General features: G+C 38.3%; 2 protein-coding genes across 5 annotated transcripts; one reads left to right on the forward strand and one right to left on the reverse strand.

The window, feature by feature from the left end:
• Positions 1-11,430: 11,430 nt before the first annotated feature.
• On the reverse strand, positions 11,431-79,539 carry RNF180 (ring finger protein 180). Of its 4 annotated transcripts, XM_054288313.1 has the most exons (7): positions 79,446-79,539; positions 74,447-74,585; positions 72,226-72,321; positions 67,801-68,742; positions 33,478-33,703; positions 28,689-28,814; positions 11,431-12,555 (listed from the first exon to the last, which is right to left on the reverse strand). In XM_054288313.1, exons 2-7 carry the CDS (start codon positions 74,546-74,548, stop codon positions 12,353-12,355), a joined length of 1,695 nt encoding a protein of 564 aa, XP_054144288.1. In that variant the 5' UTR covers positions 74,549-74,585; positions 79,446-79,539; the 3' UTR covers positions 11,431-12,352. The 4 variants fall into 4 exon arrangements, with proteins under 4 accessions (XP_054144288.1, XP_054144279.1, XP_054144273.1 ...); XM_054288304.1 differs by lacking the exon at positions 79,446-79,539 and having other exon boundaries at positions 11,431-12,552; positions 74,447-74,608; XM_054288298.1 differs by lacking the exon at positions 79,446-79,539 and having other exon boundaries at positions 74,447-74,608.
• A 55,685-nt stretch (positions 79,540-135,224) lies between these two features.
• HTR1A (5-hydroxytryptamine receptor 1A) lies at positions 135,225-136,597 on the forward strand. The gene has a single exon (XM_054285075.1). The coding sequence runs from the start codon at positions 135,356-135,358 to the stop codon at positions 136,592-136,594; it is 1,239 nt and encodes a 412-aa protein (XP_054141050.1). The 5' UTR covers positions 135,225-135,355; the 3' UTR covers positions 136,595-136,597.
• The last annotated feature ends 7,582 nt before the right edge of the window (positions 136,598-144,179 follow it).

Below are 144,179 nucleotides of genomic sequence, written 5' to 3' on the forward strand. Positions count from 1 at the left end.
TCCCTGTCCTTGCTGTGCTGTGCCCCCAGAGCTGATGCAGCCCTGCAGGTGGGGTCTCAGCAGAGCAGAGCAGAGGGGCAGAATCCCCTCCCTGCCCTGCTGCCCACCCTGCTCTGGATGCAGCCCAGGACACGTGTGGCTCTCTGGGCTGGCAGTGCCCATGGCTGGGGCATGTCCAGCCTCTCAGCCACCAGCACTCCCAATTCCTTCTGGGCAGGGCTGCTCTTGATTCCACTCATCTCACAACATTTTTCCTTATGACAATTTAAAATCTGCAGGGTTTTAATTTGATATACTCTGGTTTTGATAGTACTATAATTATACCTTCTGCCAACACACACCAACTATAAAAAGACCTAGTAAGCACATTCATATATACTAGTGCATTAATTAAATATGAAGACATTTTAAATAGACAGTGGTTTTAGCTGCATTTATTTAATTTTTAAAGGATTTCACAGAAAGTAGCCTCATCAAGTTGTTGCTTTTGGAACACTGGAAATTTTTGTGTAAGATATAAAAAAATAGTTGTTGTTTAGGAGCTGAGTTAATAAAGGATCATGATTTAAAAAAGCTTAAGGTATCCATATATTCAGATCTTCCAGTTTTTCAACACAGATGACAACAGTAGTCTGATGACTTGGGGAAACAGTCTCTAGAATGTGAAAGGCATATCCAAGAGCAGCATTTGTCTCTCTTCCCCTTCTCTCATATATTCCTGACTAAAGCATTTAACTTACAGAATAAATTTCAGTGAAACTGAAACTTAGAAACTCCATCTTCTGTACTTAATAAAGAATTTAAATTCAGATAGTATTATTGCAGCTGAAAGGAACCCTGAAAGGTCATAAAGTCCAACAAATACAGAGCGTTTCTTTCATTTGACAATGAAAGAAAGTGGTGTTTCTCCCTGACATTCCTATATGTTTATCTAGTGCTTAGAGCATTTGCTGTGGACAAGGAAAGTTTTGATTGAAGGAGGATATGTTTAACCCATTTTCCTGAAGCACTCTGACCACTAAACTGCAGAAAAAGATTATTGTTATCTGTGATTAACACAGGCGTTATTATTCATCACAGACACTGCTATTCTAAGGGCAGTTAGGTGTCAAGGATCTTTGGAAAGTATAAACATAATTAATTTTATATTACTGTTCATTCCTCTGAGTAAACAAAAAATATTTGGGTGAGTGCAGACACTCAATATCCACTTTTAAAACAGTCACTCAGAGCCTATTCTGGCAGACCACGGGCAGTTTGCATTGTCACCTGACCATGCTGCCTGCCATCTGTATGATTCCTAATGCCAAGTGGTACAGCACACAGCCAGCTATGCTGGCTCTAGTCCACATGAGGATTCCTGCACCAAAAGGTGGGAAAAGCAGAGCAATTTCAGGTGCAGCATGGCTGCTGGAGCAGCACGTAAAATGGCCTAGTGAGACAGTAGATTTGTCTGTCACGGTAGGTTAAAAAGAAGGGGCTGGTGGACAATGTTCATTGCTGAATCCTTATCGCTTTGGAAGACTCTCTTCTAGGACGTGATATTTTCTCTTTTAAGTCCTTGATTTTGTACTTTGACTGTGACTTGTTTACTGTGCAGTCATTCAACCCACTGCTTTGCATTTCAGGAAGAAAATTACCCACAGTTGTTGTTGCATTTTGAATATTTAAAAAAATTTAGCACTATTACTACATTTTAATTAATTTTACTACATTTTAATTAATGCTACCTGATAATGTTACCTAATAATGAAACCTGTCCATTTTTAATGTTTAAAACCCAAATAATTTCAATAAAATTAAAAATATAATTTTTGTATTAATTCTATGTAACAGCTGTAATGTTTTTCTGACATAATGCTGATTATGGTAGTGTTTTTCAAAGAGACAGTCCAGAGTCTTTACTGAAGTCCTTTTAAATAAAAAAGTATTATTGCTATGATCTCATTTCTGATTACTGATGATGCTAACTGACAATGGAAATATTTCTTGAATTTGTGTAATAATTCTTGGATTGCTTTACTTGTATTTGTAAAAAAACTGAGATGTGAAATAAACTCAACTTTCTTTTCAGTTGGTGCAAAAGCCAGAAACCCTGTTTACTAAATAACATTGTGATTTATATTTTGCTGCCTGAAGCAATTTGCTCTCTGCTCTATTTAAGGGTTTAGACATTCTCTCCTTTTCTTGATGAGGGTACTTAGCTAAGCAGTATGTGGAAGCTAGTAGGAATCTTCCAGAAATGTCCTTCCAGCCAGTGGGTCACAGACATTCCTGAAAGGTTTTTAATGTTAAACTTTTTGTAAAGCAGTAAATGCTACCCCAGGGGTAGGGGTGTGTTGTGGGTTTTTTTTAAAGGAGATAAAGAATTTAGTTAGTATCTAACTAAATCATGCATATATTGTTAGTATCTAACAAGTCATGCATATATAATTTGGCTGCCCTTTGATTTAAATTATGGTCGTAAGATAATTTCGTTATTGTTGCCAAAAAATTTCTTAACCTGTTATATTAACTCTGTAATATTTGTATTTATATATTCCCCAGTGTTTGTAAGAGTGCCTTTAACTTGAGAAGCCCCAAGTGATTTGCACATTGAACATTCTACTAGACTCTGCATGAAAATAAAGATTAAAAATAATGACAATCAGACCTTAAATTACTCTGAAAATAAAACAATTCAGGAATACCCAGGGAAAGAGAAGGGTTTCTTCATTTATGCTATTGTTACCATTATACTAGATTCCTCTCTTAAGCAGAATTAGAGATAAAATAGTAGTACGGCTTGACAGTTTAATACCATTATGTAATTTTTGTAGTTTAGAATTTAAATCATAACCTACATGACAAATAAAAATTAATTTGTGAGGCTTGATTCCTAGGTGAGTGTAAAGAAAACTATCAGATGATTTTGTGGGTCTTGAAATTGCTGTTCATGTGAAATTGGAGTATATGCATCGGAAAAATCTGTGACCATAGAACTGTTTTATGAACGTATATGTTCTTTTAATTCCCAAGTTTTAAAAAAGGTAAAAGGTGGAATCCAATTCTATAAGATGGAACCAGAGAGGGTTATAATTTGACTGTAACATTAACTTCTTACACACATTCTCTGCTTGATAAAATGTAAAAGGAAATTAGCATATTCTTCCTCCCCTGAAATTTAATTCAAATTATTTTAGAACTAGTGTAACTTCTGACAGCTGAAATGCATACATTAGCCATGTAGAGCCATCTGCAAGGCAAACACATTCTTACCGCATACGTTTCTAATTGGAACGTGTTGTCTTGCAGGCATCATTTGATGCCATGCTCTGACTGGTAATGAATTTTGGAATCATGCATCTCCCCAAGGATTTATACTGTATGGATTAAGGACAGTTTTTTGAGAATTTCAGTTATTTTCACACTTCGGTTGTAAGTGTAAACATAATTTCTTGGGTAGCAGCCTGATTATATGAAGAGTTACTATCCCCCAAACCAGGGGTTACTTTAGGTAGATAGGTATTATATAGGATTTTTTAAAGTATTACACTTCTATTTTAATTTACCAGGATGGTCAGCTAATTTTTTCTGTCAATATCTGATATCCTTAACTTTATACAGGTAATACTGTAAAGCTACATGAGATTTCTTGTCTCTACAGTCTGAATTCCATTCTCAGGCTCAGAAACAGTGGAATATATTACATGATTAGCATTTTAATGCTATTTTTTTTGAATGACAGAGTAAAAAGGATTTGAAATAATTAATTTTTAATGTTTTCATCAGTATCAAATGACTTATCATAATCCTTTTATTGGTGGCATTTACAGTCTCTGCTTCATTGTCTTGTTTGAGGATAAAATATTGCATATGGAGCATTTTTAAGTTATTGCTGATTACATTTTAATGATTTAATGGAAATGTGGAAATACTTCAACTAAATGTTGAAAATGTTTGATGGAAAATGAAATAGATTATTCATAAGTGAAATGGTATCTACTGAAAAGTCAGAATATAATTAGTGCAGTTTTCTCATCCTAAAACCAAAGTACAAATTTAAATGAGCCATCACAAATACAGTAGCATAATGATTTGTATCACTTGTATATCATCAATCTAGAAATCCTGGGAGCAAATTTATTTAATTTGTAAATTTAATTTGCAAATTATTTAATTTGTAAATTTGTAAATTAATTTGTAAATTCAAGGGCATGAAGCTGAAGGAGTCTTTCATTACATTGTAAAGTAGAGTGGACAATAAAAAATGTGGCTGAGGGATGGCAGCATTACTGTTGAGTAATACAGAGTAATATTCTATAGTATTGAGTTCCAGAATATTTTTAAAACTCAAAAACTAGTTGGCTAAGTGCACACAGGACAGTGACTGCTGCTACAATATTACAGGAAGTGCTAACAGATAGATTTTAAATGTCGAACAGTCCTGTGGGGCGTTTTCAGTAGCATTTCCATATACCACAAACAATCCTGAATGAAGCAGCATACTTTCCTGACCAAGGACCAATGTGTAAAGAGCCCTTAAGAAGATCGGGTCTAGGCAGCCTGAGCCAAGACCTTGAGGGGTTTCATCTCTTCAGGCACAACAAGCAAACAGGCTCATAAGCCACTCTTCTGTTCCTACAAGCTTCAAACAGAACTGAGGGAACAGTCAGTTGTTTTCTAGGCAGTGGTCAGTAAAATAATCTTGTGTTATTAGTATTGATCTTGAATTTTCTAAGCCAGGCTGAAGGGCATTTATCCTGGCACTGCTACCCAGTACTGATATCCACTACCTCCCTGGAAGCAGTTGCTTTGCTGTCCTTTGCTTATCTGCTATTTTACACCTTCATGGTTGTTTTCTTGCAAGAACCAACCATACTCTGGCTCCTGGCATCTTTTTTACAGGGACACAGAAGTTTCTTTGAAAACATCCTGAGGTTTTATTTATATCTAGTACCACAAGGTGTTTTGTTCCTCTTCGTCATGCATATATATTTTCCTTCCATTTATATATGCCACAACTTTCATTAAAGGCTGTGGAATAAGTCAGGTTAAGATTCCCACCTGGTTATAAGTTCAGAATTTTGAGAGAGTGGTATGTCATGCCTTAGCAAAACAAACTGATTGAAATAGAAGAGCAGCCCCAGAGGACAGAAAGCAATGAAAAATAACAGTACACAATCTTGCCTTCTTTGGATAGATTCCAGCAGTCACAGGTGAACCTATATACCCTAAGAAACCTGGGATTATTGGGGAATCTTTTAATGGAGCAGAAAAGGAAAATCAGTGTGTGTTGTCAGATGCCCTGTATAGCTCCTGAGGACTTGTTATAGGACACCTGCTCAGTTGAGGACCCCAAAGTGCCAGGGGAGACTACAGAGTGCCCTGGACAGCGCTCAAAGGACAAGGAAATCCATTTGGTCTCCTACATAACTCTGCCCAGATGAGAGTCTTTCCTTGAGAAGCAAGCCCTGAGCTTTTTTCCCCCCCAGTGTCAGTCTGATGACTTGTCCAGAAGCGTTCCTCTGATCAAATTTGTCGGCTTAGTCAGGACATTTTCTGCAGTGTTCATCAGAGATGAAGTTTGTCATGTAGGATTTGTCTGTAATAAAATAATTTTAGTAAAACCTCCTGGAAAAAATGTGGGATTATAGGAACCCTTGGTCTTCTTTTAGGAACTTTTTTTAACAATAAAAAACCTGTAAAAATTATGATCAAGTGAAAAGTTGAATGTCCTCAATTATACATTATTACATTTTATGATTAAACTTCCACAGTGTAATGGTGTAGAGTACTTTCAAATAGGTCTACATTTTAGTGCCTCATCAGAAATGTAGAAATATTTCAACCAAAGAAGATGTTTGGTACAAAATTAAATAGATTATTATATACGTTATTTTTAACCATGTAATTTTACTAAGCTATTATAGACAGTATTTTTTTTTCCAGTGTTATATCACAGCAACAAAGATTTAAGACTCTGGAGGTTCAGTTTAGTTTCAGTCATAGAGTAGTCAAATATAAATAAACATAAAATTTGAACTTGCTTTCATGAGAAATTCTGAAAACTCCAGAAATGCTATCAAAATACGTTTTACAGTAATACAAAAAGTTTGTAAGACACAAATCCAGTTGCAGGTGTATATGAGAAACCGTACTCTACGGTGATGACTCTCATTGATTCTGCTGGGGTCCAGATCACTGCTGAAATCCATCATAAACACATCCATTTAAGGTTTTAGATCCCAATATTTGAAATCCTAAAGAATCTATTTTGAAGAAATGTGATCTTCAATTCTGCATCAGGTCACTTTAAGAGGAAGGTCTCATATTGGGAATGACAAATTGAGGCAGACAAAATAGGAGGTACTGTTTGAAATTTGAATTCAAACCCTTACCTGTAAAAAATTAGATTTTAGACTTGAACATTTAAATAATAAGTTTAGATATAAAGTTGGCATATCAATTTCTGACACTAGGATTACTAATATGGAAATAATATAACTAAACCTTCTGTGATTCTTTCCTTAGTGCTCTTATAAGTACTGCAGAGAACTGCAACAACCACAGATTTCAATCAGTAAAAAGAAAAATAACTTTTTAAAGATTGAACTGGTTACCAAAGAGAGACTGGTCGTATTGAATCAAGATAACAGTGAAAGAAGAGAAAATTGTAATTAATTCTAGATGGATATGTACAGAAAAGTATAGAAATGAATAAAAATGTGGGTCAAGTTTTTCTAGCATTATACTGCTTTTTGTTTTTAAGGGAAAACATGATGTTCTCCTCAGACATTTCTGGTTTTTTTACCCCTTATTCAGGAATTCCCTTATTCTAGTCCTCAACCAGTCAATTCTTGTGTGATGACTTCACAGAATTGCTCACATGAGAGAGACTTCATTCTCTTAATAATTTCCGTGGTCCTTTGCTGGCATCTCACTAATAACTCTGTATTCCCTTTGTACAGGGCAGCCCTGAACTGGACAGAGCCCCCGCAGAGATGGACCCACCAATGCTGAGCCAAGTGGCAGGGCCATCTTCTGTGATGCCATTAGCTTTCTTGACACAAGGATGCACTGCTGGCTCATATTCAATTTGAAGTCTACCAGAACTCCCAGGATTTCTGGGAGTGTAGAGCTGCTTTCCAGCTGGGCTACCTCCTGCATGTACCAAGGCATGGGGGAGCTGTTCCCAGGTGCAGGACTGCTCTTGTTGAACAGCATGATGTTCCGGTCAGTCCATTCCTCCAGCCAGTCAAAGTTCCACTGGACAGCAGCACAACCCTCCGGTGTACTATCCACTTCTTCCTATTTTGTCCTCTGCAGCTTGCTGAGGGTATGCTCTGCCCCAGAATCCAGGTCACTATTGAAGATGATGAACAGGATAGGACGCAGGTTTGTTCTCTGGGATACACCACTAGCTACTCGCCTTCAGGCAGACTTTGTGCCACTAATCACAGCACTATGAGCTTGCTCTTCAAGCCAGTTTTAAATCCACCTCACAGGATTTAAAGGATACCATAAGGATACTATTACTGACAGAAGCCTTGGCCTGAACTAAGGTGCAAATGGGACCATAAGGATTTTATTTAACAATAAATGGATTTTATTTAACAATAAAATGAGAGGGAGAGGGAGAGGGAGAGGGAGAGGGAGAGAGCAAGTGAGAAGGAAGCAAGAGAGAGCAGAAGATAGTCACCACCCATGGATCCAGAAGTGTCCTTTTGATCCTTCTTAACCCAGGGTTTTTGCTGATAGGGTTCTGAGGTCATTCAAAGCTTCTCACTATTTATACATTTTTGTAAGCAAAGGAAATAATGGTCATTGGTTACATAGTTCTCTTATTCTATTCGCTAAAGGATTCCCTCACTTCTAGTGCTAATACTGAGTCTCATGCTCAGTCTTCCTCTGGGTTGTGAGTTGGTGGCTGCAATCTCTGCCTGCCAGAATTACCTTTTACCCAGCCTGAGCTGACTTCAGCACAGCTGGTGAGTTGGTTTTCCTCTTGGCCCATAGATTCAGCCATTATCACTGATACATTCTTCTCCCCAGCTTTGTTTACTTCCCCCTAGGCCTGAGATAACACTCAGACAACATCTTTGTCTTGTCTCATGTATTCCTCATGGTGTCTTAATTCACAGTTCAAGTTTCAGGTATGCACAGAGGCATGGTGGTTGCAGATGCCAGTTGTCCCATAACCTGCTGATCAGGATCTTTGTTTGACCAGCGATAAGCATACGAGCAGCAGATTCTTTACACACTTTGTCACTGTGAATTTTTGTCTGATTACCCAGGATGTGCTAGCTAGATCTGCCAGGCTTGGAGTTGGGCCCTTCTGTCACTCTATTCTGTGCTTATCTCATGGAAAAGTCTTTCTGTGGTAACTGTGTTTGAGACAGAAAATGGTGATCTTTAAGTCCTTATACTAGTACTGTCTGCCTTAGAACTTTCTGGTAAATAAAAGGCATGTCTAAGGATAGCTTGGTGTCTTGGTCCATATCCAGAGCAATCCAAAGCATCTTTCCTCACAGCCTCTGCCTGGGTATGGGGCTGAACACCAGCAGATGCTCTTGATATCCTATCTTTCTTTTCTGTTCATCTGTGACCTAGAATTCCCCAGAGGAGAGTGTGCATCTCATAGTTATAATGTTGTCAGGATAGCAAAGAACAAAAGATCCTGAAAACACATCCAAAAAGCAACACTACACACCATGAAGACAGTAACTTGTCAGATGATAGCTACAATAGATAATCTTACTCCCAGACTTTCATGTTATCAGCAATAATTTTCTGTAAAAATGACAAAACACACTGGTTCTTCTTTCTTTTCCATCTCAGTATCACTAAGTGAAGCAGTTGACATGGGATAAAAACACGAGGTGTATATGCAGAACACTGGGAAAAGCTTCACTTGGATCTGAGCTTCTGAAGGCAGGCACAAGCCATGAAAGACTCTGTTGTGCTTCACAGCAGCTGCTCCCTGGGCAGCTATTTTTTGGGATTTTTTTTTAGAATTGTCTCATGAGAGAAGCAAGATGACTGAACCTTTGGCAGGTAGGGGAGCTACAAACATACCCACTGGTTGGCAAAAAACTCACACACTTCTGAGCAGGCGTGAAGGTCCTTTTCCAGTAAATGTGATACCTAAGTTTTGTCCTGGGATTCTGCTGTCTTCAACTGCTAAATGGTCTTGACTAACAGTGCCAGTACTGAGAATTCTTCATTACCAGAATATGTTAAGAACCAGACTATGCCCCCAGATGATTTCTGACAAAAGATGCCTGGAAAGTAATGAAATAAATAAAAGGCTGCTAATATAAAAAAAGTTAATCCCAGTAGTGAAAAAATCAGCAAAACTTTGCTGCTCCCCAAGCAAAAACAAAAGGGATATCATAGAATACAATGAATAAAAAAAAAAAAATTCCACCAAGCAAAATCTAGTGAAATGACTGCAAAATATTAAAAACAAACCAAATTTTATTGTAAACATTTTAATACTACGATAGTTACAAATACACACTTGCTTATCAGGATCAATTGAACCAGAAAATAGCCCACAAAGGACCTGCTCTTGCTCGAAGAGATATTGACAGGATTTTACAGCAGACTTCAAGGAAAACCAAATTTAAGCTTTTAAATGGTTTCTGCATTTTTACAGAAGTATGTATCTCAAAAAATCCTGATATATGAAAAAAAATGTGCATCTCCACTCTATACCTCTTCGGTGTTTTCCTCCTATGGAGGATTGATCTCTCAGAGCTGGAGAAGCCTTCATAATGTACATTTTTAATAATTTAAGAATAATCTTCCTGTGGAATTAATAACAATCCATATAAAATGAAACAATATTGCTCAAGAAACTGTTTAGGCCTTGAAGAAAGGTAGAGTTAAACAATTAGAAATGTCTTGCAAAACTGTGCGTCCTACTAACTTTAGAAAAATGTCTCTCTCAGTCATCAATTCTTGTTGAAAATGTACAAAAGAAGCCAATATTACATTGTATTTTTACTCTTCTTTGTGGCCCTTTTTCAAATAAAACCATGGTAACATGCTATTAAAAATGATGCAACTTTTTCTTATATAACTAGTTAGCTTCTATACTACATTTCTTATGTCTTAATATATTTTTGAATATTTACTGAAGGATATTGCTTTACCAGACAGCCTCGTTAAAATTTTAAATAATATTATTACTGGAATTTTAGACTATATCACATAAAGTAATTTTTCATGACAATTTTTTATTTTAGGTTTTTTGATATCAAAATGTAGAAGGAATTTTTTTTACCAGGGAGTTGGTCTCTCCCTTTTCTGACATATGAGCTGTAATTCCAGAAATTTAGAGAGGCAAACAAAAATTGCAGTTAGAATGGCAGTCCTGGCATATATGACAGAACTGTTTAAATTTGTGGATAATATTTTAGCATACACACCCACACATCTGCATGTAGCCAAATAGGAGCGTATGACTTATACCCCCTAGTTTTTAAAATACTTCCACCAAATGCTTTATTCCAGCCTTAAAGCTTTAGAAAGATTATGCTTAATGTCATTAATAATAGAGCCAGTCACTTTTAGGAAGAGACAAAGCACCTGGATGTGGATTATTCTTATTACAAAAATGTATTTTTGGCAAAGCCACAAGTATGTGGTGATGGGGAATTTCAGTTCTTACACCTCTTTAAATTTGCATATATTAAAAAAGACAACAGATTATTTAGTCTAATCAGTGTAGTTTTTGTAATTTTTAGTTCTACTCATATGTTCTTGAAAAGATTGTTTTATGCAGCCTGTTAGAAATGAAATATTTGTAGTTGATTTACTGCTGATTTTCAGATTAAGTGAAAGTTTCTTTTCCGGATCTCTTCATAGCCTGCAAGAGGCTGACCATGCTGGAGCTGCTCCAGTAAAGGAATATAAGATCATTCTTAATAAAACTCTGACTTCATTCCATCACATTTGGCAGATGGCACCTTCCACAACATATTTCTCCTTGTTCTCTGCTAGAACAGGGGAGTACACCACCTACTGAAAAAACCACAGGTCTCCCACACAAATTCTGATACTAGAGGGACAATATACCTACACTCACATGCTTTTCTAGATGAAAGTACAGTGTACTTTGAAGAGTCATGCCACTAGAAATAAAAACTTCCTTGTACCTCCCTGAAAAGTAAAACCCTAAACTACTGTGTGCCATTCTTCAAACCTGATTCCCACATTCATTTCTAGTATCTTGTACTATAATTTAATAGATGCTCTTCCTCTTAAAAATACTGTGTAAATAGCAAGTCTGGAATTATTGTTGAACTGGTTGCAGTTTGGTACTGTAACTCATCAATTTTTATTTAGAGTAACTACAAAGTGCTTCAGAATAGTTTCACAAGAAAGGTGCAAATAAATACTGTGCCCTCTTATGTCCGGTCTCATGAGACATAAAATCCACATTTAAAAGTATCCTCAATTTTTACAGCAATTTAATAATGATACTGATTTCTTATACTGGAGAATGCTTCTGTCTCCAGTGTTTATTTGGGTCAGTGTCTAACAGCATCATAGCCAACAGGCCTGCTGCTTGCCCTCCATTAGTCTTGCTGGATCCAAACACACTCATCTGAATGGGTAAAAAAGGTATGGTGCTACAGTGGGAATCTGCACAAAAATGGTCTTCTTACTGTGCAGAACTTGTGATTGTTAGTTGATTCCTTTTGATTAATATTTGCAGAGAAGATGAACTGGCAGCACACTGCAGTGTAATTTTTCTTTTTGGTTAATAGGCTCAAACTATCACAGTGGAATGCTGACAGGTCTATCAGTTGTCAAAATTTTCCAGGATTTGGATCATGGCACTGAAATAGTTCTGATGAATATCTGCGCAATGCATGGTACAGCACTTCTGCTCCCAAAGGATCTGAGTAAAAATGGGAAGCATCTTTATTGCTTTTATGTATGAGGAATTGAAGCACCAATGAGTGAGTGAAGTGTGTCAACACAGAGTGAAACCCCTAAATGACTCTATAGATTACATTCTTTTGTAGCACACAGACTTCCCCTAAAAACTGGGAGTACTTCTACAGAGTAATCATTTTATAAATTAGGGGTAAATTCTTTTCCCATCAAAATTTCCCAAAGGCAAAACTCCCACTGAATGAAGTATGATGTGGATTTCACATTACATTTGTAACCAAACTCAAGTACTTTGTCACATATAGAAGTAACGAACAGCTGCACAGCATGCTTGATGCAGTCTATTCCAATTCTGAATGATAAAAATGCAGTATCAAACATTTTAACCTTTTTTCAATATTTTTCTATTCACAATTTTTCTGTTCCTATGACTCTCATTTTCCTTAACTGTTATTTCTACAGCCTAAAGAGGGAAAAAGAAATAACAAAGGAAACAGAAAACAATAAATCCTATTATCCAGTTGACTGAATAAATGTATATGATCACCAAGTCCATATCAAACCGCCATCCACGGCTATCATCCTCGAAGTCCATGAAGTCCATCCTGTGAGCAGCATGTGGGAAATGCCTCCTGGTCACAGTATTTGAGCGCCTTCGAAAACCTGCTGAAAAACAGACAAGGAGATAAAAATCTTTTTAAAAAGAACCAGATTGACTAGCAAAAAAAGTTAACACTCCTTCCTCCAGTTATCAAAAAGACAAATAGAAGCGGGAAATCTCACACCTCACTGCTAAATTTCATCACTTTGTTGGACAAGAAGCTATCTTTGGAATTGATTTTGAAGGATTTAAAAAGTAACACTGTGTTCCTTAAAAAGTAACTCTGTGTTCCACGTCTAGAAAATAATATGTTTGTTTGTTTGTATATGGATTTCTCTACCATAATAAAGTAATGATATCTGCTTAAGTTATCCAGATTTATGAGCACCTCTCTTTTGGTGCCTTCTTTCACTGAGTTTGACTTAGTGATCTAGAAGTGAAAGGCTCCATATACTGTAATGAATCTTCAGTAATTGGCTAAAATGGGTTCCCTAAGATGGATTCTGAATTCTTCGGTAATCAAAAATATCCAGATCTGTACCTACATAGTTCAACAGTTGATACACATTTGAATTCCTTTTTACTAGAATCTGAGATTATCTTTCAAAGATAAAATAAATAAATCTTCTAAATGAATTGTGCTTGCTTTAATATAATGCTCATTATGTTTAATATAATGCATACCAGGTGAAAATTCAATTTTTAAATCACTGTTTCTACGCTGATAACACCTTAAAAATATATAGGCAGATGCAAACAAGTCAAGTGGAAGTAAAAATCCTGTGTCTCCAAGATGGCCTGAGTGTGGGGTCCTGCCAAAAGGTCTGTTCTCTTCATTGTCCCCCAGACTTCTCCAAGTAGCAAGAGAGGTACTGTGGAAGCAGACCTCTTCCCTATGCCAAGACATGAGTTTGGAGAAGAGTCTGTGCAGCTGTGTCAAACAGTAGGCTGTGGCACAAAAAAGAGCCTGGGAGCTGTGTTGCAAAGGCAGAAAATCTGTCCGATTCTGATAAAGGACTGTTGTACTCTGGATTTTTCTTCTGTTTTCATGGAAGGAGAAATTTTTATGATGCATTCTGTATTCTTTAATAATTTCTGAACAGAAAAATACCTTTTGTATTTCCAGCTAGAGTGTAAACCACATTTCTTAACCATCTGCAGATAAAAGCTGAGAGCTGTAGAGCTCCTCAAAAACTGAACAGCAACATAGAGTAGGGGTTTGAATTATGAAACAGAAGACCTGAGGGAGCACCAATCATCTTTTAATGTATTTTTCTACTACTTAAAAAAAATCCTATCATACATGATTTCAATCCCCAAACAATATAGTCCCCAAATAATTAATGTATGGGCATGTATTTGTGCAAAAAATATATTTTATTTAACTTTCTTGCATATGCCTGTGTTGCTACACTCTGAACAAGAACTTCTACTGAAGTCACATGAATATGCATGCACAGTGCTGGCAAAGTCTGGCAGACTGTTAGTGGGAACCTGTTACTAGATAACAAAAACAACGTTTTGTGCAAATCACACTTTTATATGCACCAAAGTGTGCAAACCAAAAAGGTTTTCAGTAAGCATCAGTAGGCACATCTGTTGCACTTTGCAACCTTCTATGAAGTACTAGCAAAGCACTAAATAAAACTACAAAAAAAGAAAATATCCTCTCAATTTTATAAGTTGACCTACTTTTTTAAAATTAGAAAATAGAAGGTACAAGATAGAAAATTTTACTCTAAAAATGTTCCCAAATGAATAATATGCAAGCTACAATAACCATTTACATTAAAAGTGCTTGCGTAAAATTAAATTATGTATGAACAAGTGTTCTGAGGTTATCAGATATACCAAAGTACATAATTTTGGCACTCTTCTTTCTGCATGGATGAGAAGAGCTATTGAAAGACTGTGAGGAAAAAATGCAAGTATAGACTGAGACCTTCCCATATGTGCCCTTGCAGCACCTGGCAGCTTAGTGAGCTAGATCTTTGGAAGTTGTTTCCAGAACAATGTGTTAAAACAGCATTGCACGTGTCTATGCATGCTTGTGAACCAGATCTCACACTGACTCCATTTACTGTACTTTATGTCCCTTGGTGGAGCAGTTTTGGAGTAAATAAATTGTTTTCCTTTCAGGTAACACTAGAAACAGAAGATGAGCTCTTAGAGCTCAGAAGTGTTCCAGTAATGTGCTTCAACCACTAATGGGCATTTAGCCCTTGGGACTACAAGTTGCTTCACATGCAAATGTGGACATCTGACCTCACAGCATCAATTTTTGTGCTCTATTATAGCTGATATAATTGCTAATGCAAGAATGCCTCTGAGTGACAGGGAATAATCTTTTCTACAACATCTTTATGCCATTCATAATTTTACAGATCTCTAGTATCTGTTTTCTCTAATATGCTTTCCAAACAAAAGAACTTTTGAATTTTCTTTGTATGGAAAAAGCTTCAAAACTTCAGACTATCCTTTCCACATTATGCTTCACCCTCCTTTATTTTTCTCTGAGATGATGTAATCTAAAATTATGTGCAAAATTTGAGGTGTGGGATCACCACAAATCCAGACAATGACAAAACATTTTGTTATTATTCCTGTTTACCTTTTTATTGTGGCTGTGCATGAAATGTTTTCAAAAAATTAACCCCAGTATTATCCAAATGTCTTTTTTAAAATGGCAATAGCTGATTTACAGCACACTACAGTGAATAATATGCATTATGGAGATGACTAATGCCTCTGTGTTCACCTGACTGTCCTCATAGTGAAAATGTTTTCCTTGCAATCTGAACTCTTCATATGCCTTAATGCTCATCCACTTGCCACGGAACACTGTGAACAGGTGGTCTGTCCTCTTGGTGGTCTCCTTAGAGGTATGATAAGGCTGACTGAAGATCCTCCCCAAAGCCTACCCTTTCCCTGACTGAAGAAGCCAGTTCTTTCAGCCTCTCCTTCCGGGTCAGGTTCTCCAGGCCTCTGAGCATCCCAGCCAAACCTGGGTCACTCTGCTAAACCTGCTCCAGTCTACTGCTGTCTTCCCTGTACAAGGGAGGAAGGCAAAACTGCAGGATTTTAGATGTGGAGTGTTGAGCAGTAGGGGATAAAAGCTTCGTCCACAGTTTTTCATATATCCTACTCCTGTTCACAAAGCCCAGGATGCTGCTGGCTTTCTTCACTGCCAGGGCATACTTCCAGCTCACCCACAGCTTGCTCTCCACCAGGATGCCCAGGCTCTTTCCAGAGATCTGTCCTCAGGCTTTCAGTGCACAACCTCTCTCATTGCCAAGGACTCTTCCTTCCCAGGTGCCGGTCTCAGCATTTGTCCTTTTTGAATTTCAGAGTCCTTCCAGAACATTTCTACAGCTTGTCAATGTATCTCTGAATGGTAGCCCTGTGTTGAGTCTATCAATCTGTCCTTAACTTTGCTGTTCTCTGCAGGCCTGATGAAAATGTCTTCTGTTGCTATCTCCAGGTCACAGATCAAAAGAACTGTTAGTTGTCAAGTTCAAATTTACTGTCGTTAGTGAAGTGAATAATTTAATATCACTATAAATTTTACCAGCTGTATATGTATCACTTTACACAGACCACTGTGTCATTCTGACAAGGTCTCAGTTTGAGTTGCTATGTGCTCTTTTACACTGTATTTTCCATCTCCTACTTGGGTCTGTTTTTCTTTTTGAGGTGCCTGGCAAAAGGATCTTTGTCTGATGCAGCACCTGCATTTCTCCAACTTCTTGTCCTGTCTGAATAGCAGCCCCACCACTGAGTCTTCCAATTTGTTGTCACTGGCAGACTTGATGAGTACATGGAGGAAAAGAACAAAAATTTCCAAGTATTCTATAATTTTTCAAGTATACAGGTGTTTTTATGTTACTTTCATGCTTTGACAAACAAGGTATCATCCCAAACTTCTTGCATAAATGCCAGCTTTCTCCCATACACACATCAAGAGGCATTATATTCTGATTAGGCTAACATAATAGCTAAATTGCAAGATTTTCTAGTTAAGATGAGCTGTGAGATTTGTATTTCCAAGAAAGAAAAATCATATATTGCTAGAAAGGTTTATGAGAGGGCAGCACTTATTCTGTGTGAATGACTGCAAGCATGTCTCATTAACTTCTCATCTCATGCCCCAAGCTTTCAGTCTCAAGCTCTCCACTGAAATTCAAGTTCCCAAAATATCCAGTTCCTTCCCCAAACTAAGGCCCTTTAATGAAACCACCATCCTTCTCAGATCCAGAGATCCACTTCTTCTGCATGAAAAGCTTGAACCTTATCACCCTCTTGCCTCATTATTTCAGCTCCACACACATGTTGTCTCAGAAGTTTTTATCTAGAGAGAGTCATATCAAATTACAAACTTTTCTTTCTCCAGGATGCATACCAGAACCTTCAGCTTTCTACGTTAAAACTTCTACTATCATCTTCCAAGGCCTTTTCCACAGCAAAATCATATTTCCAAATCTCCCTCACTATCCTGCTCTTACTTTCCTCTCACTTTCTCTCTGCTGTCCTTGCATATTTCACTCCTCTTGCCCTTCTAATATTATCTGTGGTCTCTTGCTGGCTGCCAGCACCTCATACCCATGACTTACATGACAGCTTAAACATCTCTCCTTTTCTTTTCCATCCCCAAAATCCAAGTCCTACTTTTTGACAGCTGTTGGGCTCTAGAAAACCTGGATGTAAAATGTACTTAAGGTACATTTGTACCTTAGTACCAAATGTATCTTCCTTTCCTGAAATCATTTTTACTTTCACTATGTTGTCTGTCTTACCAGTTATAGACTTTTGCTGGGCTTTTGGTTTAAGTGTTAAATTCTATTGCAGTCTCAGAGAGGTAAGTCGTGTTGAAGCAGTAATTTGTGCATGCTTAAAATGTGATTTATTGAACTCACTGTGCATATGATATACTGATGGCCTCTGCACATGAATAAATCAGTTGCATGCAGGCAATTTAGTGAGAAACACACAGATATTGCTTTTTAAAGGTGTCAAAGACCCCTATCTGAAAGAGTCTAGATAAGCAATCAGTTACTGTGAAAATCTGAAAATGCCATGCCCTGAAGCCTTTCATATGGGACACAAGACTTGATTCCATAAGGGACACTCCTTTCCATAAGGCAGAGCTGGGAACCACTGTTACAGCTAGATGTCTGCTTTGTGACTTTCACAAGGCATTTAATACAAAAAGAAGAACAACATGCTACAGACAAAACTATGTAGAAATCCCAAACTGTGGAAGTGTCAATGATGTACACGTCATTTGTCAAAACAAAAGGCTTGCAAAAATGTCAATCCTACAGAATCAAGCACCAGCCAAACAATGCTTCTTGCTGTTGGGTATTAGCAAAACTATCGGGATTCATATCTAAGAATAATCTCCCCTCTCTTAAAACTTTATAAATCCTTTGTGGATCTGAGAAGAGAATGCAACAAAATGAACCAGAAATATACAAAATCGAAAGGATAAAAAACCCCAACCAAAGCAATGTATAGAGGTTCCAATGGCAATAACAGTTCTTAAAAATATTTATTTCATACAGCTCTAACTTCCCATATTATTTTCAAAATTATAAGTACAATTTTTTTGGTAGCTAATCTCAGAGTTTTTCTTCAGAGGTGTGTAAACAAAATAAACACAGAATTTAAAGTTATTGATTACAAATCAATACATAAAAGCCATACTTGAATTTGGCATTTCTTTGGATCATTTATGGCCAATACCTTAAATTAACATCTCTCAGGCCTTTAGGACAGTGACTACTTTTCATTTGGACTTTTTCCTCTGTGAAATACTGTAAATTGCATTCCATCACAATTACAACTATTTTCACTTGACAAATTTGGTGGTTTTACTCTAGAGTGGAAATAAATATAAGATCTTCATACAGCTTGTCAGATTTCAGTGAGAATTATTTATAAGTGAAGTTTTTTGCACATTCCTACTATTAGTTTGAATTCTAAGAAAAAAATACAGCATCCCTTTACCAGTTAACAGTGATGTTCAGAATACTAAGCAAATAAAGAGATAAAAAGTTGGAAGACAGTTATCTCTTGCTATTTTATAGATAAAAAATTCAGCTTTTACAAATTAAAATATGAACCCATGAAGTTAGCTTGTATATTGTGAAAAATAAGCAGATTGTGAGAAAAGAAAATGAGTAAGTTTGAAAATTAATGCCAAAAGCCATAAAGCCACATTAAATGCATGCATACACATTTTACATTGGCTATTCTGCATAACTAAATATCTAACTCTTTATTAAATAAGAAATCTATTTACCAATTTTATGAAAATTATTCAATAGCTACTGTGTCCAGTCCCTCTCAGAAATTCAAAGAAAAAGTAGAACTCATAATTTCTTTCTTGGGCTGTTTATTTTCCTGAAAATAACGGAATCAAGAAACGAGAGGACTGTGGGAGGGCATAATGACCTTAGAAAACATGCTCAGCCTGTGATTATTATCACAGAAAACATAATCATCTGTGATTATTCTATAATTATCAATACTCACAAATAGAAGCCACTTGGCTAGCTCAACTGCTAGGATACGTACTAAAATGGGAGTAATTAATTCACATATCTCAGTGTAAAAGTCACTTGACTTTGGGAGACTTGAAGGAATTTTGGAAGATAGTCAGGATGCAGATCTTTTTTTTTTTAAGTAACTAGGTGAATTACCTGTTTGCTTTTTCTTTCTTCCCCCAAATCATAACACAAAAAGTACCAAACAGTCAGAATATTATGTAACAGTCGAGGAATGATATCAAGGAATGAAGCTGCATGGTCTCATACGCATGTCATAGAGATCCAAATGCATAGGTTGCACACATTCTAGACCATAAAATGTCTTACTTTGATTTTAAAGGTAAGACTTGTACATGTATATTGATGACATACAAATTACAGTTATGGTAATTTTAATACATTTGCCTTCAGGAGGGGGAGTTGTAATGACTTTTGTTCACATTTGTTTGTAAATAAATTGTATCTTAACAGTGAATTTAACTTGTGGACAATTTCTCTCTTTAGCATGACCATACAGACAATAAAAACCAGGGTATTTCAAACAGCAACTTGAGATTGTTTCTGCTTCTGCGGTTATGTGCATCAATAATCTATATGAAAAAATAATTTTAAAAAGTATTCTGAATATTTTAATTCAATGAGATTTCATCTTATTTTTAATCTACTTTCTGCTTCTCTTCCATTCTATCTAATCTCTTACTCATCATCAACATCATTCATCTCTCTCCTGCTGTTCCTACATTTTACCACTGAACGTTTCTGTACATCATGTTGTATTTGTCATCTTCCCAGATGACCAAATACTGTATTTCAGCTGCCAGCAACTCTTGCTAAGTTATCATCACAAAAGCCTTCCCCTGTTTGTGTCATATTGCTCTAATGGCATTGGCTACCTCTAGCTTCATTCTTCCCTCACTAAGTACTTACATCCCTTTAGGCTCTGTTTGTACAGACTGCTACCTCACAATATATAGAGAAGCAAACACTATCGATATTGATAGGTAGACTTCTTATATAATAAGAGATGACTGAATAAGTACAGAATAGCATTAAAAAAATATGTCATATTGTTTCTTGTCTTTGATGCAAATGATACTTGGCATGATGCTTAATTTTCTCTAGATTATTATTTTGTAACCTGCATGATTGCTGTATTTTTTTCAAAGCATAATATTTAATACTAATGATGATTTAACAAGATACTTTGCAGAGTTTTTTAACTACTGTTAAAACCGTTTCAGTGCTTAAGGCTTTAATGTTTTAAGACAGTGTCAGTGATAACAGTAGATAATAGTAATGTAAATACTCTCTTTAAAATAAATTAATGAATTGTCCTTACTTCTCCTAAGACAGGGGCAGTGTGATGGCAGAGATCAGAAGGAATACCCGTAATAGGCATGCCTCACCACACCCCTCTGTAAGACATGGCTCTGTGCATTTGCACAAAACATTCAGTTCATCTGCAAATCTGGCAACACGAGTCCCGTAATTTCTCTGGAGAAACTCGTGAATTACCTTTCTTGGACCCATGCATCTGTCTTTTAAAAAGGCATGTTCAGTTTTAGCTATTGTCAATACTCAAAATTTCTATTTCCCATCTGAGCAAATAAAAGAAATGTTCCTCCGGATAATGAAAAAATTCAAAGTACAAAATTATATTATTAGAAAGCTGGCACAGTTTTCCTGAACTGAAAGTTTTCTGATGATGACAGTAGTTAACCAGTTTTTAGGAAGTTAGCCAAGACTTCACAGAATGAGCTGTCTAAAAAGCCTTCATAGTTGTTCAACATAAAATTAAAAATAAATTTTCACAAAGCAGGTTTATTAAAAAGTTAACTAGAAAGAAGTAATTTGAAATAAAAAGAAAATGCTTATGAACTGTTAAAAATTCCTTCCTTTAGTCCTTTTTTAATTGTGCAATGGTTTTTATCTCTGATTTTTCCTGATGCAATTTCAAACATTCAATTTTATCTACTCAGTAAGTATATTCACCAAAGCTCCTGAATCTGCTCTGTTGTTTGCAAATCTCTGGCTTCTTTAAGAAGGTATGGCTAGTCTGGCTCTAGACTAATTAAAATATTATCACATTTTAGTGTTTATTATTCTCATTCATCACCTTGAGTGCTTTCATGGTTCTTCTTTTGTCCTTCATCAAATCAAAATGTCAGCTTTTGTCTTCACTTTAAAGGGTCTCCACAACTCTGTATTGCCTAAAAAATGTTGCCTATCTTTTTACAATTATGCTGTGCAAGCACCACATTCTTCCAAAAATCTTGTCAGATTTCTGTCCAAGAAATACTCCAGGATCAAAGTGAATTTTTGCTTATGTCCAGCTTTGGAATGGGTACAGAGTTATCTGTCACTGGTACAGGTGTATGAAGTAGTAATCACAGCATATTAGGCAGGAAAAACACTGTATGTGGCTGTCCTTTCTTCCCTATCCACTCACAGACAGCGATGAAGCCAACTGATACATCTACCATCCATTAGCAACCAAAAATTATTATGTAGCAAACAGAGTTTCTGTGAGGTATCAAATAAACGGACTGAACACCAGGCAAACTTAACTTTTAATTTAAGATATATTTACACCAGCAGAGTTGAAATTCTTTAGTGGTTACATGAGTACAAACTGCTCTCTAGGTCATGCATTTCAGCGCTGGGGAAGAATGCACAACATAAAATTTATTAAACATAATAGTTAACAGCTATAGCTAACAGTAACAGTATAGCTAACAGCTAATTAAGAATATAATATAATAATTTTTTCCCTATTCCCTATTCTTCTTGGGTAGCTGGCAAGGATTATTCTCCACTTCCACTAAAACACATAAAAAATACTTGCTATTTCCTGTCATTGGTGAAGAAAAAAGGCATCTTTCCTTTTTCTTGTTCATAGAGACCAATCTGAACCTGAACTAATCACAGCAGAACTTTACACAAAACATAAATATTAAAATCAAGAGATATTTTATGCTCTAAACAAATTCTGTAATGAAAGACTACCACTTTAAAAAATTAATAATTTAAAGTTTACCCAACGTGGTTAAACAAAGATTATGTATTGTTTTCAGTAGTCTCTAGAAGGCAAATAGTAAATATTTATGTGATCTTATTTAATAAATAAATAAAATAGAACCCTTTTATGATGGCGTAAATAAAATCATAATGAAAGACACTATTTTATCAAACTGTAGAACATCTTATAAAACAGGCATACTGAGTAGTCTAAAGGTCTTCCTACCCTATCATTCTTTTCCTGACAAGTCAGACTATGAGGAAATGGTCAGGATTGAAAAAAAGTAAGCACAAGGCAAGCATATTGCAACACTTTTCCCTCTCAGTCCCAGGGACTTGCATTTCCATGATCTCTGCAGACAAATGTGGTACCTTTGAGTTTAACAGGAACAAGAATCTGTCATTATTTGAACCCATGCTTTGGGGTAATGATAATTTTATTTAATGTCTCTTAATTCTTTTGCAGAGTTTTAGTTCTTTTATGATGAGACAGTGAATAACAGCAGCATACATACACTTCTGTCATGCCTTTCGTGATCTTAATTACGGCAATCATCCCCCCTCTTTTAGTAATCTGTTTCTTTGTGTGAAGTATTCTAGTCTATTTACATAATCCTCATCAGGAAACAATTTAAAACTGACTTTCTCTTTTATCTTTTCTGTACCCTTCCTGCTAGCTACCTTGTTTTGCGATGAAAAGAAAACAATGTAAACATTGCTGAAGAACACTAGGTTCCAAGATAGTCTCCTGCCACTGATTGCACTTGGTTTTAATTTTTATTATCCCAAATATTTCATACTGTAAGCAAATCTTACATCTTCATATCTTGTAAAAAATATGCTGGATAATACAAGCTGTAATTTAGACCCATACAGGATCCATATGATATATCTTCAGTGAGAAAAAATAATCATATATTTGTATTCTTTGTTTGGCATCTTTTAACTGGCTATTAATGCTTCAAAGGACTTTCCCTCTTATCCTGAACACAGCTATATTTTATCAAGCATCTTTAGAAAAGGACCTTAAAAGTTTTTAGGAATTGTAAGCTGCAGAGTGAAAACCCTGATACCTCTAACACCTCTACAAGGTAATTTGGGTGTCTCTGGTACAGCTGTGGGCCATGGCTCCATAGGAGGTCCAAGATGTTCTTAGTTTGTCTCACTGACCAGCATGAACACTTGGCTGCCTAGCAGAACTAAAGATGCCAATCTAATCCATCCATTTTTGCCATGGCCATCCTAGCACAACCCTTGGTGCTGCATAATTACAGCTACCAATATTCCTGCCACACCAGGAATACTGGTAGCCTACAGTACCATGGTTCAATGGAAACAAGCAATCCTGATGACACATACAAATTAGACAGAATTTGATTCCCTCCAGTGCATTGATGAACCAATAGAGACAAGTCAGCAACCATAATTTCTGAGTAGTAAATTACTTTCCTACACAGGCTAGTGCTGGAGGCACTCTTTAGGACTGGAACATCCTTTTCAATGAGAATGTGGCTCTGAAGGAGTCCCTAAAGAACAGCCTCTGCAAAACAGATTAAAATATAAACAAGGCTACTGATACACAATATTTTGTTCTAACACTGTTGGCAAAGTAACAGGGAATGAAGTGGCAGCCATGAAGCTGAAGTTTAAAACTTCTCTATAGCAAAGACCTTTTAATTTTAAAGCTTCCCTTCCATTTTCTTTTCCTTTCAGATTGACTTCTACTGGGCAAGATGCAGAGGAGAAGCATAAAGGCTATTTAGTGCATAGTCACTCTATGGGACCCAAGGGGGACTCTGGAATCAAGAAATCAGTCTTGCATTTTTTACCAGCAGGAGCTGACAGAACTTGTGGGCAAGGAAAATAGGTACAAGAGTTAGGGCCCAAGTGCTGACAAATCAGTAAAATGACGAAGTGGCCATCAGTGGAGCTGACCTAAGACACTCAACCAGCAGGTTTGGATTCTGTCTTTTCTGTATTAGTGTACTATAAGCCTAGCAGACACTGAGAAAACACTTTCCAGTGAAGTGTGTCTTTTTTAGGCAGAAAATTCACTTTATGTGAAGACTGCAGATCGCAAATGCATTTTGTGACAAATGGATTTATGCAAATTAACTTTGACAAGCCCTACTGAGGAATCTTGTGAAGACAGGCAGAGAGAGCTGGGCCCATTTAGTCTAGAGAGGAGAAGGCTGAGAGGGAAGATCAATAACATATATAAATATCCCAAAAGTGGGTTTCAAGAGGATGCTGCCCGACTGTTCAGTGGTTTCCAGAGATTGGGAAAAGAGCAATGGCCATGAACTAAAACACAAGAAGTTCCACCTCAACATGAGGAAGAACTTTGTGTTGAAGGTGGCAGAACACTGAAACAGGCTGCCCAGGGAGGTACAGCCTCCCTCTCCAGAGATATTCAAAACCCAGCTGGATGAGTTCCTGAGTCATGCGCTCTGGGTGACCCTGATGGGATGGATTAGAAGAACTTGAGAAGAATAGTCCAAAATAAGGATTATTCTGGGAGCCTTCTGCCAGCATTACTCTTTATAGCTAAAATGAAACTGCACCTTCTATTTTCAGTAACACCTGTCTTGTTCCTTCTCAGTAGATCACAGTTATCTGAACTTGAAAACCAGTATCCCTTTATTTGGTTATTTTAAACAAAGAAGATTCAACTTAAAACTTGTACATTTTTTGTTTCCAACATCCTGCCTTTTTTGCCTATCAAACTGAAATCACGATAAGAAGAATCTTGAATCAAGAAAGTAAATTTTAGTATTGTACCCCTATTTTAAAGACAGAGATACAAAGAAATTTAACAACTGGCATTATTAAAAGCTTTCTCTAAAGGAAATGGTGCACCATTTTCTCTAGAGAATGATTACATAAAAGGTCATAGCAGATGTGACCTACTGAAGTGATGGTAATTTTCACCAGGTTTTAGTAGGCTTGGAAAACACTCTATTGCAATCCTGATGCAGAAGTCAATATTTTTTTTAAGTACCTAAAGATGTGAGATTAGGAAAGAATCTGCACAGATTTCATCGTATACAACACTGGAGGAATGTTTTCTAGATTAAACATTTGAAAAGATAGAAGCAAACATTCTATTTTTAACTAGACTTTCAATTTAATTGCCAAGTTTTATATAAAACATCAGCAACATTAACAGATGGAGGGGATTCCTATTAGCCTAGGAATAATTATGATTCCAAATACTAACCAAAGGCTGTAACTCAGAGGTTCCATAATCCCCTTCTGCAGCTCTGAGCACCTACTTCTACTTTTCTTGAGTCATCTCTACAACCTTACTCTACATGCAGGCAGCCAGCATCTATCTACAATGCAATCATCATTATCCTGACTACTTTATCCTTTATCTCTGCAATGTATTTCTACCTCAGATTTATGCAAAAGCTTTAGAAATAACACTTCTAGGCACAGTGTACTAAATGTCTCAGTCATTTTTAATTTCTGCACTTGATTACACCAAAGTCAATGTCAAATTAAGTATCATATTTGCAATTTAAATTATTCTAATCTCTTATTTTAGCTCACATTTCTGTATCAAATTACTTTTGGGGACCTACCCTTTGTTGGTGAACTTCCTTTGACTGTACAGCTCTTACAGAATGCAATTCCACTTTAATGGCATACAAAGGCCACGCTTAAGTTATTCAATTATGATATATGATAATAAGATCCAATTGAGTGTGCTTGCTATTTAACTTTTCTGTTCAAACTACACTATTTATCTGTTATAAAATCTATTTAAGAAAATTATTAATTGAGATGTTTTTTCTATTGTGAAATTGCAATTTTTTGAAGTTGTCAGTACTCAAAAGAATAACTAATATAGTATCTTTTTTATCTCATATGAAACAGAAGATATTTTATGGAATTTAAAATTAGTTTGTTAACTTTTCCATGTATTAAAAATCTGAATGGGAAAAGAAGAATTGCTTTCCTTCATGAACAGCATTTTCATTTCATCATTAACTTATCCTTGACCAAACACCATATAGACAGCAATACTATAAGCAATGTTTATGAAACAAGTGGGAATTCTGTTGATTATTTTATTGGAAAAAAATACAGTGCAATACAAGGGCAAACTAATCTGGAGCAATTTTCATCGGTGTAAAGCTCAAAAGTGCTGCAGTGCTGAGTTTCTTTCTTTTTGTATAAGAACTGAAAAGTTAGAGTTGTTTGTATTATAAAAGATAATTCTACATTCCCTATGGAAAATCTCATATGAAAGAAAACTCACATGTAGATTACCAAATATAATTGGCTAAGTGAATAAGTTCAGGAAAAAAAGTAAGGACAAAGAAGTGCTTGATTTTATCTAGCAGTCCTGCAATGTTCATTAAGTCAAAATTAGTTAACCTGATAAATTTTGTATATAATCTAAACTTCCTAACAGTAACTTTTGTCTCCTCATATCCCAATCTAGTTCTGAGGTCTGATTTTATCTAGCATATCTAATGAGTGATTTACTGGCTAAGGTATACTATTTTTACATCTGTGGTATTAAAATTATATTGTGGAAGAGGTTTTGTCACAATGAAAGCTGGAATAATATGAAAAGAGCTTCCAGATACTCCATGAACACTGGACCTGCTGGATATGAAAGTGAAAGAGCATATGCATTTCTAACATGGCTACAGAATTTCTTCTTTGCCAATGCAGTATTGTACTGCAGTATTTGACAGTGCACTCCTATACAGAGGTGGTTATTTTCATGTTCAAATTTGCAAAATTTCATTGCTTTCTAAGCACTGTAATGACATCCCTTTTCACTCCAGTCACTCTACTCATGTACCCACCCTATTCCTCTTCCCATTCTTTATATTTGACTTCTGAAATTATAACATCTTATTAGGCTATTAGGTTCTCAATTAAAAGAAAATTAATCTAAGTACCCTCTTTATCCCTTTAGATCTCTGTGGTATCAGGGTTTCCCTTTGCAATGGAATCTAATATAGTGTCAGAAGACTTTTGCTGCCACTATTCTCAGCATTTTATGCCTGTTAAGTTTGAGCAGTGTCCTGAGCCAGTGAACAAAACCAATTATGGAAACCAAATATAGAACTTTAGGTGTTGCCAAGTACAATTTAGATATAAGCCCAAATAAACAGTCCAGGAAGAAAATACTATATATTTGCATTTTGAAAGCACACAAACCTGCAGTAGTTTTTACTGAAATAAAAAGTCAGAAGAGAGACAAGGCAGCAATCCTCTTTTTGAGAAATGCAAAGACAAAGTTTCAGACAGCTTTGTGGGTTGTGCGTCTCATTAACTAGATTTAACCATGTTCCCATTTAGTGTGGGACCTTTAGGCTATACTTTGGAGACACATAATTCCAGCACTCAAAATTATCTTTGGCAAATTTTCAGGTGTAACAATACTGAAACTTTATGATGTCTCCAGATCTTTCTTTTATTTCTACTTATTTATGCTTTGTACAATGCTTAACATTGAGAAAGATATTTATGAAAGGCATAATTTGTATAAGACTACAAAACATAAAGGAACTATGTCACATGCATAATATACATTAAAATATACCAATAAGCCCAGCATTAACACTCATACTGTATTAACTCCTGTTAGAGAAAGTAAATACTCATCCTCATTGTACTGCCAACATTTTTTTCTCTGAGTAATACCAAAGATAATCTATGAGTTCTCAAATTTTTCAAGTCTGCTATTTTTGATGGCCAAGAACATTTCTTGATATTATCAGTACCAAATTATGACATCACTTGACATGATTTTATAAGTAGAGTTCCAGAATTTATCAAATGTCACCTTTACAAAGGCCTGGGTAGACTTATACAAGGAATATAAAATGCAAGTCCTTTTTTTTCCACATACTTTTAGACGCCATCTGCTCCTGCAAACAGGAAAAGCATATCTGCTAGCTAGCATTATGAAAAGTGTATACAAGTAACTACAAGTAAATTTACATGAGGCCTGGTGAAGAAAGGCCATTAGACTGAAAGCAGGGAAATATGTGTAAACAGTGAATTCTGCATTTAGATGGTCTAACTTAAATTTGTTCAGTTCATGATCAGTTAATCCTGAAAATGTTTAGTGTTAAAGTAGCAACAAGAGCCTAAGTTTTCTTCATACAATAAAGAGAAAATGAAATGAAAACACCCATACCCATTACTGTATTTCGTATGCATTATATATGGAATAATATATATCATTCAAAATTTTTATTTGACTTCTTTTATAAAAGTCTGATTCTTCTGATTTTTCTTTTTAGACATCTTTATTTACCACACTCAGAACTAGCAACTTTTCAACTAGAGTAATTTTTTTTCATTCCACTATGCAGACAGACATTTTTCTAAGAAGGAAGCTATATAAAACTATCCTGACAATGTGTACAGAATTAAAGATTCAAAAATAAATTAAAAGGTACAAGCACAATTGTCTTTTTACAGTTTGCAGTTTACCTTCAGATTCAGAGCACTGTTTATGAATCACCCATGAGAATTAAACTCATCTCTACTTTAAGAATCACCTGTCTGTTTGCCGATGGCACGTATTAATCAGAGTCTTATTTTCAAATATTACACTTGAGTTTGAATGACATTTAGGCAAAAATTAAAAATCTTACCTTCAAAAACTCTGAATGCTTTCTTGCAGCTTGGTAGAGGCCATTTAGCAGAATTGGATTTTTGAAAATTTTCCTTTAAATTCAAATATTCCACAGGGAAAAAAGATCTGGTAGAGTTATTCAGATCTACAATAATTAAGGGAAAAGAATACATAGATCAATGCTCTAAATAAAGCACAATAATAATTTGCATAAATTTACACAAAATAAAAAATGCCATATCTACTGTGTAATTCTTCTGATTATAACACCTATTTTTTAAAAATCACATTTATGCAACCATTTCCATACATAGCAAGAGCAAGTTGTAAACATTCTGCTTCTTTGGAAAAAAAAATTAGAAAAGGTTATGTAATTATGATAATTTCTGACAAAATTATGCATTTAAGAAATCAAGCCATTTAACTTACAAAACTATTATGATCTCTCTTAATAAAAATTATATCCATAAAAATGACTGTGGTATTCATTCTCAGTTTTTGTTTAACATCATCATTCAGTAATAGTCAGTAATGCAAAGGAAGGGGAAGAACCTGAAATTTTTTTAGATTTTAAAAAGTACTTTGGATTAACAGGAAGTTAATAATGTTAATTAATTAATCCTGTTAATTAATTATTTTATAAGTTTTTAAAAAAACATTTGTAGGATGATTCATGACACATTGCAGGAGGTGGCATTATGCACTAATCTCAAGAAATCAACATCTTTTCAGTGTATAATTTGGGGAAATTACTACATGGTTGCAACTTAAAACTGCCAAACTAAGATATTCATAGCAATGCAATGGAAAACTAAAAACAACAGTATTTTCCTACCATGGAATTGATCTACTGATAACAAACAGGGTTGCTAAGCTAGTAGTTAACAGGAAAAACTTCAACCCCCTGCTCATCAATTTGTGCCTCCAAACCAAGATGGCTCCAGATAAATATTAATAGTAGCTGGTACCATGATTCTTTCTGTACCTTCAAAGTAAGAAAAGACATTCACAGGATTTTTGAGAAGGCTTTTTTTATTACTTCATGTGGTCCAATGTAATGGAACATACTTTTCCAATAATAAATATTTTATTAAAGGATAAAATCTTTTTCTCTGGCGAATTTAAGAAAGCTAAGCTTTTTGTGAGCAGGCTCCAAAAAGAAGAGAAAATGCCTCTGCTTCCAGTAGCTTTTTCTGCGTAAGATGAAGACATTAACAGATTTCAAGTAAAAACCCCATGCTAGTTTGATTCTAAAAATTATCCTTTATTTCACCATGTCACAATGCAGGTGGAATGAAGCTACACAATACATGAAGAGCACAGAACCTTCAAATCCTCCATCTCGTTATGTGAAAATACAGCTACTGCACATATAAACTGCTGTCACTGAAGGAAAAAGGGCCTTTTCTTTCCAAAATGTAAAATGAACAAACTGTGTATTTTTCACTAGTGTTTTTTAAATTTTTATGAAAGAGCTTTATATACTACTGAACATATTTGGATTAAGTACTATTGAGATTCAATAATAAGCAGATTCAAAAATAAGCAGATGAGACTCTGCTTGCTTCTCACAGCACAGAGAACACTTTATTTTCCTGCTACAGACCACAGAAATAAACACAGTTCTTTCAATTTTATTCAAATTTAAATACTGAAACCTCTGGTGAGGCATCTAATTCCTGTTTCTCAGAAAAGACAGTGGTGACAAGTTTTACTGGCTTCTAGTAAGACTTGTCTGGGCTTTCAAGGAAAGATCCCCTCAGGCTGGCCAGGTCACCTGTCCCTCTGCAGGTACATGACCCTCTTTCCCTGTCCCGTGCCTGGACCTCCCTTGCACAACCTCTACCCTCAATCTGTATCTCTCCAAAGTGGTGGATTTATTGCACATGTGTGTCAGATCTGGCCCTTCTTGCAAACAACAAAAATTAAATTTTTATTAATGGAAGTGCGGAAGATCACTCTGTCCCTGTAAGTGAAGCATTTAAAAGATGCTTCTTTTAAGGTAAGCTACTTGGTGGAATCAGCTCAAGAGCTGTTTTCTTAGGTGTATCCTGGGCACATTGTCATCTGATCAGATGTGAGTTTATCCTGATGGGAGAAGGGCTTCTAAGAAAGCCTTTAAGAAAGACGGGAACACATAGTAAGCACCATAGAGCAACCTATCTGGACTGGAACTCATGCTTAAGGGATCCTGTAAAAAAGGCTCAGCTGACCAAGGCAACTGGCAAGAGAATTGCCTTTGTGAATCAAATATGGCTTTGTAGCTCTCAGTTAAACACTGATTTTCTCCATAATTGATGGATAATTGATCTCTTAGCCCTTTTTTTTGACATGTTACATGCATCCTTCTGTTGCAGTTATGTTCAGTCTGCAAAACTGTACAAGCTAAAGAGTGAACTTCTGAGTATATCCTTAAATTTTTTTTCTTTTTGACAAATCTTTGTAAAATATATGCACTCACACATATTTTACAAAAGGAAAGCTGCAGAGAGCATCGAAAATAAATTAATGAGGGACATAAGACATCCCAGCTGCAGCATTAGAGAAGTATGTAAAGACTACAAGCAACTTTGCTTTGTTACCTGCACAAACCCCCTATAGTAGCAGTGACTTTAGCATAAGTTTTTAAAGGCTTAATAACTCTTCTGAGTGGAAAAAACCCCCCAAATTACTATGCTTTACATTGCTCTGGCACCATTCATCTTCTTAATGTGCTGATTTTACTAATTCCTCTGAGGATACAATATCATCATCAATACCCCTTAGTTAATTTAAAAGTTGTTCAGTATGTTATACACTGGAATATTTCAAAATATTTTTCTTAGTATTTATAATAAAACAAAGCTAAATTACTGTACCTATTTTTAAATATATTGCTAAGTCCAGCACATATTGCTATATACTGAATGGCAATGTACAAATAGCTGCAGATTTCTCTCATCTGAAGTAGTTAATACAAAACAAATTATATACTGTTATGGTACACTATTTATAGTAGACTCTATTTACAAATCTATGATACCTTATGTCCTCCTTAGGCACATAATTCTTCTTCCTCAAAAGAGCTACATACCTATTTAATATTTTAAGAGTGGGTAAGGTTGAATGGGATGTCTTGAGAACAGCTAGTCCAACCTGCTCTGGCAGGGTCAGCTGCACAGGGGCCCAGAACCAGCTGGGTTTTGACGGGTGTTCAACAGCCTCTCTGACCAGACTGCTTGACATTCTCACACGAAAAAAAGCTCTTTCTTGTGTTCAGATGGGATCTGTTGTGTTTGAATTCATACCGAATGCCTTTTGTGCTGGCAGTGAGCACCACTCAAAAGAATATGGCTCCTTCCTCTTCACTCCCTCCCACCAGGCATTTTTACACATTGTATGTTAGGTACTCAAAGGCTACAAATAAACCTAGTAATATTTCACTTAGAAAACTGTAACATGTTGAAAAGTTTTGCAAATACATTTTAGAAAGCATCTTTATTCTACTTTTGTCCTCTCCCAGTGGTAATTTTCTGCAGCAAATCTGCTAAATTGGTTTTTTAAAATTTAAATAGCCCTAGAAAAACCTAACTATCTATCAGTGAAACACATTTCATCTATACATCAAATTGAAGGGGTCATCAAACATTAGGAAAATGAAATGAGAACAGCTTGAAATCTCTATACAGCAGACAGACAGGGGGTTGAGAGTGCTCAGGCTGCAGCTTTCCGCCCATTTTCTCTGCTGCAGCGCATCAGTGCAAAGATAGCCAGTCTCTATCCCTGGCAACCAGCAGCTGCTCAGTGAATCACCTTGAGGCAATAGGTTCACCTGAAAATGCTTCCTTCCCACCCAAATGAGTTCTTTATCCCAGTCAGTTCAAATTGACCTGCCATCAAATCATACAAAGTAAGGTCTGTACAAAAGCAGAGTCTGTGGACAACCAGAAGCAGAAGTGGACAGCTCTGCTGATCAATGTGAAACCATACTTCAGTCTGCATCCCTAACCTGCCATCATCACAGCACTCACAACAGCTTAAAGAGGATCTCTGCAAGATCTCTGTAGCGTCTAATATGAAACAAACACTCCTGCATGGCTGAGTCATTTCCATTACTTTGTGAACTGTCTATGCACAGTTTTAAGTGCTGTAAATTACCTAACTCCAGATACATGGTGAAATTTTATCTATGGCACTTGAATCTACCATATAAGCTTTGGACATAAAAGACTGACTCATGCTGTTCCAGATATTCTATCTGCAGAACTACTTACCCTCTTCTATTTCTACACCCAATCTGACACCAAACACCCTACCCACCATATTTTCCTACTGTTAAGAGGAAGGAACAGTAGAGATGAGGGTATAGGAGGCTAGGACAGGAGAATTTAAGAAGATGATCAAGGGTTTAAGAAGATGATCTCCAAGTCTTTAATTGTCTCTAAATTTAATGTCGTAAATGAAAAGAGCATTTTTTTGTGTGTGCCATGAAGTGAGCAATTTTGAAAATACTTTTCCATTAGGATAGTTTGATAAACGTTTATTATGTTTTGAGCTTGTTATTATTCAGGAAGAAGAAACAAAAGAATTCTATCAGAAAAGAAAGCAATCAGAATCTCATTTCTAAAATAAAAAGTTTAAAAGTACATGTCCCGAATAGCTTCTTGACTGGAATGGAATGGAATGTTATTAGGAGATGTTAAATGGAAAGAAAAGTTCACAGTGGATTAACATTACCAAAATTTGCTCTGAATGCATACAGGAAGGAAAAGTACAAATAATTTTTATTTGTAAAAAATAAAAAAGTGCAAAATCCTTCATTTCTATACCTGTTTGGAAAAAAACTCTGGCAATTGTAGTGCGACACAGTGGACATGGAGTGCTGGTTGGATTGTCTTTGGCAAGCATCCTTAAGCAAGGTTCACAAAAGATATGGTGGCATGGATAGCACATGTAAGGGTTGAAATAAACATCCAGACACACAGCACAGAGATAGCTTTCTTTATCTCCTCTGAGTTCCTGCTCATCATCTGTATGCCGGTTATCATTTGCAGGCTGCAAGAAGAAAAAGAGAACATATTTTCACATTCAGCTCATAACTATTTTTGATAAACCAATTGTCCAGAAGATCATTTTCAGTAATGGTTAAGAAGATTAATATCACACACAGGATATTCTTAAATTTAATACAGGTTAATACTTTTAAAAAGATGAAACATAAAACAGGAATATCAGTAAAAGTCCTCTGTGGGAAAGATGAAAAATCACAAGGCAGTAAAAGAAGGAAGTAACAAAACCAAAACAGTTTTGTCTAAGTAAAACTCTATTATGATCAGATTTCTTCTTTTAAAATTAATTTTTACAGTTTATATGTATCTGCATTACAAAAAGGCAGAAACACAGAATGGTATGGCTTGAATGGGACCTTAAAGATCATCTAGTTCCTACCTTCCTGCCATGTGCTAGATACCTTTCTTGAGACTAGGCTGATCAGAGTTCCACCCAACCTGGCCTTGAACATTTCCAATAATGGCACATCCATAACTTCTCTGGTCAAATTGTTACAGTGCCTCACCACCCTCAAAATAATTTTTTTTTTCTTAATATCAAATCTGATTGATATTAAGTACTGCAGACTGAAGTCATGTCTCCTTGTTCTATCACTACATGTCCTTGTAAATATTCTCTCTCCATCCTTTACGCTCCCTTCAGGCACTAAATGGTCACAATTACATCACCCTTAAGCCTTCTCTTTTCCAACCAAATACTGAACTAACAAAACCACACTTTGAACAAACCAAATACTCAGTCTCCATTCCTCTAATTATTTTGGCAGCCTTGTCAGAACCTGCTCCAGCAGTTCCATGTCCTTGCTGTGCTGTGCCCCCAGAGCTGATGCAGCCCTGCAGGTGGGGTCTCAGCAGAGCAGAGCAGAGGGGCAGAATCCCCTCCCTGCCCTGCTGCCCACCCTGCTCTGGATGCAGCCCAGGACACGTGTGGCTCTCTGGGCTGGCAGTGCCCATGGCTGGGGCATGTCCAGCCTCTCAGCCACCAGCACCCCCAATTCCTTCAGGGCAGGGCTGCTCTTGATTCCTTCATGCCTCAGCTTGTACTGATATCAGGACTTGCTCCAACCAGTGCACATTTCACTTGGTCTTACTAAACCCTCAAGAGATTGCTGTACACCCACTTTTTGAGTTTGTGCATGCTCCTCTGGATGGCATCCCATCCTTCAAGTGTGAAAATACCTTTGCTGTGCCAAGAAAGGAAAAAAAAAAACAACTCTAAAAATAAACTGTGAATGGTGGTGCCTTTGAAAATTAGTTTGTGAATGTTTATGTTTGTAATTGAATAATTACCTAATGTTCCAGCAAGAATGAGTTCAAAACAAGCCACAACTTTATTACTACAAAGCACAGTATAAACCTTAGAGTAGAAAGTAAGGAACTCCTATCATCTTGGGTAACTGCTTGCTTTTGTCAGCACATGTGCTCCAAATTTCCTTGCACTGCTATATTTGTAGGAAGACATAGCTGGACTTCCCAAATGGTGCTCATCCTATACGAATGTAACAACTGGTGTGCATTGCCATGTTCTGGCTTTGCTCCTGTAAGATGACTAAACCTTTCCAAGTAATCTGAAGATCTGGTATTTATGGCACCCTGGGTTTTTGGCTGTCATGATTTAGGAATGGTACTCTTCAATTTAGTGCTCCCACTGAGATTCTCCAAACCATGTGCCACTCAACTCGTTTCCCCTCCCCTCTGTGGAGGGCTGGCGAGAAGAATGGGAGGCACAAAAGGTGAAGATCACTGACTGAGATAAGAACAAAAACTGGGAATGGCAGTGAGATAAGAATATGAACAGTAACAGCAACAATACTAAAGGCATATATATGTAAGTATAAGGAAAAACACGGTTATTGTTCACTGTGGAAACCCCTGACATAAATACCCCACTGCTCCCTCTGGCTCAGAACCAGTGCCACCTGACTGCCCCCTCCAGCTCAGAACCTGCACCACACTTACTCAACTGGAAGGAAGCCCTTCTCTTTGGAAGAGACTCTTTCCCTGACCCCAGCAATGACACAAGGTAGAATAGAATAATCCTTGAAGAGCTTAGCCATGCCCTCTCCTGACTACTGCAGAAGTTAACTCTATGGAATGAGGATATTGGGTTAAAGAAGCAACCAATCTTTTATTCATTATGGGAGACACTCAGAAGACATTTACTATGCTCTGCCTCTTCTATCCATCTTCTTTGTTTCTGATTCTGGTTTTCTCTTTCACAGATCACAGAACCCAATATACTGCAATAACCAAGAGATCCACCATGAAAAACCAAGACAAGAGCATATCAAGACACTGCTGAGCGTCAAAACTCTTCTCTCATCCCTCTTACTCTAAACTCCCAATCCTTCCCTCCCCTGTGTAGCTGTGGTGGGAAGTGATAGAGAAGCTTTGGTGGCTGCCTGGAATCCAGCCAGGGTCAATCCAACACACTATGCATTACAGAGGCCACTTCTGACACTCATAGGCCATGACAGACCACAACTGCCTGACACTGGTACCGAAAGTTAATGACAATTGTTAATATTTGGGTTATGTAGATATGGAAATCTATAGATGTTTCAGAGAAGATTACATGTATGGCTTATACTTATGGTTTGGATTGCTGTGTTTCTCATTACTCCCAAAGACTATCTCTCTCTACAGGAATTACTGAACGCTGCAAATAGTGAGTAAATCCTTAACAGTATGCAATAAAATACTGTGGATCACATTAAAATTACAGAAAAATTCAGCCAGGATTTATCTGCTCTGGACAAACATTTGTCCTGTCGTTCTACCTTAGCCTTTGCATTGCACTTTCCAGGATATTATGTGGCAAGAGTGCTCCTAAATTCTGAGCTGCTGTGCCAAAACCACATTGCACTGTGTCCAATCACAAGGTCTTGTACAACCATGACTGTCAGTAACTGTTTCTCTTACCTTAGAACTTAGTCTAAGAACTGTCAACAACAGTTTCTATTACCTTAGAACTCACTGCTCCAGTTTGATTTTCTCCACTTGACAGGGCTGAAGAAAACTTTGGTGTGTACTGAAATTTACAACAGGAGCAACTAGGATGTACTGATAAGCAGGAAGCACGAGTCTGGCTGCACTAGCAGCCGCAGAAGCTAGATACAGACAGGAACAGCTTGGCACCATTACTTCCAGCTCCATTCTGTAGGAAAGGTTCTTAAGACAACATTAAATACTAGAGTATTACAACTATCAGTAAAACTGTTTAACTCAGACTGTCTCTACACTTAGAGCACAGAAAACCCACACCAGAACAGAATGGCAAAGGGTAACAGAATTTATTACAGCTAAGTAATTTTAGAATGAAGGAAGCTTCATTATACCATTTCTTTGGGAAAAAAAAAGTGGCAAATAATCTCGCAGAGAAAGTGAGGAAAGTAATCTCAGGTAATTACATGACTGATGACTTCAGCAGAAAGCAGGAAACACTAATACACTTGTGAATGTCCCCTCCAATGCTGCCACACGGGCTTGGCAGGGCAGAATTAAGTGTTTGAACTCAATCTTAAATTTCTTTTCCAACCTAAGTGACCCTATGATCCTATGCAATGTCAAAAACATAATTAAAATCTAGCACAAAAACAATATACAGAAAGCTTTTGCTAACTGGTTTTGATGAGAAGTGTTTGGAAAGAAAATACACCTTGTGTCTAGAGGAGCTGACTGCAAGATAAATGTCTTTCAAATGGCAATTAGGTAACTAAGCTAGAGGCAAAACTTCTGAGGACTCACAGGTAACAGCTGGTTCTGAGACAGGTTTGCAATAATGGTAAGATGCACGGACAGAGGTATCTCAGAACCAATTGCAACTATCAAAAGTTGCAATTTGATCAAAAGATCAAAATTATTCTAATGTGCAAACAAGATCTAATTAGGAGTAAGTTTCTTAGTGGAAGAGATGTCTTTTCTACAGCTTTGTGCCCCTTTTCAAAAGATCTATGTAGGCACATGGTATTATTCAGAACTGCAAAGCTAAAACCCGAGTAACTTCCTTGTGCAAGAAGCTAATGCACAAAAATTTAAAAAGTCATTATTTTTTTAGTTTGCAATTAAGTGGTGCCTATATATATTACTAGAGCCAGGGCTTTAGTGTATGAAAACTTAACAAGCATAAAGCAGGTTGGTTTTCTTACAGGATTATAGTACGAACAAAATTAAGAAAGTACATGTAAACATCAAGGACAGTGAAAGATTGTCAAATAATAACAGAAAAGGCTGGAAAGCAAAATTATTGCTCCTGAGAAATGAAGGAAAGGTAAGAGCATTTCATCTTCCCACACTGATTGGGAGCTGCTAATGTGGCGTTGACAGTAATCCCTATATAGGGGGACATCTATAGTGGGACATCTGAAGGATATTAATGAAAGAGAGGAATCAACTTCTGCTTGAGAAGCCTATAAAGCATGTTAAGGAACAAGGAGTCTGATACAGCAGTGGTTGAGAAGGGGCATGAAGCTATGAAATATGGATTTTGGAGCTTGTGAGAAGTCTCTGCTACTGGACTACAGGAAAGTAGTTGATTCAGTTTCACATTCAGAAAGAATACATGCATCACTGGATACCTAATGCAACACATTATCTAATGTATGGTTTACCTGCAATCATATGAAAGACCCAGACCAAGTGGTCGTACACACAAGAAAAGATTTTGTGTGAAAGCTATCAGTAAAAGGAAGTTTAGAGTAAAACCTGGAAGCATGATCAAAACAGTGGCAAAACCAAATAAGGCACATATGTCAATTGACAAAGTTGCCCTATTGTGAAAAAAAACCCAACCTACAAAACCCTTCATTTTCAAATGACCTATTCAGAATGCCTTGTTATCTCAAAAATGTCCACAGTTGAAAGACATGATGACTGAGGGAAAATCAGTTATATATTTCACATTATTATCTTGCAAAGAAAACTGCCTTTAGAATGATTTTTAGCTCTAAACCAGACTTTAACTCTTCAATTATAATGCAGAATTGGAATCATACACCTCAGGTCTGAAAAAGTGAGAAAGAATGAATATTGATACTGTTTAATACAAAAACAGAAGAAAAGAAATAAATGCTTCTTGGTTGTTGCTGGACAAAAATATCAGTAGCTTCACATTGTCCCACAACAGCTTTAGAATCTCTTAGACAATTGCAAACAGAACTGGTACAAGACTTATTACATCAGGTACATTGCTTCCTGAAAATATCTTAAAATTGACAGGTATATTGGACACAGGGACTGAAATGACTGTTGTTGTTATGAGAAAATTTTTAAGTGTTCTTTTGCTTCAAACGGAATTTAACTAGACTTTTTTCTGTAGAATAAATTAGTGACTTATAATGGCATTTCAAAAGTAAACTCAGAAAAAAAAAAATCTAATATTAAAATGCAGAAAAATCCTACTCAAAAATGCTAGCTATATTAGCAGAAGTTCTTCCAAATCAGGCTATAAGGTATGCCAGGGTTTGTATGCCTTTGAACACTGTTTCAGTTGACAGGTATAATGAATACAAAAGGACATATTTTCTGGTGTCTGGTAGAACTAAGCTTGAAACATAAAAATCATAATACGGTAGAGAGATCAATGCCCATGGCTTAAACATCTTTACAAATCAATAACTGAGTCTAAATTCCCCGCACTTTAAATTTCTCACCATACAACATTCCAGAAAAGCTCAAAGGCAAGCCAAAAACTTCAAAGCAGAGCCAAGCTGCCCAAGCAGCTCTGAGGAGCCACCTATTGCCATGTTCTCCATTCAGAATCACAGAACCACAGGATGAATCAGGTTGGGAGGGACCACAGTGGTTCATTTCAACCAACTCCAGCAGGGAGTAGGATTGTGTCCAGACAGTTTTTGGGTGTCTCCAGTGAAGGAGACTCACAACCTCTCCCGATAATCTGCTCCAGTGCTTGCTCCCCTGCACAGTGAAGAAGTTCTTCCTCATCTTCAGGTGGAATTTCTTGTGCATCAGTTTCTGGCCATAGCTCTTTTCCCATTACTCGGCACCCCATAGAAGAGCCTGGATCCATCCCATTGACACCCTCCTGTCAGACACCAGTGTACATTGATAAGGCTCCTTCTCAATCCTCTCTTTGAGGCTGAACAGGACCAGTTCCCCAGCCCTTCCTTACAAGAGAGATGCTCCAGCTCTTTAATCATCTTTGTAACCCTCTGCTGGACTCACTCCAGGAGCTCCATGTCTCTGCTGTCCTGAGGAGCCCAGAACTGGACACAGCACTCCAGGTGAGGCCTCACCAGGGCTGAGTAGAGGGGCAGGGTCACCTTTCATGACCTGCTGGCAATGTTTCCCTAATGCACCCAGGACAGTCTCGGGCACTGCACTGCTGGCTCATTCAGACTCTCTCTGCTGCATTTGGGACTGATAAATTACTCTAGGGGAAAAAACTGGAAGATATTTTGTTCATTATTTTTCTAGAGAAATTCCTTTCTAGAGCTGAGAAGCTAACTGTGGTATTTTTTAATTTATGTTTTATTTTGGTTGTATTTTTGTTGTAGGTGTTTTTTTTTTTTTTTGTGGGGGGAGAGGTTGTTTGGGTTTTTTTGTTTGGTTGTTTGTTTTTTATTCAGCCTCATTTAGAAGTTGCCTTAGGCATGGGCACTGGAGTTGTTCATCAAGGACAAGTACAGGTTGGATGGAGTAGTGAGTAATCCAGTCTAGTGAGTGGCTCCTCTGTCCATGGAAAAGGGCTGGAAGTAGATTCCAACGCAAAGCATGCTATGATCTTGAGTGCATTGTAGACCAAGGCTTCTAAGACAACAACTAAGAGGACACATATACGAGAGCACTTTAAGAAAGAAAAGAATTGTAGAATGCCTGAGACATAGCAAGTTAACCAATTTGGTTCAATGAGATATTTTTACTTTGTCAGAAGACAAAGACTTATTTTGTTGAAGAAGTGGGAAAAGACCTCAGAAAAAAAACAAACAAAGGGGAAGAAAACTATCTAGTAACTTTTCTTTTCATTTGTGTCCATACCTCATCCAAAAAAAAAGACTATTTTAATTTATTGCCGATTCATATTGTTTTAATCAAGTTGAAACAGGCCACACAAAACTGAATGTGCTAGGCACTGTAGATAAGTATTATGCACTTATCCCCTTTCTTTCCAAGCATCTTATATAATATACTTCAGTTTCTTATTATGACAGATTTGAAATTTTTAAAGCATTTTTTGTTATGCAATTTGGTTAATCTCTGCAGTTCCTTCTATGGAGTACCAGCCTTTAGGCTTTTGAAATACACATCTAAACTGGCAGCTCTACATATTATTACCCTTTTAGAAATTTCTCTAAGAAGAATTGTATTTAAGGAACATCTCTAAACACAGCTTTTATGAAAATATCTTGAAGATCCCTGCAACTAATTTATAGGTTTATAATAAGGTTTTATTCCTATTAAAATAATTCAATTATAAAGAATAATTGAGAGATGGGCCACTGGAATAAATATTACTCAAAATTCTTGTACCACAACCATATAAACACCTTAATATTTATAATCACCCTTAACTAGTATATAAGAAATTAGTACCATGTTAAAAGCTTATCTTTGTTTTCATTTTGCATTTCATAAAACACATACATAGTTTATATAGCATGTAAAAAGACAATGTCAGCTTTATAGTTAAGTAGCACATGAAGCTTGCCACCAGAAATAAACATCCAGGCACAGCTATTAGTGTCACTAGATCTAAGAATAAAGCAAATATTAACAATTATTAATCTTTATTGTAACCATTATTTCAAACAAAGAGAAGGAAAATTCATTCCCAGAGGCCTGCAGAAATTTCTGTGAATCTCACAGAACCTTGATATGATGCCTCAATGATAGACAAAAGGATCTGTTGGCCTTCTGGCATGAATTGCAGAGAAAACTTTTTTTTAACAACTTCTTTTCTTTTTTTACAGATGTTGTATGTTTTTCAAATATATTAGAGCTGGAAGGTCAAATTAGAGTCCTAAAGAAGTAAAAAAATGATTGGCTTTTGTTAGTTAGAGCAAAACAGTTGCTATCTACACTTGAAGTCCACCTCTCTAGTACAGTGAGTGCAACTCCCCTCTAGTACAAACCTGTAGTTGTTCTGGTTCCTGGTAAAAAGATATAGTCATGTCAGTTTACATACAAATGAGATGAAGAATCAGAAAATATTTTGGCTTTAGATTAATTTTTTACCTGCAGAACCAGATTTTGTTTTCTTTTTCTTTAATTTTAGCAAAAAGATTTAGAGCACTGAAATAACAGACAAGGGCTTATTTTTTAATTCTTTCTCTAGGATTTGTGTGAAAGTATACACTATTGCTTTTAGGGAAAATGCTCATATCAAAATGTCTGTAAAAGCATATCTTGAACAGTGCTGCTACATTTTGGTATCTTTGCATAAGTATAGTACTGGAAAGAATGCATTTGAAATGCTTCTGGTCATTCAGTATAAATTAAAGGCAAATTACAGCAATGCACGACATGATCTGAGGTAACAGCATACAACCAACACTTCATGAAAAATACCAACTCTTACCATTTATAAATGTCTCTCCCCCAGCACTATACAGCAGAAAGTGGAGTAGGCAACATGGAAGAGAGCTGGTCAGATGTGGAGGTTGGCTGCTGTTCCGAACAGTGTTTATAAACTGTTTATAACTCAACGTCATTCCATTTGTGGAACACTGCTTTCCAAAATAAGATAAATGTACAGATTTTTAGTTTCTTACCAGTCTTACTGCTCCTGGCATTTGCCTGCTCCAAGGTAAGGTTCTTTATATTCATAAAGTCTACAGCAAGTACAAAGATTTGTCTGCTAGCAATTAGCAAAAGATCAACATAATGAGAATTACACAGTTTTTGGCTGCTAGTTACAGAAGACTTCTTACTATTTGGGACAGAAAGATGAGTTTGCTGAACTGAACTCTCAGTAAAAACTTTTTCAAAAATGTCTTCAAATGATTTTTAAACTAATTCCTCAGTTTTATTATGTAGCCATTACCATCCTTTCAGTCATCAGTTTTGGTGGTTACATGATCACTCCAGTTTTATTAATACAATAATAACATGTTTCAAACATAGGTTGGAAAAAGTCCAAAGGACTGGGGTAGAAGTCACAAAATTCTTCCCTTTTATTCATCAGATAGAAGAGATTTTAGTTAGGATTCATAACAACTGCAACCAAAGGAGGTATTCAACCCAGATAAATTGACTCTTTTATTTTTATTCACCAGGATGTGCATTATGGTACAACCACCTCTGACCCTTCTTTTGGACACCTGTGGAAGTTGACATCCTTCTTTCTGGGGGTGGGCGACCATTGTGTGCCTTAGATTGAGCTCACCGTTCACCCCAAAATCATGAGTTCTGAATCTGCAAGCATCTTCTGTTTCCACAACTGAGGTATAGCTTGTGAGACATCACATTAAAAGAAAGATTCACTTAGTAGATGAATTGCTTTAAAATAAGTTGCCCTAAAATTAGGAACCTAAAGCTATATTTAGACAATTAAAGGACTGTCCTAGTTTTCAAAGAGTTTCCTTATCTGGCTGGAGCAACTGGGTGATCATCTTCTTTAGAACAATCAGGCCACCTATTTAAAGTGTGTTGACTAAGTTTTTAAAAATCAATTTAAATACTGATTACTTAAATAGACTCCATCACTAAACAGTGTTTAGAGTACAGCATTCAACTGTTCTGAAGGAAAATTAAGATAAACAAAGGGTTTAAAAAAATAATATATATGAGAAACTTAGGTAAAGGTTATCGGATTGCATCACTGTTGCTTTTTTTAATATCTACTAACACGACTATGGAATAATCCTAGATTCATTAGAATCAAGTAATTTAATTAACTTCTTACGCAGTTCAATATGACTTGGAAAAATTAATATACAGTTTTCCCTTAAAATGCAAACAAACAAATCCCCAAAATATACAAGTATTTGTTTCTACTTAGAAAAAAAAGAATGAAAATTATATTAGATTTTCCATTACTACAAACTTAAAAGAAGTAAAAGTCTGTTTGATTTCTTACAGAAGCTGTATTGCCTTTCTGGAGATTTTCTCAAAGTTGTAAAAAACATTTTCAAAAGTAAAAAATTATTTAAGGTTAAGAGCAATCAACAAGACCTTTATCTCCATTTTCATAACACAATTATCTGACTCAGTAAAACTTATAGTTTGTAATCCTTCTGTAGTAGATATTGCAATGCTAAATTAAAACAATAAAAAACCAAAATACAAGTGTTTCAGATGTTCTCATGCAGCAATAGAAAAAAAAAAAGTCCCCTTTGTTTCTTCTTTTCAAGCAAGCCTTGGAGACTGACACTGAAATTTTATCCTGAGCTATGGAAGAAAATAATCCAGGTGGACCTGCAGTAATAAAGTACAGCCCAAATGTTGTATATATTGGGTTTTTTTCTGACAAATAATATCTAGATGTTCAGTTTAATTAATCCTTGTCTCCTCAACTCTTAATCTTTATGATACTTAGTCAGAAATATTATTGTAAACTGTGGTTCTGTATCGGCAGCAATAAGCAATACATTCTTTCCTTGGTATTTTATTTGGTCATATTCAAAGTCATCCAAATTGTGCAAAAGCTTATTTCCCTCAAATGTAACTGTTAGATGCCACAATCTGAAAGTGCTAAACATTGATGGATTCAAAGGGGTCAGCTGTCAGTATTCTGGCACCTGAATAAATTCACTTTCCAGATACTTAAATTAAGCTGCTGTTATCTTTTCTGTCTGATAAACAGAGCAGAAAATATTGCTAATTTTTTATTTCATAGAACAAGTGAACAATTTTGTATGCATGCATCTTTCTGTAATTATTAGTAATTTCATATACACCTCTATAAACACTTCATCTCATGAAGAGCAAACAACATTTCCTGAACAGCTATTGAACCACTATCACTCTATTTTATGCAAGACATAAATTTTCTCTGTTGTTTAAGCAAGATATTGCACCCTATTTCATTTTCAGATGTTATTTACAAAGTGAGGCCATTTTAAATTCTAGGGTGCCATCCTTTCTCATGAGCCTTCCTACAAAAGCCTTGAGGGGTCTGAACAATCGACCTCTAAGGATTTCAATGCTTTCTCTTTGCAACAGTTTAATAATATGGATTTTTCTTCTAATGAAGTATCCCACAAAGTCTTTCAGAAACTGATTATGAAAATCCACCCTCCCAGACAAAAAAAAATTGGAGTCTGTAAAGCTTTTCTTTGGAATTGCAGGATGCTGAAACAGAAAAACCAAACTGAACATCTACTATTTCACATTTCTCTGCCTGGATTAAAAAATTTAGGATACAACTACAAATGTTGTTGCAATACACCAACAGAAAACTGAATCTAAGTAGCTGCAACTTACCTTTCAACAACATTACCACAAAATATGATTTGCTTTAGATGAAGGCAAAATTCTTGTTTGAGGGTTAAAACTTTTCAAAAAGTAGACCATAAAAAAACCCATAAGCATAATGACTTTCATAACCATCATCATAAGCATGGTCATCTTCTCATGTCTAAAATGAATAGTTTTGTATTTAGCTTAGCACTGGCAAACCTTATCTAAAAAGCTTAACAGCTCATGCAAAAACTTGCTATTTACATTCATTAAAATTCTCAAAATACATGGATTTACTAAAGTGAATGCACTGCCCTAATACTTCACATATTTGACCGAACTTAGATATATGACATAATGAATACTTGGATCTGGCTATGATAGCCAACATGCAAAATAATTAATCATCGAAATACAAGGCATCTCAAAAATTTCACTGCTGACATCCTAAAAATACTTGCAAGACTGACACCAAGAAGATGTAAAAGAGTTTGGAAATTTGTAGAAATACAAAGAAACTAGAACACACAACTTACAATGTTTTCATGTGAAGAACAGTTCAAAATATATACAAGAAAAAAAAAGACCAGGAAAAGTTATTTCAGACTTATTGTTCTACATGGTGTAAAATAAACTGCAATTTATTTTTGTGGCAAAGTACTGTACTATAGTTTGATACTAGATTATCTATCCCTTTTCTGAAAAATCCAAGAGATGCCCACTGCCATTAACTTATTAAGTAAAGATTGTTTCATTTTTAATTATCCATAGTGACATTAAGCAAAGACATTACATACTTTGCATCTAGTATAACAGTGAGGGGAAAAATGGAGTTACTATAAAAATAATCCTAGTAGACTGAGGTAGAGGAACAGACCTCACCCAACAGACTCCCTCAAATTTCTAGGACTCTCTAGTAAGGTCTTAGAAACTTTTTGATGTTAGCTAATAATTTTCATCTCCTTAATGTGGGCAGCATGCTATGTCCTAGTTTAGCAGGACAAAGTATTTTCTAATGAGGAAACGTAATAGGCAAAGACAAAAGACCCAATACAGTGAAGCACACAAAGCAAACCAATGCCCTTTAATTTGATTGTGCTGGGTTGGTTGCCTCCTTAATTTAAATTTGTAGCTGACAAACTGTGAGCGTTTTTAGATGTATTATTTATGTCAGTTCTTCAGGCAAAAGCAGGGCATGATTGGAGCAACAAAGCTCACTTTTACACTGTTCAAAAGCCTGCCAATCTTACAAAGAATAAAACTTGTTAATCTAAAAACTTTTCGTTTTCTGACTTTCATAGTGCACTCCACGCAAGGGTAGCACCTAATTTTGGATCTTAAAGGACACAAGCTAAAGCCTTTAAGCAGAAGATGTAACATTAAGCCTTTATGAAGGGTACAACCAGCACAAATTCTTAGAGTGCATGACAAATTCCAATCTTCTAGCACCTAACATTCTGTTGCTAAAAAGAAGTTTTAGTACTCAGATAAACCTTCAAAAGTAATAAAATTTAACTGACGGAGACAACCTGAAAGAAAAACTCAGCGATGCGAGCTCTGTCCTGCTTAAGCATGAGTGCAGTCTTAGTTCTGAAGTCCATCAACGTCAACTTTAGTCATTTAACCATGATCATTTAGTGGATACATGGTGCATGAAACAGACTCAGGAACTGGAGGGGCTGCTGGGAAGACAATGCAGAGAAAAGCTGGAAGGTGTGTCAAAAAACTAACCAAATGCAGAAATAAAAAAATTTCCTCATACATAGTATAAAGATATATGGCATAGATGTCTGTCTGTGCTTTGTATTTGTGGCCAAAATAGTGCTGATAGCACACCTGTGTTTTGGCTATTGCTTCATTCCTTGGAATGCTTCCTTTCCTGTTTCAGACAGGCTGAGACTGGGCTTGAGGTTGGGAGTTGATAGAGTCAAGACAGGTGACCCATACCACCGAGTGTGATGTTCAGAGAGTTGAGGAGGAAGGGGTGAATGCTTGTGGTTGTATTTCTCTGTGCAAGCAATAATTACGTGTGCTGAATCCCTGATTCCTAGGAAGCAGATGGACATCTAACTGCTGACAGAAAAGAGTGAATAGACTCTTTTTGCTCTGCTTGCACACAGAGCTTTTACCTTGCCTGGTACATTCTCACTATCTTGATCTGTGAGTGTTGTCACCTTCCTTCCATGTGCCCCCACAAGAACGGACTCCCTATTTGCCTTTGCAAGAGAGATGAGTGAGCAAGGGGCTGGCTGGCTGTGTGTTTGGCTGCTGGCTGGGGTCAGCATATAGCTGCTCTGAAGGAACTGAACAGATATAAGTGTTTAATTATTCTTCCAAGGACTGTATCTTGACAGGAATAAAGAGGCATACATAAATAATTTTATCAAAAAACAAACAAAAAAATTTCTCCCAAACCAACAAACAAAACAAAACAAACAAACTAGTCACTTGTTCCATAATGATGGACGATAATTGCACAATAAAAATAAGAAACCATTATAGTACTATGTTAAATGATGTACACAAGTTTTTAATAGTTCTTCAGCCTTCAATCACATTTCATTCACATTGCTCCTTAGATTACTGTATGTAAACTTTAAGTTTCAACAGTTATTTTTTCAATGCCAGAAGAGACCAATTCATATTAAGTGCTTTAAAACATTATGTAAAAAGATCTTGTCAAAAGCCCAAACCAATTCCATAATGTAATTAAACCCAGTGAAATCTTACTTCTATGATTTTTATAAAATCCATTATCATAAGCCCCTCAAACTAAGAGGGAAGAGATCAATGACAGATAACATTGGAAAGGAGATTATGAACTTGTCCCTAGGTCTGCATTATATACCTGCTCTCACTAGATCAATCTATGTTCTTCCTGGCACCAAATCTATTCACTAAGATACTCCTGAGATTGCAAAGATAACACAGCAACACAGAATCTGATAAATTAATGCCAAAATATGATGCCTGCCTTGTCTCTGGGTGTTGTAGATTTTCAATGACTGGTGACTTTCTGAGTGCCTAAATGTGGTACAAACAAAAATTTAAATCAAAGAGTGCAAACAATACATCACTGCCTTGGTAGTAATGACACTTTGAAAAGAAAGGACCACAGACATCACCCTTGACAAAGATTATGACTTTGTTCTCATTTTTCCCAGGAAGAGCATTTAATTTTCTGTGTTTACAACAAAAGCACATAATCTGACAATCTAGATGATAAAGTTCTCTAGGTCTGTATTTCAAAAGGACAATCTTGCAGAAGTTTAAAATGTATACACACTAATATCAAACAGATGATAGCATCTCATTTTTTTCTCTACACTCATTTATAGAGCAAATACCATAATTTAGCTCTCTACTTGTATCAAACGAAGTTACTCTATAATAGAAAAATATTTTATAACGGAAAAAGTTACTTTATAATGGAAAAAATAATCTCAAATATTATTTTATAAAATGTGTAGCTGTAGACATAGAAAAAATCGTCATATGGCTACCTGATATAGTTCCTTGTTCTAGAGTTGCGATTCTTTCAAGAATTGAAAGGTTAACAAGATTCTTAGAAGAACTATGACTCATTTCAGTTAAAAATTACAACAATTTTTACATGGCATAAAAATCCAAGAAAACTCTTTACAGAACACAGGCTCTCCAAGTTTGAATATAGCTGTTTAAACTTCAGTTTTCAGTACAGTAGAACAAATGTATGTTACCATCAGAAACTATCCTTATAGGGAGCTACTGTCTGTGCTCCTAGACAGTTAAGTGTGAATTTGTTTTACCCAATTGACAAAGGTTATTTGCCAATTAAAGCTTTAAATAAAATTGCTTATTCCAAAGATATTTGCAACAGTAACCCAGCAAACAATTAATCTCTTGGAACTTAAAATCTATTGCCTGAATCAGAGCCTTTTAAACACTTCTGATAATATTTATTTTTATGTTTTGATTATACTGGTTTTGAGCATCCTGATTTATGAATATCTAAATTAGATATTCATTTAAAACTTTCAAATACAGATAACAGCTCAGTGAAAGCATATATTGTAATTTATAGCATAATCAATTAAAAACTATTTTACCTGTTAAATGAAACTAAATTAATAATTCAGACTGCTCCATATTACCAAAATCAATGTAGTATCATTCCTGCATCTGAGAAAAATACTACATAAAATTACAATCTCCAAGACTGGAGATGGTTTGTGGTTTGCACCAGGGATATACCTATATACATACATATATACAAATGAAAATTCTTTCAATTGGGTAAGATGATCATTCAATCAATGTTTGGGCTTTTCATCATTTTCATCTCTTGAAATACCCCAGGATTCCTAGTGCTTCGATGAAGTACCTACACTGTACTCAACAGTCTCAAAGAAAATACTGCCTGGAAAACGTGGCATGCTTAGTTTTGCATCAGTTCAAACTAAAATTTAAATTGGCATACCCTGGTCTTCCAGCCTCACCACAGCATGTCATTGGTCTCACACCAGTCTCTGAAAACTTTCTCCAGCTGTAATCTCACTGAACTAACTAGTGGTCTTCAGAGCAGAGCCACTAAGTTGATCAGAGGGCTGGAGCACCTCTCCTTTGAGGAGAGTCTCAGAAAGCTGGAGTTGTTCAGCCTGGAGATAAGAAGGCTCCAGGGAGACCTCATGGCACCTTCCAGAACCTGAGGGGGCCTACAAGAAAGATGGGGAGAGAATTTTTACAAGAGCATACTGCGACAGGATGAGGAGGAATGGCTATAAAACAAAAGAGGGTCGATTTAAATCAGATATTTGGCAGAAATTGTTTACTGTGGGGAAGTGAGGCACTAGCACAGGTTGCCCAGAAAAGCTGTAGCTGACCCATCCCTGGAAGTGTTCAAGGCCAAGTTGGATAGGGTTCTGAGCAACCTGGTCTAATGGAAAGTGCCCTGCCAATGGCAGGGAAACAGATGGCTTTTAAGGTCTTTTCTAAACCAAACCATTCTGATTCTATGATTTCCAGAACATACTGTCTTTTTCAGAGAATATTTTTAATTTTCCAAAATTCTGATATGACACTAAAAATTTTCTACAGAGATAAAATTAAAATGCAACTGACTCTTCAAGCCTTGAAGTTCTCTGAAAAATGGCTGGGCAATTTTTCTGCTATCAAATGTTAAAAATACAGTCAGTTCTGTAATTTCAATTCAGTTTTAAAAATGCTTGTAGAGAGTAGTTAATTCTTTAGTTCTATAGTTAATATGCTTATGATGTACAATCATGTCCACTCAAACCAAATTTAGTACAAAGCAAGGAGCCAAAAACAAGAGTGAAAAACTGTCTTTCCTAGAATAAACTGAGGACTAAGTTCAGTCTTACGGTTCAGACTTTGGTTACCCAACACTATCAGCATGAAGGTCACCCAGGCACAACTGCTAGGTAGGATGCTCCTTTTCATTGCTCTTGCATCATTAAGTATAAATTAAAATTTATGCCCTCTATTTCAGTATCTTAGGAAACACTGGATTCACCAGATACATGATTTGTATTGCACTTTTGCTGTGTTACCATACCCATTTTTAAACCCAAAAATAACCTCAGTGCCGTGTGGAAAGAGGGCAATTGCATGACTAGATGAGCAGGCTGTTCTTAGTGCCTAAGAAGTGCTCTCTAAAGTGTTAACTGTTAAATACTTTTCATTACAGAAGGGGAACACACAGCTGGAACTGGGGGTTCAGATGTGTCCTTTTGTAAATGAAAAAATAAATACCTGTATTAATATCTTTTATAAATTACCTTCATAAATGGTAGTGTGCAAGTGCTTAAACTGATCTTAATTAAACTGGAAACAACACAAGTTTTGCACAAGACTGGTTCTCCCTATCCCAGCTCTCCCCCCATCCCTGCTCACCACCTCCCAGATATTTTAAGTTTTCTTATATAACATAGGAGGAAATTTACTTTCATAGTTTTTTAAATTTTGAAATAATATTTTAGAGTCTGTTGCAGAAAAAGTAGTCCTTCCCAACACTACCCCCACCCAGTAATCCCTAATATTTCCACAGCAGTATAGAAATGCTATAGAGGCAAAATACAAACTTCCTGACCATGCAGCAAAGCAATGTATCATGGTATATGCCATATGATTTAAGCATAGACTGTTAAATACATTAAATACGTGAAGTTAGAAAAATCTCAAAAGCAGATACAAAAGTCCACCTTCAAAATTTAGAGAGACAGAAGCTGGATCACTTTCATATTCACATTATAAAGGGTTTCAATACACAATGGTAACACTCTAGCCCTCAACTTAATTCTGTTCACAGTAAATCAGTTCTGGATAATGTCTCACACACTTCCACTGAGAATAATTACATTTTTATAGCCATCATAAGAAACATCCAGCAAGTGAAGATGATTAGCTGATAGGAAATAGTATGACTACAAACAACCAAGACTTTAACACAAGAACATTTCCTATCAAGATTGTTAGACTATGGAACAAATTAGTAGCAAAAATCAAAAGTATAAGCCATATTTTCATGTTCTAGCTTAGCTGATCTACCAGCTAGCATTTGTTTACCTCCAATCACACCATTCCAGCTATAGTATTATGCTGGCTGCAGCAAACTAGTAAACCAAACAGGATCTGATGTGGCAGAAGAAGCAATAGAGAAATATTTAATTTTAGGTTTTTTCCTCTCTGAACCCAGACAACATGGGTCAGATGAGACAAGAGAAGCAGCCAGTTCCGGCCGGAATTGTATGTGGGTTCCTTTTCATCCACTTTAACTTGAAACCACCACCTACGTTGCCTACTCACACTATCATTTAAACTAAAAAAGCCATCAGATACTGGTGTGTTTCGGCTCTGCCATGTGCTTCTGATTGTGTTGGTATTTTGAACAAAGAACTGTGCAAGTTTCCCAGAATATAATTCATAAAACTAAATTGCACTAGCGTATCAGCAGGACAGTGAGTCATATACCTTTCATTGATGTTCATGCTTGACAAAAACAAAGCATAATTCCTGGAAATTTCTGGTTCAGTCACAAACACCCTGTGCCCGTCCACCATTCTGACAGCTTCATGTTGTTCTGACAGTCTAAAAAAATCACTAGTAGGAGCCCCATAGAATGGAACATGATGCAGCATAATACAATATCATACCTTTTATTCTTTCTTGTGCCAAAAATCTAGCTTGGTTAGCAAGTTGTCAAAAGGACTACTCTGTAAAGTAACAGGGACTTTGAACTCTTAGTGAGCTTCCACAACAATGTGTCATGGAAGATGCATCTTACACCAACAGGCTCCAAATCAGTAAAGATGAGCTACTGGCATTGATAAGACGTTTGTACTTAAGCACAGATTTTTGGTGGAACAAAATTTAAACAAAGCACTGTTCTGTTTCTGAATGAATTTGACACTAACCACAAAAATTTTATAAACATAAATATTCTACACTAAATTAGGGGGGTTCTGTCCTTAGAAAAATTCCCTAGATCAGGTGAAAAAATAGGCGAAGTTCTTGTACAACTCTGGAATGGTTTCACTTTGGTTTTTACTAGTATGTCTTAACTTCTTTCTTTAAAAGTAAAAAGATAGAGCTAAATGAAAAAAAAGACACTCTCCATCCTGTGTTCCATATACACCCAAAGGTTTCTGGTCTATTTCTTCAGCTTCAACATAAGTGCAAATTGATGGGCACCACCCTGTTTTCTACTTAGATTTCACTGGTGCAAGTAGTCATAGCCTCCAGTGAGTTTGCTCTCTTTCACCCCATTCCCCTTTTATTTTTTTATAGTCTAGCTTCACAACAAAGCACAGTAGAAGCAGGGAAGGTACATGCATTTGCACTCAAGCTCCACTACCTTTTGTTGTTCCTCTACCTTCAGCTGCAGTTCCATGTATCATAGCAGGAGAGCTAAAGAAAGAGACAGGAGACAGCGAAAGAAAAAAACCTGAATTTATTTCTTAGGCTAAGTAGTCTCACCCTTGGATTCTAGAGGTACAGTCTGCCAATGAACTTCCAATCAGCTCTGCCTGTGCCAGGTCTTTTCCCTCTCCATACATAAAGGACTGCTTACAAACTAGAATGGGACAAAAAGGAGAGCAGACAATGATGTGAGCGACATTTGGGTCATAGTTCACTAGCTGAGGGGTTTTGCTGCAGAGTTTCTATAACTATGGCACTAAAATGCAACAGTTCACATTCCATACACCATGTATATGGTTGGAAAATACTGACAAAGTTTCTTATGGTATCCATTTTGAGGTATAAGAATTTTCTTCCATTATGCGCAAAATCCCATTTTCGGCCTGTTTTTCCGGAAGAATTATTTGAACAATTGAATGCTATGTACGATAAATGATAATAAAAAGCACACTGCATACAAAAGTACAGCAAGTCTGTTCCCACAGCACATGCACAACCATATTTGAAAAATGACAAAAGATTTATGGAAGACAAGTGGAAAAATACCCCAAGGTATTTTAAAGTTCAAATAAGAAATTGAAGACAAAGTGCTGAGAAAACACATGAGAATTCAAAAAAGCAGCTGCAGTGGTCTGAAGTCTTTTGATATGGTGTCATGTACAGCATATGGAAGGACAAGAAAGGCAAACTGCTGCCAAGAACACAGGTAGAATATTAGGCAGAGAAACTTAGGACAGATAAACAGATACTGTGAATCTCATTTAATCAGATCACTGGATATATTGAGATTCAAAATGCCAAATGAAATCTGTCAAGAATTGACAAGAGAAGCAAGGGAACAACGTATTTCTGTAGATGTAACTGATGAAATAGTGGTATAGATAAAGAGAAAGAGAGAATCATATAATGTTGTGCTAGAGACAATAAGATGTTCACTGCTGCTGCCCCTAACAGGTTTTACATTAGTTCAATCTAGAGAAAAAACAGAGAACAACTGGGAGCACATCTTAGCACTATGGCTGAGCAACTAAATTCTACTGCATCTTTCCATTATAAAGTAAGATTATATTATACTAATAGTGGCTCAAGTTAAGCCAACGACATCCTCAAAACATTCTGTCCCCACTGTGTTGGGTCACATACTGTGCTTTCCACATTTATCCCAAAAATTCAGTACTGTGCACACATTCTAATTAACAGTTTCCATGCACTAATCAATGTTACATTCATACTTAAGGTAAAGGGAATTGGGTTACTTTCAGAACAAAAGGAATCCAAAACACACACATTCCCATGGTGGTTAATACCGTTCTAAATGGGGATTCTATAGATTAACAGATTTCAATCCAGAAAGATTAATCTAGTAGTGATTCTAATACATTATTTATATCCTCATAAAACAGCTTTTAGAAACCAGATCAGTCTGTTGTGCTGTGCTGCAGATGGAAAGAGCAGCATATTGTCACAGCAACTGCAAAAATGTTCTGCCTTTCAGTTTAGAGGTTCCCCGATGAAGAGAATTGATTATCTATCAGAATTCTTTCTGTTCAGCAATTTTTCTAATGCATAAACCCAAAATTCAGTTTGCCAATACACCAAAAACAGTACTCCTCTTTATCATAACATAATTGACACAATCAATTCAGTCTGGATTTTGGACCCACCTCAAAAGGACTACTCAATAACACAAGCCATGTCATTATGCAGCCAAGAGGAATTACCAGGTGTGTTCATGTCTACCCTTAAAAAATCTCTTCCCATTATTTTTCTACAGCCTAGTCTGTCCTGTAGAAAGTGATATGGAACACCAAACCTGCTAAATGGGTTTTTCTGGAAAAATGCAAATTATAAAAACCATATGCAATTGCCCACATGCAACGCTGTCTTTTTCTCTTTGCTATTCTAGAATCCTATTTTCCAATACTGTCAATAAAACAAACAAGAAGTTCTCTAAACTTCTTCTAAACATATCACATATTTGATATGCATCAGAGTAGAGGAATAAAAGCAAATTAATCTAACTGAAGAAGAGCAGGTCCCATGCAGGAGGACACGTTCCTTCTGGATGTGCCAGTGCTGACTAGTCTGCTGCACTGGGGCTTGGTGTCTACAGATTTTTGCCTTATGACTTGTATCTTTCCCTATTACAAAGCTCCTGTACAGCATTTTACATAGAGCATTTAGGAGTCTACCATGTAAATTGAATCTCCTAAAATTTCCAAAATATTAGCAGTTATCTGAATAAAACTTACCAAATGATAAATTGTAGCTAGAATGAAAAAAGAGGTCAGAAAACATTGTGGAAACACACAAAAAGGAAGATTGTAAATTTTTTTCCATACAAATGATCAGCCCACAGTTTATAGTTTTTTTACAGAAAAATGACTGGCACACAGTTTTTACCTTCCAAGAATCAAAAGTGTAATGTTTCATGCTATTCATATATGTTTGTTGGTTTTTTAACAAACATTTTGCTACAACCAATTGGAGCAGAGTCAGAGTCATCTATTCTTTCCAATTCAGGGAGCCTACTCAATGTAACATTCCACATTGCCTGGTTGCTTTCATTATTTAATGTATTTTAGTTCCTTCACCATGTGCGACCTTTTTGATGTTTTAATGAGTTATTTCCTCTGTTTCTTAATAATTAAATAATTTCCATTACTTATTTTCTTAATCTGTAAATTGCTTGGTTTCAAAACTAGTATGACAAGAAAAACAGTGGGATAAGCAGACAGATGGAGTTCTTTTTTTCTAGTAAAGAGCATTTCAGAGTTGCACTATAATTCTAGCTCTCCTCTTCCTGAGACATACTAATTTTAATCTGAAAATGGAAACTGAGATATTTTCTTGATTACACCTACTTTTGATTTTCAAATTTGACTTTTAAAATAGTCCCTAAAATTCTTGTTTCTTACACATTTTTGGTGTGTTTGTGTGCGTGTGTGTGTGTGTGTGTGTGTGTGCGTGTTTGTTTTTGTTTGAGAAATTTTTTTTGGTTAGTCATTTCACCAATTTCTATACATCTTTTACCAAAACATCATTTAAAATTTTTGCATTTATGGAAGAAAGTGAAAATCATCTCTCTTCACCAGTTGCTTCCTCTCAGTTTCCCGTAGGTAAAATCCCATTTTAGTTCCCAAGTTGCTAGCTAATTATTTTCAATTTGTTTCAAAATCTGTATTAGCAGTGCACTTTAGCAAAAAGTCTAAATCCAAAGCAAAACTCAAAATAGCTTTTAAAAGCTATTGAACAAAATACAAATGAAAGAAATAATGCCATTACATTAGAGAGAAGCATCAAATTATTGATTTAGTTGAGTGTTCATAATGTCAAATATTTATTTGATTGCACATAATTCTACTAATCATACAAGACTGATTAGTCTAAGTACTGCAATCTCTCCTCACACTCTAGACAGAAGAAAATGAGATATACATGATATGAAAATAAGACATCTTCAACTTTTTGACCTACAAATATTTGGATTTGATTAACATTTTGTCAAAGTTTAAGATTGTTTTTATAAAGACTATAGGGAGAAAACCTCATCCAATGAATAAGTTTCTTCAGACTGGTAGCATTTTCAAAAAGGTAAGATCTTTAATGAATCAGGACATTTACTTTCCTCATTTTCAATATGTGCAAATGTTTTCTTGCTCATACTCCAACCTCTACCCTTTAGAAACAATGCATCCTATCTCCTAATGCTCAAATGAAGGGTAAAATAGAAACTGGATTACAAATACTAATAAAGGGAAGTGACAAATTTCTAGCATTCTCACATAAAGCACATATACTCTTGAATGCAAATTAAAAGAGAAACAAACCCCCATACATTCTATCCCCCATAATTCTAAATTGTAGTAAATGTGAAGCATGTTTAGCTAAATCATCTATAAAGGACATCATTCCCTTCTGATGTGTAATCATTATAATTTAGGTGTTGATATAGAACATTGGCAAATCACAAATCATTATAATTTAGGTGTTTATATAAAGCATTAGATGATCACGTGATATCAGAAAAAGCAGTGTTTCAAATAAAATCTTGGCAACATCTAGCTTTAGAAAATGACATCACAGCTTTACAGACATAAGGGTGTTACATCATAGCATAGGAAACTTTTGTTTTATCTAAATTTTTGGCACAAACTTGTTTTTTGGACGTTACAAAGACATTCTCATGCCCGAAAGACTGCCAGCTTCTTTAGCTGTAAAAGTAGGTGCTATCTTTCCTTACTTCTGAATTATTTCCTTAATTCTGAAATGCTGTTACCATAAAATACCTCTTCAGTATTTTGCAGTACTATATATTACCTTCACTAATTTATTACTTTAACTTTGCCATTTCCTACTAGAATCACTGATTACTTATCAACTGCAGAAACAGTTGGTATGAAATCTGATCTGTTTTATTAGCATGATGTCTTTTGGATGTGTACAATGACTTTTACTCACTGATTGCCTGCATAATGAAAGAAATGTAAAGAAAAAAAATATTTTTAGATAGCATTATTTTCTCCCATAGGAGATGATGATGAAAAAAAAAATGCTTTGGAGTTGAATACCATTAAAGTTAATGAGATGTTGTGGATTAATAACACTCATAGACACATTGACTGCTATAAAGCATGAAGAAATGGCTGTGGTTTCCTTATCCCCAGAAGTGTTCAGAGCCAAGCTGGATGTGATTTGAGCAACATGGTCTACTGGAAGGAAGACAGAGGGGCAGAGGGGTGAAAATGAGATTATTTTTAAGATCCCTTCTGATCCAAACCATCCTATAATTCTGATTCTGTGAAATAGTAGTGAGCTTTAATTCTCTCAGATCTTAGGAATTTTTTTCTTTAAAAAAATTTTAAAAAAAATTGGACAACCAAGCCCTGCACTTGAATGTCCATACAAGCCACCTTAAATTTACTTCAGTTATATGTATTCAGAGAGTTTAATACCCTGAAAACTAATCAGAAAACCTACTCAAACTCTTAGTCACTGAGAATGAGTCAGTAGCAATTCATAGAAAGGAAGAACTAGGAGCACAAAATTTGGGGTTTTTTTTTGTAAAATTCTTTTCTTACTGTGTATTTGATGTTGTTCTTCTGGTTATACACAGTAAAAATCATGATATGAAAGCACTCTTGTATTATTGTTCCTAGCATTATTGAACTTTGATTTTCATCTGCCACAAAGCATCTTATGTAACTGTAATTTATTGTGCTCTTCACTCTATCTATGTAATAAGAATTCCTGCTGAAATTATAGGATTCACCTAACTGCACAATACTGCAACCTACCTCTGTGAACAGGTCATTATCTTTCTCAGGTGAGAGACTGCAAATTTCATAAATTCTTATGATCTAAGTTGTTTGTAAGCTTCTAGAGAAACTAAAATAATAGATTCTAGACCTTACAGTTCATAAAAGAAAAAAGCGTACAGTACTTCTATGGTTCTAGGCTGATCATCAGTATTTTCTTGGAATAGCAATAATTAGGGCCTTGGAACAGCAGCAAAGATTCTGTGATCATCTATTGAAAAAACACACTGGTTTTTTGGTTGTTTTTTTTTTTTTTTTTTTTTTACAGACAGCAATAAAATATGTAATTAATTTCAGTGGGCTATTTCTTTCTTTTGTTGTTTTCATTCAGCAAGATACAGTGCCTGTGAGGATGGATTAGGACCTTATTTGTGGCATGGGACATTATCCCAGCCATTGATGCTTTGGGTTGTAGCACTATGAGTATATTATTACTTAAGGCAGAGGTGGCTGCATTTGCAGACTTTCTGTGTCTCTTTTCAGAAAAACTACAGATTACTAAGGATGCAAGAAAAGCACAAATATATCAGTGAATACTATTGTATCTTAGCATTCTGAACACCAGTGCTGGCCTGGCCCAGCAAGTAGCAGATGATCCTCTCTGTCTTGTGTAAAATGGGCACATAATGCATAACAGTTCTTGACTTCCACTCTGCTGGGATCATTCTATATATCCTAAAAGCGTTTTATAGACAAGCAGCTTAATAAACCTGTATTTAATTTAAATTAAGGAATAAATTCACAGCACAGCCAGCTATTTTGGCCTTCACTACAGCTACTATGACAGTGCATCTACACTATATTCTAGTCTAAATAATCTAGCTTCAAGACGATCATAAAATATACAAAAATACATACAGATAATCCTGATATATTGTTTCTATCCAGTAGCATCCTGAGCAATTTTCTCTCCTTCCCAACACAAGTGTTGCTTACAACACAACTCATAACCAAATGCAAGCAAAGGTTTCTCCTGCAAATTTGCAAAACTATCTATTCCACTTGTCATTATTAACCCCAAGCTGTGTAGAAGACATGTCAAAGAGTAGAAGAAGTCAGGTCAGAAAATATCCTTAAAAGCTGTAATCACAAATAATGGCATAAAAAGACTGCAGCTAAAAGTAATTAAAACTCTAAAACCTTGACATTTAAATGCTTGAGATAGGAGATTCAGGTGCACGTCAGAAAACAGTAGCTGTTACATGCTATTTTACTCAGATACAACTTCCATACACACTACAACTGCAGTTTTACAAAGGTATGCCGTGCATTTGGGCATGAATCCATCATCCCTAATACCTTCTTCTTAATCCAGTTCTAATCAGTGACAGAATGAATGTGCTAATAACCAAGGTCATGTAGCAACAATAGTTACAACCAGAGCAAAAGCAAAGAGAAACTTTGGCTCAGCAGCAACCCACGCCTGAAATTTATTGCCTCCTTTATTCAGGAAGTTAAAAAAGACATTACTTCATGTACCCACATAGCCCTGTAATGCAGTATTGCTGCTGTAAGAACAACCACTAGCTCAGCACTGACCTTGAAAGGCATCATGGCTGAGGCTAGACACACTTGCTGTGGCTGACTCCCCTTGCCCTGCTGGCTGCTTAGCTTTACTTTGTTTAGCTGTGACAGCAATTTCTCTAATTGACCAGATGTCTGAAGTTAATTTGTTTTACTTTTTAAATCTTTTTGTGATACAACAAGTAACAGCAGTTGTTCCATGTATGCTTTTAGCCCCCACAGCAGCCAGCTGAGAGATCCATATGCAGTCTGAGAATAAATCTTGTTATGAGCATCATCACAGAAAGAGTGAACGAAATCCAAGTACATAAATGCGTAACTAGACACATGAAAGATTTACAGTTGCAATAAAAACATGACTGTGCAAGAAAAAGAACTGTAAACTATTGTGCTCATTAACAAGAGACTTACATAGATGAATAACTTTGGTCACAAGCTAAACCTTGAAAGTCTAGCACTTTCACTACAAGGCTCTCAAATGCTAGAAGGTATCAGCATGAACTTGAAAACTCAAGGTTGTAGGGCAAGATAACAACACCTGACAGTGTGGATAAACGACACTATATCTCACCCACCTATTTGTCCAGAGTTTAGATTATCACTGGGAGCATGAAAAGCAAACCGACTTTTTGGAAACTGACCGCTAGCTATCTTTGTCTGATAAAACACTGATGTTTTCAAAAAGACACAAAAGAACCAGTGAAGTGTCATTAAGAAAAGTAGCAAGACTGCAAGTATTTCCCCCTACAAATTAGGATCCCTTCCAAGAGGATACTGCAGTTTTGAAGCTGATTACAGAGCTCTATGTAAAATGATTTTGAGAAAAAATGCAATGTATCTGGAGAAATCACAAATCATATTTTTCTGAGATCTTCCTGAAAACTAATACAAGCTTCCTCATTAGCAAACAATGTAAACGTATAAGATACACACAAAATGGAATTCATAGAAGTACTTCATCTGCTTAGCTACAGCAACCATAACAAGAATCATTACTAATACTGGCAACTCCTAGACTTAAGCAGCTATTATCATACCATAACAATTTACATAATTAACACGTTCTAACCATATATAATCATATCCTAACAGAAGTCTAAAAATCCCCCATGAACACAGATGTGCACACACACATTAAAAATGCAAGCATCCCCTGCACAGGCATGAAGAGCCATCCTTTGCAGGAACAGAGAGAGGAAGCTTGGGTCCCTCTACTGTTAGCTAGCTAGTTCAGTCCTGCTCCTATGCCTCAGAACCCGTATTACTGCAAGCCTCTGGAAGAAGTGCAGGCCAGGAGCTCACAGAACGTTCCTGTGTTCAATTTAATAACAGAGTGCATTCTGCTGCCACATAATGTTTATGGCTGCACTTTGCTTTTCTGCAAGATAGAAGAAAACCTTTGACAGATACTTATCTTATTACAAAATAAAGCAGCCCTTGCATTTACAAAGAAATTCCAAAGTCTGAACAGATTTGTTATCTTAGACTGCTCTCCAGAAAATTAAAGATAAAAGTGATATGCTCAGTGCTTTTGTTACATCTTTGAAAATATTTACCTCACATCAGGGTTCGACTGCATTAAAGTAATTCTTAAAAAAGTACTTAAATTATGTACTTCTCACTGCCATTTATTAAAACTCTTTCACTCCATCCAACCAGAGGTTTATGGTTTTTCCTTCGTGAAGTTTTACGGATTGCTTGAACACACAGGGTGTGTTAGAAATCATGGTTACAAAGTATCACAGATCAGCTTTCCATTGGAAGTATCAGAGTGACAAAATCCACATTTTTACAAGGAGGATTGCAGAAACACCAGAAAACCCCAAAAAAGATGAAAAGTAAAACTTGCAAAAAAAAGGATAGCAGATTGACATGAAGCAAGCAGCCATGAAATGGAGTGTGGGGCAGAGGACCATTACGACATGTCAGGCTGTACAGAGGATGTGACTTTCTAGAATAACATTCTCCTGGGAAGATACCTCAGCACTGGGAAACACAGCTGCACTAGCCACATGCGCAGCTTGACACACTCTAAGAAGTAGACACATTTAAACATTCCATGCCATGACTGCAACCTCTCACCAAGGATAAAACAATCAACTCAAACCAAAGTATCTTCTTCTGAAAGCTACTACTTGAAAGCAATCACTTCATTTACACACTAATTTTGAAAATTTTGTATTTTGTAAACTATGCTTACTGATGAGAACTAACATTACAAACTGTATATAATTTTCTATATAATATTGTAAGAGACTTAAAGATCAAGATTGCCTCAAATGCTGTCAAGATCACCAAAGGACTTTGCTCATTCTGGCAAACCAACACCACGAGGCAACTGTTCATTGGTTACCACCCTGACCCCTGCCACTCACCCTGCCACTGTTGGATATGCGTTTGTGACTTCCTGGAAATTTGGACAGTAAGTTAAGTCACATGGCAGGAACTAGAGATAAAGATGGTAATATTGTCTGATTATCTCAGACTAGGAAGAGGTAAACAAGCTGGGGGAACACTGATAATGAACACAAAGCATCCACAAGGAAAGCCAGCTCAGCAACTGCACTGACAGTCAACTCTGACTGGGCTCAGCTCAGAAGGAAGAGGCCATGGCCCACTGACTCAAAAGAAGAGGAAAACTGAGCATGGGACCACTCAGCATTGGAAACAAGCAGATCATTTAACCAAGAAAATGGCAAAAATGTGTATGCAATGAGCAGTGATTCCTTTGTTAGCTAAAATGTACAAATGGGGAGAAGTTTTGAGTGACCTTGGACCCTCACTACTGAGAAGATCAGAAGAGGACCAGTGGGATGATGTCTGGAACCACGGTTGGTGATACCTTTTTACTTAATCTGTCTCTCTCACTCTTTTTCACTCCTCTCCTCTCTTCTTCTATTTCTTTCTATCTCTCTGTACCTCCCACTTACTGTTAGATGAAGTTCATATTATTGCCTTCAGCATTTGGTCTCGTTTGCACCTTAATTTGGGCAGAGGCTTTTCTCAAATAATGGGATCTTAACATTATTTTGTAATAGTTGGCAGGATACTGTGATCTGAATTGTCTTTGACAATAGTACAGTTCCCTCTAGGGGGGGTTGTGTGGTTCCTTCCCTGGGAACACTTGGAAACTTTGCCACAGCTTTCCTCTGAGGAAGGTTACATGTTTTTTTCTGTGGGAACTTTTGAAAAAATGGCTGTCCAGGGTAGTCAGTGCAAAAAAAGTATTTTTGTATTCTTCCTTGAAAAATTTGTTAGTTTCCCTCCTACATGACAGGTGGGTTTACGCAAGAAAATTAACCTATTGGTTCCTCATAATGAGCTATTGATTATTCAAAAATAGGAAGATGAAATAACCGTATCCTTATGAGATTTGGTGGAAGAATAGCACTTTCAGTTAAATAAGGAAAATGAAAAAAGAATGCAAGTAGGGGAATTGCTAGCTGTCAAGCATGATGATGCCCAAATGCTTCAGGCAGAACTTTAGAATATGAATGAGAAAGAGGGAGAATCTTAGGGGAATAACTGCAGGATGCAGAACCTCTAACATACTCTGAAACATGATCTTGTAACTCGACATTATTTTGTTCAGTTGGGAGGAGCTGGGAGACAGTGCATGAGTCTGTGGTTCTGCAAAAGAGCAAAATGTAACATTAACATTAACATTGACATCTGATGACAAGGCAGTAGCGTGTTGATACTTAATTAAAATTGAAACCCCAAATGACTGCCAGGATCAGCAAAGAGCTACTGAAATGGTGCCTTATGTATCTACTAAGATATCAAAACCTGGTCATACATCAGGCAAGACTGAAATCCATTAATATTAATTTATTAGGATACTGGAAATCTGGGTATACTTTCAGGATGGCAAAGAGGTAAAATCATTGGAGTAAACAGAGCCAGTGTTATCTGCCAAAATAAGGTTAATTCATGGCTCCTGGATGAGAAACTGAAGTCTGCTAATCTTAACCCTAAAAGAAATCTGGGCTAAGCCATTAAAGCACTCCCTAATTCACAAATTCAACACTTCCCGAAATTTTGCAAGCAGTCTTATTTCCTCCAGATGCGAAATAAATTAGAGGAATGCCCCATGAAAAGATGAAGGAAGAAACAAGAGGAGTGCACCAAACACTTCATGAAACAGAAGTTAAAATTCTAAGGGGTAATCTGCCAGGAAGTTTGTGTTGCTTTCTTCTCCTAGGAGTGCTAGCATTCCCTGCCCACACTGAAGATCAAAAGAACCAGCTCAGAGAGGGTGAATCAGTGGATTTACATGAGAAAGTTCGCAGAAGCCAGCTAAGAAGATACAATAATGACTTTTCCTTTAGGGCCTTTATCCTCCCTGGTAGACACAGGACCTCTGAATCAACACTGGATGGATTTTTCATCCTCCCAATAATCTGTCTGTAGTAGGCTGAATTTTCACTTTTCTTTTTATAGGAACCTGCCAACATATGAGACCGAGCTGCATGAAACCAGTGAAGCTTTTAATTGCCACCATAATTGCTTGTAGTATCAACTTATTAATGTTTGTGATTTGTGTTTTCATTGTGAGTGAACCTGTTGGGAGACCATGTATTAGTCAAACCATTTTATGTGTTGTTAGTTTGATGTTTTGCCAAGCTTATTTTATCTTTTACTGGAAAAAAAATGGTGTGGGAAGACCTTTTACTTTTGTCTCATAAATGTATAATTTTGTCTAAATCAAATTTAGCCTGGGAGTTGGCATAAGAATTTATGTATATATGGAATCATACAAATACATATTAACCAGTTCTGCCTCAAAAGGCTTTAGATTTAGGATAATTTGGCTACATTTTTCAGAGATATTAATGAGTGAGCTGAATAATCCTAACAAAACAAATGTTCCATGTGAAATGGAACATTTCTTTTTTAGACCAGAAGGACAGACAGCCATGGACCAAAAAAGGGGCATGGGTATAACACAAAAAGGCTGTTTACCAGATCTTAAGCAACTTTACTTGTGACCAGTTTTGGAACAAAATATGTTATCAATCATGAGACATTCCAAATCAAATCAGAGATTTATATTCCCTGTTGAAGATGTCTGATGTACACTGACTTTTTACAGTGTGTCCTAACAGAGTATTTTAACTTCACCTAATTTATTTTATTTATGCTAATCAATATAGTTACTCTAGTGCATTCTGCACCACATGCGCTTCTCAGTTGTGGGTGCAATTTACTCTGGCAGCAACGAGGGCCATTTGCACCCTGAAATCAAAATTAAAGAAAATAAAAACCCAAAAACCCCAACCAAACCTCAAAGAAAACAAAAACCCCAAAAAACCCCAACCCAAAAAAACCTCAACCAAACCCAAAAAACCCCAACATAGAATTACTCAGCTGGACAGGAACATTGCCTATAAAATTCTTTCAACTATAGTGGATATTGTTGAAAGAGTACACTTTGAAGTGTTTAGTTAAAAAATTTTGAAGTATGTAAGCACGCTTTTTCAACAAATCCATTCAGACTTATTCCCAGTGTGCAACTGTGTAATCAGCTGTACTAAGTGACCTGAAAATCTACTTCAGAGCAGGCTAACTGACCCATCTTAACACATAATGTATGTATCTATTTGGGATACTGGCCTATGGGACTTAAAAATCAAGATGCTCTCTGTAATTCTATAGCTAAAGTTGGCCTACATCCAACAGACACAGTATTGCAGAATCCATCACATCCACTACCAATTAAACAACACTCAGATCCTTGTGTATCACTGGTAGGGGCAGTGCCTAATCAGGATTGGGTTAGTAAGTGGAATTGGACTTGTATTATTAATGATTTGCACAGCTATTGTACATGGTATGATTACTTGTGTTCTTGCTTCTGCTGTTTCTGTATTTTCTTGTAGGGCCCTCTATCTCTGTCACCCCCACAGACAACCCATGAACTGAGGAAGAGGCCCTGGAACCCAGTGTTTGAGCCACAGGGTGGTGTAAGAAAAGCCAGCTCAGCAACTGCCCTGACAGTCAGCTCTGACTGGGCTCAGCTCAGAAGGAAGAGGCCATGGCCCACTGACTCAAAAGAAGAGGAAAACTGAGCATGGGACCACTCAGCATTGGAAACAAGCAGATCATTTAACCAAGAAAATGGCAAAAATGTGTATGCAATGAGCAGTGATTCCTTTGTTAACTAAAATGTACAAACGGGGAGAAGTTTTGAGTGACCTTGGACCCTCACTACTGAGAAGACCAGAAGAGGACCAGTGGGATGATGTCTGGAACCACGGTTGGTGATACCTTTTTACTTAATCTGTCTCTCTCACTCTTTTTCACTCCTCTCCTCTCTTCTTCTATTTCTTTCTATCTCTCTGTACCTCCCACTTACTGTTAGATGAAGTTCATACTATTGCCTTCCGCATTTGGTCTCGTTTGCACCTTAATTTGGCTAGACGCATCTCTCCAATAATCAGATCTTAACAAATGTAACTAAAATAATGTTGGAATAGGTTAAGCATTTCTTAACAAGAAAAATTCTGAAAGTATCTTTCTTCCTTAGCTATCAAAAATTCAGAAAATCTGTACGATGTCTTATTCTTGAAAGTAACATCTAAAGATTAAAGTGTCTGGAGACACTGTAGATGACATGATAAAATTGAAAAATGTACATTGTGCTTGTGGATCATAATTTCACTGACCAAAACAATAAGATCTGGAATTTTTAAAGCCATTTTAAGGACCTGGACAGCTAAGAATCTTTTTAGGCTTATTAGAAAACAAGTATTCAATATTAAGACATCCACATTCTCAGCTTAATAGATGCGTTTTACGAGAACAAATTTTCAAAAGGTCTCAATAGCAGTTTAAGTCTTAAAGCAAAACAAAAAGCCTTCCTAAAGAAGAAAGAATATATGCACACCATACTGAAAAGACTCATAATATTTCCAAGACCCATTACGTTTTCAAGCTGGTTCTCATATCTAATTGAGAGAGACACCCTCTAAGTATCTCTCTTAAATCTTGAATTCACAATGACAAAGCTTCCCAAAGGAGGAATAATTGCTTGAGTAGATACTACTTCTCTGATTAGTTAGTAAGGTTGCTCTTGCTTACCACACAGGTTTTTGCAGGAAATTTATGATGAGAAATTTTCTTATAAAGGCATATTTATCATTAGTCATTCTACTAAATTTGAGAGGAAACCAAAACTGTGTTAGTCATTTCATGACTGGCTTTCCTTCCCAGCCTTCCACCAAAAATTGTGACTGCCTATCACCTTTAATTCTGTTCTGCTTTATATGCCTTAAAAAAGGAAACCATTACTGTCCAATTGATAAGAATATGTAACAGTTTGGGTAAGATTTGCAGATAAAATATTTATCTGCAAATATTATTACTGTTACTTAAAATATTAGTCCTATTAAGGACTAATATTTTAAATAACAGTAATCAACTCTTTACTCATAGCAAAATATTTTTTATGGAATGATGATGATGATGATGATGATGATGATGATGATGATAATAATAATAATATACAATAAATAATGAAGGCATTTAAAACATACTTAACTATAAAGTTAACTCAAAACACCATTAACTTAAAGTTAGAAAATTCTGTCATGGTAAGGTTCCTCATTTAGAAGATTCAAATTTTTAGTTTTTCTTTAATCCCACAGATTAAATTTCTCTGTGTTTTTTCCCACTTCAAATTAATATGACATCACAAAACAATAAGAAGGCCAGTGAAAACCCATCATGTTTTGATTTTGCCCAGAAAGAAAAGCTGATATGACAGACTTAGAAAAAAACTACATATAGGAAGGGTTCACACATCTTTGCTTGCCTGATACCTGACTGCAGGTCAGGTAGGAACTGTAGACAGTTCCACATTAAGCCAGTATTAAAAGACAACATGAAAAAAAAAATCTGAATTATTTCGAAAAGCAAGTCAAACTATACCAAAAAAGTAGCATAATTAATTTTAAACACTTACTTGCTTCAGTAGACATTGTTCTCGCCTTTGTTTTCTCCTCAGGCTTTTTGACTTGTCTCTTTCTCTTTTACTCAGCTTTTGGTTGAAGGAGATACTCATAGGCTGCACAAGACCACCAGGTGTGATGTACTGTTTGTCTTTGACAGCCCTTGTAGGCGAGGAAAGATTCATCACAAATGGTGACCCATCAGCAATGACAGTACCAGAAGATTGTCCAGTAACTTCAAAGTCACACTCACTTTCAGTGTCTCTGTGTAGTAATGTAGTAACAGAAGTAACTTGAAATTGTTTTTGTAGTATCTCAGCCCTGGAACTATACAGATCCTGAAAAGAACTACCACCTTTTCTACTGGCCTCTAATTGCAAGCTCCCTTGTACATAAGCAGGTGCATTTTCACTTGGGCCATGATAGAGTGGTCCCACGCCGCAAGTTTCATATAACACAGGTGACAAAACAAGTCTTTCTCTGATATTTAAATGCAAGCTACATGGTCTGTGAAAAGGTTTTACAGTGCATGAATCTTTTATAGGATAAGAAGAAGGGAGATTTCTTTTTTGATTTAATGTCTTTAAGGGAAGTTTTTTACTTTCTATCTCATATCTGGGAGCTCTTACTTCTAGACAAAGTGCTTCTATTAATCTTCCAGTGCCATTATTACTTCCAGCTGTGTATGAAAGCCCTTGATTTATGATTTCCAAAGTTGCAGTTACCACTTCATGGCAGGTATCCTTGTTAAAACCTGACTGAATTTTGAGAAGCAAATGTTTCTCTGATGATTCTGACAATTCAACAGAGAAAGGTGGCTGATCCTCAGTCCAAGTTTTGAAGAAATGTATGTTTACTAACTGTCCACAGGAACATTCTTTGTTGCAAACAAAGTTAAAGCCACCTAAGCAGGCCTCACAGAATGGACAGTGCAGTTTTCCAATTGTCCACTGTGCCTATTGACAAAAAGAGAAAAAAATAAAACACACAACATGTTCACTGAAAATAAATGAGTAAGAAATAATTACTGAAGTTATTTTCTCCTTTAGTAAGAGCATTTTCTTCTTGTTTTTCAAATAGAATAAAAGATACTTCACAGCAGAAAGCAAATTCACCATAAATAATGTTCTGGTCAAAGCTTGGCTTGCTGCAGGGATAACAAATTCTAAGAAAACTACAAAACACATTGTAAAATGTAAAAGCTTTGAAATATGTTTAGAATTTGTCCACAGATAGAATAATGCTGCAATACTAATGAAAACATTAGATCTTTAAAGTAGTAAAATCAATTTCCCAAATTAATCTGGAATTGGCAAGCACAGCTTCTCAGCTGAGTGTTCTGAGCACTTATACATTTCTTACATACTAAGTACGGTGGAAGAAGATTTCTTACAAAAAGAATATAGCTTTTCACTTAGATTAACCCGCAAAAGCTTAAAATGGTGTTTGTATTTTGGTGTTTGTAGCTTTACAACATAATCTCTGTCCAGAAACCATGACAAATCCTTAATACTCTAAATATAGGGAGACAGTTATTTTCATTATTTATAGTTTTATGAATTCTTTTCAACCCCGAAGGCATTTCTTCAAAAGGAAATACATATCAAAAATCTATAAATGCCTACATATTAATACAACTATTAGTCCTCCTATATATTTAGACAACTATTAGTATTTTCAGCAATTATATTCATTTGTCAGCAGTACTGTTGAGGACTAAAGTTATGCAAGTGTTTTTAGGATCAAAGCCCAGATGAGAAACAACATTATCAACTCCAGACACATTTAACTGACTTGAGAGTCTAAACAACTATGAATACAGAAGGTGCACAACATTTCTAGTTTAAGCATTGCTTTCAGTTGCAAATGCCCTTCAAGGTGATTTGGACAGCTATGTCCACAACTGATCCTTGTCCCATTCAAAAGTACAGAAAATGTCAGAAAGACCAATTTAGCAGTTTCAGAAAAAAACTCCAGCAACTTGTGTGGAAAAAGTTATTTTCAAAAAGAATAGTTTACACATAATCACAGGCTTTCAAATTCTTGAGAATTCTGCAAACATTCACAATGGCTCTCAGTTTAATAAGACTGACCGATGTGTACACAGGCCATTCCCAAAGAAGAGTTAAGCTTCTTCAGAGATTTACTCTTAAGTCTCCCACAGTCCATTTCCCATTTCCACAGATGACAGGGGCTAGACATTAAAATTAAGAGAAAAGCACTTTCTTGTGACTTTATTGGGTCTTTTTGGGATGGAATAGCATCCAATCTTCAAATGGAGAGACAAAATGATTCACAGAAGGCCAGAAGCCTGCAAAAAATGGACATGCAAGACACAGGAGGAAAAAGGACACCTCCATGCCCCATGTGCACAGAGACTGGGAGATGAGGTGTAGTACCAAGGAGCCTGGGACTGATTTAGCATGAGTTTGGCAATGGAGTGTGGAAGCACTGACTCAGTAAAAGAAGTAACAGCCTACTAGTGGAGGAGGTGGTAGGGGGAAAATCGGCAAGATCTGAAAGGGAGCTGAGGGTACATAGATTTAGTGATGGACTGCATAAGGAGGGAAAATGGAAATGGTTAGAAAAAGAAACCAAAACGAGCAATAAGTGATGGGTAACAGAAAATCCAGGTCAATAAAGGTCACTAGCAGCATTAGCTACATATTTATAATTATTGAAGATTAACTATACTAATACGTACATGAAATCCAAGAAGATTGGTTAAGAACAGGGACAGATGGCAAAAAAGAACCGGCTGGGAAGCAGTGGGTTTTTACAGCCTGCAAATAGACTTTGCACTTATGCAGAATGATTTAGCCTTTGATTCAGGAGTCATACAGGAGAAAATAACACATGATCACAAAATTATTCAGAGCTCAGGAGGATCTGGAGGTAAGTCAGAATTGTTTAACACCCTGCATTCCCCCACACTTACCCATAAAAACACAGGATCTTGCCAGAGGAGACAAAGTGAATGAGGCAAGAGTTCCAAGGATATTAAGTGACACAGTGAACACAAAGATGTCAAAGGTGTACACAGAGAATTGCATTGTCTGCCTTTTTCACCAGAGGAGAATTGCTCCTCTGCATCCTTAAGCAAATGTGCCAAGCATTCAATGGGTTTTACACTTCCTCGGTCCCCAGTTTGACCCTCCAGGTTTTCAAATGCAAAAGCTAAAGGTGCAAAATAATAATTTAAAAGCTAAAAGTGAAAAGAATAATACTACTATCAATATTGAATTCAATTATACTGAAATAATTTAAGAGGCAAAAAAACCTCTAAAAAACTGCCTTATTATTAAAGATTCATGGTTAGGCGATATTGTAAAGTGACTCATACTATAACTCAACTCATGAACTGTAATTTTCAAACATACCTCTAAGATTAGTGTTTGTGAACATAACTATTATAACACAACAATGTTTAATTCATTGAAGTAGAGGATATCACTAATTTTAAAAAGTTTAATTAATGTTTAACAGAAAAATCCCACATAGAGAAATACAAAGAAGGAAGATTAAGGTTTTCTAAATTTCTGTATGCTTAGTTCTACAGTCATAACAATTTTTTTCTCTTTGTGCATTATTTTCAGTATAGGCTTGCTTAGGGCAGAAATTACTTAAAATACAGCAAAATTTTACACTGAAGTCTAAGGAATGCAAATAAAATTTACTTATCAAAATCAAAGATTCATAAAAGAAAATCAGTGAGGCAAAAAAACCCACTGCTTCTGCTTATTGGTATCTATGCCACAACATTAACTTCTAGATCATCAACAACTTAGAGAAAATAGCAACTGAAGCAGTCAGTACAACAAGAAATTTATGAGATGGTTTGTAATTTACAAATGGGCAGCTAAAACTCAAAAGCAGTGACACTGGCTTGTCATCAGACCTTTGAATTTGCAGAAAAGTATCTACTTCATATTCATATGACATATAAGAGCATATTAAGTATAAAACACATCATATTCCAAAAACTGCTCTCTTAACAAATCTGGACTCCACTTTTATGGGAAAACATGCTTCCTGTTGTCCCTGTCAACCTATACATCAAGATATGATGCTCAAAACAAAGAAAACCCCAAAGCCCAGGTAATAAATATAATATTAAGCATTGACAAACATGCAGAGAGGCCCATGACAGTTATTTGGACAGCCATAAATACATTCATCTGTTAAAGAGTAGGAAACAGAATTTATCACTTGTAGCAGTTCTGCATATATTAAAAAGCGAAACAAAATGAAACAATATTTAAGAGAGGAAAAAAAAGGTAATGGTAAATGGTAATGATAGATGTTCCTGAGAAGAATTCCCTCAGTTACAAGGTCTCTGTAACATACATGGACCTTGCCAGAATAGTGTCCTTGAAATTTGTCCCCCTTAATTATTTTACATGCTGAATAATGAAGATGCAAGAAAAAAAATCTACTACCTTTTCAATCACACATTTCACCCACTCTGGAATGGCTTCTAAGCTCACATGCCATACATTGCAAGAATTCTGAGCAGCAGCTGAAGGCTGTGATATCTGTTAATAAAACAATTACACTGTTACTCAAAATTTATGTAAGCTTTTTTTTCTTTGAATATAGTCAGAAGACAGTTCCCCAAAACCGGTAAACATTAAGAAATAAAAAATCTCAAATATGATGTGCTTCTTTAAGCTAAAAATCAGATAGATATTGTCAGTAATTATCTATTTCTGAATCTAAAAATATTGGGCAAACTCCTGTGGAAATGTAGGCGTCTGGAGGTGGTTTTGTTTTGTTTAAAAGAACAGAAAGTATGCTGTTGCAGGCCTTCCAAGAATATCTGGAAATTGATTTAAGAATCACTGTGAGCTGGCATAATTTTTCAGTAAAGACAGAAAAATATAAGTTATAATTTACATAAAGACTGTGATCAGCAATGCACAAATGCAATGAGTAGAATTCATTTTCTCTTTTTTTTTAGAATAACTAACAGAGTAAGCAGGTAGTCTTATCAACTTTAGAGTTTTTACAGCAATGTGATCAAGTGAAAAGAAATCTAAAATCCTGTAGCATTTCACTAATTGATACTAAAATTAAAACAACTGCCTAACTAAATAAGTGTTACAGGGATGGCTAAAATTATAAGGAAACTGGTGAGAAAGTCTTAAAATCAGCTGCTAAAATTTATGAATAAGGAAAGTTGTCAATGCCCATATTATTAAAGTCATTGAAATAAAAATTTTATTCTGCTGAGAATTAGAAGTGGGGCTATAGATAGAAGATAGAAGCTTTAAAAAATTTTCCAAGTATTGACAGAAGACAGATCCATTTATTATGCCTATGCTGGCTTTTTGTCCTATCTGTGAAGATCATCTGCACTTCAATGTACATTTAATTATTAGTGTTTAGACTGTGTTCTTAACTTCAACATTTGTTTTAAAATTTGTTCTGCATTTTTCTTCATTCATTATTCAGTTATGTCTCTGTGTGAAGGTCTAAAAATCATCTGTGAAAACATGCTGAAAACATTAGTCTTCTACATCCTAGTACTTTCACTCCCAACCTCTTTAGATATAGCATGAAATTACACTTTTTAATTTGCTATCTACAAAAATGGAGGAGAAACTACCTCAGCCATGTGCAATGATGGGTGGATCTCCACTCACAACTAAAAGCTCCACCATAGGGAACTTGGATAAAGGTATCTTTTTATTTTCACTACATTTTTTTTCCATGGAAGGAGTTGGAATTTCCACATTCCCCCCCGAAAAATCACTTCAAACCATGCATAAAAGAACCATCAAATATAAAGTGAGAAAATTATTCTAAAACTTCAAGCTCTGTAAGCAGAGTGATTAAAATGGGTTTTATTGATAATACTATCATGATCTTAAAAACTAACTTTGTTTCTACATCTATTGATTGTACCCCTGTCTAGTGTGCAAAAGAATGTTATTGCATTACTAACACATTAATAAAAAACATCACCACCTTCTCTTCTATTTGCTTTTTAACTTTGACTCAAGAGGCTGTAAGCCTTTTTGGCACATTTGGAAAGACCCTAGCTCTTTAGGATTAGTAGCTGCCATTATAAAACAGTAGGAAATACTTTGTCACGGTTTTATTTTGTGTAATAATCCTTCTGTTTATTTTAATAAAAACAATATAAATTACTGAGCAGGGTATAACCCTGCTCAGGGCAGACTAATCTTCTGAGCTATTTTTGTGCACAGACTATGGCCCATATTTAAAAAATGAAGAGCAAAATATCCCTGATGTAGGGATATTTTACACACAGTTAACTACCAGAGCGGAAATTAGAACCAGTCTTTAAAATACATCTTATACACAAAGAGTTGTCCATTAAGAGATATTAAAAAAAAAGACTGCTTTAAAACCATCAAAACTAAACCCCATTTTTATATTAGAAACGGTAGTGCTCTATATAAGCTAGTAGCCAAGTGTCCATGAGCACCAGCCTGCATATGGCAGAACATGAAGGTGATCACTGCCTACTTGGCTTCACTAAAATTATTTCCTCCACTACTCTCTACAGAAATGTCTCTTCTTTACTACATACGAGAGATTAAGTACAAAGTGAGGCTAAGTCTAATACTTCTTCATTTAAAATAAATGGCACCAGAAGGACTTACAAACTCCCTCAGAAGAAGCTATACTTACTTGGGATGTTTTTTTCTCACTACATTTTGCAAGAAAAACAGAATTTGCTATATATTTTCCACATCTCCAGCAACAGAGAACACCAGCCCCTTGGTTGTTCATTATGTCAGCTTGGGATTTTGCGGCTCTGTATGTTGACCTGTAAAGACCACAAAGCATACAATTTGGTCACCCACTGAAACACCAGTTTTCTCTTGAGACCTTGAAGTCCATAAATACTCTCACCACTGTAGTGGAGACTAATACTCTACTTACAAACATACTCTGATCTTATATAGCATGCCGTCTAGATGTTTTTAACAGCAACATGAAACAGCTGGTTTTATTTCCAGGTTGCAAAAAGAACTAAATAGCAACAACAAAAGACAACTAAAACCAAAATAAAATAAAACAAAACTGAACAATCAACCAAACAAAAATCTGGTCCAATATTTGGACAAAAGATAAGAGAACTGGACATATTCCAGTTTTTATGGAATACATACACACATATAATGCCAGATAACAATAATGAATGCCAACATAAAACTATAGATGACTGATTCCTTTCTCAACATGCCCCTGGAGGCTTGCTCCCTTAAATTAGTTTGTGTGCAAGGATGAACACTACTGGTGCAACCATTTTTCAAGGACTACATTAAGACACCAGAAGGACAAGACAAATATTCTATTTTTCTCTTTTTGGGTCTTGCTGCATCCTGATTGTCTCTCTGGTCTTCTCTAGCTTCTTCCAAAATCTTCCCCTTTTGTCAAGTTTTCTCCTAAGACCCTCCAACTTTTCTTTCAAAGTACTTATGTTTTTACCCCCTTGTGCTAGCCACATGAAAAAAAATAAGAAAATCTTTTTCATCTACATAGCAACTCAAGCCCTGTAGTAGAGTTAGGCCTACTCCAAGTGCTGAAGTGCACAGCACTCATTGATGGGCATGCTGGACTATAAAACTAAAAATCAGTGTAAAAAGTTTCAGAGTCCAAACATCTAATTTTGCAACTATTTTAACATTTAAATTTTTTCAGTTTTCACTAACTAAAGAAACTTTGAGGTCTTCACTAAAGGCTGTCTGAAGAGCAGTTTGCCTTATTGAAAACATACAGACTTTTGCATTTTCCCCATTTCTACCTTTCCTTTTTCTGCCTTGTTTTCTGATTTAATTAAAGACAATGAAACACACAGAGAGGTTACTTATTATCTTTTATTTACATCTGAGGTCTTCATTCAGCACATTTTTTACTTTTCTACAAAAGTAAAGGTCTGAAATGTAGTCTGACAAGGACAAGCAGTAACATGTATACATATAGTAGACTCTGAGTTTATGCGCAGTTTTTAACAATCAGATGGATCCACTCTCAGCTTAAGAAGTGAAATTAAGGTAAACATTAAATATTTCCTTGCAATATCACAATTAAAATGAATTTTTATTAAGGGTCTACTAACGAATCTTAGGACAGACAAGCAAAGGATCATGCAAGAGACAATTACATAAAAGCTAAGAACTTATACTAGCAACCTGTCTTGTTCCTGACAAAATTTGAATGATTCAAAGACTTAGACTTAAGCAGAACTTCAGTTTTTACTTAAGTAAAACTTAGTTTTTACTAACCTACCTTTGTCAGTGCTGCTACTTTCTGTATCAGACATAACATATAAAATAATGAACTTGTTTATGAATGATTTTTTTAAAAGTAAATTCATTCTCTGAAAATTTTTAGAAGTACTTTGTATCCCTTTGCTGTTACAACACTAGGCACCACAGGGTATTGAGAGAATGATTATCAGTTATGAATTTCTTTATATCACTCAAACACTTTAAAGCTGTTCTAATTAATTTAACCTTCACAAATTCATAATACACTTCTAGAATGAATCCAATTTTACAAAAGTTCAGTGTGAGCATCAAATCTAAGATCAGCCAGGATGGACTGAAAGATATTTTGCATGCAGCTAGTTCACACATTCTTTTAGGTACAGCCATATCCTTATCTACCCGAATATCTTCTTGATATGAGGTGATACATACTTGCATCACTTTTTATGCTGTATTTTTTTATCCAAATGATATATTTAAGTCTCTATATACATTCTGTTCCCCTTAGAGAACAGGATGTCTTGCTATCTTTTGAACAGCTGTTTCATTTGAAGCTGATGACTGGAGAAGGGCAAAAACCACTTTGGGATAGACCTCTCAATAATCAGATAAAAGACTGATGAGCACCTGCTCTATTTAAAAGCCAAGGTTCAAGTCATGCAAACAAAAGCTCTCTAAGGATCTCACTGGCATTTGAACTGATGTAAACATCCTCCTTCTCTATAGCATCTTCCAAGATTTACTGCAAAATAAAAGTCTTTTAATTATTTATTTTGTTTAGTTAGTTATACCCTTTGAGAGGTTCTTCTTAGTTCAGCATATACCTTTTATTTAAAATTACACTTACATAAGAGAAATGAGTGCATAATATAAGTGTAATGACACACACAGCATGGTTGTATTTTCTTGTGTTTTGTGTAAGCAAGAGTGCTGATAGTGAACTACATGGAAAAAATCCAAGTCAAGTGGATACTTTTTAAAATATTACAGTACAGCAGGCTGAAGTGTTCTTCTGGCCTAGGAGTATTTAAAAAGTAAGCAGGTGTATTAAAAATCTGCTTGTCTTTTGCAGACCTCACAAAGGAGAGAAGAAACTCTACAGATATATGTCAACACACTGCAGAAGTTTCTACACACATCATGTTTCTCATTTACTGCATTAATATGCATTTTTATTTTGTTTTGCACATAAGTTCAAATGAATGCATATGACCACAGAATTTTGCAGGTTTTTTGTTTAGTTAAATGCAGTTTAACCACAGTGTCTTAGTCTCCTTCAGCAAAAAGTGTCTACATAAAAAGTTTTTCATTTGGAACTCCAAAAATAGTGTCAGGCCCTGAGTGGGCCTTTTTATCTCAGTACTAGGTCACGTGTGTCTGCACTGCTTTCAGGTCAGTTGCTTTTTGTGAACTCACGCTTGTCTCCCAAGTAGCATGCAGACATATCAGAGCATTTAAAAGCCTATATTCTTCCATGGCGACTGTCTGATGACCTTCAAACTCTTTTTTGTTATTTATTCCCAGCAAAACTAATAGCAGAGTCCTAAGACTTCCTTTCCAAGTCAGTCTCGGTCCCTTTTCTTGGAACTCACTGGTCTAATCTTCTCTTACAGACCTTCGATGAAGATTTTACAGCCTTCCCAAACTACTTCATTGTCTTCTTATCTTTTATTATTAACTTTTTCCCAAATACTTACATGGAGTTTTCTTCTAACTTCCCTTATTTGCTGTGAATCCAGAGAACAAAATTGCTCCTTTTGTGCAGAACATTTTAAAACTTTAAACACTTATTAGTTATTAGCTTCAATCTTGTCTTTGATTAAATAAATCTTTCTTGATCTCCAACTGCCACTGCTATTTTGTGAACTCCTTCAAAAGGGTGAGCTATTCTTGCTGAATCCAAGTTCTGAACACAGAACTCACTGCAGTTTTACCAGCTGAGAAGACTAGACAGATTACAAAAATTATCTAAATCATCTAAATTTCTTATAAAGTTCCAATAGTATAATATATTACATTTTGGTAATTCTGCCTTCAAAAGGATTGCTAAAAAACATGAAGTAGGACTCCTATTAAAAATTCTCATATGTTCACAGTGAAGAATGAAACACAATCCCCTAAATTTCTGTTGAAATCCGGTCTAGAATTTCAACTTGCCCTTCATTCACAAATATATAAAAATGAGAAAATAAGTGTAGCAACACAAGTGGTTATCAACGCCTTTTCTTCAAAAATCACCTATGACCCCTTCGGAGCATTGCAGCCATTAAAATTACAATAATATTTATACCGTAGTAAGAAACTAGGGCACTGAAACTTCAGCAACAGTTATTGACAGTCTTAAAAAAAAATTAGATGAGAGTCAGCTTTGTAGGAAGATGATAGAGAAAAGCTAAATGAGCTGTCCTAGCCAACAAGAGTCCATATCCCAAGTTCCTGTTCCCAGAAAAGGAGGAACTGATACTTTACCAGACAGAGAGACAACCATGGAAGACATTAGGGTATGCTTTAAAAACTTCCTGCCACTTTCCGATCTCCAAAGTATTTCTGATTAAAGAAATGCTTAAAAAAACTTACTTCAACAACGATTCTCAATAACATAGCACTAAGATACGGAGACAGAAAAGAAAATTTAAAGGACTGTCTCCAGGCTGCCGAAGAAGAAAAGCAGAAAGATGCACCATCTGCTTCTTCACATCTCCTTCTTGTCTACAAATTCTTTTACCAGTTCAGCCGTTGCGTGATCAGCTTCCGTATGACGGAAGTTAATGTCAGAGGGTGGCCAGAATGATACTTTTGTACCAAGACTAACCAATGTAATAAACCGAAGTTAAAAAAAAAAAAAAAAAGTTGCTTGCAACAAATTTCTTGACTTGCTTAATCCCCTGCTGCATGCTGCCTAAACCAACAGGTCGTCCAGGCACAGCTGGATATGGAGGGTGTAAATGGCTTTGACAGGGAGCAGACCTGGCGGGTCACTGGAAGATCACGGATGGGCGTGTGACCTCGTTTATCCAAGAGATCCCAGAGTCAGAGCTGCCTGTTTCATGCTCTTACACATCCTGGCACTAGTTGTTGCACAAAGTAAAGACCGAAACAAGCAGGAACAGGGTGCCGCTGTCCCAGCACAGCGCGGGACACCAGGCTGTCACTGCCGCTGCCCCGGACACCCCGAACCCGCCCAGGCCCGATCGGCTGCCCCGCCGAGTTAACCCCGGGAGCGAAGGCACGGGGCTGCCCCTCAGGCGGGCGCCGGGCTCACCCGGGGGCGGACAGCCCGGCCGCTCCCCCGGCTGCGGACGGCTGTCGGCACCGCCGCGCTCACCCGCGCCCCCCGCGCCCCCGGCCCGGGCCCGCCTCGGCCCCACGGGCGGCTGCAGCGCCTCCCGCCGCCCCGGCCCCGCTCATCTCACCGGGCCGCGCCGTGCGAGGCTGCGAGGAGGAGGCGACGGCACTGGAGCGACCGGGCGGGCGGGGAAGGGGCTGCGCAGCAGCAGCTGCTCCCGCGAACGGGAAGAGATGGGAGACAAACGGCGGCGGAAAGCGCTCCGGCAGCGCGGCCCCTGCCCTCGGGAGGCACACGGCGGCAGCCCGGGCCGCCCTGGCGGCTGCTGCGGCCGGCGGGGGGCCCTCGGCGGCGGCGGGGCCAGCCCTGCTGCCGCGGGGACGGAGGCAATGCCCGCGCCAGCCTGCGCCGAGCCCTGAGGCCGGCACGTCCTCTCGTCTCCTGACTGGCAGAGATGGAGCGGGGTGGGGTCAGCGCCGGCGGCAAGCTGTGACCAGGGAGAAGAGAGGCGGAGAGAATTAAGGCTAAGGGAATGAACGACAACTTTTCAGTGGCCACTGGGGAAGAAACTTTGTTCCCTCAGGCCGGAGGAATCAACCCAGAGATGGTAATCTCATAGAGCGAGGCCAGGGACGTGGCAGGGACGGGCGAGCGTCCGCCGGCCGTCACCTGCAAGGCTGGGTGTCCTCAGAGCCCCTGGCTGCCCTAATGTACAGCAAGGGAAAGGAGGAAGCGTTAAATGACACGGGGCAAGGGAGTGAAGAACACTTATGAATCGGTGTAGGAAATCGCTGCACATCAGGCGGGGCTCCATGGAAGGAAGGGCGGCACGGCGGCCCCAGGCCGGTGAGCGTGTGTGCCCAGAGAACCGAGCTGGCCGCTTCCATCCCTGCGGCGTCCCTTGCACCTCAGCGGGCATTTGGTCTCTTGCGGTGACACTGTGGCTTGACCGGGAGCTGATACGTGCTGACAATCTGCTCTTGAAGCTAATGACAATCTTCAAACACGAGAATGGAACAATTTTAAAGCAGTGTGAGAGTAAGAAAGGCTGGAAGATTGCTGACGAAAATTAAATTAGAGTCTGTTCACTTCTTTGCCTGTGGAGGTGATTTGGAAAAATCAAACCTTCATTTCAGGCTTTCTCCTATATTTATGATATATAATTTCTGTGATCTTTTTTATATTTCAATATACAGTCCCTGCAGGTCAAGACAAAATTATATTATTAGGTAGCTGTAACATCTGGGCTCTCATGGAGACCAAAGTGCGCTGCAAAGGTTACAAAGTACACAAAGATTACAACCTGAGATGTTGTGGTAATCGCTACTTTTTCTTAGTGGAGGCCCAGTAAAGAACATCACAAGTAGGATGCTCCCAATAATTAAATTATGTTTTATTCTGCCATGTGCAGTACAGTAACTGTAGAAAAAATGGACTATTATTTTCAAATAATTTATAGTGTGCTACAGTATGCTCAAATTTAGACTAAAATGACTATTAGACAAAGCAATATTTATCAGTCATAAAGAACTGCAGTTTATAAGGCAAGTTTTAGCAAACTTAATTGATAAAGCTATAGAGAAACACATGAAATAGGTGAATGGAAGAAATAAAATGCAGATTAAAAGAATGAGTTCAAGATATTTTAGGCCTCAACTTATGGCATAGAATAATGTTGAAAATATTAGGAGAGAGATATTTTAATTTTTTTCATCTCATTTGTTTCAGTTTAAGTAGGATGTAGTGTTGGACTACTTGAATTTAATGGAATCCCACATTAAAAGATAAAAAGAAATAGTCATGAAGGTGGCTCTGGGGTTAAGAGGTGAAAAGGACCGTATGGCTCACATCGCAGCAACAGCAAATGGAATGAGGAAGAATGAAACTTTGCTGCTGGCTACAAGACTATATTCAGAGCCATTCAGCTGTACTGTGTGGGTAACTGTATTGATTATCTTATAGATAGTGTTTGCCTATCACAGAGCAGCTGGACGGTGGAATACCAGAGAGGATGAATTTTGCTGTGGCTTTAGGACTCATGACAGGCTGATGCAGTAGCTAATTCGAAGGCAGGCTATATATGAAATGCCTTTTGCTAGGATAGCCCCTTAAGTCTATGGTGGGAGTTGAAGGATCAGTGCACAGTAAGTCAGCAGCCAGGGAGCATCTTTGCTGTTGTGAGACATTGATCGTGTCTCAGGAGGACTGCATTGAAGGCCTGTGCAATGAGCCATTGTGCACTGAAGCACCCTGCAGGGCTGTAGTGACTGCTGCATACGCAGTGGCACATTCTGTTTTCATGTCATGACAATGGAGAGTGTATCCAGCTCACAGGTACTCTATGGGAACCTCTAACAAGTGGTCATGTATTCCAATAATCACACCAGGAACATGTCATTTCCATTCCAGTTGTGTTGATATAACTGCCTAGAGGGAGGGACGACCTAATTGTCATTCCTGTAGCGTTTCTTTCTTTACCAAAATACTTCATTACAAGAAGTTATGTTTTCTGCAGCTATTCAGTAGTGCACTAATGACCATCCAAAGCATTAACCCAGTCTGTAATCCCTGGTTTTCAACCCATTAGAGTGCTCCATTATGTGGTCATCTCCAAGACCTGCATATCAATTATTTGGTCACGTGTTCTGGAAAATGGTCAGAAAGGGAGCATTAGGAGAAAAGAATGAAGAAATTGAAATTGTTGAGTAGAACTTTTGGGACTTGACATTGAGCATAGAAGGAAAATCATCTTTGCCATTACCTGCTGTTTTATTTTTTTGTTTTGTTTTGTTTGGGTTTTTGTTTATTGTTTGGGGTTTGTTTGTTTGTTTGTCCCCCTCTACCCTTTTTCTTTTCTTTTCTAAGCAGCTTGCATATTTGAACAGCATTGTATCTGGAGAAGCCCAATGAGCAACCATGGCCTCTCTCACCCTTCACTATTGGATTAACTGTTGGATGAATTTTGTTAACACTACGCACTACAATAGCCATCAAGCAAAAATGTTGCAGACATCTTTTCATGAAAATTCTTTCTTAGGATTTTTTCCTGCTGAGAAGCTGAGAGGCTTCAGGAACAAATTATAAACAATGGTTATCTGCTGCTGTGGAATGCAACAGGTGCATCTGTGATTGGCCCATCTCGGATGTTTACAATTAATGGCCAACCACAGCCCAGTTAGCTTGGACTCTGTCCGAGACACAGACCCTTGTTATTCATTCCATTCTATTCTTAGCTTAGCTAGCCTTCTGAGATGAAACTTTTCCTTCTATTTTTTAGTAGTTATAATGTAATATATATATCATAAAATAATAAATCAAGCCTTCTGAACATGGAGTCAACATTCTCATCTCTTCCCTCATCCAAGAACCCCTGTGACCACTGTCACACATAACATTTTTACTGGAGAGATGGAGATTATATTTTTGTGTATTTTTATCCTATTGAGAATACAGTCTGACTTTCAATTCAGCACACTGCTGAAAAGCTTTTCTTATTACAAGGTAAATTGTAAGAAAATGACATTTCATACTTTTTTTCTTGAAGATAATGGTTTGTAATTGATTTGTAAATCTTGTTGTACTCCTATAATAAATGTAAAATCTATGCAGAATATCCATCAATTAACAAAACATTTGCTTTGATTTGTTTTGCTTCTTTTGGAAAAATAATCAAATCCATCTAAAATTGTGATGATAAGCTGGATTATAGTTAGGGAAAACATTTTTAAGTCCCATAGGACTACTAATAAAGTAATTTTTAATATAGTTTTCTTATATAGTTAATATAGTTTTCTCTGCTTATTCCCTGGAATGGAATCCAGAGCTGTGTTAAATCTAGGGATCCTTTCTGTGCTTCACAATCCTGGTGGTCAAGGAATCCTTCTATCTTGAGAGAGGACAAAAGAAAACATAAAAAGCCATATACTGCTAATATAGTAAGTAAACTGAACTTTGTTGCTTATCAGCTGTTGAAAGCTAGTTCCTAGAAGGGAAACTACTTATACAGAAAAGATGTTTATCCCACATTTCCCTTGACTTGGGAGAACATACTAGTTATCCAGCTGAAAATAAAAGCACTGGGGTTTTTTTTTCTACATGTGGTGGCATGGTTTCAAAGGATTTATGTTCTGTGGGAATATACAGGATGGAGAAAAATGCCTGTGCCTAAAGAATTGCGGAGCTTACATCAGAAAGGGAATGTCTGGGATCTTCAAGGAAGAACTTGAGTGTTTTTCACTAAATAGACATGAAATCGCACTAGCCACCCTTTGAAGGGGGTTTTGTACGATGTGATATTTAGTCTGTGTAAGTAATACCATTAAGCCAATCATTGTAAATTTTCATCAAGGCTTTTGATTAAGTTGGTTCAGTTTAGATTTTAGTGAAGAAAAACAAAGTATTAAGTGCTTGACTTGTAAAGTGAGCTTACATAAGCTAAAGAAATTCAGCCAATCTGAACTGCTTAGCAATTTGGGGAAGATATCTGAAACTGAAGTTAAATTTCTTTAAAAACCCAAGAATTTCTATCCCAGCAAGGATAATACTTCCAGAAATAATGTTAGAATGAAATGGATTGTTACTTGAAGCAGTATTTTCAACAGACTTTCAACAAATAGAAAAGAACAGAAAGGAATCAAAAAATACTGATCAGCAGATGACATCTTTTTTGAGAATGTGGAATAGTAATTAAAGCTGCTGAAATTGAAGCTGGATTAGAACTTGTAAAGAATGTTACTTTATAACCTTGGCTGTCACAGAGTTGGAAAACGAATGAGATTCAAGTGAATGAGATTCAAGTGAATAATATATAAGTTTATGCACTTTGAGATTGCTGGCAAGAATTTCTGCTATCAGGTGGTGACTCATCAATTGGAAGAAATAAAGAGGTTAAGTAATGGAGTATATTAATTGATCACAGGATGTCTGTGCATTGACTGTGTGATGTAGCGCTGGAAAAACTAATTCTGTCCTGGCATTTCCAGTACATGCAGGTGAATACCAGTGCTCTGGTAATTTTTAATTTGAAATAATATGGATAGTGATGATAATAATAAATTTTTTTAAAAGTTAATTTCGGCACAAAGAAAAATACTAGGGTGATAAAAAATGTATAGAGCCTGCTTTATGGGAAAACAGAAATGGCTTTGTTTACTCAGTTCAGCAAAACAAATGCTGCGCAAAGTTTTTCTTGAGAGGTCATCACTGAGGAAATAAAATATTATTGCAGCCTTTTATAACTTAGGAAATGTATACAAAAAAAAAACCCCACCCAAAATTATTTGACCAATAAGAAATTTAGTTGTTGAAAAGTTGTAGTTGTACTACCAGGGAGATAAATGGAAAATCTTCATAAGAGAAATATTGGAGAAAATAACCACCAACTAAGTTTTCCAAAGTTGGTGGTGGCACTTTTATTTTTAATTTATTTTTTTTGTGAAAATAAGATTATCCTTGGTAATTTGTTACCTCATTACTCTGTGTCTGTGTTCTTAGTCCTGATTTCCCTTCCCATGAGAGGCACTGTCTTGTCAGTGCTTAGTACATATAGAAGATAATATTTCCTAAGTAGTGTAAAAACATCTTTTATATCCTTCAGAGGGAATATAAAAGAATTCAGGGTTTTTTCAATATTGCTGTCATTCAAACATTCTGAACAGCTCTGCACAGTAATTTCTATTTGGTGGAGTTTAATCTTTCATAACACTGCAGCATCATCCTCTGTTTTACCATTGTCTAAATTACATCTTTGTAAATATGTTTTTATTGCAGCATTATATGAAGCAGTTTGAAATGCATTACTTTTCTAGAATTATCAGTTTAACTTTTCAATAGGAATGGGTAGAAAAGAGTGAAATTTTCCTTTGGTCATTAGTCCTAATACCTACATGTACCAGGCTTGTTCTTAGGCTGAGATATAAGGAAATTACTATAGAATGGTTTGGATTGAAAAAGACCTAAGAGATCATCTGGTTCCAAACCCTCTGCCATGGGCAGGGGCTTCTCCCATGAGACCAAGTATCTCAAAGCCCTGTCCATCCTGGCCTTGAGCACTCCCCGGGATGGGGCATCCACAAAGTGTCTGGGCAACCTGTCCCAGTGTCTGAAAACACTCACTGTGAATAATATCTTCCTAATATCTAATCTAAACCTGCCCTCTTTCAGTTTAAAACTGTTACCCTTGTCCAGTTGCGACTTGTTCTTGTAAAAAGTCCCTCTCTGGCTCTCTTGCAGGCTGCCCACTTTAGGCACTGTAAGATGCTAAAAAGTCTCTCTGGAGCCCTCTGTTCCTCAGGCTGAACAGCCCCAGCTCTCTCAGCCTTTTTTTATAGCTGAGTCACCCCAGCAGTCTGATCATCTTGGGTCTGAACTCATTCCAACAGAACATTTTTCCTGTGCTGTGCCCCCAGAGCTGATGCAGCCCTGCAGGTGGGGTCTCAGCAGAGCAGAGCAGAGGAGCAGAATCCCCTCCCTGCCCTGCTGCCCACCCTGCTCTGGATGCAGCCCAGGACACGTGTGGCTGTCTGGGCTGGCAGTGCCATGGCTGGGTTTTTTCCAGCTTCTTTCCTGGTTACTATCCTCTTAAACTGAAAATTGCGTTGAGTTTATCTTTTAAGTAGTGTTTGTCTTTTATGTATGCCTAATGTATTTAATCTTATTCCTTACAAATATTAAATAGAGAGTAAGAAAAAATGTAACCTGTTCTTGATTTTAGAAGACGCTCCAACCTAAATAATTACTTTATCCTTGAGAATAGATCAAAATATTAATTTCATATTACCTGTTTGAGTGGATATATACTGATATATACTGTGAACAAAATATTTTTGTAGAAATAATGATTTCCACATATTTTTGTCTTGTATTAAATAATTTTTTTTAATTTCCTTTTAATGACATTCTGAACTCTATTCTCTGAACATGCTGGAACTTTGCAAATAAAAATATTGGTACATAATAAATCAATGGATAATGAATTAATATCTAAATTACTCTGGAATTAGCTTGCTAATGTATATATTCTAGTTTCAGTTACATAATTATGAAAAACTTACTTGTCTTACACTCAGTAGACAATATCCTCATTCAGATACCAATTTCAGTTGAGGACATGAAGAATTTTGAGACAATTTCTAGCTTTACTTTTTGAAAATTATTTCTGTTTCAGTTTCTGAGTTGAGAATTTTGGTCTAACAAATTCTATGTTGCACTTGCGATTTGCAGTTTGATGGCACAACAAAACCAAAATGGAGATCTTTGAAGCTTTCTAACAAGAGACTGTGTTCAAATACTCTTTTGTTGTAGTTGAAAGAACCTCCTACACTCATTATGCATCTTATTTTCATTATTACTGAGAAATGATGCCTAGGAATTCTCCTGACAGATCTCATAGAGATCCAAAATTCTTAGAGTTATCAAAAAGAGCGTAATATAATATGATGCTACAGTAAATACTGTTTTCACTTCAGTTTTTTATGTCTTTCCAGATTCTACATAATTGTTTCCTCACTGCTTTTGCCATGGAAGTCCTTCTCCAATCCTTGAATGTAGGCTCTGGTTTTATCCCCACAAACAGGCCTCTTAAAGTAACCATTTCAATTACCAAAACTAAGTACTGATAAGCTGAAAGGAAGCTCTCTGCTTTACCTATGATTCTTGCAGAGTCAGTGCAGAGTGACATTCCTTAAAATGTTCTCTGTTCCAGCACTGAGAATACTTCCACAGCTCTCAGTAAGAGCAACCAACCATGTAGCCATGACTCTGAACTCCACGTCAAAGTAGTACTGCCACAAACTACCACTGCAGTTGATTTTATTCCCTTTGGCATGGTTTAGTCACACTCTCACTTCAGGCTTAAGCCGTAGGACAAATGCTTAAGGAAAAAGCTATGTCCCCACAGTCTCTAGGCTTAAATATTTTAAAAATCTTGTAGTTTATATTATGGACATTATAAACTGCAGACAACTTAGGAGCTGCTTAAACCTCTTCTGAGTCTCTTTTTCAATTTTAATGCAAAGCTTGAATGAGATACCCACACAATGTCTTCAGTGCTACTTAAAAATCTCTCTTGTTTATGATATTGGAAGATATGACATGGTTCTCTAAAGCAGCACTTAGAAGCCAGGTTTTTTTGAACCTGAGGGCATCTCATATGACTCTTAAGAGTTTATTTACTGGCAGCTGAATATTCCATTGAAGTGTATCTGAGATGCCTAAAAAGTAACTGTTCTTATTTGTCTAAATATTTCAGTTTTTAAGGGTGACTGGGACAACAAAAGCAGTTTTGGGCATCAGTTTCCGGTAGTGAACACCTCTGCAAAGTGAGATATGTGCTTCTGCTGAATTCAGGGCATTTTCTGTGTAAACTATGCCTTTGTTTTTGAACTTCCAAATAGGACTTGGTGATTTCCATAGACGGAGCTTGGAGCTGTCCATATGGGGACTGCTTGGGAAGTACTTGGGCCATGGGGAACTAGATAAGTGTCCTTCTTGAGGGACCTGGGCTCTTCTTTCTCTCAAGTATCTTTCTTGAGGGACCTGGGCTCTTCTTCCTCTCCTCTGTGAAGCAGTGAATTTAGGTGGTCTTCTCCATTCTGCAGTGTGTTATGGTGTTGGCCAAGGAGAGCAGCTCCTTGTTCTTGGGTTTCTCTGCCCTGTTGCAAGATGCAAACATGGTTGTGAAGACTGGGTGGAGCTGCCCATCTGCTCAATAGAACCTTGCTCAATAGAATCTTGTTTATGTTACTCCCTGCTTTACCAGTCCTGCCTGGGATGCATTGTGTGGTGGACAATGAAGAAAACAGAATTTCCTCCTTTTCAGGCAGGCTGTAAACACCAACATTTAGTCAATGGACTCAATTTTTGGAGATGGCTCAACAGCACCCTCAGATCCATCAGTTTTCAGCCACCAGGATCACCAGGTGCTGTGGGGCAAGAGCCCAGGACTTACATGGGTGTCTTTCAGCCTGATGTCTCTGCAGACATTTTCTAGAACTGCTCAGAGATCCCTGTGGCCCTGCTGCCCTGACTAACAGTTGGTGTATGGCGCCACTGGTGGATGTGGCTTTGGCCATGTAAATGGCAAAAGAGTATATCGGTGGTGCTGGGTGAGGAGACCTTGGTTTGGAAATTCCAGCCCTTTCTACAAAACCAGGCAGTCATTTTTGTGTGTGAGCTTGTCAACATTGCTGGAGGCAAGTGCCCCACAAAGAGGAGGGCCAGTGGCCCCCAGAACACCTCCAGGAGGTCATACCTTTGTCAACACTAAGGCAGTGAAACCAGTGGCAGATCAGTCCTGGGAAACGTGCTGGCCCTAAGAGGACCTGAAGGCGCTTGTAAAAGAATACAAAACTATGGAAACTGCAGGAAAAGCCTTGGTGTCCCGTTAAAATAGTGTAGCCGGTATTGCTATCCCTTCCTCTGAAGTCTTTTCCTCTTTTTCTGGGTGCTGTGCACACCTTTCCCCTCATGTGTCGGCAGCAGCCTGAGATGAATGGGGCCTGTCTGGTGGGATGGGATACAGCCATGTACTCCTTTGCCAGGACAGGGAGGCCTTCAGGCCCAACCTCTGCCTCTGCTCATGAGTCCAGACCTGGCCTCCTCCATGCCTCACTCCGTGCTGACATCTTGAAGCTCTTCTCCAGCCTTTTCTGTTCACTGCAATCTTGATATGGTTGCACTCAGTACTTCCTTCTGCACAGAAGCACAACTTTGTGCTGCTTTTTGGGCAGAACTGTCCCTTTAATCTGATGAGGTGAGCAGGACTACAGTAGAAGCACCACGGCTGCCTGGTCATAAGGGAAAGTGTTATGGCAGCTCAGCCAGGGGGAGCCCATCTCCAGGCTGGCCAGACCACATCCTGGAAGAAGGTGCCTCAGCAGTCTGTCTGTGAGGTCTTGAGCAGAATGCTGAGCCTGTATTTTGCTGCTGGCAGTGGCTGTGGCCTGATCCTCTGTTATGAGGCTCAAAGGTGGGGGTGCAGGATCTCCCTTTCCACCCTAGGCATGTGGAAGGCAGGCAGGATGGGGCTCAGATCAGAGCCACAATCCCATTTGCTTTCATCTCCTGGGCAGAGGACAGGAGTGACTTAAACGAAGCTGTTCCTCATGGATGCTCTGGATTTAGCAAAGGTGTTCTTCTTCACTGTAAACCTCTTCCCAGCATAATCTGGGTGTCTTGCAAGCAGTCTGGGGAAATTTGTGTGGAACTCTGCTGTGGAAGCTCTTTGTGGTGTGTGAAAAGAGAGCTTTTCTAACCAGGAACCTGGCAAGAGCTTCTGAACATATGGGAGATCACAGCATCTGCAATCAGTCCCTACTGTGTTCTCATCTCCCCAGTCTTTGCAAGTGTTTGTGTGGCCTTTTATGGGGAGAGACCTGCTGTTTCCATCTTGTTTTTCAAAACCAATACTTGCACCCAGAAATGCTTGGGAACTTGCTCTGACCTGACGATGGGAAAACCACACAGCTCACAGAAGCCTAGGCACTTGATCTGTACCATCCTGGGGTCTGTCCCTTATGTCAGCCCCCAAAAGCCAAATTTCTTTCCTCTCTGCCTTCTCATTAGAAGTGAGAACACAGGGACACTCTCCTCCTCACTGGAGCTACTGACTGTTGCATCATTTTTGAAAGGTGGTGTCAAAAATCCACCTTTAGATCAGTGGGGGAGGAAGACTTGTTGTTTTAAAATGTGGCCAGGTATGTCCATGAGGACCTATTAATAAGAACTCTTTCCTGAGTTTCTTATACGCAGAGAAGATTCCAGCAATCACGGAGATCATACAGGACTTCTAATGCAGATTGGTATCACAGGTAATTTCTGTCTTTTGTGTATATATGAAAAACATGCCCATTAATTTTATCATGAAACTTATTAAGCTGAAACTACGAACTTTGCTTAGTGTCAAAATTTTTAACAAGGCACAGAAAAAATATCTGCTGTTAATAGTGGGGGGAAAATCTGCAGATAAAAACATTCCAGGGAAGATAGTGAAAATGTGCTTCTGTAAGAAAACAGTTGTCTGCAGTTAAGTTTTATTTCCATCTGCTTTCACTCCCCTGACTGCTGCTTGCTTTGCCAAACCCAGACTTTAAAATAGACTAAGGAATCTGAAGTTAGGCAGTCTCATTTTAGTCCAATAGAGTTGGCTGCATGCATCATACATTTCATTCTGTGACAAATAAGCTTTCCTGTCATGTCTCAGGACACAGATATTGTTGAATGAGCCCAAAACACATAGTAGTTAGTCACAACATTTTATACACAAGACTTTCCAAATATGAGAAAAATATCAGGATTTATAGTGAGCTGGTAGGTGATGAGTATTTGACACATATCAGAAGAATCTCGTAATATATGGGACAGAAAAGCTATAGCAGACTGAACTTCAAGAAACTTTTTCCTGTCTTTCCTCATATGTTTGAAACTTGGCCTAATTATCATGACTGCCATAAAATAAATAGATTAAAAAACTGAAAGGATGAAAAAATAGAAATGAAGGAAAAGGCAAAGGAAGATGAGAAGAAGGAAGTGAAGGAAAAATGAAAAATAAAACTATTCATAAAATGTCTTTATGTGGTAGTATGTTCTCACATCCTGGCATATAAAAGACTTTTGATATGTTTTGTAGATGAAAAAAGAAGAATTGTTGAACTTTGAAATATGGGAATTGCTCCAAAGAAATTAACTTTGGTACAAGACAAATGTCCAGACACTAGCATCCCTAACTAATTATTGTATTTCTCAAGTTTTAATAACAGGGACATGCTCCTTATTAAAACAAAAATAGTATTGACTTTCAAATCCATATTTTCTACTGGGAAAAATAATTTGAACTCAGAGCCTTTATGACAAATCTGTATATTTAAAAGAGATTGTTCTTTTTAGAACCATCACCCAAACATCTTACTGATGTCTACCATGGAAAAACAAATCCATCAGTAAAATATGTGTTAACACATCCAGTAACAGTAGACAAGGAGAAAGAACAGACTTAAAAGACTCTTTGCCTCAGCCTTCTCTGAAACCCTCTCTTTTCACATCTCTAAAGAGGATGGAACTCAAGGCAGCACCTGCAGGAGCAAAGTCATACCTGCTGTAAGAGAAGGGCAAGTTTGAGACCACCTGAGGAAATTGAACATACTTGAGTCTATGGGACCTAACGAGGTACATCCTAGAATCTTGAGGGGTTGGCCAATGGAGTTGTCCAACCTCTCTCTCTGGTACTTGAGAATTCATGGCAGCCAGGTGATGTCCTGGGTGTGTGGACAAAAGGAAAACATGGAATCCATTTTTAAAAAGGATTCCATTTTTAAAAAGCTACCAATCTGTCAGCATCACTTCTGTGTCTGGGAAGATGATAACACATCATTCTGGAAGCTGTGCTAAGGCACGTGGACAATAGGGATGGTTGTGGACAACAGTGGTTTGAGACTTTGCATCATGAAGAGCAAATCCTGCCTGATCAACCCACTGGCATTCTATGATAGAGTAGATAAGAGAAGCTGCCATTTATCTGGGCTTCTGTAGAGCCTTTGGCAGGGTACCCCACATCATCCTTGTCTCCAAGCTGGATTGGATGGGTGGACAGTGGTTAAGGGGTTGGCTGGATGGCTGCATCCAGAGGGTAAGGGTGAAGAGTTCACTGTACAGAGATCAGTGGTGACTGGTGTCCCCCAGGGGTCCATACTGGGACCAGGACAGAGAGAGCAAGTTCATCCTCAGCTAATTTGCAGATGACACCAAGCTGAGTGGTGTGACTGGCACACCTGAGTGATGGAAAGTCATCCAGAGGGGCTGGGATGAGATTGAGAAGTGGCCCCGCAAGAGCATATGAGTCTGTTATGTTAGACAGATAAAATGCCCCCAGAAATATCTAAGTTCATAAATACCTGCTACAAATAATAGGTGGGAAACTGAATCTGTTCACAGAATCACAAAGCTGCAGAATGAATGGCTGGGGTTGGAAGGGATCTCTGGATGTCGTCTAGTCTAATGCCCTGTTAAAGCAGGTGAACCTAAAACATGCTGCGTAGTATTGCATCCCATCAGATTTTGAATATTTCTGGGGAGGGAGACTCCATGGTCTCCCTAAGCAATCTGTTCCACTACTCTGTCACCCTCCCAGTAAAGAATCAGAGAATCACAGGATGGCCTGGGTTGGAGGTGACCTTAGAGATCTAATTCCAAGCCTCCTGCTGTGGGCAGGGATACCTTTAACCAGCCCAGGTTGCTCAGAGCACCATCCAACCAGACCTTAAACACTTCCAGGGATGGGGCAGCCACATATCCTCTGAGCAATCTCTTTCAGTTCCTCATCATCCTCACAGTAAACAATTTTTTCATAATATCTAATCTAAACCTACTCTCTTTCAATTTGAAACAACTGATGTGTCAAAGAGTCACATTCCTCACCTTTGTAATGTTTGTAGAGTGTATTATTGTAGGGTGTAGAGTGTATTATTGTTTTTAGTACTCCGGGAGAACAGCTGGAGAAATTTGTGGACTGGAGTTCTCCCTCCTAGGCGCGTGCTTGCCCTAAAGTTTTCTCTTTCTGAGTGTGGGTAGCACATCTGACACTGGTCTGGGTGCTTCTGAATGATCCTGAGACATAGGCACCTCCTGAAGCAACCCGTCTGCCCTGAGGCCTTGCATCACTGACCAAAAGAACTAAAGATGCTATTTCTGCATCAAGTAGATTTTATTGTCTGAGTCATGTCCATAACCATGTTCACACATCTTCTAAGCTGGGAAATTAGATGTATGCTTTGGCATATTTTTAACATTACAATTTTGAAATACAAATGTCAGGAAAATTGAATTGGATTCAGCTAATCATATTCTTCACAGAAGCTGGATAGTCAATGACTGACAGCAGTACAGCCTTGATGTAAGCTGATGGTCCTGCACAGTTAGCATCCTGCACTGCACAGGATACATGCATTTCTCACCTTGCCTTGCAAAACGCACAGGCTTGGGGTAGCCACAGAATCACAGAATGGCTTGGGCTGGAAGGGTTTACAATGATCATCTAGTTCCATCCCCCCACCATGGACACGGATACTTCCCACTAGACCAAGCCAATCAGAGACTCTTCCAGCCCTGTCCTGAGCACTTCCAGGGATGAGACATGCACAACTTCTCTGCGTGACTGGTTCCAGTGTCTCATCACCCTCACAGAAGATAATTTTTTCCTAATAGCCTAAATTCCTAAGCCATTCTCTTTTCACTTTAAAGCCATTACCTCTTGTCCTATCACTACTTGCCCATGCAAAAAGTCCCTCTCCTGCTTTCTTGTAGGCCCCACCAACACATGGGGAAATGTAAACCCTCAGCTGAGATCCATTTGATAGACACTGCATTGAGATTGCAATAAGAGCAAGAAGCTCGAATATCCAGCAGAGGGAGTGATTTCCTCGCTAATGTCGCTCTGCTCGGCGTGCCTTGACTCCAGCCTCAAGGACAGGGCATCAGCGTGTCGGCAGAGGCATGAGAGTGGAACTTGTAAGATGTGCTGCAAAAAGAGAGAGCTAAAACACAGTATGCAAACTACCTAAACGGAAAAAAAAGAACTATCTTGAAATGGCTGTAATTTTTATCTAACTGGTAAAAGAGTTTGAAGAATTTAGAAGAGGAGATTCAAAAATAATGATTAGCTGGCATGGTGGTCTCACCCAGTGGACAACTAAGTACTGCTCAGCTGCTTGCTTGCTCACTCCTCGATCCCCATTCCCCTGGTGGGGAGGAAAATCAGAATAAAAGAAAAGTAAATTCATGTTAGGACATAAGAACCGCTTAATAATTGAAACAAAATAAAATATTATTATGCTACAACTACTACTACAAGTACTGCTGCTGCTACTACTATTCCTACTACTACTACTACTACTAATCATCATGATGAAAAGGGGAGAGAGAGAGAGAGAGAGAGAGAGAGAGAGGAATAAAAGCCAAGAGAAGCAAGTGACCCACAATACAATTGCTTACGAGCTGCTGAGCAATGCCCGGCCCAGCCCCCAGCAGCAGCCAGCCCCTCCCGGCCAGCTGCCTGCAGTTTACATCCTGGACACGCTGCTCTGTGGTGTGGAACATCCCTTTGGCTCTTCGGGCCACCGTCCCGGCCGTGCTCCCTCCCAGAGCCCTGTGCACGTGGTCACTGGCAGGGACGGGACACTGAAGGGCCTTGGCTAAGGGTGAGCACTGCTCAGCAGCAGCTGAAGCGTCAGCGTGCTGCCAGCGTTCGTCTCATGCTGGCTCCAAACACAGCACTGAACCAGTGACTAAGAAGAAAATCATTGTCTGCCAGCCAAACCCCAGCTAACTAGAAGTGTGAAGTATTGCGCAAGAAATATTTTTAATTAGTGGTGGTGATTCTTGTCTTCATGACTGCCACAAATCAAATATTGATGAAGTGATATTAAGTCTGTGAAAGGGAAATTTATTTTATTACTGGAAAATGTAATTTATCATACCAGTTCAGTAAAGTGTAAACTGAAATGCTGCCTCTTTTTGTTGGAAAACTTATTGGTTAACAAAAATTTTACCACTAACTATGATAATTATGTAAATAAATTATAAAAAAACCCCAACATACAAAAACTGATGTTTGTAAAGAGAAATTAATTTACTGGTAGCGCCTGGAATTTTTTTCAGTTTGTGCTGACCAAGTAGCAAGGCAAGGATCTCTGAGTGTTTTGCATAATGCTTGTTATTAATAGCTCCAAAGATTTTCCTGAGGTAACTTCCTGGCAATGAATGGAAAAGTCAAATTGACTTATCCGTGAGTTGTTAACATTTTGAAAGCAGTCATTGATCTCTAGGTGTAATTAGCATTAAGAAAGTTGTTGACTATACTGAAGTATTTAGCTATTGCTTTCTCTCAGTTTTGACTGGAAGCAGACAAGGGTGAATGGAGATGAGACACATAAAGTGAACTAACCTGAAAAGCAACCCAGCAATTAAATTGACCCAAAGCAGCTTTTGATTATGTTTGATATCCTTCCTCCCTTCCATAATTTACTGAAATTAATTTTCAATTCTGTAAAAAATAAGGTTTCAGTACCTCTAGATTGGTACCTTTAGTACCTCTAGATTGGGAAAAACCCCCTTGTATTGGAAACTTGGTTATAATGAGCTAAAAAAAATTATTCAAACTGTTTTGCAGAGGTAACTTTCAAGATTCAAAAATAGTCAATGTTAGAAAAAATACAAATTTGTTAATGATTCAAATAAAGTTTTAATGTATGGATTGCCAATGTTCTAGGATACCATTTTAGATCAAAACACAAGATAAAAATAAATTATAGAACAGTGTGTCCATTTTCAAAAATCATAAGGCAGCAATGCTTGTTAACAATAGGGAATGCTAAGTCACAGCTTAAAACACACTTAGCTGATTTCTGGGTAAGCAATCCAATCTATAATATGTATAGATTGATTGAAACTTGGGCAAAGTAAGGAGGCTTAGTCTTTTTGATCTTTAGGTTCTGCCAAATGCCAAAGTAATACTTACCTACAGTGTTGTCAGTGGGATGGGTAGTAAAAAGATATTTTATTTGGTTGGAGAATGGATTACATTGTTTTTACAGCATTTTCTCAATTTACGAAACCCTTGTTATAAACAGTGCACAACTGTTACTCATTTAATATTTGGAAATACTTCTAGAATTCAACACAAAGCAGATGGAACCCCCAGCAAATTTATCTGGAAATTATAAACATTGCCTACTTACTCGCTATGTTTTTGTTCAGCACCTGCCACCACAGAACACAGCATGGCTTTGATCTTTAGGAGCTACATTAAGGATATCTGGTATTAAAATTCAAAGGAAGAATTCAGAAGCATCTTGCTCACCATAATTACTTGCAAAATATTGTGGTAATTTCACAGCAGCCAGAGCTGAGGCAGGGAGGCAGATTGTGCTTCATTCCACATCAAGACAGAATGTTTCTCAAAAATCTCATCTGGAACTGTGAACCATCAGTGAGTAATACAGGTATTGTCATCTAATAAAATAGAAACATGATATCAAGTGTTGAACACCTGTGACTTATTTTCACAGTCTGTTGCAGTCTGAAAATAATAAGGCTTGGAATTAGTGGTTTGATAACATTAGCCAAATTTGTATTCTCCTCAGAAAGCAAGGTGATACTAGATAATGTTTTCCTTAATTTCTTTTTTTGACTAGAATACCTATACTCTAGATCTAAACAGAAAATCAAAACTTAAAAAAATAAGGGAAATTGAAGTTTTTAGCAGTGAAAAACAATAAAACTGAAGTACTAAGAGATGACAAATACTGTATGCACTGGAACTCTCAAAAGTATGTGATGATTACCATGAAGATTTCTGCATTATACCATTAGGTCTGGACAATATGTAACATTCACAAGAGCAAACTGAAATACTGACAGAATGATAACTGGTGGGTGATCCACTAGCTATTTTTGACTCTACCTTCTGAAATTATATTTATATAGAATTAAGGAAAGCAATTTTGTGATTTTTTTTTTTCCTAGTATAAATATGGGGTTTAAAAGATCTAGTATGATATTAATATGTGAAGGAATGTTTATGATAGAGTGAGTGTTTGGAAGTGTTTTGGCAGCAGGTGTCATTCTTAGGATATTTTTTATATTTGAGAGAGTTCCTTTTTTTTTAGGGGAGAGAGGGAACAGGTTTCTGAGGGAGGTTTTCATAGCTTATCTTAGGCTAAATGATATGATCAGAAAAAAACCTAAGCAGTGTTTCAGAAGGCTGCTCTTCTCTAAAAATAGATATAAACAGACTGAGGAAAGCATCCCAATATCATGATGTAAATGGCTTGGGTGCATATGAGGACAAGATCAAGACAGAGACTTTATTCAGACATGTATCTATACTTACTTCATCTTCATCCACAGGGATATTTTGACAAACTGTATGAATTTGCACTGATTTTTGATCCTCAAAAGTTGTCTCCTGCAGTGTCACCAGAAGGTTAATTAAGTTTTTGATAATTGTGTAATGAAATACCTTTTTAAAATGTTACATATATCATGACATTTTAATCATATATGTTAACACCCATCATTGTCTCACCATCAAACTGTCTCCAAAGTATCCTCCAAAATACAGAGTGCACTGGCATTATGGCATTGTTTATATTCTAGGTTGCCCCCCTCCCAGTCCCAGAAATTAATAACATATCATTTATTAAATACTTGTGGCAGACTTCAAGGGATAGCAGAATCTAATGAAAGAAACAGGAAAATCTAGTGTTTATAATTAGGTCTTCCCAAGTGCAACAAGTACTAGTAAAAATTGGTGTTTTCAGTAGTGTTATTTCCCTATTAGAACTTTCTGAAGGGCTTTCCTTGCTCTGTCAAGCATTGCTCTAAATAGTTACCTAAGGTGTATTTAGTGGGTTTTGTTAGATTTTCTGTAGTCATCATTTATATTTGGTATATTTAGCTGTCAGCTCAATACCAGTAGTATTTACCTCAAGAAGAACTTGCAGTAGCTTTAAAAGAAAATGGGTGCTTTTGCTTCATTTGTATCATGCACCCATAGAATCAGTATAAAGTTTGGAAAAGACATCCAAGATCGTTGAGTCCAACTTCCAACTGACACCACCATCAAAAAAATGATAGCACCAAGTGCTATGTGGGGACTCCACTGCTTTCCTGGGCAGACCAGTTCAATACTTGACAAACCTTTCAGTGAAGACATTATTCCTGAAAAGATACCGACTTCTATGTGAATTTAGAATATTTAGTGCCCATAAGCACTCTGTTAGTAGTGTTATCGAAGAAATACTCAATGTGTGAATTATGGTAAACAAATATTAGCACACATAGATAACAGTTAACCAAAACTCTTGCATGTCCATGAAAAGAAGTGATATGGGTTAGCACTCCTTTACAAAAAGTCACTTGTGTCCCCTTGTAGATCAGGCAGTATCTTTCAGGAATACATACTGCTTTGGTCATTCTGAGGTTCTTTCCATAGGCCCTTAAAGGTTATGACCTGCTCTAAACTGTAGAGTAATACCAAATCTGGCCTGAAAATCCAGAACTGTCCATTGAAAGCAACATTAAGTTAAAAACCAGTATTTGCCAGGGTAAATTAATTTTCTGCTGAGCTATGTGACTGTGGCTAGACTGTGGCTATGTCAAAGGTTTCTGAGCTAGTTTCTTTAAAGTCCTTGTGATGATTACTAGCACTTATGCTGAATGAGGATGAAGGAAAAAAAACTAAAGGTGGATGCCCCTTTTCTACCACAAAAGTAAGCCAAGTGGCTACCAGGAAGGGTGATGGCTTTTATGGCTCATCTTAAAGCACTTCATGGCCCAAAACAAGTAGCACCACCACCATCATTGTTTTTTAAGGGCTAGATACTGGTCATCCTTTTCCTCATTTTGAAGACATACAGGAGAACACTGAGCCATAAGTTGTTAAATAGAGCTCTTCTTAAAATTCTAAAATTGATATGGAGATTGCAGAGCTCTTCTAGGCTATTTTTATTTCAAGAGGATTTCTGACTTTCAGTGAGATATTCCAATTCTTTTTGTTAATCTGAAACCCAATAAAAGGCCCTTACTTCTTCATAGATATAAAGGTATATTTGCCTGTGTCTTTGGTGGAATGAGTTTGCCTTTTGGCTGCTCCTCCCTCACCTGTAGAAGTCAACTACCTGAATGAAGAACAGCACAGACAAGAAGAGGATGAAGGCATTGAGAAAGAGTAGAAGTAATAATACTGCAGCTTGGAATGAAGAAGCACAGAGGAGATGGTTGTCTTACAGTGCACCCAAGAAGGCTTCTTGAAGTTGCCAGCTGTCTTTTGGATTTGGGTGTGTAGCTAAATGCTGATATTAATGCTAATTAATGCTAATTTAACATCAATATTCTTAAAAGCTTATGGTTGCCTTTCCCCACTTCTTTGGAGACTTCAGATCCCAGGTCACAGCTTATTAAAGACTAGAAAACTAAATCAATTTGATAATTTCTTTAATATTGTTTTGACTTTTGGTTGGATACCATCTTCATGTTAGGAATGAGTGCACTGCTTATTGCTCTTTTGGAACCTGCCTTGGATTCATTACACTGAGACCTAAACCTTCTTGCGTTCCAGTAGAGTAGTATCAGTAATCAAAACAGAAGGACGGTAAAATTGAAGAAGGACATATGGTAACAAATCCCCTGAAAAGAAAACAGGCTATAGCATGAATCTACCATCTGCTCTAAGATTTACATTCTCCCTTTTTGCTTACTGGATCGCAAACAGATTACCCACCCTATTAACCTATGACAAAAAGAATTTTTCTGCTGTCTTGTTATAAAATTAACTGGGCTGAAATTTGCCTCATACCTAGGCTTGGTCACCCAAGCTTCCTCAGTGGATAGAAGAGGTTTAACATGTTAATTCTAGACAACAGTCTCCCTTCCCACAATGAAAGGTGTTACTCAAAATCATTGTAACAGCTAGTGCTTCCTTAAAGCATGGTGAAAGGGAAGGTTGGCAAAAGTATCGAGCAATAAGGCAAATCAGCTGTAAACACACATTTACAATTTAAAAAAAAATGCAAGAATGAGAGCACACTGGTGTCTTGTTTAGGTTATACTTCACCTTGCTGTGGCTATTTTTTGAAACCAGGATCATGGCACAGTGGAGTCTTTTTGTCCTGAGTGTTACTCAGCAACATAATGTGATTGCTTCTACATATAGAATATTTATATAATATTCATATAGTATAATATCTATATAATATTTACCTCTGTGCAAAAAGAGACCATTCAGTGCTTTGTACTTTCCAAACCCTCAGTTAAATTTCCTTATTTTTGAGGTAGGCTCATGCAGCAGAGCAAGACCAGAAGGAAGCTATTTTCCACCTCTTCAGATGTGGTTGCTACTTACTTGCCTTTCACAGAATCCTGTTCCTTGTGCATGGGTTTGCTGCCAGAACTATTGAAAACATGTGGAATAATCTCATTGCTATAGAAGAAATCTGATCAGTACATCCAAAGCTTAAGTCTTCTATTTCTACCCTCTGTTAACTCTCACAGTTCACCAGGGGACAGGAGTCCCCAGCCCTGGGCAAACACACCAGTGTAAGATCCACGTTTCCACTACTTCTGGAGCTGGTAATTGTATTCTTACTCCACATATAAGACCTCAGACACGAACGAGCCGTTTGAAGTAATTTCTCACAACTTTTGCATCACTGATCTGCATTCTCATTTGGATCACACAGACATTTCAAGCCCAGAATCACAGCTGCATATAGAGGAAATAGAATCTGAAAGGCCTGATCTGCAAGACTGCTAAGCATACAAAATTTAAGGAAGTCCTGATAGAAATCTTTGAAATTCAGAAAACATTGAGAAGTTTTTCATCTTCAGTAAAAAAAAAACCAAAAGAAAACAAGAAAAAAAAGGAACAGGAAAAAAACCTCCAACAAACAACAGGAAAGAGGAAGTGAGAAAGTTTGGGTACTAGGTAGAAATTTAAGATATACTAAAAAGACACAGATAGACCATTGATCTGTTTGGTTGAACTGAATTTTCATAACATTTGACATTTATCTCTCTTACAGTATTTTCTCAGTGAAAGCATCATAAGTAAGATTATTTTATTTCTTTTTCTGTCTCATTGAAGGCTTCTGCTCGAAAGCGCATTAGTTCTACTTTTTCCTGGTTTGAGAATTCTTAGGCTCATATGAAAATAGGAGATGGCCTAGAAGGTGGATGGGAATAAAAAAAAAATCATTCTGAGTGTATCCTTTTCATCTTTAAGATACTTTTTCCTTCTAAATGCAGCTTTAGCAGTAATACCTCAAATACTTTAAACTTTTAGATAAGCAGCAAGGGCATGGATCAAAAAGACATACTTAAGTCAGTTCACTTTTTAAATATCAGCCCTTTTCTTTTGCTTAGAATACATTTGGGAATTCAGAATGTTTCAGACCAGGCTTTTTTCCCCTTCTTTCTTCCATAAATTCTGAGGAAACTCTGGAGAACTGTTACTGAATCAGAGACTGCCTGGTTCTCTGGCACTCTGCACAAACGTGAATAGGAGTGTTGGGGAAAAAACCCTCACAATAACTTCTACCTTGTAGCTACTAGTATTCTTGCACAGAAATTGTGTGGAATTGCTCATACAAGGATGCAAATTATACCTATCAGTTTCTTGTAGCTAAAACCAAAAACCATCTTACTTTCATTGATACCTACCTAACACACACCTTGGTCTTAGTGTTTGTTATTACAGGAAGAAAGTGTAGCCATTACTCTTCATACACAGAGACATTGGCATCATTGTCTAGATTATGTAACAATTATAATAACTGAATAAACCACCTCAAACAGTTCTAAGGGACATAAGAACATCACTGTTATGATTTATCTTTTTGAAACCCTCTAGTAAATTGAACTGTGCTGGGGAGTGCTCCTGAGAGCTGAAATTCAATTGTACATGCTGTGAAATTTTTGTTGTGGTTCTGTTGGGGTTTAACAGCAGTCAGCAATCAAAGCACCACACAGCCACCTGCTCACTTCCCCACCAGCAGGATCTGGGATAGAATCAGAAGAGTAAAAGCTGAAAAACTTGTGGGCTGAGGTAAAGGCAGCTTAATAGGAAAAGCAAAAGTCATGCACACAAACAAAGCAAAACAAAGGAAAGAATTCACTGCTTCCCATGGGCAGGCAGGGCAGGCAGCATGCCCAGGAGTGCAGGACCCCATCATATGTAACATTGACTTGGGAAGACAAACACCATGTCTCCAAACATCTCCCCACTTCCCCCTTTTTTCTCCCCACTTTGTATACTGAGCCTGATGTCACACGGTCTGGAATATCCCTTTGGTCAGTTGGGGTCACCTGTCCTGGCTGTGTCTCCTCCCAGTGTCCCAGGCATCCTCAGCTGTGTGGCAACTTTCTAGAAAAAGCAGAAAGGGGCTTGGTGCTGAAAAAGAACTGTTCAGTGATTAAAAAAATCCTATATTCTTAGCTGCTCAGCACAAATCCAAAACACATCCCCATGCAATCACTATGAAGAAAATTAACTCTACCCTAGCCAAAGCCAGCGCAAGTCACTAGTTTACCTTTGTCCCACATGAGATTGCACTGTTCCAAATAATTTCCAAGCTCAGTTTGTGATATATTATGGATCATTTCCGCTAGTCAGTTTGCATGCCCCCAAGCAGCTTTATAGGCTAAAATTATTTAGGAGTGTGGAAATAAGCTGTTCTCTCCTAGCTGGTGTCAGCAACTGTAACTCAGGCACATTTAACTAAACTTGCAGTATCTTAAATGTCTCAAGAGAGACGACATGATTTTTTTCACTGGCTAGTGGGAAGGGCTAGTAACAATCTCACTTTGTAAGGCTCACTTATTCCCCCTTTCAGAGTAGCCAGCCAGAACGACCTTGTCTCCTTGATGTCTGGCTGAGCATCTTAGCACCAGCTGATACATAAGTCTTATCTCCTTCCCGCGAATATCAACTAGAAGTGATATTTAATTTTAAAAACTCTTTGCTTGCTAAGGCACAAGAAATCTGTTACCAGCTCTTAGTCATAAAATTTACTAGTATGAAAGTAGTGATCCTGCCTCTTAAATTGCATCCATGAGTGCCTTTTCGCATTCAAACTAGGCAGAAAACACCAACCTAAAACTGAAAATGTGTACTAAAAATAACAGACAATATAGTTTATTGCAGGAAATTTCATTAGGTCTTATAAGAGAGAAATCCCAAAGTCATAAACCAGGCAGTTTCTGAATATCACTTTAAAACAGGTTCCTGTCTGTTCTGTGTGTACCCATCCAATTTAGGCCAGCTACTGAAGATGATCAAACTGCAAACTACTCTGACGTAAGGGACTCTGGGGAGATAAATTAGTTTTATTTAGAAAAAATTGCTAATACAATGATGTAGCTGAATGAAAATAATTAACTTATATTCTCAAGGGTGATTTCCTACATGCTTAAATATAAAGGTATCAAAGAAATTCTTAAGTACATAGAAGGCAAGAGATTTACAAGTTAATCACACCTGCCAAAGATAAATAGATTCTGCAAAAGTCCAAGATAAGTAGTCAAACATTTCATGTCATCACCAACAAAAGTAAAGGAATTATTTTTTTAAGACACCAGTCTAATTTTGTAATTGTTAGTTCTTAAGGCATTCTTTATCCCTTTTCCTGACGCCTTCTTACATCCTGGAGCAGCCTCATCCTTCCTCCTGAATAGCACAGTATTCTATTTGTCATATACTATATTTGTGGTGTTGCAGCTTCTAGCTAAAAAAATCAAAGAGCCAAATAATGAAGGTAGAGAATCAAGAGTGTCTAGAACTTTACTGCCATATTTGTGGGAAGATCTGGGACTATTTCTCAACAGCATTTCTTTGTCTTGTCTGGAAAACTATTTTGGAGACTTCAGTAATTTCAAGGATTATCTGTTTACAGGTATCAGTTTCCAATTTTTTTCCTTCCCTCTAAAGATAATTAATACAAAATATAGACAAAACTGGAATGGGGATTGCATATTAGTGTGGTGTCTGTTCATTAACAATATCTGTATCTGCCTTTAATCTATGTAGCATTTGTTTTTAGGTTGAGTGCATTTCCATCATTTCACCTTATAATTAAAGTCATGTTAAAATTGCATAGGGAAGAGGTATTAGGAAGTCTTTTGAAATACAATTACTTCTTTTGAAGTAATTTGTAATTACTTCAAGAAAGGGAGGTAAAAATATTGCAATATGACTGCAAGTCATATATTCCACAAATAATAAACACGTCAGGAGAAGTATATAGCCACTTATGCAACTGCTTTTGCAATCCCTCCTCAGTTTTATCTTTTCATCATTCTCAGACTAGTGTACGCTGAAGAGAAGCTAAAAGCAAAAGTAGTTGGACTCACAGAAAGAAAAGATTTGGAGCATAAGAAGAGCTCTTTTGATTCTTCTCCTCCTGTAAAGGATGCTGTATAGCTCTGGAGAGATGAGCAGGAAACTGACTGATCACCAGTAGTTCAAGGCATTAGTAAGAAATATTAGAGTCTCCAGATTAGGAACTTTCAGTATGAACATAAGGAAAAGACGATGGGTGAGGAGAGGAGATGCAGGATGTAGTCAGTACACAGTCACAAATGTTATTCTCTTTATATGGCTACGTGTATTATGAATTGCGATAAAGTGACTGACAAGTTTGTCTCACTGAATGATTTTCACTGAACTCTTGACATATTTTAGTTTCATCATTATGGCTTATTTATTACTGAAATCCGTGGCAGTCAGACTTTATATATGATCTAAGAAGTCTAATGAATACAAAAGTAAACATCATTCCTTGTTTTTTAAATGGGAAAGCACAACTATTCAGAATACTACTAATTGTTGAGTCCACTCCTATATAGAGCAGGAACTGTATTATATTGATGACTCACGTGAATTTGAGCTATGGCTTTGTATATGAACTCTGATATTTTTATTTTTTAATTTCTGATTTTTAAAATGGGCCCTTCAAGTAATTAAATCGAAGCACTGCATTATGGCCACAAAACAAGCAGAGCACTAAAGATCCAAGAAAAACATTCTTATGACACTTTTTGGAACAACAATACACCAGATTTTGTATTGCAGCCTTGGCTTGGAACTATCTATTTTACCTAACAACTCATTTGAAGGTCAAATTTACTAGGCAAATCATAGGTGAAAAAGAAACTTCTTCCCACCACTTTGCTTACAGTCACAGTGGCATTGAAGTATTCCTTTTGTTGTTACATTTAAGAAAGTATCTGTGAGGACCAGAGTTCAAACTTTTCAAACATTGCATAGGTGCTGCTGATATCTGACAAAGTAACTGCGAAGGACATAGAAAAACAATGTAGAATGAAACAAATAATTTGAAGAACAATCTCAAGGTGATGTAACTAGCTAAAAATGGCAACTATCCAAAATGAAATATGGTTTGAGAAAAAGAAATTGTCAATAGTTTTTCTGTGTAGAAGAGCAAATTATGAAGTTTCTCTGTATCTATTGTAAATCATTTTCTAATAGGAAAAGCAAGAGATAGTTGCTACACGGTTGAACATGTTCTGATTTCTTTTCTTCAACCCCATCTGTTGGAGTTTTGCTCCTTTTCCTGCTTCTTCAGTTTTCACCTGGTCTCCTGGTGAAGACCTGTAGACAATAAAATAGACAGCCCTTTGGACTTTGTACATAATTTATTTATTCAAGCTGAGCCTAAGAATTTGATACCACATGATTTCTTCTATTTCATACTATATTAATATCAAGCGTCTGTAGTTATGGTAAATACAAGGATACTATTAATATTTACTATGATTTATGATTATGAAATTATATTAGAAGATTATAATGTCATAGAGTCTTAGAGTCATAGAATATCTCGAATTGGAAAGGACCTCCAAGAATCATTGAGTCCAGCTCCTAGCCCTGCACAGAACATCCCAAGAATCACACAGTCAGCATGTGCCTAAGAACATTTTTAAGTGCTCCTTGAACTGTGACAGGCTTGGTGCTGTGACCGCTTCACTGAGGAGCCTGTTCCAGTGCCCAGCCACCCTTCAGGGGAAAAAAATTTACTAAAAATTTACAAATATCCAACCGAAGCACCCCAACACTGCCTCATGCAGTTCCCTTTGGTTGTGTCAGTATTCACCAGAGAGAAATCAGGGCCTGCTTGCTCTGGTCCTCATGAGGAAGCTGTAGACTGTGACGAGGCACCCCATCGCTTTGCTCCAGGTTGAACACACCAAGCTGTCTTGCTCTTCAGTCTGCCCTCAAGGCCCTTCACCACCTTCTTTGCCTTCCCGTGGACACTCTTCATTAGCTTTATGTCCTCCTTCTACTGAGGCACACAAAGCTACAGATGGTGCTCAAGGTCAGTCTCCAGTACCAGTGCAGAGCAGAGTGGGAAAACCACCATCCTCAACTCTGCAGCAATGCCGTGCTTGGCATACCCTAGAGATCTTCCACATGTGGGAGAGCATGTAGCAATAGATTTGTCTGTCTGGCTGGACTATATGCTTGCATACATATTTGAATTTCCTCTTTGTGCCTACCCCTTCAAACCATTGCAGTTTGAGCCAATTCTTAGCTCAAATCGCAACAACATTGATTCTTCCAGTTACAGAAATCCTTCATTTTGCCCTTGTGTGCTGAACAGCAGGCAGCCTTTACAAACTGTAATCCTTATGGGTTTTCCACATATGCAAAATGTTGCAGCAGGGCAAACTGAAGTTTACATGGAGCAGTTCAAAGGCCTAAGGAAAAAATTGAGGTAATTATCATTTGACTGAATTAAGTTGAGTCTATGAGTTTCTCATGCAAAAAAGATGAAGACAAGTATTCAACTAATTTAAGTGTCTCTACACTAATGGTCTTTTTGTAGGTTAGTATCACCAAGCTACAAAATACAAGACCAGTATGTAAAAAATGTGAAAATGCTCATCTTCAGAGGCTCAGAAAATGGAAGTCCAGTAAATATGTTTTCTACTTTGGCTTTAGAAATCCAGTCTTGTTAGAGCTAATTAGCAGAAGTACACAGAGGCAAGACACTTTCCAAAGAAAAATGTTGTCCTTCTTATTCTGCAGTTTAGTTAGTATTAAGACATCCCTGTGCTCATATAATAGGCTGCACTCAAGAAACCATATAAATCACATATTTTCTTTACACTTACAGAGTCTGCTTCCCTGTTGTCCTGGATTTTGGCCAGGACAAAGTTAAAATTTTGCACTAGCCATGAGGAGGAAGAGACTGGAGCTGTGTGAGCATGTCTAGGTTGTTATTCTATACCACCTCATATCACCCCCAAGCTCGGAAGAAAGGGATTTCTTGCACAGGCACAGAGGGTCCATCCATCATGGTTAACTGTCTCAGGATGGTGCCGCATTGGATCAGTTGATGAGGGTTTTTTGCTTCTAAGTCACCCTCTTTTTGTACATGTTTCAGTATTGTTTCTGTTCCTGTTTGTTTACTTGTCCAGTTGTTGTTTCCAGTAAACTGTTCTTATCTCTACCCATTATTTCTGCCTTTTTTTCCTCTCACTAGAGAAGCAGGGGAGTGAGCAAGCAGCACCTGGTTTGGGAGAGTCTTGCTTTGGGGGGGGACTCATCTGGGGAGTGCCATTCCCAAACCATGACACCTGTGGACCTCCCTGGACTGCAGAGCCTCAGATGCCTCTCCACGTTCTTCACCAGGTGCTGCAGGAGAATCTCTGCTCCAGCATCTGGATTAGCTCCTTCCTTTCCTTCTGCAGTGACCTTGGTGTCTGTCTACAGGGCTGCTCCTCTCACATATTCTCACTCCTTTCTTCTGGCTGCAATTGCACAAAGTTTTTTTCCTTCTTTCTGAAATACGTTATGCCAGAGGCACTACCATGGTCACTGATGGGCATGGCCTGGGCCTGCAGAGGGTATGTCTTGGACCAGCTGGCCCTGGCTGTGTCAGGCATAGAGGGAGCTTCTTGCAGCTTCTCACAGAAGCCATCCCTGTTGCCCCCCTGGCTACCAAAACCTGGCCATGCAAATGCAATACACACACTTCCAGTAAGAGCTAGCTTTCTGTAAAACAGTTTCATCACACTGATTTTTCTGTAAGATAGATTTGCCCTTGGAAGATACCACTTTTGATATCTTTTTAACAGTTCACTGTCTTAACCAATAGATTGTGAATGGGACTTTTGAGGATAAAAAAGGAAAAAGGAAATATTTAAGTAGAACAAAATAGAGACATGAAATCTCTAAAAGTTTGGCCAGGGAAAGTGTGTTAGTGCTGCTGTCATCAGCCTATCGTGGGCTTTTGTTCTCAAGTATTCTTGGCCCCTGAGTTTCATCATCTTTATCTAGCTATTAAGACAAAGATGTCCTTAATTCCCCACTATCTGTTCACTGGTCTAAAATTGAAAACCTCTTTTCTAGTACGTGTGAAGCCTGAAGTATAAGAAAATATTACAGTAATAGACTTCTTTTATTTCCCAGTGTTCTGGAAGACAGTGACCTTTCTGCTAGGATTTATTAGTATTCAACTGTCAAGGACTAATTTCTGTTTTTAAAATTTTTATATCAAGTTAACTTATCCTAATATCAGATTCTATTCACTTTTTATTTAATAACATTTATAAGGGGAAATATCAACAGAACTTAAAGGGAAAATGATTGAGCTTTTATTAGTCACTCAAAAATATACCAATATTTGAATAAAATAATTTTGAAGGCATGTATTCCTAGAGTATAAATCATATCTTGTTTGAGCAAAAATTTCTGCAATCTGATTTTCTAATTTCTTCCTTGTTTTCTTCACTTTTGCATTCCATAGCACTTTCCCAGGGAGCTGCTCTTACTCTAAACAACTCCCGGTATCCTGAATTGTAACAGGTGTCTGCATATTGAAAACTGTTTTGTATTATGAGATAAGAATCTGTTGGGTTTAGAAGACTGTGCAACTTTACCCAAGCTTGGTACCAAGGTAGCATTTTTGTTTATTTTTTCCTTAAGGCAAAGCACAAAACTTTTTTGTTTTTTAAAACATCATGGACTCTTCATTTTCTTACCGGCATAAAGAGTCAAGTTAAAGATACATAAAACCACCTCACTTCATAAGATTCTGTGCTACATTGTATTTGTTAATGGGTTTTATGGCCAAGAAAATGAACCAATATCTCTGGGAGAAGAAGTTGATTGAGATTTTTTCAAAAGATAGTTGTCTAAAGGTGACTGGACTTTAAAGGTAGCAAACTGCAGTAAATGCTTAGTACAGAACCATCAGGGAAAAGTTCCAACAGTCAGTGGGAAGTCAAAAGACCTGTTTTCAAAGGACAACCTAATTTTGCTCTTTAATTTTATGACTCTATGCCAGTGAACCGCATAGGAGAAATCACTCTGGATAAAATAGAGGTGAAGAAAACATCAATATGTATCAGCCATGAATTTTGATCAAATAAAGGACAGATGTGCAGAATCACATTTCTGTTAATGCATAAGAGAATTCTGTATTAATGCAAAAGTTCACTCATCTGTGATCTAAAGAGAATAAAATTTTATACTGTGGATACAGATAAAAGTGTAAAAATATTCAATATTTTCATCACTAGGGCTATAACTAAGCCCTTTTTTGAGAAGAAAGCAATTGTTTTCACTGATGTGAACTGTGTAGAAAAAAAGAGGAAACTGCTTATTATAATAATGTCATTTAAATGTTTATTTTCTATTTTTTAACTGTGCAAATTTTAGAGACATTTGCTGTGTTTTCTGCTTTTCTGAGCTTTGGGAAAATATTTCCTGCATATATTTCACTTTGATCTCTGTCCATCTTCATTCAAAACCTTGCACTGTTATGTACTGGTGAATAAAAATATACTTATTAACATTTGCTGGTGGTACAGAATCCACCTCACCCAGTGGCAAACATTGAGAAGGAAATATCTTGACTAAAGGGAAAACAGACCATGAAGTTCTCATGGGAAGAGCGCATGAAAAATATTAGCATGCAGTCATTCACTTGTTTCTCACAGAGAGTACTGAAAGTTCTATTCCTAGAAGATTATGCCACAAATATGCTTGTGTAGGTCACTGTGGAAGAGAAAACTGGCAAGTATGTTTGGGATTTCAATGTCAGTTACATTTCTTGAGTTATAATTGTGTTAAACTGACCATACAAGTGGTAAATGTCATCATCAAAGACACAGGCAAAAGAATGAGAGAACAGAGCAACCCAGGGGAGAAGGGGAAAACATTTCCCACAGATTAAATAGGTTAGTTGTAACTGGTTTGATTAACCGTGGAATTAGCACCTGTGATAACAACATGACTTTTTTTTTTTTTTCCTGACAGGATCAGAACAGCTGCTAAGGAGAAGACACACATGATGGCATTTCCAGGAATTACTTAAACCAGCAAAAGTCCCCAAACACCCTCTTTAGGTACTGGAAGGGAAGCATAACTGTTCAATGGGAGTGTATAGACATGCAAGATTCATACTTACTCTTTTCATAAAGATATGCCAGAATTTGCAGATTCCTTCCGAATTTACACCTGGCAAACACTAATAACAAGGGACAAAAACAACATCCTCCCTCATGCCATTGTGTTGCCATTTGGATTACCAGGGGCATGTGAGAATAGGCTCTGGGAAAATGCTAATAACACAAGTGAAGACCTGTGAATGGGTGAGTCCTGCCAGACATCTGGGCGCAACACCCACAAGGGAACTGATGACAATCCACCTGTGGCGTCAGCGTGGCCTTTGGGATCCTGCTTATGGAAACACGGTGGTTGCCCTGTTTTAGAGAGTGTCGCAATATGTTACAGATCTACATGCTGAGAAGGAAAGAAGCACAACTTAAGGGGTTTCTCCTTCCCTGTTAATGAGATTGATTTGTAACAAGCATGAGGATTGCTGATGGAAAGAGTTTTACTGTAATGTTGTGTGTCTTTGCCATGTCTCTGGCTGCATAAAGCCTGTATAGTTCTGAGAAGCTGTACCTGCCTCACTTTTTCTGGTATCCTGTTCAGCCAGAAAAATATAAAGAAACAATGAGATTAACACAGCTTTGGTGTTTCATATAGTGGGTTTATTTCACTTACATTTCAATCTTGACTAATTATTTTAGTGATTTCATGCCGGTACAGTAGAAACTGATCTATCATTAAATATGAGTTCCACTGCAGAGACTATTATACAATGGCTGAATAAATCTATGTTAAAGAATAGACCCTTTCTCCCATGTGATGCATGGCTTGCAGCTGTATATTATTTCTATAATCATTAAATACTGCAAAGAGATTTCTAAAAGACTAGATGCCTCTGAAAGATATTACTGACAGCTTTTAAGTGTTACACAGCAAGAGTGATTCACCACCTTTAGGCAGACAGAAATGACAAACTCTGAGTGTCATTTTTCTATTCTCATTTTAGAAATGTGAAATAAAAACTTCTTTATTGCTACATTTTATATAAAGATTAGGTCCTTAACAGAGTAAGTTGCTATTATCATACATAATATGGTGTGCATCAAGGCAGAAGAAGCATAAAATACTTCATCTGATATTTGCAGCATTTTAACATTTGCTATGTATTATTGTAAAGTGGAGAATTTTATAGGTAATAAAGGATGAAATAATCCACAAGGAGAGAAATAAGTTCTGTGCAGTACAGACTTATGTGTATGAGTTTTTAAAGATTATATACTTTTGTTATATTTGAGCACAAGTCTGTCGGTTCTGCCCTGTTACACTGGGCATGTATGACTTACATGGAATAAAGGCAAAACACTAAGTCATAAAAACTTGTTCTTTCAGCACTAGGAGAACCCAGAAGTACTTAAAGACAGGAACTGTTTTAAGTTTTCACCACCTGGCCTACACTGGAGGTGTGGTAAAACCTGGGTGCTGCTAATGCTCAAATTAGTCTTGAAGAAGATGTGGAAGGATGGATTTTTGAACAAATCTGCTGCTGAGCAAAGTCCTAAACTAACGGCTGCATTGAGCTGAAATTTGAAGTAGTCCTGAGCAACTCGCCTCATTTGCATCCCTTTAAGATATCACAGACGATGTCACAGCAAGATCCTGACCTAACCTTCCAGCCTAGCTCCTTGACAGCAGGTCAGGAGGTTTTAATTTGGCCTACCAAATTAGTGACAACATTACCTCTGTGAAATACCACACCAGAGCATCTTATCTACCAATCATGTGAGTGTTCCCCCAATATATAGCATAATACATAAGTAGCCCACAAACTGCAGAACTCTTACCTTTTGGCTTGAATCATCTGTGTTTTCTTGAGATAAGGGATGACATAATTTCTTCTCTAAGTCTTTTTATTGCAAGACATGATCCTGAACAAATCTGGTATTGTTCTGAATTTGTGTCTGGAGTAATTTCTAGGAGAAACAAATAGATAATTAGGAAAACAAATAGATAATTAGGAAACAACTAACTAGGAAACAACTGTTTGCTAGTAGGAGGTGTTTGCTAATAATGAATTATATCAGAGAATCAATTGGAATAACCATGTTATTGAAAAAAGGACAAGTCTTTAGGGAAGAGGAATTACTATATGGCAAGTAGAAGCTGTTTAGACTCACATATATATGGCCCATGTGAATTGGTAATCCAGTGGGGAAACACTGTACCCTTCTCAACTGTAGCTCTCAGTCTGGGAAGTCATTCCAGTATTGCATAAGTCTGTCTAGAGCATGCTTCTGTTCAAGATTTTAGTTAAAGGTCTGCAGGGTGGAAAACAGAACATATTGAGGAAGTCTGCAGATATTTCTGGAATACTGAAGGTTTTAAATGTTTTTGAGGGAGGAGAGTAGGACTGGCATTCAGAGTGCTCTTATTATAATAGGGTTGAAACTGCAAAGGACATTCCTGTGATTCCTTTTGTGAATCCCATAAAATAAAAAGGAAATAATACCAGCTTTATTTATATAGATTATATTGTTAAAGGTTAGTTTTTCTTTAAATTAAAGGCATGAGTATATAGACACTAGGGAATAATGTCTTAATTAGCAGTCAGTCATCTGCGCAGAATTGAGTAACCCTGGTATTCACTGCACTAAATACCACAACAAGACAAAGATGTCTATGTATTTCTTGAGGAATATCTGAGTAAGATTCTCATTATTAATTGTGCAACTGATGTGATAAAAACCTGTTTTAACTTAAAAAAGCAAACAAAACAAACCAGGCTGGATAGATGAAATAAGATGTAGTGTCCATTTAGGAACAAGCAATCAAGCACAATCACATATCACATGAGCAGAGAATTACAGAATCACAGAATATACTGAGTGGGAAGGGATCCATCAGGATCATTGAGAGCAACTCCTGGCCCTGCATATATAAAATATGTGGGGGAAAAGCACAAAACTTATTATTCTGAGGGGAGATACTATTGGAATGTGATGGGAGGTGAGGTGATAGAGTCTATTATTACAAGATGACAGTGAAAAAGCAAATTTGAAAGAACAGCTAATGTCCTATTCTGCACAACAGGCCATATTGTTACTGCTAGGGAGAGGATACATAAACTCACCATCAGGCTGTCGAAACTGTCAGGCTGTCTAAATAATTCTCCAATTAATACAAATGGAGAATAATTTCATCACAGCAAAACAAGATATTCCTGATATCTATTTTTCCTTTGTGGATTTTCTCTGTGGAAAAGGGCTTCTGAAATCAACTGTGAACTTTTTCCCAACTGTGTTTGGTATTGCAGACTCCTTTTGTGCTCCCCCAGTGCAGCTGCTCTAGTTTTTTTGTTGGAAATGTGTAGTGGAGATTCAGGCATGTCTGACCACCTACCATTTGGTGTGAAATGGAAGAATACAGTCTGCAGTGGTGTTCCATGAGGTGTGACTCCAAAGCTTTTCATTAGAATAAACAAGGATAGGGGGATCCCTTTAACATTTCTATCGGTAAATTTTTTTGTGTGTGTATCTTTTCTGAGCTGAAGGGGCAAGATATTGGGGGAACCTATTGTAAGACATTACATTAGTAGAATCCTCAGTCCATTTTTCCTGTGAGGGCTGTAAAGAGAGTGCTTTGAGACAAGGAAAGCTGTGTGGACAAAAAGCTTCCTTCATCATTGTGCTAGACTGCTCCTTTGTGAATAATGTGAACAACAGTTATCAGAAAGATTACAGAATTCTTTATGATATGGTACAAAGAATCTGCTATTTGAATTCATGCTAAGAAAGGGTAAAAGAGTGGAACAGAACATTGTCCTGCTTACACAATCCCTAAGTCAGAGAAAGATTCCAGCTTATTGTGCCCAATCTACACTTGAGTAGAAAAAGTAAGTGGATAATTGAAGTACATGTATGTGTATATAGAAGAAAAGGTGGTATTTGACTTGACCACTTTCCTTCCCTCCTAAATTCTGTAAAATTGGAAATTTTACCACCTTTTCCTGGAAATTTATATCAGATGTCAGAGTTAAAATAATAGTGAGATACTTGTAGCACATCTCTAATGACTGACGTTTTAAAGTGTATCACTCTAGAGTGAGACCATAGCTTTATAGTCATCAATACTAAGAAACCACATTATTGAATCACTCATTTATAGGAAATTGATTCAAATCAAGCATGAAGTTTATGGCTGTGTTTATATTGCTTTAGCTAAAGCACACTGTGAAGTTCATGCCAGCTTTTGAGCCAAAAGCCAGACATGGGAGGTTAAATAATACTTGCTTTATGGTACAAAGGCAGCCCATCAAAAGATGTAGAAATATCTCAAGCTGCCAATAATTTGTGCTGGTTCGCTGCTTTGTCTCATGTGATGGTACTGATTTTGATCTAGTACAGGGAGCTCCAAAGTCAGACTCAGTGTGTCATGAAACTGTGGACTAATGGCTTAGTTGCAGTTATTTTCACAAGTACATCCTAACTGGTAAAAAAAGTCCTCCTTTCATGTGTCATGGTTTAACCCACACTTGAGTACCACGCAGCTGCTTGCTCACTCCCCTGCTGCCTGCCTCTCCTCCAGTGGGGAGGAAAATGGAAAAGAAAAGTAAAATTTATGTGTTGAGAAAAGAACAATTAGATAATTGAAGAGAAGGAAAATACTATTATTACAATAATATTAGTGATAATGATAATGATAATGATAATGATAATGATAATGATAATGATAATAGTAATGACTGTTGTGAAAAAGAGAGAGAGAGGGAGACTGAGAGAGAGGAATAAAACTCAAGAGAAATAAGTGACAGACAATATGAGGTCTTACCCTCTGCTGACCACTTCCTAGCCCATTCCCCATCCTCCTAACCACCTTCCCTCAATTTACATCCTAGGCATGATGTGCTATGTTATGGAGCACCCCTTTGACCAGTTTGGACCAGGTTTCCTGGCCATGGTCCCTCCCAGTGCTTGTGAACCTGCTTGTTTACAGAGAATGAGAAACTGAAAAGTCCTTGATTTAGGATAAGCCCAAAGTAACAACTACTAAAACATCAGTTTGTTATCAACATTATTCTTATGCTGAATGCAGCACTGTGCCAGTTAGTAGAAAGAAAATGATCTCTACTCCAGCCAAAATCAGGACAGGATGCATGTTCTTATTTCTACATTGCAGATTGTCACCAGTCACTTTTGGCATTGCCAGAATGCACGAGCAGGGCTGCATCCTGGGCCATGGGAATTGAGTGTACCCCAAAATAGTATTCCTTGTTTACTCCTTTTTAGACTGGGAAATTTCAGTGTTTCAGTGATTAAATCTGCAGATTCCACCAAGCTGTGCAAAACCAAATGAGGTGTGAGATAGGAATGAGTAGCCACAGACGAGTGTGGCATATCACGCACAATAAAACCAAGAAGCTTTTCTGGCCAAAACAAGGTTTATTGTGGGAGTGGTGCAAACTCATATATGACAACTACTAAAATTACCATGGAAAGAAGAAGGGAAGGGGCAGAGTAACATACTACTGATTGACTGCAGCCAGACCCTTGTCTTTGCGCTGAGTGTACCAGTTCTCAAATTGCCTGAAGTGGCCAGTACTCTGCAGATGGCCCCAAAACCTCTGCAAAGCAAATTAGTTACTGGACCCTTCATCTCAGGGTTTTGATGTTTTTTTTTTCTTTTTTTTTTTTTTATATTCAGAGAAGTTTGTGTATGAAATATGCATTTATCATATCCAGCTAGAGTGAATATATTTTACAAGAGATTATATATTCACAGACTGGGAGAGGTATTATTAAGGCTAAAAATACACTAAATACAGATTTTCCTTGAAAAGAAAGGTGGTTTCGAATGTTTTTATTTTTAAAATTGGTGAGTACTTTAATGATCCAACAATAAACCAGGGGACACAGTTGAATGCTTATGGAACAGATGTAGAAATACCTCCAAACCTGCTGGTGAATATGAGTCTTTATGGGAATGTATAGTGAAACAATGTACCGCAAAATTTTAAAAGCCTTTTCAAAACTGGGAGAGATGATTATTCTAAAAGTTACTATAATCCTTCAATTTGCCTGCTGTGGAATAGTCTACAGCTAAGCATTCTTTGTCTATATAAAAAAATAATTTAAAAGTGTAATTGCTGTAAATTAGAACCTGAAGCTGAAATGAGACTAATTAAAACTGGATGTTGATGATGGGCTGTAACAAAATAAGTATGAAATATTGAAACAAACTATCAAAGTTTTGGGCTTTTTTTAATGATCAATGCCTACAAATCAAAATTATTTGGATAAGTGTTGGGGTAATTGGCAGAAACAGAACAGCCTGTGCCATGTAAAAGACCAGGCTAAATGATCAGAAATTCCTTCAGGATTCATTGTTATAAATTTCTGGGAAAAGTTGGGGGTTTTTTCGCTACTGCTAAATCTGCACTTACACTAGCTGAGGATTCTGCACAATCAGCCATTGCACATTTTCTCATTTTATGAACATTGCTAATTTCAGTAATATCCCATTGCAGCAATCCTGTGCCAAGGCTGCAGCCTAGTTTAGTGCCAATGTGAAACAAAATGAACAGAAGAAAATCTGGGTGTGCAAGTGAAGTAGATAAACAGTATTTAGAGCAATATGAATTTGCATCTGTTTAGATAAAGGAGCAATCCCTCTTCTCCCAGAGTCTGGGTAGATCATCACAGAAAATACTTGAATTGTGCAACTGTAGGTATTCAGGTTTGTATTTAGATTGGGCATCGAGTTACAAATTCGCAGAATTCACAGAATGACTAGGTTGGAAAAGACCTTCAAGATCAACAAGTCCAACCCATGCCCTGAGACCTCAAGTAAACCATGGCACTGAGGGCCACATCCAATCTTTTTTAAACACATCCAGGGATGGTGACTCCACCATCTCCCAGGGCAGACCATTCCAGTACTTTATCACCCTTTCCATGAAAAACTTTCTCCTAATATTCAACCTGTATTTCCCTTGGTGCAGCTTAAGATTACGTCCTCTGGTTCTGTCAGTGTTTTCCTGGAGAAAGAGACCAATCCCCACCTGCCTACAACCACCTTTCAGGAACTTGTGGAGAGTGATAAGGGCACCCCTGAGTCTCCTTTTCTCCAGGCTTGTCCTGGGGTGACGTTATGATGCTTGTATCCCCATTCATCTGTTCTGTGCCTTTAAGACTGTCTCTAAAGAGTGAAAGTTTTGTTTGGGTTTCTCTTATCAGGGACACAGAGACGGGCAGTACATAGGGCTGTTTTTCACTTCTTGCTTTCAGCTTGCTGCTTTGCTTGCTCTCTCTCTGCTCTCGCTTTTGCTTGCTTTTGCTTCTGCTTATTAGCTAGTTTAGCTAAACAGTCCACATCCCTTCCTGGACTGTTTCTCCTCTCCTGTTCCTGTGACCATCTCGAACCTGCTCCGGACTGGGACGCGGGAACACCGAGAGTTCGGCTGCAGCAGCTGCCCCAGCGCCGGAGGGACTGAGAGCAGAGCAACCACCCCCGAAAGAGACTTTCTGATTTTGCCATCTTTCTCAGAGCGGTGTCATCGGGTATTGTTCATTTTGTGTGCGGGGGGTGCTGTGCCTGAAATAAACAGGTTCTTTCCACCTCTCTCCGAGGAATTCTTCCCAAACCGGTTGGGGGGAGGGGCCATGTGGGTTTTGCTTTCTGGAGGGGCCCTGAGGGGCAGATTCTCTACCAAATTTGCCCTGAACCTGGACAAGGCTAAACACCCCCAGCTCCCTCAGTCGTTCCTCACAGGGTTTCTGTTCCAAGCCCCTCACCAGCCTCGTTGCCTCCTCTGGACCTGCTCGGGTGTCTCAAGGTCCTTCCCAAACTGGGGGCCCAGAGCAGGACACAGCACTCAAGATGTAGCAATACTGTAGCAATACACCTGAATTAGCACTTCTTCCCAACTGCTATAGCAGTAGCTAAAACATGCCCATGCACTGGAATCTACTTTTCCTCAGATGTACTTCTCCTGGGATGCCTTCATTCTCTGGTCATTTGCACTTCCAGTCTATTCCTGTGCCTCCGTGGTGTCACTAAAAGACATAATATTGTATCAACTCCCACCTTCTGGGTGCTAAGAGTTTTTCAGCACAGCTGTGGGCCTTTTCACACATCTCATTTCGGTGCCCAAGAGTATTCCAATTTAACTTACTGGAATAGTGTGAGTTACCTGCCTCAGTTTATACTGAATGTGGTTATGGAACTAGGTGCTGTCAATGGCTGATGATTCCCAAACTGCTTAAATTATAAATAGAAACCAATAACTGAAGTAGTAATTAAATACAATAAAATGCCTACTTGTTCTGCTACTGCTTTCTTTCCATTAGAGAAACACTTTTAGTTGTACTCAGTATTAGCCTAATTTCTTCCCCTGATGTCCATGAAATTCCCAGCCATAAATATTAATCAATTACAAAAATATGTGTTTTACCTCACATCAACTGTGACCCCACATCTCAGAATGATAAATAGTGGATATGTGTAGCTAAAAATCGATGAGACATATTTCTGTCCATTTTCTCACCATTTGTCAAAATCAGCCTGGCTTCCTGAGGGGAGATGATGCTGGAGAGTACACAAACACGTGAACTGGCTGTCCCTTGGTCCTAGCACATAGCCAGATTCTGCACTGTTTGACCTCTATGCCTACAGAATGAGAAGCTTACTGAGTATGAGCAGAAGGATTTCTCGAGCAGAGATGGTCTTCTGTTTTTGACTCACAAGCTCAAATATTTTGACTCACAGGCTCCAATATATAACATATATGCAGGTATACTGTATTACATAAAATCATTTGATCATTTCCTTTTAAAGGAAGGATTGTTCTTTAAATTATGACTTTCTTTGATGGTAGATTATATTCATTTCAGCTAATAATTTTTATTGTACTTCTTTCAACTATAGCTGTAAAATACACACAGCATAAACCCTTGACCAGGGTATTAAAAGTTCAGTTACCAATAATTTAGTGACAAAGTTATCCCCAGCTTAATTCTGTTATGCTCACAGACTTACTTGCATAAGAGATTAATATCCTACCAGCTTTTATTTGCTCATTCATTTATTTTGTATTTCCACTCTGCGTATATGAGGAGCATTTGGCAGTTTCCCAGCTAAACAATGAGTTTCAGCAGCTCAACTCAGCCGGGACACTTCTTTCATTAGAGTGCTGATGAATTGATTCTTCTACATTGTGAAAATGGTTCTTGATGCTTCTACTGTCTTTGTGAAACTGACTACCCAAAGTCTGTACCCAATTCGTTAGGTTCCCCTTTAAATATTTACTAACCTATATTCTCCCAGTCCCATACACACTAATACCAAATATACCTTTTACTTCATCAACAGAAAAATCCCCCTTCCCAGACCCAAATAAACAAGTTGTCCCTAGAGAACATGACATAAACCAAGCTCATTTGATATTTAGATCTATTTAAATGTATTTCACTGGTACTGCAGTGCTTGATCACTTCTGTTAAGATAGAAGCAGTTTGTGTAAGTTCCCAAATCAATTTCAACTCATTTCAGTGTTTTCAGGGGCACGTGAGGGTATTGGCAGCATCTCTGGCAATTCTTTGTACCTCATTGCAGCCCAGGCAGCAGCTGAGATCTGGTTTAATTTTAGGATTACTAACCTGAACTGAAATGATGACTAAGAGAGAGTAAACTCTATAGGAAGATTACAAAATTCTATAAGTCAAGCTCAAACCTGAAGTGTTTCATCCTGGAACTTCTGAGGATTAAGTATTACATATTCCAAGGCTTCTTGAATTTTTCCTAATAACTGATTGCTAATCACAGGTGTCTGAAAGGAAAAACTAAAGATGCCTGTCTGGAATACCACAGTGTGTTGCTTCATCCCAGCCATTGTATATGCAAATATGCATATACATATTTAAGGAATTCTCACCTACCTTTGTTTCAAGACTCATACTCAAGTACTGCCTATTGTATCCATATCACCATTTAATGTGTTGATCTGATTTAGAGATTTGACCGATTTATGTGCTTCTCTAAGGCAGAAACACCACTGAAATCAGTGAAAAGTTCTGATCTGTAACATCAAGCAGGCTGTGTGATTTCATTCACTAGCACTGAAAAATGTAAATGCTTGCAGTTTCAACACTTTTATAAGTATTTTGCTGAATCAGGAGTTATCACTCATCATTCAAATAATCTCTGGTCCCTGGAATCACTATATGTTAAAGGATGTGTTTTGCTACTCTAATTATGGGCTTCAAACTCTTCAAAAAAAGGCTTGCCAAAAGCAGAACATCTACCATTCCACTTCAATCTCCACATTATACCTTTCTGAAGAGAATTGGCATAGCTTTTGCTTCTTCTATGCTCTTTTTCATAGCTATTAGCTGAATTCTAAATGGAATTCTCAAAATTTGGATTGCCTTCCTGCAGCTGAGATGTATTTAAAAATTAATTAAGCTGGCAGTTTCTATTTGCCAGGTGAAATACATTTAAGCACATTTTCATTCAATTTCAAAAGATGGAGTTCCTTTCTGACAGCTTGTTACCTAATGCATTCCACCAGACCAGTGTCTTTCCAGCAAATAAAATATATTTTATCCTACTAAGGATATGCATTGGTCTAACTTCCAGTGTTCCTGTTTGAAATCTTGCCTGTCTTTGACTTAGAGACTGCTGCTCACAATCTGTATTTGATGCAGAATTTTAAGCTAGTGGGAGTGTGTGAGAACTTTGAATTTCAGTGGAACTAGGATTTTATTTACATGTTTCATACTCTTATCTATTAGATTATTTTTTGTCCTTTTCTGGTTTCTTTCTCTGACTTACAGACATTTTGTGTCATATGTGGTGTCTACAGTGAGATCTACATTTTCATATGCAATTGTATGCTGGCAACTGTTTGACATGGTGACACATCATGTCTTTGCAGAAAAAAACCAGCTCTGCTTTGTTTTCCTGGGCAACAAGTAGGACATTTACTCTTAGCTATAGAAACCTTGATGGCAGAGCTGGCAGGCTTTGCTTCATTACTCTTGTATACTTTAAGATGCTGAATACTTCCCAACATTTAAAGCATAATGCAGAAAAACACTTTCATAGATAATGATTTGTAAATTACACAAGACTTTGCTTAGAAAAAGAAACAGCAATGACAGAACTTTAGGACAGTGGTCTTTAGAGTGGTGTGTGCAGCCCAGGGTATGCACAAGAAAGTCTGTTGGAGTGTGGGAAGAGAATATTTCTTGTACCATTAACAAATAAAATAGTACTTTAAACTCCCTTTATTTTATTTTTATCCTATCTCTTTTATTTTATATTTCATACAGCTATGGGCTGCACCTTGATATTTTTTGAAAAACACAAACCCTACTACACTTAGCATCCAGTGAACAGATAAAAAGGTTGTGACCACATGGCCGCACTCAGGACATTTAGTCCTATTTAGTCCAATTAAGGATTCTGTTGTGGAAAAAAAGAAGATATAACTTGTAAATATCCAAAACTTCTGGTCTCTTACACAAATCATGGTTTACCATCTAAAATCACAAGTGTAGAGACAAGTGTGCATCCTGGACCTTTAAAATCAGGCCATTACCACGACAAATCCAGAGAAAGATGTTAAATTACCACAACTGATCTGCCAGGAAGAAAATACCTGTCTAGTTTGGTTTACTCTAAATTTTTGGGAAAACTCCATCCTAGTGCAGAAATGCTGATTACAATGACTGTGAGATGTGGACCTGTTGGAGCCGGTCCAGAGAGATCCAGAGTTGAACAGAGGGCTGGAATGTTTCTCCTATGAAGACAGTCTGAGACAACTGGGATTGTTCAGCCTGGAGAAGAGAAGGCTCTGGGGGGACCTTGTAGCACCTTCCAGTACTGAAAAGAGAGATGGAAAGGGGCACTTTAGAAATGCAAGGAGTGATAGGATAAAGGGGAGTGGCTTTAAGCTAACAGAGAGTAGCTTTAAATTAGATATTAGGAAGAAATTAATTACCAAAAGTGTGGTGAGGCACTGGAACAAGTTGCTTGTAGAAGTTGTGAATGTCCATCTCTTAGAAGTGCTGGAGGTCAAGCTGGATAAGACTCTGAGCAGCCTTGTCTACAGAAGGTGATCATGCTTGTGAATAACTCTTGCTGTGGACTAATAAATCTTTATTTATTTACAGAAATTCAAATACTTTTGATCAAGAGAAAATTAGAGGGAGAAATTCTGGCTCTGTCCTTGTTTTATTAGTCCTATCCATTTAAGAAATGAGGAATAAGTTACTGTCACCTAGAAATGATAAACATTAAAATAAAATATTGAAAAAAAGCCTGTCCTCACTTAAGCCAATGGAATTATACTCGTTGCAAAATCGTTCTGTTTTAAAAATGATCAGAGCTTAACCTATTGCTCTGTCTGAATTTTGAATATTTTTGCGACACTTGGCTTACCTATATATATATCACAGGGACATACCCATGCATGCAGAACTATATGTTTTATGAGTATTACATGTGTGATTAAAATGCTTTGCAAAACCAGCATAGTCAACTCCCTCTGGCTGAAATAAGCACCAGTTGAGAACAGAAGAAAATGATTTGTTGTTTGATGAAGACTCTTATTCCAAGAATCCATTTATTAATTGATTACTTCAGTCTTTGTTTTAATGTAGTTCTGTAGAAAAATTGTATTGAGAAACTCTCCATATATACTTGGTAAACCTGTTGCCCTTGTAGCTGTAGAACTTCCACTAAAATCAGTGGTAGTTTCCCTGAAGCACAAATTGCTTTAAGTTAGGACTGATTATATTCCTGGTCATTCTGTGAGCATCACCCTATGAGGAATCGTAAGATCCACCTGAGGTATGAAGGAAAGCAGTAATCTAATACAGAATAATTAAACTAATAAAGATTTGCTTTCAGTGAACCCGAACAGAAGGCAAATAAAAAAATGGAAAAATAAGCTAGAAAAGTAGCATGTACATACCATAACCAGAACTTTTTTTTTGAGGTGGCCTTCATTGCAATGGTCCCCAAAACAGCAGGCAAACAGATTTGTGTATAGGTCAGAACAATTATAGAGTGAGCATTGGTTAAAACACCATCAGAATGAAGTGACAAACATTACAGTAAAAACTGGTATATGCCCAAAGTCAGGAATGTAGCCCTAACAGAGGTGATCCTGTGGATGAATAGTGATGCATTCAGGATTACAGGCATCACAGAGAAATAAACCATGATTTGAAACAGTTTGCAGTTGGTCTTGGATATTTTGATTTATTTTGATTTCATTTTGATTTACATTTTAACTATCCTGATTTACAGTAGTTAGGAAACCAAGCTCACATCTCTTAAAAGTTAGATTTATTCCACTGTTTTTAATCCAGGAACATTTTTCTAAACTTTTTAATTTTAATACTGATATGAATTTCCATGTGCCCTCTCAATTAAAAATATGAGCAGTGCCACTACTTATTGAAAAGGCTTGAAATAAATTTCTATACCTAACCACCAAAAAGATGGGTGCAAGTGAAACAAAATACTGTACAGAAATAAAAGTTTGCTCCAAACTTCCTTCACTGACTAAGGTAGATCAAGGAAAGAGAAAAGTTATTTATAGAACTAGTTACTGATACTGAATTTATTACTGGAAACAGTAACTAAATTACCTCCTCAGGTGAATATTTCACGTTTATCAAAGTGAAGCCTCTCTGGAAAAAGAACTTTACAGGCTTTTTTCTAATGGGACAATGTTTGAAGAATCACAACAGAGAAATATGAGACAGATAAAATAGGGATATAGAACTTTTTTCTAGGCTTTTCTTAGTGTACAAACAGAAGTCTTGCTATTAAAAATGTAAAAACTAATTTATAATCCTTTATACAATATACAATTAAACTATTCAAACTTTACCAAATGCTAAATAAGGGCCAAGAGCAAAATATCCTTTATTTTTGAACCTGATGTTTTAATGGCCTTAATTACATTAAGGTAAAAAATGTATAGAAATATATATAAACAGATTACATCTTGTTTTTGAGTATTAATCATTAACTGTGGGGGACTGCAAAACCTCTCAAAATTTCTCCAGTAGGTATATCGTGCATAATTGCCCAGTGGGGGCTTATGCCTTCCTGTTGAACTCCAATTTGTGGTCACTCAACCATCATTTGTCTCGAGGAGTGGAGCTTCTTCCCACTGCAGTAATTTCTATACAACCAACTTGATTTTTTGCATTCAAGTGCTGGGGAGAGACACAAATGGTGTTTGGATCCCAGGAGACATAAAGAAAGGATTTCTGGTGATAGAAAGGAAGGATAGGCATTTATCACTTTTTGAACCTTATTTACTTACCTATCACTCAGTGAATGGCCAGGTAGAATCATAGAAGCATAGAATCATAAGGCTGGAAGAAACCTTAAGATCTATCATATCCAACTGTCTGCTCAGCACCACCACTGTTATCTCTAAATCACTAAAGCATATTGCCGAGCAGCAGATCCAGATGCCTCTTAAACAACTCCAGGGATGGTGGCTCCACTCTCTCCCTGGGAAACTTACTCCAATGCCTGACCACCCTAATAGTGAAAAAATGTTTTCTAATATCTAATCTGAATCTCTCCTGTCTCAGCTTGATGACATTTCTTCTAGACATCTCACTGCAGCAATGTAGGAGAGACCTGGATATACCTTCCTTTCAGGGAATTCTAGAGAGCAGTGAGGTCCCCTCCTGCACTCCTGTCCTCTTCCTGAGACCAAACAAACAAAGCTCCCAGACAAACCCACACATTCCGCAAATGACGGTGACACTCCTTGAGCCTCCTTTTGTCAACCATGTATTTATAGCAACCATTTTTATTTTTAAGTGTAACAGCCCAATCAAGTTGTAATTGGACCTTGTCCCTTCTAATCTTTTTCCTAGATGACCTCATGATGTCCTTGTAGATGTCCCAAGTCACCTGACCTTCCTTCTAGAGTCAAGAGATTCTCTTTTTTTCCTCATGTTCCCACCTAAGCTCTCTACTTAATCAGGCTGCTCTTCTTCCCTGGTAACTTGTCTTCCTATACCTTGAGACAGACTGCTCTTGAATATTTCACAATTCCTTTTTAAAATACATTGGCCTTCCTGAACCCCTTTTCCTTCCAGGACTGACTCCCATGGGACTCTGTCAATCAATCTCCTAAACAAGCCAAAGTCTGCCCACCAGAAATCCAAAGAGGAAGGTGCTCCTCTTTCCTACAGCCATAATGAAACCCCCAACATTTCTGGTGCTCTGAGCACTGAGCAGCACATCACCCATCTGTCCTCTGTTCACAAACAACAGGTCCAGCAGAGCACCTCCTTGAGTAAACTCATTTTCCAGTTGTATAAGGAGGTTCTCTTCCACACACTCCAGGAACCTCCTGGATGCTTCCTCTCTGCTGTGCTGTATTTCCAGCAGATACATGGCAAGCTGACGTCCCCCACCTGTACAAGGGCTGGGGACTGTTCTGGCAGCTGCTTGCAGAGCTCCCCAAGTGCCCATTCTCCCCAGCTGGCTGCTCTGTAACAGAGTCCCTGCACACCTGCACCCTGCTGACCTTCCCCAGCCTTCACCCTGAAGCTCTCAGCTGTCATCTTCATCCTCACCAAATTCAATACAAACAAAGCACTCCCCAACACACAGTGTTATCCCACCACTTCCCTCGCTTCACCTGTCTCTTCTAAAGAGTTTATGGCCATTCACTTCAGCACTCCAGTCATGAGAGTCATCCCACTACGTTTCCATGGTAGAAATCACCACAGAGGAGGATGCAGCCACACTTTAAAACATGAATCTCTAAATGAACATACAAGACTTGCATGAGTAAGAGAATTGGTAATTATTTTTTCTTGCAGTCCTCTGTTGTGTGTTTAGAACCATATTAACCTGAATGATATTGCAGGCACAAAGAGTCATAAATTACATCTTCTGCAGTGCTTGTCTCTGTCACTGTCCTGCCATAAATACAAATAAATACAAGCAAATTTGTCCCCATGGTGGCAATGTTAATCTGACATTAAGAAAAACAAAAACAATATCTGCATTTACGCAGGAACATTTTTTGTTTGAAAAACCTTAACAGTATAATTACTCACTACAGTCTTGCACAAACAGAAATGGAGAATAAGCAAAATGCAATTGAATTCAAGGGTGAAATCATAATATTGGTTTCTTACTAAAACAGAATATAGTGCAGAAGAGGACTGATATAAAGTGAACAGTAAATGTGTGACTCCAGTGCTGATTTTCATGGAATTGTCTTTAGAAAAACCTAAGAATAACTCTGTCAGTTAATGAATAAACTACGTTTTTACTTAGTTTACATAATCAGTGTTGAGTGGGGGAAAACAGAATGCCCCACAGGGGAAGAAATAAAGAGGCTTTTGCCATATTCCTTTGTTTTCTAAAGTAGATGGACAGAAACAGGTAAAACCTGGCATTTTACTCTCCCCTGTGGAGAAGTGGAAAGAAAAAAATAATTGCTCCTTTCAGGGACATAACTCTACTCTTCTTTACAGTAATGCAATTGTGTATTGCACCAGACTACAAGTTAAAAAAAGCTCATCTAGCCTTTCATGACTAACATAAAATTTGTCTTATCAAGAAAAACTGTGATGAACCTTGAGGGATACATGATGTACCGGATGCATAAAACATGTTGTGACTCTTTTGTATGAATAGTCATTAAGAGAAAATTATTGGAGAGAATGGGTCTGGTTTATAAAAATTCTCATAACACCTTGTTTTCATGTTTCTTAGTTTTGTTTCTTGTTTTTGTTGTTGGGTTTTTGTTGGTTTTGTTTTTGTTTCTGCTTTTGTTTTTATTCTTGTTTTTGTTCTTGTTTTTGATTTTTTTTACTAGTGGCAAAGGTACAGGTGCTACAGTGATGAGGTCCTTATGTAAGTGATTGGAGACAGTCTATAATCAAACTAGCAAGCTGCTAGCTTTGCAACTGAGTTCATTGCAATATGTGCCTATGGGCAAGATTTTAACTCTCAAAAAGCCTGCTTGTAGATTAAGATTCCTGAAAGTTTTAGCAAGATATTCCACTACACTTACACAGTTGTAATGTGCCATTCACAGAGTTTTGAGGGCCTTGAAATCTGATCTCATCTGCTCAGGTGAGATTAGAACCAAGGGACTCCTGATTAGGTGGTCTCAGTCTAAAAGAACCCATCAGTTTTTATTTATTTTGAACTTAACTGAGTGACAATAGAAACTGTTAGGAAGGAGTTCAGATGACTCAGCTAGAAAGGGAATGCTGAATGTCGGTGGTAGGTGTGATAGAGGTCCTGAGAGAGCAGAAATTTTGCTTAGAGTTTAGGAATTTATAAAGCATGATTAATGGGATGGGAGATCAGCGGGGAAAACTAAAAATCTAACCCAAAAACATTGGGAAAGACTTAATGTCATCAAAGAACAGCATCAGCATCCAAGATATAGCACGAAACATCCCATACTATTTTACTAGTGTTAAGATTTGATCAAATCTCACTTCAATGTAGCAGACAGGATCTGCATGGCTTATCTTGATAGCCAACTCACTCATTAGGTTATATAATGTATTACTCTCCTTGTGCTTCCAAGTGCCGTGACTAGCCAAAATAGCTGTTTGCCCACATTGTATGGTTTCCTTTGCTGATCTCCTTTAAGGCCATCTGGTGAACAGACTGGAAATGAGGTTGGGGGATGCTGGCCTGAGCTACTCATTGGCATCCTGGCCTTCTCCACCGTTTGGGTCCCTGGCCAACATAGGAGAGCCCACATTGCTGCTGTGATGAAGACATAGAACTGATTGTTTCCTAGCAACACTGAGGACACATCTAAGATCTGTCTGGATTCACAGACTGAGGTTTATTCTGAACTGGATTCATCCCATGCAAACACAATCAAGACAGGGTGGCAGTGCTGCCTTTCATCACTCTATACCCAAAGCCCTAGGATTTTTAAAACTGTTTGAAAATAGACAGCAATTTCTTGAAGGGAAAAAAAAAATTCTCTGCTGATGGAATTGGGTAGTTGAACTGCTTTGGTAAGAAAAGACCAAGAAACACTCTTCTTAGTATTGGATCATGGAAGGATTAAGGGGCTGCATGCTCAAGGTATCAACTTTTGTGGGTATGTTTTTTGTGGGTCACTGAACTCCATTTGTTACATAGGAACACTGGGTGATTAACTTAACATGAAGCCTGCCAGTTAGCAGGGTGTTTAAAAGTTAATGAGCAGTAACAACGAATGAACCCTCACAAATTGGCAGGGGATGCTGCTGGGGGGCATTTCTGCCTTACACTGTCCCTGGCTGTACACTCCAGCTGCCCCAAGCACGAGCATTTGTGCATGGCCCAGAGGCTGTACCAGGAAAACTCATAAAGAAAAAGAAGGCATCAGCAGCTGAATAATTCCTCAAGAGAACATTTACTTCCAGCAAAAAACCCCACAACTTTTCTCCCTGACAAGGCCCCAGATTCTTTGGAAACATGATGGTTTACTACAATGGTGCCAACTAATGCCCCAGGTAAAGGAGATTAATAGATCAGCAAAGACAATATCCTCATGGCCTTTGTCAATGTCACAGTCTGTGTGGGCCTCTCTAACTCCATGTGATTCACCTCTGTGTAGATAAAGTAAATTGCTTTTCATTTGAAAGGATAAAGTTAGTTTGCAAAGACTAGACATTTATTGTCTGTACAACAGCCCTATTTTCCCAAGCTGTATTTTTAAAATGATAGTATTATATTAATTTCAACGTGAGAAAATGGAAATGAAATCATAATAACAAATGTATTTTTTAAACTGGCGTGGACTAATATACTACTGAACTGTAGGCACTATTGCTGAGCTCCAGCCAGTGTGCATAAAATTTGAGAGTTTATATCCTTTATAAGCAATAATTTTGAAATTCCAGCTTCTGTCTTTGTTGATAAGGAGCTAATGATGCCATGTAATTTACTTTTAATCTAATGTAGTACTGAAGCTCTGACATGATAAGAGCAGAAGAAGTCATCAGTTGGTATACCTGTAACTCAATTGCAAGATTCATATACCTTAACTTAGTTTTGGAAAATACTGATAAACTCATTTAGATTGGCCTGATAGTTAAAGATGAGGCCTGTAGAGGTCTTGTTAAAGATGCTTTTTCATAACTTATTGTTCTTATAGAATAATTTTTTTCTTTGTCTCCTCTGAAGCGAAATACTATACATATATAAAAACGGCAGAAATTATCTTTTCAATAAAATTCTTTAGAGCAAAAATCTCCTTTCACTAAAATTTATTTTAAAATCTTTTAATATTAATTGTTTTGAATTCCTTCTCATTTAGAAGCTAGTCTTTTTTGGACAGAGGGCATAGGGTAGAGACAACAAACAAAAAAAACCTTGAATGTGTCTGCTAAAATGTATCCATAAATAAAGTCACTAATGAGAGAAAAACTAGAAATTATTACAAAACTTGGAATATATTGGCATTTCTTGTTTAAATAGTTTTGCAAATAATATATAAAACCTGTGAAAATTGCCTAAGATCCAGAACACTCCTGTAAGTGGGTATGTATTTTCTGCAAATGGTTTGAGCTAGTTTTGTATTTTGCTGTAAGATGAATGTGAATATTAAGTAAACACATTAAATAATCTTAATTAGCTATAAGAAAAAGTCAGATTTAACCAAGAAGTTCCTCAGTGCTAGTCAGCAATTTTAGAATTGTATATTGGATGTTATTAAGATGATTTATTTTGCAAACGTTGAGAAAATATGAATTGTGACTGAGTATTTTTAATTAGATCACAAATATCAGAACACAGTTTTTAAAAAACCATTCAGGTCACATTCTGTATTCTTGGGACTGCATTGCACCACACAAGTGACTTTTAACCAGCTCCTAATGCACCAGTTCTGTGCATTGCTGCCCCTTGCCTCTGACACGGGTGTGCTGATAAAAACCTCAGCAGAGCTGGAACATTGCTTTGTTCCCCACAGCATGATTAGAGATGACTAAGTAGATTCTCCCAGAGCTTCTCTGAAGTCAAACTCATTCTTAGCAGCTTTAGTATCAAGAATGTGCACAAATGGTTAAGAGACATTCTCACAGCTCTTCCTTCATCACAGGTGCAATGTACTACAGAAGGGGCAACATAGAAAATGTAGCCTAAATTCAAGTTTTCACAAAATAAATGTCAAAATTCTGAGAAGTCACCATAAACTAATGAAAACTTACATCCAAACAAACATGCTTGAAAGTCTCTTTACTTCACAGAGGGAGAATATGAAAGCAAATAACTTCTAGAATTGATCTTACACTTCTAGACTTGCATAATATCTGCCCGATGATTTAGATAGCAAGCATCTCTGGTAACTGTTTCACTTCAGTGACATTGCTTGAATATACATAACCCTCATTTTAGATGAAATGTTTATCTTCTCTTCTATTACTTCCGAGAGTGCTAGCTGAAATGGATTATCCCCTTTTGTGAGCCCTGCTGAGTTATGCTGTAATTTTAGTTACTACTGTAAGGTCTTGGCAGAGAAAGGCAAAAGTACCAAATAAATATGTGTGTATGTCATAAATAATTAGTATCTGTCTAATAAAAATGATGACCATAAGGTTGTAAGTAGTAAGGCAGTAAGTTTACTGTGAGGCAGCAGAATGGAAAGAGAATAGGACACAGGAACTTACCATCAGCCCACGGTTTTCTATTATGACAGTGTCAAGTGGTATATCTGAAGCAATGGAAAATAGGGTCAATACTATGGGAGAAAAAGATAGACAGGCATTTCAGCATTCTGAGATGGTAGTTTTTCCTGTTTCTTACAAATTATTCCTCTGGGTTGACAGGCCCAGATTACTGATCTACTTCTAAGTAAGCAATAAAGAGGGAAAAGAAATCTGACTGGCTTTGGTGCAGAGCCACCTGAAGCTGAAATTGCAGCATGTGAACCCAGCTGTGAACCCATCCTTGAGACATCTCAGAGCCATGGAGCAGCACTGCTGCTCAGACATGTCTGGCATGGAGCTAACAGATCTTCCAGGCCTGACCTTGGGTGCCATTGTTGTGTGTCCAGAACTGGGATTGTTAAGGAGCAGCTTGAGAGATATCTCAGTACTTGGCAGCACTTAACTCAGCGCTGAAGCTGAGTGATGTGCTCATGCTGCAGCCTCTGTTAGACCCCAGGTGATTCTTACAGGACCACAGGAATGTCTCATTGCTGCACAGCTCCTAGTGGGCCACAGGTTGCCAGCTCTTGGCTGGCTGGACAGGGCTTCGTGGGCAATTATCCAGGCCATTTTCTTGCTCTAAAAAAGGAAAAAATATAACAATGGCAAAAAGGTGATTAGAAGTTGAAAATTTATGCTTTCTTGTTGTGCTATTGGCTTTGCAGTGTATTTACTCTGACTAGACTAATTGTAGGATTCATTAATTCTTTATCCTGTTTAGAAGTACAAGTTTGACTATCCAGGATTTCACAAACTAGCTATATCCAGAGACAGGACACAGGGAACAGCTCTACTACTGATAGCAAAAGTCACTCAGTTTCCTAGCTGATTCATCTTGTGCACAAAGTCAGGACTAAACACTTTACCAAATCTAGACTAATTTTGCTCCAGAATAGCTTGGCTGAGAGCCATGCAGTTACGACACTAGCTTTGGCCTTAAGATTTTCAGTCATCTTCTTTTGGTTTTTTTACAGGAGAAAGCATAATTTTTTAAACTACTGCAAAATATTTTGTGCCTTATGAAATGTGGGAGCAGATATCCTAAAGTGGATCTTATGGTGAAATGCATGTCCTTGTGTGAAGAGGATGTATTTAAATGATACAGCCACTTCAGACATTAAGTTCCTGTTTGCTTCTCTGTATTTTAAAGTTACAGCTGTTTCTCAGAAGGTTTTCAGCTGTGTGGAGTAGTAAGAATTCCTTTTAACTACACTTACAAGATGCCTAAATAGAAAATTCAAGAAGGTGCTATAGGTTGCCCTCAGTTACATGCTTCCTTTCACCAGTTTGGAGCTTCTCTCACAGAAAACTGTACGCACTCCATCAGTTTCAGTGACCTGAAATCATTAATTTCCTTCTCTCCCTAGGTCCTTGACCCTTTTATTTTGAAAGTATTACTGGAATATAATTTCTTGAATATCACAAATACTGTTTTTATCATGGTGAAAAGTTAAAAAAACAAACCCAAGGTTCATATCCTTTTCAAACCAAAGTGTAATACGCAACCACAGGAACAAAAAATTGCGAGTGACTTGTGGCATTTCAGTTTTACTTTGACAAACAGGTAATCCAGTCATAGTCTGAGAGCATCAAGAATATGTAGCCTCTCCTTTTCTATTCTTGAAAAGTGTGGAATGAAATTGCTCAGAAAAGACTGTTTTGACACCATTGTTAATGCTTTTTCTTTTTGTACTTACTGAAGACGCCCTTGTTTGCTGCAGCTGTATCTTAACTGAATAATATTAGTGTTTTAATTTGACTTTTTAAGGCTGTGTTAAGTTTTCATTTACTCTCAGATCAGGTTGGATTGTATGAGGATATGGTTTTCCTCAAGAATTTCCCTAGGTACTTTACCTAGGTTATCTAAAGACATTAGGATATCATTTAGTTGCTTAAAAGTTTTAGTGGAATTTTGGTCTTAAAATGCTTAGGATTAAAGACACTCTCAGATCAAAAGAGTGAATTTTCCCTTCTTCTACATCTTCCACCTCCTACTCTCTCCCCTTCATGCCCAGTTGCCTAAATTGCTTCTTAGTTTAATTCGGAGAGAAATGACCTTCAAACCCTAAAAAAAAATTAAAAAATTAAAGCCGATTTAAAATTTTTCAGTTGAAAAAGGACCCTGTCAACCTTTTCTCATTGAGTTTCTCGCCAAAATGTGTCTGGGATTGACTTCACTTGGCCATGTCAGCGCAAAACATTTCTGGAAACAGTTTCCCCAAGAGCCATTCCATCCCTTGTGGCTTTGAAATGCTAATTTCAAGATAATCTAATTAGGCTAATGACCTGTCCATACAGGAAAGTTGGGTGAAATTTCCCTGCCTCCTAGACTTGCATTTCTATTTTATTTTATTTTATTTTATTTTATTTTGGCTGATAGTAAACAGCAAGAAGCACAAACTTTGATTTCGAGGAAGGAAAACACTCTTGAAAGAGGTAGTTGCTTAGAAGTCAACCATGCCATGCTTTTGAATTGACATTAAAAAGAAAATAGGTGTTGATAGTGAAGCCATAATGCATACTTATCTATCGATTACAGTTCGTCTGTGTCTCAACAGCATTAAGTCTTCATTCAGTAGAACACAGACCTTGTAAATGTTAGTGTGAGACAAAACGCATGCAAGGGTGCAGCTCTGATCTACTAATCCAGCTAATCTCCATGCTTTGGTCATTCACAGAGGGGATCGCAAGCCTAGGGGCAGAGAATTGCAGTCTCGACCCCTCGTAAAAAGGAACTGGCTGGAAACTGTCCAAGTGTTTTGAAGCTGCAAATTCAACTTGAAGTGTTCACTGAAAGACGGTGAAGGACACCTGAAGCTGTGCAAAGCAGACTCTATGAACATCATTTCAAGTTTGATCAAGTTAGAATCAGAAAATCTTCCTGTTAAGCAGTTGTTTGGCTTTTTGCATTTACCGAGCTTGATGGCAGAATTACAGAGCAGAATGAAAGATCACTAAAAATACTGAGCTGGAAGATAGTAGAAAACCTATTACAGAGGTGTGTTGGAGAACTTTTGTTTGCCTTTCACGGAGAGTGAAGCCTACAAACATCACCACTTTTTTTTTTTCCTTTTTTTTTTTGGTAACAGATTCTTCCCAGGTTTGCAACTGTTAGTTCTATTTACTGGATAATAACTGAATTGTTTATGATATGCCAATCTGACACTCTTTATTTAAGATTATTCTCACTAATACATTTCTCACTTCACTTTCAGATATAGCGTTTCCCCTCCTATCGGACTGAACTACAACTTACGACGTTTTTTGTTTTGGGATTTCTTTAGTAATTTTTACCACTTGTTTTTGTTGCTGTCGCCGCTGTTACTCTCGTGAGAGGACAGTCGTTTCTCTAGTATGCCGCACTGCAACTCGCCCGTCGGAAGGGCCGGGGGGCAACGCTGCCGTCCTGCGGGGAGCTGGGCGGGCGGGCCGGCAGCCGCAGGGCCGAGGGCACGAACCATCGCCAGCTGGGCTTCCATCGCTGCATCAGCGCTGATCCGCGGGAGCTGTACAGGGCCCGGGCTGCTCACGGGTCCCTCCCGCGCTCCCGCACGGCCGGCGCCGCTCGCCGGGCAGCCCGGCAGCTCGCTGCGGCGGCCGGGCCGAGCCTCACGGCCTGGCCTGCCCTGTCCTGTCCTGTCCGGCCCGGCCGAGCCCCGCAGCCGCGCCCTCGGGCGGGCAGGCTGCCTGCAGGTGGCGATCGGCACCTCCAGCGCCGCCGGCCCCGGGCGGCCCGGGGAGCGCTGCCCCGCAGCAGCGGCGGTGCCCGCTCGCAGAGCGCCCTGGGCCCTCCCCGCTCTGCGCTGCCCCCGGAGCTGGTCCTGAGGGGCAGCCCAGAGCCAGCGCTGCGGGCGCGCGGAGCTGGGAAGCGATTTGTAAAGGGCGGAGGGTAGGAGGGGGGGGGCGTAGGGAATTTATCTGCGGTGCCCCTGCAAACGACACGGGAATGACATCTGCGCCCACCCGACGATGGCGACCCAGCGAGCCCACCGCGAAAAGGGAGGAGGGGAGGGGGACGGGGAGGGGCGAGAGTAAGGAGGGAGGGAGGGCAGGGAGAAGCGAGGAGAGGCAGAGCAAGGGGGAGCAGCCCGGGTGAGCGGCGGAGCGAGGGGCAGAACTGGGCAAGCGGCGGCAGGAGGGCCGTCCCCGCCGTGCGGGGCTGCGCGCTGGGCAGGGGCGGCGGGGATGGGCGGGCGCGGGGCGGCTCCGCCAGCCGCCGTCCTCCGAGCTTCGGCCGCCTCCCGCCGCGCTATATAGGGGAGGGAGGGGTGGTGGATCGGGGGGTGCCCGGCGTGGCGAAACCGCACGGGGCGCCGATGCCTCCTGCCAGGGAAGCGCACAAGTGACCGGCATCTCTTCCCATGTCTGTCTCCTGAAGCGACCCCCCCCCCCCCACCCCCCGCCGGCATGGATGTGGCCAACAATACTACCTCCCCAGCGCGCTCCCCCGAGGGGACAAGCGGCCCCGGCCTCGCCGAGATGACCCTGGGCTACCAGGTGCTGACCTCCCTGCTCCTGGGCACGCTTATCCTGTGCGCCGTGAGCGGCAACGCCTGCGTGATCGCAGCCATCGCCCTGGAGCGCTCCCTGCAAACCGTGGCCAACTATTTGATCGGCTCGCTGGCCGTCACCGACCTCATGGTGTCCGTGCTGGTGCTGCCCATGGCGGCCCTCTACCAGGTGCTGAACAAGTGGACGCTGGGGCAGGTCACCTGCGACATCTTCATCTCGCTGGACGTGCTTTGCTGCACCTCGTCTATCCTGCACCTGTGCGCCATCGCTTTGGACAGGTACTGGGCCATCACGGACCCCATTGACTATGTGAACAAGCGAACTCCCCGGCGGGCGGCCGTGCTCATCAGCCTGACCTGGCTTATCGGCTTCTTGATATCCATCCCGCCCATGCTGGGCTGGAGGACGCCGGAGGACCGCTCGAACCCCGACGCCTGCACCATCAGCAAGGACCACGGGTACACCATCTACTCCACCTTCGGCGCCTTCTACATTCCGCTTCTTCTCATGCTGGTGCTCTACGGTCGCATCTTCAAGGCGGCACGGTTTAGGATCCGCAAGACAGTAAAGAAAGCAGAGAAGAAAAAAATCGCCGACACCTGCCTCACCCTCTCTCCGGCCACCGCGAAGAAAGGCAACGAGGAGCCCGGCAAGGGCTGGCGGCGGACTGTAGAGCCCAAGCCCGGCGCTTGTGTCAACGGCGCGGTGCGGCAGGGCCAGGACGGGACCGCCCTGGAGATCATCGAGGTCCAGCACTGCAACAGTTCCTCCAAGACTCACCTGCCGCTGCCCAGCGAGGCGTACGGCTCCCCACCGCCGCCCTCTTTCGAGAGGCGCAACGAGAAGAACACGGAAGCCAAACGCAGAATGGCTCTGTCCCGGGAGAGGAAGACTGTCAAGACCCTGGGCATCATTATGGGCACCTTTATCCTCTGCTGGTTGCCGTTCTTCATCGTGGCCCTGGTCCTGCCCTTTTGTGACAGTAAGTGCTACATGCCCGAGTGGCTGGGGGCAGTCATCAACTGGCTGGGCTACTCCAACTCCCTTCTCAACCCCATTATCTATGCCTATTTCAACAAAGACTTCCAAAGTGCTTTTAAGAAAATTATCAAGTGCAAATTTTGCCGGCAGTGAAGCCCGCCACTCCGGGACGGGGCAATGGGATCCTGTTACTTCCCCCCGCGCCTGCCCCGAGCCGCAGTGTACCCCCTCCCAGCCCCTGCACACCCTCGCCAAGGGCGGGGGATCCGGCACCCCCGCTCCCTCGCTTGGCGCCCGCCGGACAAGCCCTGCGGGCACGGCGGGGCTCGGCTGGGAACGACCGGGGACGCCCGGCCCGGGAGGGCTCCGCGGCCGCCCTCGTCCCTCCCGGCGCTCCCGCCTCCCTCCCACTCTCCATCATTCTGGGTAGACTTAGGGTTTGCAGGTCGTTGCTTGTGGTGGCTGTAAACCATAGTGTCTGCCCGAGTAGCATCGGTAAAACAAAACCGCCCTATGCAGGAAACCGCCGTGTCGGGGATTATTCTTGGATTTACGAGGCTACGACAGTGGACTGGGTCCGACCTCGGTCTGGGGGTGTGAGTATGGAGGCTGAAGGCGACTCCTCGAGCCGAGGAAGTAGCTTTGGGCGCGTTGCTTCCCTGTTTGTGAAACCCTCAAGTGGATGTTCTTGGGGGAAAACCGCCCGTGTTTAGTAACCTTGAAAAGTACTTACAGCAACGTCCCCGTCTGTGTTACGTGTGCCTGACAGCCATCCTGGTATGCTAGGACCTGCCAGTTCACCGGGGTTCCCTTTGTTGCAACACAGGGAAATTATGGGACTTAAAACCCCAACCGCACGCCTCATTATATATGGAGATTTATGGGGATTATTTTTTTTAAAATGCCTTGGACCGAGTGTTTCCCAGCAAGGAAAGGCTTGGCGCCATGCGACTGTCCCTGAGTACACTGCGCACGCAACGGCACAGGGAGTGTAAGCAGCCTGTGAAGTAGCGTTTCTTTCTCTTTTTTCCTCTTTTTTTTTTTTTTTTTTTTTTTTTCCTTCCTTAAGCCGCTTGAAAGTTTCTCCTGAGACGTTGCGGTTGCTTCGGAGTCAGTCAGCTGCGGCACATTTGCTCGGGAGGAAAAAATAAAAAAAGAAAAAGAAAAAAATAAAGAAAGACAAACAGCAACAAAACGATCCAAACCTATCAACCAAAACATTGCCATGTGCTCCGTGGCAGTAGGGGAGGGGCCGAGAGCATCAGCCAGCGGCAGTCGCAGGTGGGGAAAAGCAGCATCTCGCCGCAGACTGGGAAGGGACAGGCTCTTTCCTCCTCCGGGCGAGCCCTGGCGGAGGTAAGCAAGACCTTCCAATGTGAGAAGGTCTGAGAGCCACGGCGAGAAGCAGGCAGTGTCCTGAGGGCTCTCCTTGCTGACCTGGCCGGTCCCCGGGACGGCTCTGCAAGCCTCGGTCCGCAAAGAGTACCCCCTGTGCCGCTAGCCCCGCTGCTCGGCCCCGGGAAGCCCGGTGTACTTGCCCTTCCCCGCCTGCCCGGGGCTGGGGCAGGGCTGCCTGCCCGCCCCAAAGCCCCCCTGCCCCTCCGCTGCCCCCGCCTTTCCCTCCGGCTGCGGCCGGGAGCTGGGCTCGCCTTCGGCCCGGGGAGGAGGGAAAGGCGCCGGGCCGGACACCGGCACTGGGCCGGCTGCCGCTCACCCCTGCGACGGGTCGCCTGGAATGAATGCTTGACCAAATATATATATATATATACATATATATATTTTTCCTGTTTATTTTTGTGCAATCTGTGTTGCTTGAAAGTAAAAGGGAATGTGAAATATATGTGTCACGTGAATGTAAGTGTCCAGTAATTTCTGAACTTCAACCGCTTACATTAAACGAAAATAGTGCTTTTGACAACCTCCGATATGTAGCTGGTTTTCTGAAAATCGTATTTGGCCTCATTTTCGCAATTAAAGTGATCTTTGATCTTATCTCTTCTTTGATCACTCCTAACCACACGCGTCCTAGATGTTCTCCAAGTGTCGGAGTGTCAGAGGAGTTAGCCTAGAGCGATTAGGGAGACGAAACTTCTCCGGAGTACTCACTCAGGTGCCCGGTGACTTTGGGAGCGCGGCGCTCTGCGGGTGGGCCTGGGCAGAGGCGGGGCAAGGAGCGGGGCAAGGAGCGCCCGTGAGCGCCGGCGGTGCGGGGGGATTGCTGCTGCTGCGACCAGCGCAGGAGGGGCTTGCTCCTCTCAGGGAATCCTTCCTTGAATCCTGCCGACTTCACGTCGGCTCCTCCACGTTTTGCCTTTTTCCACATAATTTTTTTCTTCGTAAAGCTTCCTGTAAACTCCGCGGCAGCGCTCTCAGCTGGGACTGCGTGGCCGCCCCTCGGTCCCGCAGGACAGACGGACAGACAGACAGAGAGAGACCGCGCGGGGTCCCCGGTGCTCCGCGGGGCTGGCTCCTGGCTGCGCGGCGGGATGGGACGGGACAGGGTCACCCGACTTCCCCGAGAGCCCCAGGACCTGGAAGCGCGCTACAGAGACGGGGCAACCAGAGGGGTGCCCCTTCCGAGCTCGCTGGGCCCGCCCGCGCTGCACGGCTACGCATGGCGGGGGTACCAGGGCACCCGTGCCCGGGCCATCTTGTCCCAGGCTCCCCCTCGGGAGTCCCGGAGCCTGGAAGCGCAGCTGCCTCGGGCCGGCCCCAGCCGGCGGGACGCGCCCTTTCCTGCCCAGCGCTGCCCCTGCTTCCCCGCGCGGTCTCCGCCCGCTCCTTCCCCGGGCAGGGCGCTGGGCACGGCGCCGGGCCCTGCCAGGACAGCGCGGGCACCGCTGTCCCGGCGCCCGCACCATCAGCCGCTCGCCTCGGCCTCCCTCCGCACCCTGGCACGGCCACACGGGCCGCGCCCCGAGACTGCAGAGCCGGGGCGGCTCCACAGCATCCCCCTCCTTCTTCCCTGCACTAGCCACGACGGAAGAAGCACCCCAGAACTCCGTGGGACTGTTTCTCTGAAGAGTTTAACTTTCTCCCTCCTTCTGTTGCTTTCCCTCCGTTTTTTTTTTTTCTCCTTTGCAATAAAATTTATAATGTGAAGGAAACGACCTGCTTTAAAATATAGAGCTTTTTGTTTCTGTACTGTGATTTTCAAATTCTTAATTTAATTTCCACTCCAATTTAGGAAAAACCCAACCTAATCAAATCCCTAAAAACCAACCAACCCAGTGTTTTTAAAATCAATTTTGCATTAAATCAGTATTTGTGTTTAGTTGCAGTATTTTATTTGGCCCACTAACAAGCAACGTCCCTGCAGTTCAGACAGGTTAATTTCAGTTTTAAGGTTCTATGGAAGTTCAAGAAATGAATAAAGAAAAATCCAAATAGCAAGCAAAAAGATTTTATGTGTTTAACAGAGCACAGAAAACTGAGTTTAAACAACTTCAGTCAATTGTGAATATCAAAGATAAGTACAGATATAAAGGCTTTAACCTTATCTTCATTTAAAATGCCTCTTTAGACTGTTGTAAAAAAATAATAGTTTCATAACTCTAGATTTTCTATGCTCTTTGGCTCCAGTTGAGGCTGAATTTGGGACTGAATCACACATCTGACAAGAAGTGCTGGCAGAGCAATTGAAATATACTTACACTGGCCAACAGTATTTATGTTTGGGACTAGAGGGATGAACAGATAGGAATAAGAAAAAGACCTGTAGGCTTGAGGTGGTTTCGTCCAAACAGCAAAACAAATTTTGAGACCATAAAACTTCATCTATTTAAATAGAAATTTTCAACATAAAATTCTTGATACACCTTTCTTTCCCCTCTCAGTCCCATCCTGATAGCAACGTGCTGTATGTGTGGTAAAAACAGCAAAACCCCTCAAACCAATGTCCCTAAATATCCTCATAATTAAAAACCTGGTCTCTAGAATCTGCAGTTTCAAGCATTTTTCAGGACAACACTGTGAATCTTGCACTAAAACACACAGAGAAGTGATTCATCCCCAGAGAGAAGAAACAAAATGATGATGCAAGTGAATTTCTGCTTCATAGCTGCCCAGTTTTAACAGAGATTCTGTTTTAACAGTAGAGGTGACTATGACCCCTTTATATGCGTCTGGAGAAAACCCAAAATGGCTATAATCTAGCATGCAAACAGTCCTGTTGGTGTCCTGCAAAATCTAAAAATGATGACGTCTCAGAGCTTTGGAAGCTACAGTGTCTTCTGTACCTCTGGATCTCAGTCCAAGTCTCCCTGTTTGGGAAAATGCTGCTATGAGCCTCACCTTACCTTGCTGCTCACAGCTGAGCTCGTGTTCTCCCCAGGTAACCAGTGTGACTTCAGGGGCAATTGCACAGCATGAAATATCTTCTGTTGGACTGGAAGCAAAAAGTTTTGGTGAATAATCCTTTCCACAGCAAGAATGTACTCTAAACTATATAATGTAATGGGGTAGTTTCTTGACTTGGGCAGTGAATGACAGAAGATTCACTTATCTCTCTTGACTAAAAAAATGCTCAAGCACAAAGAGAACTCTACTTACATGTACTTACAAGTTCCAACCTTGCAAATGTCTGTGCCAAGTTAGTTTGGCAGACTGTCAGTATTGCCCAGAAGAATGAAGACGAAGGATAGGAAACAAATGGATTATAAAATATATTATAATTACTAAACCTGAAAAAAAATTGATAGGGCAACAAATAACCCAACTCAACCCAAACCCAGAACCCACTTCCCCACCCGCAAAAATCAGAGGCAGATGGCCATCCACATAGTTTCTGAATTTTTCACAGAACTGTTTAATATAGTGAGTTCTTTCTTAAAAAACCAAAACATTTCTTGCAAAGAAACAAACTTGAAGAAAGTGAAATAGGTACAAGAATCATGTTGAAAATGCTAGCCAGCACAAGCAGAGGTCAGTATTTCCTCCTATTGTAATAATGTATTTATTTATTGTTTGTACCAAAAGGCGCTTGAAGCATCTTTTGCTATTAAGCAGGGTCAATATAATCCTTTCAAATCGACTTTCACATTTCAGAGCTATTTACATCCCCAGCTGAGCCATAGCTTATGTACACACAGGAGCAATGAGAATGATGTAAGATAAAGGTGCTCTCAGTGGCCTATTTTAACTTGTATCTTGTTCCTACCTCTTGGCATCCCCACAGTGCTTAGTTTGGTGGGCAGACATAGGTCTAATGGATTTGGTACAGAATGCACTGAAGTAAGTATCATACAACACATGCTATACCATTTCAGGCATATCCTCACTATTGAATGCCATGTGTAATCCAATCTTTAAGGTGAAATCTGCTTGATGAGGCAGAGTTGGTACACAATCTAGTTTTTTTGTCAAGTTGCTCAGAGAGAAATTTTTTTTCTTCAGTTTGATATCAAAATGCTTTCCAAAAGATACACATATATATATATATATATACACAGATATATATATACAAAATATATACAATGGTTGTCTGCTTGAACTGCTATAAGCATACATTTTTGAACCAAAGTGAGTTGTGAAATATATGAGAAAGCTGTTTCACTTTCAAGTTGTGAAAGCTATTAAAATTTACATGTAAATTTTACGTCTTTGGAGTCAAGATCTTGGTTGACAATTTTTGGTTGGCCTTTGGAAGAATGTTTCAGCTGAAGTGAAGCAAAACAGCACCTGGACCACACTCAGAGGTGCTGCCTGTAGTCAAGTTTGGCTGGTTGCCTTTAATGAGACCAGTCTCATTAAAGAGAGATTAAGACCAGAGATTGTGGCATAGTAACATCTTACACAGACAAAATACTTGGATGGGTGTTGCCTTCAAATTGATGGCATTCAGTTGCTGTCACCTTCTGGCCTCTTTGCCTCTCTACCCAGAAGTGGTGAAAACATGGGCAAAGTGTAGGTAAAAACCCTGGAGGAGAGCTGCTAGTGATAGTCTTTGGGGCTTTGGAGGAGTTTTTTTTTAATTTCAGTGTCCACAAGGCAAGAAAGAAGCAGTCAGACAGTGAAAGCATTCAGGACAGAGAATCAGCTCAGCTTGTTTTCTTGGAGGAGACTCAGTACTGGAATATATTTTCAGAAACTTATGCTCCTGAAATGAAGACAGCTGCTGTCTTACATTGGGCAGGTGATTATAAACCTCAGGCCAGGTCAGCACTAAGCCAACAAGGGTCTGATTGGGTCAAAGTGTCCATTGAAAATTGCCCTCAGCACATTTTGCTCTTTGTCTTTTCTGCACCCAGTGCTAAGAGCCACTGCCAGCTTTGTGCAGGCCAGTAGCTCTTTTCCATCTGTCTTTGAATGCTTATCTATTGTCTGCCTCCCAGCCTCAAGAAACAACAACAACAACAACAAAACAAAAGGTCAGGAAATTCCTTGGATCAAGTCTTTCCATTGAAGAATACTATTGACTTCAGAAGAATTGCAGAAGACATGAATTCCACTTATTATTTCTTGAGCCAGCTGATATGCTACCTTATTGTGACATAGCTAAGTGCACATGGATTTAATCAAAATACCATAGAGGTCAAAGAGGCAATTTCCCCCACTGTACTTCAGTTACAGACAATTTTGTCTGTAAACCAAAAAATACAGAAAATTCTTGAGCTAGTTGCCTGAATATGTAATTTTCAGTAGCCCTCAGGATTTATTTCCCCATTTCCCATTCACAAGTCAGTCAATTTCTCAAAACTGCTGAGTTAAAAGTTTTCTAGATTTTCAACTGACTATCATTAAATTGCTGTGAGATTTGCCTTTGAAGCCCCATTATCATCTTCAGTTCCATAGAATTTTTTAAAAAATCAGGTTTTCACAGATTTCTAGCCTGGCTTCACCAAGGGAGACCAAAGGGACCAATAATTCTTTCTCTCTCTCTTTCTCTCCATCAACCCCCTTACTATTAGTAAAATAAGTGGCGTTGTTAGAAGCAACAGGCAAAACAATGCTTTGTGATGGATTTCAAGAAAATGCGTGTGGAATGTTTTTGAGCATACTGCAAACTTGCACAGTATCACAACAGAATGTGATTTGCTAAAAAAGGTTACTGTAGCAATAAAAAAAAAAGAGTATCTGAGTTATTGAAATGAAAGACAGGTAACGTCTAGTCTTAGGTAGATTTAATCTTCTCCTTTATGAGCCATGCAATGGAGAAAAATATTTCAAGCAATACAAAGTAGCAGCCATGTTTAGTGACTTATGATACAAACACAGTTTGTGTCCTATAATACATTGTTAATATTGAAATTATTAAAATTGTTTAATATTATGAAATTATGCAAAAATAGCCACAGAAAACTGCATCACAACCACTAAAAGAGATTTGCGTATCTGAATATGTAATTTGACAATATTTATGAAGAAATATGTGAATAACAAATAGATATATTACATGTGAAACTAGAAAATGTTTCCTATTTACTCGCAATATCCAAATCAGTCTAGTGGTGCCCTAGGGAACTTCATTGAGCTGTTGAAGACAAAGGTGATAACCGGCTAAGAAAGAAAAATAGCCGTGGGTTATGAAGTAATCATAAATGCAGCTGCATGGCAACAAGCTGAGAACTTCAACAATCTTCTGATGCATCACACAGACTGCATTTATTTTTCTCTAATATCTAAAGTTCGAGTCATGAGTAGCCTTTTCGATTTGAAAATATTTTAATTTTCAGCATCTGTATTTTCCTAAAAAAGGAAAAGGATAGTGATACATATCTTGGAAGAAGAAATAATTACA

The sequence above is a fragment of the Melozone crissalis genome, unplaced genomic scaffold, assembly GCF_028551555.1.
Source record: "Melozone crissalis strain CALT ecotype California unplaced genomic scaffold, PUWL_Pcris_2 ptg000005l_1, whole genome shotgun sequence".
NCBI classification, from domain to species: domain Eukaryota; kingdom Metazoa; phylum Chordata; class Aves; order Passeriformes; family Passerellidae; genus Melozone; species Melozone crissalis.

Bases quoted from the DNA above. Each gene is read 5' to 3' on its own strand.
- RNF180 (XM_054288298.1), bottom strand. From the start codon at position 74,605: ATGCTTTGTGGTCTTTACAGGTCAACATACAGAGCCGCAAAATCCCAA. The intron at 33,704-67,800 runs GTAAGTGTTTAA...TTCTTCTTGCAG, and splicing joins AACAATGTCTACTGAAGCAA to CCTGCAAATGATAACCGGCA. The intron at 12,556-28,688 runs GTAAGATTTTTA...TCTGTTTTTCAG, and splicing joins AGCATTCAGAGTTTTTGAAG to CAGGTTTTCGAAGGCGCTCA.
- HTR1A (XM_054285075.1), top strand. From the start codon at position 135,356: ATGGATGTGGCCAACAATACTACCTCCCCAGCGCGCTCCCCCGAGGGG.